Source organism: Euprymna scolopes, chromosome 39 (genome assembly GCF_053919585.1).
Source record: "Euprymna scolopes isolate OS-2025 chromosome 39, ASM5391958v1, whole genome shotgun sequence".
NCBI lineage: Eukaryota > Metazoa > Mollusca > Cephalopoda > Sepiida > Sepiolidae > Euprymna > Euprymna scolopes.
Window position 1 is genome coordinate 4343526 of NC_136520.1, and position 138692 is coordinate 4482217.

General features: G+C 34.2%; 3 protein-coding genes and 2 pseudogenes across 12 annotated transcripts in view; 4 read left to right on the forward strand and 1 right to left on the reverse strand.

The window, feature by feature from the left end:
* The first annotated feature begins 2083 nt into the window (after positions 1–2083).
* Positions 2084–19310, forward strand: LOC145263629 (protein inturned-like). Of its 2 annotated transcripts, none has more exons than XM_080120475.1 (3): positions 2084–2176; positions 11000–12597; positions 16534–19310. In XM_080120475.1, exons 2-3 carry the CDS (start codon positions 11009–11011, stop codon positions 16820–16822), a joined length of 1878 nt encoding a protein of 625 aa, XP_079976601.1. In that variant the 5' UTR covers positions 2084–2176; positions 11000–11008; the 3' UTR covers positions 16823–19310. The 2 variants fall into 2 exon arrangements, with proteins under 2 accessions (XP_079976601.1, XP_079976600.1); XM_080120474.1 differs by lacking the exon at positions 2084–2176 and adding an exon at positions 2202–2836 and having other exon boundaries at positions 16534–19309.
* Positions 19311–31276: 11966 nt separating this feature from the next.
* Positions 31277–121256, forward strand: LOC145263630 (uncharacterized). 6 transcript variants are annotated; one of them, XM_080120480.1, is made up of 19 exons: positions 31327–31544; positions 35677–35770; positions 38867–38934; positions 46463–46749; positions 56007–56049; positions 67992–68054; positions 71917–72134; positions 73215–73327; positions 76795–76937; positions 84968–85025; positions 91984–92046; positions 96284–96368; positions 96736–96768; positions 100575–100796; positions 106861–107064; positions 111406–111485; positions 112587–112665; positions 115319–115414; positions 120902–121256. In XM_080120480.1, the coding sequence occupies exons 1-19, from the start codon at positions 31526–31528 to the stop codon at positions 120965–120967; spliced, it is 2034 nt and encodes a 677-aa protein (XP_079976606.1). In that variant the 5' UTR covers positions 31327–31525; the 3' UTR covers positions 120968–121256. The 6 variants fall into 6 exon arrangements, with proteins under 6 accessions (XP_079976602.1, XP_079976604.1, XP_079976605.1 ...); XM_080120481.1 differs by having other exon boundaries at positions 76798–76937; XM_080120476.1 differs by lacking the exon at positions 35677–35770 and having other exon boundaries at positions 31277–31544.
* LOC145263974 (5S ribosomal RNA) lies at positions 74443–74561 on the forward strand (annotated as a pseudogene).
* On the forward strand, positions 77665–77802 carry LOC145264042 (U2 spliceosomal RNA; annotated as a pseudogene).
* A 13131-nt stretch (positions 121257–134387) lies between the features above and the next one.
* Positions 134388–138692, reverse strand: part of LOC145263621 (uncharacterized) — a 186588-nt gene continuing 182283 nt past the window's right edge. For 3 of the 4 annotated variants that reach the window (XM_080120462.1, XM_080120463.1, XM_080120464.1), the window contains exon 8: positions 134388–134953. In XM_080120462.1, coding sequence (XP_079976588.1) covers positions 134851–134953 — 103 coding nt within the window. In that variant the 3' untranslated portion in view covers positions 134388–134850. The remainder of the gene's footprint in view (positions 134954–138692) is intronic. The other variant, XM_080120465.1, reaches the window with a different exon arrangement.

A 138692-nucleotide genomic window follows, 5' to 3' on the forward strand; every position in this document is an offset into this window, starting at 1 on the left:
TAAAAACCCGCCGAATATATGTCAACATATGTCACGGTAACATATATTGAGCGAGTTTTTAACAGTATTTTATCCGGTTTTTTATTTATAACATCTTTTCCCAAACTTACCGTGTTAAAGAGAGAATCAGACGCCATCTTGAATTTTCCAATACATCGGTAAACACTGTATGGTTTTCGATCTGAATAAACATGTTCCATTGAATAAAAACACGAAAAATATATCCAGTTTGGTAGAAAAGTAACTTATCTTGCCTTTGATAACATTTATTTGTTATATATTTGCTGTTTTGACAACTTTTTCGAATCTATGTGTACAATAATACAAACCCCAGAATTTTTGTATGAATTTTTGACACCCCTAACACGAAACTGCGAATAAAATATAAAAAACCCGTAATTTCTCTTTTAAAAGTGGGTTGTCTATTTTCTTTATGGATTATACTTCCAAAATAAACTATTAAAGTTGCTTTAAAAGTAATAGAAATATTTTTTTTTTTAACAGTAATGAAATTAATTTAATTTTACGAGCTCAGTATTTTTCAATTTTTAAACTTAAAAAATCTATCTAAATTTTTCTATTGATTCAATTTTTACGATATTTTTAGGATCAATGTGATATTTTATGCTCTTTCCAATAAACTGAATATAATATTTTAGACAAACGTTGTTTTTTTTAATTCACGCCCCCCTCATTTTCAAGTGTCTATTAAAAAGTAAATAATTAATTAATTTACTCACCAAAGTTTTATGTATCACAAATTGAAGATAAAAGATCAATAAATAATATATTCAAATTTAAAACAAAAAAATCTAGTGTTTTTAGAAATTTACCTGTAAAGTTCGAAGTTTAAAACCTTTTTTTTTTTTAAACCATGTTGTTTGTTTTTTCTTTTATTATTTTTTTTTAATGGAACCTTGGTCCTTGCTCCTTTAATTGAAAAAAAAAATTAGGGCTTGAATTACATTTTTCGAGTAGTTATAAGCTTGGAAAACCAGGGGGTCGAATGATTTCACGCCTCTCATTTTGAAATGTCTATTAAAAAGTAAATAATTAATTTACTCACCAAAGTGTTATATATCACAAATTGAAGATAAATGATCAATAAATAATATATTCAAATTTAAAACAAAAAAGTAGTGTTTTTTTAGAAATTTACCTGTAAAGTCCGAAGTTTAAAACCTTTTTTTTTAAAAATGCATGTTTTTTTTTTTTTTTTTTTGTTTTTTTTAATGAAACCTTGGACCTTGCTCCTTTAATTGAAAAAAAAAATTAGGGCTTGGAGTACATTTTTCGAGGAGTTATAAGCTTGGAAAGACGGGGTGGAATTATTCAATATTTTTCACGAAATTTCTGACACACCTACCATTATGTAAGCCTCAATTATAAACAAGTGTTTACGCTAACGCAATATATATATATATATATATATATATATATATATATATATATATATATATATATATATATATATATATATATATATAACGAAATAAATAACACAAAAATATATGAAAATCAAAACATTTGTATAAAAGAATGTATCAAAATATAATTTCAATGTATTAATATAATTTTTTTTTACAGTGAGTGTCATAACTGAAAAAAAAAAAAAATAAATTTGATAAAAACATAAACCATTTATAAATTGTTTTTAGAATCGTTTTTTTTTTTTCGGTAAGGTTGTATAAAAATGTAGCAAAATATAATTAAAAAAAAAAAAACATGAAACATTTATAGAGGTATAAAAATAATTTTTTTTTTTTTTGTCCAGAAAGATTGTATAAAAATATAATTTTAATTTACACTTTTAGAAAAGGAAGAGTTATCGACCCCTAACAAGTGACATCTGTCGACGGTTCTTGAAACTAAAATACAAACATTCGCCTCATGTAACTGTCATGCATAAATGCTTTACAGATGTATTGGAAAATTTAAAATGGTGCTCGACTCTCTCTTTGACACGGTAAGTTTGAGAAAAGGAGTTATAAATTTAAAAAATAAACAAAATGCTGTTAGAAACTCGCTCAATATATGTTACCGTGACGTGACATAGGCTGGTGGGTTTGTAACAATATGTTGTATATTTTTGTATTTTTAACTCCTTTTCCCAAAGTTATCGTATCAAAGAGAGAGTCGGGCGCCCGGGCGGCATTTTTAATTTTCCAATACATCGGTAAACACTGTATGTTTTTCGAGCTGAATAAACATGTTACATTAAATAAAAACACTAATAAAACCAACAAGCAAAACACTAGAAAACTTATCCAGTTTGGTAGAAAATAACTTATCTTGCCTTTGATAACATTTATTTGTAACATATTTGTTTTTTGACAACTTTTTCGAATCTATGTGTACAGTAAACCCAAAGTTTTATATTATTCTGCTTTTCATATGGAAAAAATTTGCTCAAGAATAATGGAGTTTAACAGATTTTAATTAAAAAAAAACAAAAAACAACTTGGATTTCTTTCACTTTTTAGCCGTGGCAAAATAAATCGCTTCAAAATACATATACTAAAAAAAAAATAGCCAAAAATTGTCTTCAGTTTTTCGTTTGGCAAGTCACCAAACTAAGAACGATAACTCGATCAAGAGTTTTTATCTACACGAGTTATCGTCCTTGTTATTGTAAGGGCTTCAATATGACTTAACACCGTTTTCTGTTAAACTTAAAAATATATATTTTTTTAAATCCCATTGATTTGAAAGAAATTGTAAAACCTTTTAAAACCTCTACAAAAGGCTTGTTTGGTGTTATTTCTTCCTTCCCTGAAATCCTCAGGACTTGTTTTCATTATCGATCCTATTTTGAAAACTACGGATGACCGAATGGGTAACTATTTACTTTTTTTTATACTTTGACTTTAAATTTAGTCTTATTTTTAACTGAGCTCTTTAAAAGTTTTTTTTTTTATTATTTATTTTTTATTTTTTTAACGAGGAGGGATGAACCATAAAAGTTGACTTTTCGTCTTTAAACCTCACTTCAATCGTTTTAATCGGCAGTTTAAAGACTTCAAAATCAAAACCAGTTTAATCCATAAGTCCGGCTTGTTTTGTTTTGTTTTTTTTTGGGTTTTTTTTTCTATATGATCATTCGAATTTCGATTCGAAAGTGATTTTAAAGCCTTTAAAATGTATAGTAGTATCTTTTGTGTTTATTTTCGGAAGAGTTATACTAGCGGAAAGGGAAGACAATCCAAAATTAATGCTTTTTCTTTTTGGTACTTGTACAGTTTAGTCAAGACATTAAAAAAATGAAAATATCGAAAAAAGTTTAATTGTATGTATTCGTTATAGAACGAAGTTCTCCGAAAAAAAAAATTTAACTTAATTTCATCAAGTAGTTTTTTTTTTTTTTTTTTTTTTTTTTTTTTACAGCGGAAAAACACGTTTTTATGAGAGCGCATTGAAGGCGGCCATCTTGGATTAAAAAAAAAATGTTTGAATTTTAGAAATGACAAAGGGAGATAACTCCAGTTAAAGCACTGTCACCCCTCCCCATGTTTAATACTAGCTTTTCTTGCTAAAAATCGAACATTTTGCTCGGTATCATAACAAATTGTTTTTTCGCTGTAAAAGAAAAAAAAAACTACTTGATGAAATTAAGTGAATTTTTTATTCAGAGAACTTCGTTCTATAACGGATACATACAATTTAAACTTTTTTTAATATTTTCATTTTTTAATGTCGTGACTAAACTATACAAGTACTTTTTTTTCATAACCAAACTTTTCTAATTCTTTTTTAATTCAAAATAAGTTCAATAAAATAAATCATCACAGCAGAAAACATTAACAAAACATTTAAAAATTCGGTGCCTCGACACCTCGATTTGAGTTGTCTCCCCTTTATTTCATTTATCGGATTTCATAATGCCCAACCAAAACGCTACGACTCGCTTAGTCAAAAATTTGATTTGCATGAATTATAATAATAAAAAAAAAAACTACTTGATCAAATTTCTGTGTTTTCCTCCCCTTGTAACTCTGGTGTCTTTTAGCGAATTTAGGAAAACTCGTCCCGGGAAAACTCGTCCCGGGAAAACTCGTCTCGGGAAAACTCGTCTCCGGAAAACTCGTCTCGGGAAAACTCGTCCCCTTTCGCTAGGTAGGAAAACTGGTCCCTAATTGAATAAATATCGATTGAAAACACATTTTATGATCGTTCTTGAAGGAGATATTGTTTTTTAAAATAAACTATAGCCCCCCCCCCCATAATATTTTTAAAAAAATATTTTTACTTGTTTAATGTTTTTTTGTTGTTGTTTTTTTAAATAAAATCGATTTTCTAAGTGTCCGTTTTCTACCTAACTGGCTAAGTTCTTAGTGGTTTAACTTATTTTAAAGCGTTTATTATGTTCATACAAAGTTGATTATAATTTTTTTTTGTTCTTATTTTAACGATGTTTTTTGGAATCATAAAAACAACAAAAAAAAACAAAACCCAAAAATTAAAAAACAGGGAGCGATTCGATTCTTCGTTACGCTTTTGGTTTTGTTTTTTAATTATGATAGTTTTTTATTGTTATGTTTTTGTTTTCTGTCATACCAAATGCACTCATGCGTTATTTAAAATTATGATTTTATCAATTATCAACATTTATTGTCGTCCTGTCAAATTTTGCAAAAATTAACTAATAAATTAAAAGCGAAATATTTTTTGGCGCGAGAGATGCCTATGCCATGTGCTAACAATCTCTCGTTAACTTATTTTTAATTTTTACTTCAAAATTCTAAAATCAATAAGAAAGAGAGAAAGTAATCACTAAATAAATTTATTAATCAATGTTATTGAAAACTCCGTGATCGTTTATCAAGAATCTTTTTAATTTCATTTTTTGTTGGTTGCTTTTCGAAGGGAGATATAGGTTTTATGCCCCCCCTCTCTCTCTAAATTATATTTTAAAAAATATTAAAATTTATTATTTTCTTTTTAAAACCAAATCTCCCTCAGTAATTTCTTTAATTTTCTATTTTTTAGCGATTATCAAGACCCCCTAAGATGTGATATACCGGGCATTATTTCTCGTTCTCCCGTAACACTCGACCGACATGTTTTTTGTTTGTTTTCTGTTTTTTTTCTTCGCCAAATAAACGATTCCAAATAAATTAAATAGACAACATAGTCGGCGAGGTATAAAAATCGATTTTACCCTTTTATAAACAACAGTATATAAGTAAATTCTTTTTATATTAATATAAAAAAAAATATGCGGTCTCGTTTATGAACATAATAAACGCTTTTATTAAAAACACAAAAGAAACATTAAACAAGTAAAAATATTTTTAAAAAAATATTATGGCTATAGTTTATTTTAAAAAAAAACAATATCTCCTTCAAGAACGATCATAAAATGTGTTTTCAATCGATATTTATTCAATAAGGGACCAGTTTTCCTACCTAGCGAAAGGGGACGAGTTTTCCCGAGACGAGTTTTCCCGAGACGAGTTTTCCCGGGACGAGTTTTCCCGGCACCGTTTTTAGCCAATCATTCTATTTTCACTAATTTTCGGCAAAAAGTGTTTGTTTTTGTTTTTTTCTACCTTATTGGGGTTTTTTTTTGCAATTTTTTTTTTTGCAATTTCTTTTTTTTTGCAATTTCTTTTTTTTTTGGGCAATTTTTTTTGCAATTTCTTTTTTTTTTTGCAATTTTTTTTTTTGCAATTTTTTTTTGCAATTTTTTGTTTTTCCAATTTTTTTTTTCCAATTTTTTTATATATACTGTAACATGACAATTATATAGAGACCATTGGTTTGCCTTGAAATTTTATAGAAACCTCCAACCGATTGTGAAGAACAAGCACCAAATCGGTGACGTCAGCACTTGTGCTAACTATACAAAATTTCCAATAAGTATGCAACAACAGAAGTGACTTATTATGCATTATATATTTTGATGCGTATGATTTTTTTCAGCATTAATTTCTGATTTTCTGCCATTTCTGCTAATATACCTCTTCCGAAAATGAAAACAAGAAGATACTTCCGAAAATACTTGTGCTAAAATCTATGTATCTATAAAAGTGAAATTGTCTGTGTGTGTGTTTGTGTGTCTGTCTGTGTGTTTGTGTGTACATTTCCCTACCAAAGTACTTTGCCAATTTTCAGGCTACAGACTCGAAATTTGATGTAAGAAAAGACTTGTCCTGCCTTGATAGGGTTCAAAATAGACTTCGTGGCCTGGTGGGAGATGTCCTTTTCTCTTCGCTGCAACCTCTATCTCACAGAAGAGATGTTGCGAGTTTCTCTCTGCTTTATCGTTATTTTCATGGAAAGTGTTCAACTGAGCTTCAATCTATGGTCCCCCCTCGCCAAACTTTCACAAGAAACACTAGACTAGCTGAAAACACTATCAATAATTCTCCCCACTCTTTATCTGTACCTAAACCTAAACATAGATTCCATGATCAAAGCTTCTTTCTTAGAACTGTACGCCTGTGGAATTGTCTTCCGTTTTCCTGCTTTCCAGCTGTCTATAATGTGGTTGTCTTCAAGTCCAACGTGAACAAGTTTCTGATGAGCCGTTCCACTTAAGTTAACAAATTTACCGAACTTTCATTACTATCGATTACTATATTGTCCTTTTGACTACTGTATACTCTTTAACCCTTATCCTTGAGTAGCCTATCGGCCTTGATAAGTGGTGACGCCTATGTAAAAAAAAAAAGAAAAAAAAAAGCAGTATTGAGATTTCGGAAAATCTTTTAATCAGTTTTCTTGGCATTGTTTTTCAGTCGTTTAGCACTTCTTGTTGCTGAACCCAAGCAGTGCCGATTCAGGAGAGGTGTGGTTGGAGCTTCTGCAACCTTTGCCTCACAATTACATGCACAGCTACACTTACAGGAGTATCTATGTTTTCTTGAAACTGAATGGAAGCATTGATCAACGAATGTTGATTACAATTTTTTTTTTTTTTTTTAGCCTTAAAAAATAAGGAGTTTATATATATATGTGCTCTCCGTTTCCAGTCAGTCTTGGGCCTCTCCTCACAAATTGACCTAAGCAGTGCCGATTCAGGGGTGGTGTGATTGGGAATTACACAACACTTGCCTCATAATGCACAGTTACCCCTTACAGCGGGCATCCATTGTCTCTTGAAAATGAACGAAGGCATCGATCGATTACATTTATTACATAAATTTATCCTCGAGTTGCCTCTGGGCCTTGATAAGTGGTGACTTCTATGTAAAATAAATAAATAAATAAAATTAAATAAAACATGTACTTTGACTATTCCACCATTCATTGATATCCACCATCAATTGTAACAAGACGGATCGCAGTTACCTCCCCTGACTTCATGCTGCTTATTTAAGTATAACTTGAGATCTATTTCGAAAACTATTTTTTTCTTTACATATGAGTCACCACTTATCAAGGCTCTTACCAGAGGCCACTCGAGGATAAGGGTTTGTAGGGGACTAGGATATATAAATACCCCAATCCCGTTACAAAAGAATAATGAAACGAATGGGAATTGAAGGAAACAAAGACTCAATTTATGGATAAGATAAACGTCGTTTATTTGCTGTTGAAAGAAATGAACGTTTTAGTTATAACATGTCCGCGCGTATGTAACCAATGTTCGTTGCAGGACTGGTGTTGTAGCAAGAAAAGGAAATGTGTTTTCATCTCAAGTTCGGGTCACTATTGTTTGTTCGCGCGTGGGAAGAGAAATAAATGTTGTAGGAAAATTGAGAATGGTAGTCAAGCGTGTAGACAAAAGAGTGGATATTAGAGTTGTCATCAGTTAGTAGTCAGCTACGTGAAGGTATTCTTAGTGACCAGTAGTAGATGGAGAGAGAAAGAGTGAGAATGTATACATACAGTATTTAGCTCGTGTCCCATACATAGTCGCAGGGGTGTTGACGACGCACGAGCATGCGCCTCCCAAAGGGGAGGCGGTTGGTTAGCCCAACCTCTCTAGCCGAGAGCTAGTCCTAAAAGAGGATTAGAAACAGCTTGTCTCCTTGTTTTATACTCGTTTCCAGAGTGTATTTTGCGCATGTGTATTTCCTTAGAAAGCGGAAGTGACGTCGTCCATGTGTGTGTTCGTGTTCGCGTGTGTGAGTACATGTGTATACGTAAGTGTGTGTGTATATATACGTGAATGTGAGTGTATGTACGCGAACGTGAATATGTGTACATGTGTGGACGTGGGCGCGTATGTTTGTGTGCGCGTATGTATATGACAGCTTGAAATATGAATGTGTGTTTTTGTGTGAGACTTGAAAAAGGCTCGTACAGGTTATTGAGTGTACAGTAGTCAATGGGATGATATCCTAATAATCGTTAGTAATGGAAATTTGGTAAATTGGATTACTTAAGGGGACGGCTCATAAAGAATTTGTTTACATTGGACTTGAAGACTACCAAATTGTAGTCAGCTGGAAAACAGAAAAATAGAAGGCAGTTCCACAGGCGTGCAGTTCTAAGAAAGAAGCCTTGTTCATAGAATCTACATTTTGGTTTAGGCACAGATAAAGAGTGGGGAAAATCATTGACAGTGGTTTCAACTAAGACAGGTGTTTTTCGTGAAAGTTTGGCGAGGGAGAATCATAGATTGGAGCTCAGATGAGCACTTGCCATGAAAATAATGACAATGTGGGAAAGAGGTTGCAGAGAAGAGAAAAGTGCACACCCCCCCACTAAGCTACAAAGTCTATTTTAAACTCTGTCAAGGCAGAATAACTGCTTCTAGCAGCTTATCCTGCCCAGATGTGGCAACAATACTCCATCATCGGACGTACTCGACTTTTATATAGATAGAGAATTCCGTCAGCAGTGAGATATCTACTGGAGCGGTAGAAGGATCCCACCATTTTTATTTAATTTTATTTTTCATTAATAATTAATTTTTCATTTTATCATTTTTCGTAATTTTTGGATATGTTACTAATTTCGACATGACAATTGGTTTTAATTAAAATTCAATTTTTGGATTTTTGCTCTAATAACAAAGAAGCACCTTCATTCTAACCACTAAACCTATGTGTGGGATAGTAATTTAGGCTTAGTCGTTGGGTTTATAAAGGGCACCAATTGTACCCATTTTATATTCGGTTTTAATTTATTTTGACATCGCTCTGTTATTTTTTTGCTTATTTATGGGTGAAGTTTAAGGCACAATCTCAGTAGACGATTGAGATTCACGCCCGAAGGTCGTCATATTGCGGCAGATTCGCTTGCACTTCCCACAGGGATAGCCTCCATCAGGCTCTGACGATGTTGCTGCTGATGCTGTCCTTTTGTTCCTGCCTCTTTTCTCCTCCCACTGTTCATATCTTTTCTCCTCGCTCAGCTGGACACACTTCTTGACTTTGATCCTCCAGGAGTCACGGTCCGCTGCATAGGATTCGAGGTCAGCGGGGTTGATGTTGCCGGATTTTAAGTCCCTTTTGCACATGTCCTTAATTCTGAGGAGTTGTCTACCGGTTGGTCTGCTGCCGGCTAAGAGCTCACCATACAGGATGTCTTTGGGGATTTCACCATACTGCATGCGAACGATGTGCCCTAGCCAACGCAACGTCTCTGTGAGAAGGGGGCAAACATGTTTGGAAGACTTGCTTTGGTTGATAGTAATAATAAAATAAAAATTTGCTTTGCTGATCGTAATTTGCAAAAGCAGAAAAAGCAAATAAAATATATCAGCAAAACAAATAAAAATTTGCTTTGCTGATCGTAATTTGCAAAAGCAGAAAAAACAAATAAAATATATCAGCCAAGCAAATAAAAATTTGCTTTGCTGATCGTAATTTGCAAAAGCAAAAAAAAGCAAATAAAATATATCAGCAAAACAAATAAAAATTTGCTTTGCTGATCGTAATAATAAAATAATAAACATTTATTGATTTTAAACAACCAGTAAAACTAAAATCGATAGATCATCTCCAAAAGTGTATTTCTACGTTTTGGAAATTATGCATAGATTTTTCATGGTTTTTGCGTTAACTCTTCTAAAAAAAAAAAAATCCAATCATTTGAGGCCCCCAGTGCCGCTCTGCAGCTTTTAGTTTCGGAGAAAATAGAGTTTGAAAATATGAAGATAGACAGACAGACCGGCAGACAGACAGTTTATATATTAGATTTTAAGATTTATAAAGAATCCGAATCGGAAATTTAGTATAAAATCGGTAATTGTATCGGAATTGTGAAATGTATTGGAATCATCCCATCACTACTGTATATATAACAGAATGAACGTGTAAATTATATACATATATATATATATATATATATTTTATATATATATATACCCACCAAAGAATCATGATATATATATATATATATATATATATATATATATATATATATATATAAATTAGATTATATTAGATTAATTAGATTATATATATATATATATATATATATATATATATATATATATATATATATATATATATAAATTAGAAAGAGATTGTCCGTAAGGAAAGTTTTCTTGACTCAAAAAGAAAAATTTTTTCATATTGGACGACAGAATCTATCTTTTGAACTGTTTTTTGTAATTGAAGATTTAATTTTAATAATCAATTTAGTTTTAAATAATCAAATTAATTTTTAATAATCAATTTAGTTTTTAATAATCAAATTAATTTTTAATAATCAAATCAAATTTTTAATAATCAAATTAGTTTTTAATAATCAAATTAATTTTTGGTAATCAATTTAGTTTTTAATAATCAAATTAATTTTTAATAATCAAATTAATTTTTGATAATCAAATTAATTTTTGATAATCAAATTAATTTTTAATAATCAAATTAATTTTTAATAATCAAATCAAATTATTAAAAACTCTCAACGTTATTTTTGGAAGACAAGGGAAATAACTCTAAATAATTCATCCATTCTAGTCTTGCGATTACAGGGTCAAATCTGTATTAACTGATACATACATTCGGTGCTGACACAAACATAATTGGAGTGCTAAATGTACATATGATCCATGTCGCTTTTATTTATGTTTTTGTAAATTTTTTTTTTAATTTTTCAGATTCCGAAAATGGAAGAACCAGAAACACCGTCTTTGCTTTCAAAACATAACCAAATCAAAGTTCTAAGTTTTATCCAACCAACTTCCCTTAACGATAAAGATACCCTCAAAATGTGTTTAAACCAGACATTCTTAAACGTCTTCTGTATAGAATTGCAAACATCTTCTACGGCAGCTGAGGACAGTGATACAGAACCTAATGTCTTATATTGTCATCCGACAGATGGAAATCCTCTCCGGGGAGCAGAGGGGATGTTTGTGGCATTATCTCAATCTTCGGAAGATTTGACTGGGCAACCAGCGAAATGTACAAAGTTGTATTCAGATCAGATGACTTACCATGTGGCGTATTTTAAGGAGGGTCAGAACTTGTTAGTGTTTGTCGTCAGGAAAGAGGCAATCAGTTGTCATGATGTTTGCTTGTTAATGGATTCTGTTGTGCAAGTTATACGGTTCTTGTATGCATCTTTAAATTTAGGATTTCGCAGTAAAAAATGCCGCAGAAAGCTAAAAGCAATCTTTGATTCTGTCGACGAGATTTTGTTGCAGAGTAATGGTAAATTCTTGATGCCATTTTTTAACTATATTCCTTTCCTTTTTTTACCTAAAACTGTCCAACTTAGACTCGAGGAAATTCTCGGACATTTAGGAATCGGTGAAGTCCCAAGACCCAAATCTCAAACTAATCTTACGCATCAACGGAAGATTCTCAATTTGGTGGGCTCCTGTTTATTCTTTAAAGAATATTTACTCTGCGACTATTTACCACCAAATATCCTCGAAGACATTTATCTTTATTTAAAATTCAACCAAATCTTTACATATTCTAAATTGGGAAACAATCAACAAATACTTCTGTGGCGTGAAATATTTCCGACGAAAGACGCCACCCAAAAAGAGATCGAAATCTGTTATCGTGAACACGAATGCCGATATTTTCTGCAAGTTATTTCTTCAGGGAACAAGACATTATGCATTGTACTTCAAGCGCCAAACATAAAAATTGGGGCCACGATAAAGAAGTTCGCCCCTCCCCTTTTTTATACAGAACAACTGAAAAATATTCTTCAGCGATTGGAACTGGTTATTCCGGAGATTGTAGAAAAGTCCGAACAACCATCCAAGAAAAAGAGTATCTCTTTCGGGTATCTCCAAAGTTCTCTCCGTCAGCAGTTTGCATCTTTGCTGAAAACATCTGCCACAAAAAATATGTCTCTGCCGAGTGATAAAAATGAAATTTCCAAAGACCCGAGATTTTTAAATCTAACATCTCAGCCTGCAGATTTGTTCGATACAGTTTTGTCGAATTCTCTGATACTTACGCCAAAGACAACAATCGGAAACACGTCAAAACTCGTTACTCTTCCACCAATACTTCAAGCGAAAAAATTCCGACATGCGATAAAAAGTGAGATTTTGTCAAATATCTTTGAACTTCCAGGATGTCCTGACGGGTTTCCGATCCAAAAGTTAGGTCCGTGTTTTCAAGGAATTGTTGTTGTTCTATATCTCCAGTCAGACCAGGAAAATACTGTAAGAGGTATGAGAATCAACGGGTGTGTTGGTTCGACTCCAGATCTTCTCTCAGATTTCAACTGGTACGAACCAATCATTTTTATTCAACCTATTCACTCAGTAACAATGCATCATCATCATCACCACCACCATCATCATCACCATCATCAATTTTTGGAGTTTTTGCTTTTCGTCGTTTAATAAAGTTTACAAACGAGTTTACACTGAGTTTACACTGAGAATTAAACCATAGTTTTTAATGAGACTGATTGCAACGCCGCCAGGGGAGATAACTCTATCCAATTTTTGACATATGCCAAAATTTGACGAGATTAATTTTAGTTTTGAATAATTTTAGGTATTCCTTTTTTTTTTTCTGTTTGTGTTTTTTTCAAAAAAATTGCTTCAAAATTTATTAATAAAATCATTAGAACTTCACATGCGTTTTGATAAACTTCAAAAATTAGATGGAGTTATCCTCCCCACCCCGCTTTGCAGCTGAAATTGCTAAGATGGCAGCGGAACGATCGGTCTCACTAAAATTTAATTTTCTTCTGTAAAAAAAAAAAATACTTGAACAAATTGATCAATTGTTTTTTAAAATAAAAACTTCATTCCATAATTGGCACATACATTACATAAATATTTTACCTTCTTTTTTAACTGTTGTTGCTAAACTACATAAGCACCCAAAATAATTATTTTGAGTAAAAGTTACAATGTTGCGTAGAAAAAGAAAAAAAAATGTTGCGTAGAAAAAGAAAAAAAAATGTTGCGTAGAAAAAGAAAAAAAAAACCTCTAAATGCATTTTCTAATTATAGTATATATTATAGGACTGACTCAGATGTTAAGTTCTGGATGATTTTGGTTTGGCAATATAAGTCCAGGGTTCTTTTTGTATTTTTTTTTTTTACAAAGGAATCACCACTTATTAAGGCCCAGAGGCCATGTGAGGATCAGGGTTAATGAGTGTACAGTAGTCAATATGACAATATCGTAGTAATCGTTAGTAGTGGAAATTTGGTAAATTGAATTATTTAAGTAGACGGCTTATCAAGAATTTGTTTACATTGAACTTTAAGATGACCATCTTGTAGTCAGCTGGAAAGCAGGGAAATGGAAGAAAGTTCAACAAGTGTGCAGTTCTAAGAAAGAAACTTTGTTCATGGAAACTATGTCTAGGTTTAGGCACAGATAAAGAGTAGAGGAAATTATTGATAGTGTTTTCAGTAAAACGAGTGTTTTTTGTGAAAGTTTCGCAAGGGGTGACCACAGATTGGAGTTCAGAAGAGCACTTGCCATGAAACTAATGATAAAGCAGAGACAGGCTAGCGACGTCTCTTCTGTAGGAAAGAGGTTGCAGGGAAAGGAAAAGGGCATCCCTCACTAGGCTATGAAGTCTATTTTGAACCCTATCAAGGCAGGATAAGCTGCTTCTAGCAGCTCCTGCCTAGATGTGGCAACAGTACTCCATCCTTGGACGTACTTGTGTCTTATACAGGTAGAGAATTGCATCAGGAGTGAGATATCTACTGGAGCAGTAGAAGGATCCCACCATTTTTCCAGTGACCTTGGCAACGGGTTTAATGTATGTGTTCTATTTCAGATCAGGAATAATAAATAATGTATGTGTTCTATTTCAGATCAGGAAGCCATTCATTTCGATTGATGTCAGACGATGGGGAACAGAACGTTGATGATGTAAAGATAGAAGCTTGGTTTTTGATGCCTTAAAAGTAACCAGCCACTCCTTTCCCCATTGTACCATGTGCCCAAGATCAGAGTAGAGAGAATCAGGGAGAACTTGGTCATTTACGGCCTTTGAAGTGTTGCCGTAGATGGTAGTGTCGTCAGCATAAATGTCTATGAATGATCTTAGGATGTAATTTGGGAGATCATTGATGTAGATCAGGAAGAGAGTTGGGCCCAAGATGAACCCCTGGGAGACTCTAGTATTAATACTGTGAGCTTCAACCACTACTCTTATGAACCTATCAGAGGGAAATGATTTAATAATTGAGAAAACTTTCCAGCTATACCGTAGCTGGAGATCTTGTGAAATAGGCCTTTATCCCATACCCTATAAAAGGTCTTTGATGTCAAGAGCAATTGCCCTAGAAAAGAAGGCTCTGTTGAGAGATTCGCTAATCCTATGAGATATAGCTGTAAGCACATCTGCTGTAGATCTAGCAGAATGGAAGCCATATTGCATGTCACTAAGAAGGTTGTTTTTGCTGAGGTGGTTTTACTACTTCTCCATTTAACATGGATTCCAGCAACTTACTCATGACACACAGGAGACTTATTGGTCTGTAGTGAGAGGAAGATGCCCAATGATTTTTTTTATATGGTAGTCACCACTTAAGCCACTCGGAGATAAGGGTTATTGCGTGTACAGTAATCAATGGGACAATATCGTAGTAATCGTTAGTAATGGAGATCTGATAAAGTGTCTTACTTAAGGGGGCGGTTTATCAGGAATTTGTTTATGTTGGACTTGAAGACATCCAAGTCGCAGTCAGGTGGGAAACAGGCAAATGGAAGAGAGTTCCACAGGCGTGCACTTCTAAGAAAGAAGCTTTGTTCATGGAATCTACGTTTTGATTTAGACACAGATAAAGAATGGGGAAAATTACTGACAGTGGTTTCAGCTAGACGGGTGTTTTTCGTGAAAGATTGGCGAGGGGGGATCAGGGATTGTAGCTCAGACATGCACTTGCCATGGAAATAACGATAAAACAAAGACAGGCTCGCAATGTCTCTTCTGTGGGAGAGAGGTTGTAGGGAAGAAAAAAGGGCATCCTCCACTAGGCCACAAAGTCTATTTTGTACTCTGTCAAGGCAGGATAGGCTGTTTTTAGCAGCTCCTGCCTAGATGTGGCAGCAGTACTCCATCCTTGGATGTACTTGGCTTTTATATAGATAGAGAATTGCATCAGCACACACACACACACACACACACACCCTACCCCACCCTAAAGGAAAAGAAAAAAACATTAGCAGAAAGAGAGAGCGACTACAACCAGGTCAGCAGCCTCCCTTGACTAGCCCAATAAAAGAGTAATAAAAATTGAGCATGCCAATGAATAATAAACACTTACAAGCCTCCACCCCTTGGAAAAACTTCAAATTAACTACGAAAATTGCCATTTTTACATCTCCAACACATTTGAAAATAATTTCTGACGAGGACGCTTCACAGAACGTCTGAAACGCGCGTGAAAATGATTTCAATGACTTAAAAACATTATTACAATGATCCAAACATAATTCTCAATGAAAAACCAAGACACGGAATAATAAAATAATGTTAAAAAAAACTGATCAAAGTGTGCCCAAATGCAGTTCTAACCAATTATTTGTAGATTGGAAAGTTGCCCTACCATGTTGAAAGAGAGAGAGAGTTATTTATGGTTCAAGCATATTGCTTAATTATTTAGTTTTGTTAGGCAAACTTAACAACACATCTTCTTTTATTCAAGACTCAAATATGTTCTTTTACAAATCGCTTGCCAACTGAATTTTCCTACTCACATGATGAGAAAAACATCTTTTTTTTTCCTGATTTTGCGTTTCATTAATTAAATTGCAAGTTATTTTTTCTCTTTGCCAAATTTTCACAAAAGCATTCGACTAGCTACAACTAATATATACGATTTCCTCTACTTTCTATCTGTGCCTAAATCTAAATGCAGATTCCATGAACAAAGCTTCTTTCCCAGAACTGCCTACTTATGGAATACTATTCCAGTGTCCTGCTTCCCGGCTAATTATAATATGGTAACCTTCAAGTCCAATGTAAACAAGTTCTTGTTGAGCTATAGCTTTAAATAATCCAAATTCTACCCAATCTACACCATTAAGGATTACTGAAGTACCACCTTACATTCATTAACCCCTATCCTCGAGTGGCCTTCAGGTGACTCCCAAGTAAAAAAACAAAACAAACCTTTTCTGATTTTGCGTTTCATTAAATAATATTTTTACCTTATGACTTACTCTTAATTTTCTTTTTTAGGTGTTGCGCAAGAATAAAGGACCATTTTAATTATCGACTGAATCGGTCGGAGTCTGATCGAGCGGCCCTGGCCCAGTCATGTCACATTGATGAATATGGCGTCCTACTTCGACACAAATCAACAGAAGACAAACAAGATAACGTCCAAGATTACTGGGTTGTTGGACGCCGACTGAAACACGGTCATCACGTCGAACAACAGATCTTCGTTTGTTTTCTTGATGGCACTCCACAAAATCTTATTGAATTGACTTTCCGCCTCTCATTCGGTCACGACTTCATTTCCTAGATTCATTTTTTGCATCTCTTGTTTGGAGCTCCCTAAGAAAGCGACAATTTGTCGAACTTGATGAAAACTTAAAATCTTAACTGCCTTAATTTTAACACATTTGTTGACAAAGTCATTAATGACAAAAAATAAGAAATAAATTTATTTTTTATGGGTGGATGAAAATGCAAATAATAAATAAATACATTTATTTTTCATGGGTGCAAATGCAGATAATAAACAAATACTTTTATTTTTCATGGGTGCAAATACAGATAATAAAGAATATATTTTTGCATGAGTGTAAATAAATAAATACTTGTATTTTTCATAGGTCCAAATACAGAGAACACTTTAAATATTACGGGTGCAAATACAGATAATAAAGAAGTACTTTTATTTTTCATGAGTGCAAATACAGAGAATACTTTTATTTTTCATGGGTGCAAATACAGATAATACTTTTATTTTTCATGGGTGCAAATACAGATAATACTTTTATTTTTCATGGGTGCAAATACAGATAATACTTTTATTTTTCATGGGTGCAAATACAGATAATACTTTTATTTTTAATGAGTGCAAATACAAATAAAAAATATTTTTATTTTTAATGAGTGCAAATGCAGATACTAAAAAATACTTTTATTTTTAATGAGTGCAAATGCAGATACTAAAAAATACTTTCATTTTTCATGGGTGAAAATACAGATAATAAAAGACACTTTTATTTTTCATGGGTTCAAATACAGATAATAAATACTTTTAAATATATTTTATTTATTTTATTACTTTTATTTTTCATGGGTGCAAATGCAGATACTAAAAAATACTTTCATTTTTCATGGGTGAAAATACAGATAATAAATAAATACTTTTATTTTTATAAAGTTGTGTTTTCATCCTAATATTTTTATTTTCAAAATTATTTATGGAATGGCTGACATGACATAGTATGAAGTGTTTTAAAGTCAAGGAAGCCGGAAACAGGGAGAGAATTCCAAAATCTAGCAGTCGAAGTGAATAAACTATTAGAGTTGAATGCTTTCTGGCATCTATGGTGAAGGGGTGGGATTTTGCTGTTTGTTGGGGCTGTGTATGTTGAAAAGCTCATCAGAACACATTCCATTAAAGTATTTGTAAAACAAGCACAGGGATACAACATTGCGGTGATGGGTCAGGAGTTGGAGTTTGGTTGATAGTGCAAGACCTATTAGATTAAAGGCCCTTTTTTTAGACCCTGTCTAAGAGCGAGAGACTAGGGGTAGATGCATCAGCCCAGATGTGGCAACAATACTCCATGCATGGACGAATTGTGGTTTTGTAAAGCTATAAAATAATTTCTGATGTGGGTGAATATTGGCTTTCTAGAGACACAGGATACTCTCAGGTGTGAGTAATTTTCTAGCATGGTAGAGGGAGCCCACCTTCTTTGCAGCAGCTTTGGCAATGTCTTTAATGTTGCCTGTGAATGTAAAGCTGAGGAGTTTGAACGATGAGCTCTCAAGTAGGGTGGTATGAGTCCTGGCTATCAATGGTTAAGAAAGTTTATGATAATTGTTAAAGGAAAGACACTTAATCTCTAATTGTGTCTCTTTTTTGAAGAACATTAATATGTCTCTGATGAGATGCTTGGTGAATTTTCACCATTTAACGAAACATGTGTAAGATGAATTATATAACTAATAAAATAAAATGAGTGGTATAAATGCATCTTTGATTTTTTTTTTTTTTTTTTACACAGTGATCACCACTTATCAAGGCCCGGAAGCCACTCAGGGATAAGGGTTATTGCAAGTACATTACGTTAGTGTGGAGATTTGATGAAGTGTTTACTTAAGGGGGCGGTTCATTAGGAATTTGTTAACATTGGACTTGAAGACATCCAAGTTGTAGTCCGGTGGGAAGCAGGCAGACGGAACAGAGTTCCACAGGCGTGCAGTTCTAAGAAAGAAGCTTTGTTCATGTAATCCGCGTTTTGATTTAGGCACAGATATAGAGTGGGGGAAATTTTTCACAGTGGATTCAGCTAGACGGGTGTTTTTCGTGAAAGATTGGCGAGGGGGGACCAGAGATTGGAGTTCAGACGAGCACCTGACATGGAAATAACGATAAAATAAGGATAGGCTCACAACGTCTCTTCTGTGGGAGAGAGGTTGCAGGGTAGAGAAAAGGGCATCCCCCACTAAGCCACAAAGTCTATTTTGTACTCTGTCAAGGCAGGATACGCTGTTTTTAGCAGCTCCTGCCCAGATATGGCAACAGTATTCCATCCTTGGACGTACTTGGCTTTTATATAGATAGAGAATTGCATCAGTAGTGAGATATCTTCTGGAGCGGTAGAAGGATCCCACCATCTTTCCAGCGACCTTGGCAACAGACTTGATGTCCGTGTTCCATTTCAGATCAGGAGTAAAGGTCAAACCCTAAAGTTTGTCAAAACACGGGGCCTCACCCAGACGAGAGCCATCCATCACAATTGATGCCAGATGGGGATCAGAGCGTTGATGATGTAAGGATAGGTGTTTGGTTTTGGATGCATTAAAGATTTGATATGTTTACTTCCAAAGTATATATATATATATATATATATATATATATTCTTCGAAGTTTCTTTAAAACTATATAAAAAAAATGTGTTTCATTTGAACATTAATCTCCCATATCGCTGAATAGTTTTACTTACATGAACCAATGTTCTTAAAGGGATCATCAGTTGTTTACCATAAAACACTGGAATTTAAAAACAAATATATATATATATATATATATATATATATATATATATATATATATATATATATATATATATGAGAACATAGAAAGAAAGAGAGGAAGATATCTTTTCTCTCGCATGTAAGTCAGTCTGGTTTCCGATTTTGGACTGAACAAATGCATCGAGATTGGCACGAAGATGCATCAGAGAAAGAAACGCAAAAAGAGTTAAGAACGACTGATAAGAAAGAATGGGAACTACCAAGACTGAGAAAGAAATAAACCACGCATTAATTAAAAGAAGCCTCTGACTTGTTATTTTCTGCATGCGGTACCCTTTGCAGCTATGAACGACGAAGCCAAGTGGCAGAAAAAAAGGTATGTCAACGTTTGGTTATACGCACATGCACTAACTTAGATGATAAGACATTATGAGCCTTTAGTTAAGATTATTTAGTTAAGATTATTTAGTTAAGATTATTTAGTTAAGGTTATTTAGTTAAGGTAATGAAGAAAACAAAAGGATGTTTCATTTTAACATTTAATAAAAAAAAACTTTATTTGTTATCTTCGTTAGTAGCGTGTACACAAGAGAAACGGATTAGTAGGTGGAAGTGTTCTTGTGTAAAGATACATTTAATATCATTTAATATCATGCCGGCTGGTTGAATAGTTTAGTTCCATTTACATGTGTTTATAGCTAGTAATCCTCAGGTCGAAGGAAGGCAATTAAAGGAGAAAGAAAGAGTAAGGTCTTAAGTGTTGCAGTGTGTGTGTGTGTGTGTGTGTGTGTGTGTGTGTGTTGGTGTATCAACAAGAGCAGTTCTTTAACATGATAAAGAATATTCGTTTGGGTAGCGTATGTGGAAACAAATGGGAGTTAGAAGGTCGCCATTGTTAGCTTGTATCACGTTCAGCCTAGGGCCAAAGGTCTGCTGTCAGCTCGAGCCAGTGAAAAAGAGAAAGCGAAAGAAGGTTTGTAATTTCGCCTTTTATGTACTCGGTCACATGATTGAGAGCTGGCTTGTGATTGGACAAGCCAGGGATAAAATGGATTTCAAATTTCGATCCACGAGAATTAGCTCCTGCCTATGATTGTAGCGAGTTTCGGCTGCTACAAGCCATATACAGACACTAGACATATCACGATTACATATATAGATACAGACATAGAGACACACACACCAAAACATGCTTATCACACATATACATATCACACACACTCTCATATAAAAGAGATGAATGAACAACATACAATATCCCCCCTACATGACACATGAAAATATATATCACTAGAACTTGAAAACAAGTGCAGTGGATAGAGGCGTTGAGTCTCTATTGTTCCAGGTGAACATTGTATGAAGATAGCAGTTTCAATCCTACCCAAAGAAGGCCAGAGGATTAGTTGGCCAAAACGTGATGAGATAACAACAACTATGGAAGGCGGTAATTACTGAAGATACAGTTGAAAGATTCAACATTCCTATTCCGTTGCGGTTAATCACCTGAAGAAGGCCAGAGGATGAGTTGGCTGAAACGTGGTGAAAAAACAACTACATTTATTCTTTTTATGTTTATTTCGTATTTCCTTTGTCTAATCCTTGCCAATTTCATTAAATGTAGATGAGTCTTTGTGCAGTTTTAATCTTGGTACTAGTGAGCCCCTAAAAATGCCCACACCCCACATTTATTTTGCCCCTGGCCTCCTTCTATCTTGGAGGACACCATTTATCTCTTTTGTTTCTTCATTCTTTTTCAAACTGTAATCGTCTTCATACTTGTTTCATCATGTTTCGGACAAACTCATCCTCTGGCCCTCTTCAGGTGGTTAACTGTACCCAAGTAGGCCATAGGATTAGTTGGCCAAAACGTGGTGAGACAACTATGGAAGGCAGTAATTACTAGAGATACAGTTACAAGACTCTACATTCCTATCCCATCATGGTCAATCACCTGAAGAAGGCCAAAGGATGAGTTGGCCGAAACGATGTGAAACAACAATATGAAGATGAGGATAACAGTCCGCCAAAAAGAATAAATACACAAATTATGAATTTTTTTTTTTTTAACAGTCCTTGAGTGGCCTCCGGGCCTTGATAAGCGGTGACCCCAAAGTGAAAAAAAAAAGGACTGGTATCTTTGTGTGTGTTTGGAGAGGATTAAAGATTAGGAGTGGGGGTATTTTTTTAACAGTCCACAAATGAACGAATGAATAGAAATTAATTAAAAATAGAAACAAAACAAGTCAACAACATAGACTAAACAGATAAGAAAAGACATTGTTTCTTTAATCCTCTCTTTCTCTAAAAGAACTCAACTAACCAAGATACCCCAAAATCTACTCTCTTTTCTCTTCTGCTGTTGCTGCTCGCTCACCCACACACACACACACACACACTCTCTCTCTCTCTCTCTCTCTCTCTCTCTCTCTCTCTCTTTGACCGATGATTAACCTAAAAGGATTGGACAGTCAATCTCCAGGCTTGTCACACGTGTCCTGGGAAGAGCAGACACAGAATTCTAAAAGTATGTAAAAACTAAGAAAAAATATTCCTCTCAAGCTAATATTTGTATCCACTTTGTCAGTTATAAAAACCAATAAATAAATATTACACCAGTATTCATTGGTTAAACAATAAATTTTGTTGTAATTCAAACAATTCTTCATAATTTAACTCAGAATTTCCATTTATATATATATATATATATATATATATATATATATATATATATATATATATATATATATATATAGGTAATCGTGAAGAAAGAGAGAGCCTGTTTCCTTCGTTTGACTATAGGTGGCGTTACTGTCTGCCCACCCAGTTACGGAAGCACAAAATGCATATAATGACACCCTTGAAATAAAAAATGTTTTTGTTATATTTTAATTTTAAACATATTTTTTTTTGTTTTTTTTTGCAAATATATTTAAGTTTTATTTATTTTTTCAAACATATTTACGTTTTTTTTTTTTTTTTGCAAACATATTTAAGTTTTATTTTTCCAAACATTTACGTTTTGTTGCTTGTTTATTTTCAAACATTTACGTTTTTTTTTTTTTGTTTTTACGTTTTTTTTTTTGTTTTTACGTTTTTTTTTGTTTTTACGTTTCTTTTTTTTTTTTTTGCAAGCATAAACTAAATGTTTTTGCTATATATTTCTTTTCAACATATTTATGGGTACAACCGTTTTTCCGAGAGTATTTTTTACGCTCTTATAAAAAAAAAAATCAACGTTTTTTCTTTTATCTTTTTTATGGACCCCCCCTTTTTTTCTTAATTTTTCTGCACTTATTTTACCTTTTCCGCGAGTATTTATATATATATATATATATATATATATATATATATATATATATATATATATATATATATATATATATATTTGAAAAAGAATATTGTAAAACCTGAATCTTACTTGAAACTACTATTAAAAAAATAGCGCGGTACAATAAGTGCATAAGCAAACTTTTCAAAAATAAAAATATTTCAAAAATTTGCTTGCAAAAAAACAAAACAAAAAATAACGTAAATATTTGAAAATAAACAAGCAACAACACGTAAATGTTTGGAAAAAAACAAAAAAAAACATGTTTAAAATTAAAATATAACAAAAACATTTATTTTTATTTCAAGGGTGCCATTATATACATTTTGTGCTTCCGTAACTGGGTGGACAAACAGTAACGCCACCTATAGTCAAACGGAGGAAACAAGCTCTCTCTTTCTTCACGATTACCTATATATATACTAGCGCGGGGGAAAGGGGGGGAGATGCACCCAGCTTTGCCCAGATGTTAAATACGCTTAAATATGATGTCTTAATTTGTCCAGATGTCGTATATATTATTATAGAGTCGTGATTTCAAAAGTAAAAAAAAAAGTATTCGGGTGCCATCAGCTAGAATCGAAACTGAAAGCAAAACTGTAGCATTCAAAGCTGGTGACGTTACCACTGTACCAACGTGACATGAATATAAGCCGATTAAAAATTAAAAATAAACTTAGATGAATGTAAAAAATGTATAACGATTTTTTTTCAATTTTGACCCGGTTTTTTTTGACTCCTTAAAAACAATTTTAAACCTATAAAAGAATAGCCCGTGAAAAAATCCAATCACACTTATCAAGGCCCGGAAGCCACTCAGGGATAAGAGTTATTGGAAGTACATTACGTTAGTGTGGAGATTTGATGAAGTGTTTACTTAAGGGGGCGGTTCATTAGGAATTTGTTAACGTTGGACTTGAAAACGATTTTTTTTCAATTTTGACCCGGTTTTTTTTTTGACTCCTTAAAAACAATTTTAAACCTATAAAAGAATAGCCCGTGAAAAAATCCAATCACACTTATCAAGGCCCGGAAGCCACTCAGGGATAAGAGTTATTGGAAGTACATTACGTTAGTGTGGAGATTTGATGAAGTGTTTACTTAAGGGGGCGGTTCATTAGGAATTTGTTAACGTTGGACTTGAAAACGATTTTTTTTCAATTTTGACCCGGTTTTTTTTTTGACTCCTTAAAAACAATTTTAAACCTATAAAAGAATGGCCCGTGAAAAAATCCAATCATTTGAGGTTCCTAGCACCACTCTGCGACTTTTAGTTCCGATGAAGATAGAGTTTGAAAATATGGAGACAGATACACGGACAGACAGGTATATAGCCGTTTAGATATTAGATATATAAAAGTAAGAATGTGTTTGTGTGTGAGTACATTTCTCAACCTATATACTCAACAAAATCGTCAGACTGGAAATTTGGTATATAGGGTATTCAGACATGTGGAAAACTTATTAATTGGTTTTCATTGGGAAAAAGGGTTGCTTAGGGGGTTAGGGTTAGGGTTAGGGTTGCTTAGGGGGTCAAAATTGAAAAATTGGTACGTAAAAGAACAGCTTCTAGATTACGATGATTGACCCTATCGAATGCTTCTGTGTCGACTTTTTCTATGATCAAGTGTATTTTTTTTTTTTCCACAGTGGTCACCACTTATCAAGGCCCGGAAGCCACTCAGGGATAAGGGTTATTGCAAGTACATTACGTTAGTGTGGAGATTTGATGAAGTGTTTACTTAAGGGGGCGGTTCATTAGGAATTTGTTAACGTTGGACTTGAACACATCCAAGTTGTAGTCAGGTGGGAAGCAGGCAGACGGAACAGAGTTCCACAGGCGTGCAGTTCTAAGAAAGAAGCTTTGTGCATGGAATCCACGTTTTGATTTAGGCACAGATATAGAGTGGGGGAAATTTTTCACAGTGGATTCTAGACGGGTGTTTTTCGTGAAAGATTGGCGAGGGGGCCCAGAGATTGGAGTTCAGATGAGCACCTGCCATGGAAATAACGATAAAACAAGGATAGGCTCGCAACGTCTCTTCTGTGAGAGAGAGGTTGCAGGGTAGAGAAAAGGGCATCCCCCACTAAGCCACAAAGTCTATTTTGTACTCTGTCAAGGCAGGATAGGCTGTTTTTAGCAGCTCCTGTCCAGATATGGCAACAGTATTCCATCCTTGGACGTACTTGGCTTTTATATAGATAGAGAATTGCATCAGTAGTGAGATATCTCCTGGAGCGGTAGAAGGATCCCACCATCTTTCCAGCGACCTTGGCAACAGACTTGATGTCCGTGTTCCATTTCAGATCAGGAGTAAAGGTCAAACCCAGAAGCTTGTCAAAACACGGGGCCTCACCCAGACGAGAGCCATCCATCACAATAGATGCCAGATGGGGATCAGAGCGTTGATGATGTAAGGATAGGTGTTTGGTTTTGGATGCATTAAAGATTTGATATGTTTACTTCCAAAGTATATATATATATATATATATATATATATATATATATATATATATATAATCTTCGAAGATAAAGAGTATGTATTGTCGTAATATTATAACTCTTGTATTTTGTGTTTACTGTGTTGTCTAATGCCCTAGAACGAAGATTAGGTTGGCGACTATAATTGGCAACGAAGGACCTTATAATTTTTTTAAGTGACCCCCACCACGTATTCCCAATTATAGGCCCGGACAGTTCTTTCTGTATGGTTAGTGACAGCTGTTCCCGAAAGTCCTTCAAGTCAAACAACAATGTGTTGAACTTCCAGTACCCAGCCATCCTAGGTTTAACACTATCAAAGTTTACCTGAACCTGGATGAGCCTGCGATCCGAATAAACTCTATTGTGGAAACTTGGACAATCTTAAAGCCTTAAACTGATTCTCCTAACTAAGAACCGATCGATGTAGCTCAAGAGTTGGAACGGATTGGAGCTGCGTCTACCTGTCCAATGTTTTGTAAAAATTACTTTTAACTATAAATAATTTTCTAGTCAATGAATTTTCGTAATTGTTGGATATATTACTATTTTCGACATGACAGTGAAGTACGTAATATTGTTTTTGCTTAAAACCAAAAACAAAATTGATCTGTCGACTCTTTATTAACAAGCACTTTTTTTTTTTTATTAAATTGTTACAGATTAGTTACAAAACTCCTTCCCCATCCCCATGTTAAGGCTGGCTTTCTAAATAATAATGTTATCACGGTAACATCAGTGCATAAGTACCTAAACAATTTTTAAACAACTTTATTTTTAAGTTAAAATTTTTTTAAAAAATAAATGTTGTTTAAAAGCTGTTTAAATTTTTTTTTTTTTGTATGCATTTATTCTACATAAGTAAAAATAAAATTTGTTTAGATTATTTTCTTTCAATTTCTTTTTACTTACAGAAATATTAATTACGTTGTTTTTCATTTTCATTTTCCAACTTGTAAGTTTTGTCTCGGTTCGTTCCATTTCACTAGAATCTTGATTTTTGATTGCAAGGTCAAGGCTGCTACTTGCGCTATGAAATTTCAGGTGACAACCGTCTTCATTATTTTAAAAATTTATTTACAAAAAACAAAATTGCTGTTTTTTTTTTTTTACCGATAACATAAGGAGAGGTAATCAGTGAACTATTTGACAGTTTCCATGTGTATTAGGGTTGTCTGCACTTATCTACAGATTCATTGATTTAATTTTATTTTCCACCCTTATTGAAACAGTAAAATTTGGTTTTCTTGTAAAAAAAAAATACTTGATTAAATTATGTAATTTTTGGAAATTTTCATATTAGTTCCTTGACTGGTACGTACATCATACATTTCTGTACTTTCTTTGATGTTATACAGTTTAATCAAGGCATTAAAAAAATGAAAATGTTATAAAGTTTAATCAAGACATTAAAAAAAAATGAAAATGTTATAAATTTTAATCAAGACATTAAAAAAAATGAAAATATTATAAAGTTTAATCAAGACATTAAAAAAAAATGAAAATATAAATTTTAATCAAGACATTAAAAAAAATGAAAATATTATAAAGTTTAATCAAGACATTAAAAAAAATGAAAATATTATAAAGTTTAATCAAGACATTAAAAAAAATGAAAATATTATAAAGTTTAATCAAGACATTAAAAAAAAAATGAAAATGTTATAAAGTTTAATCAAGACATTAAAAAAATGAAAATATTATAAATTTTAATCAAGACATTAAAAAAAAATGAAAATATTATAAAGTTTAATCAAGACATTAAAAAAAAATGAAAATATTGAAAAGAAGTTATATTGTATGTACTCGTTATGTGACACTATCAGCCGATCACTGGCATGTGACCGACCCACGTGTTACACTAAATGTCTTAGAAACGGTCCCATGATGATGTGACGAAAGGTGATAGTCTTTTATCTTGAACAGGAACTGGAAGCAGGTTCATCTGTCTTTGAAGATCTAAGTTTACAGACGTTTGAAGAGGGTCGTTATATTGTACTATCGTTTCCCGGGGAGAGTCACATGGTTGAGGAATGTCCTGAGAACGTAACCAGCTCCCCAGGGGAATAACCGACATCCCAAACGATAAAGACAGGGTCTCATGATGATGTGGTGATGGGCCAGTCATTAGGGTCTGAGTATCAATAGGAAAATGAGATGATGGATGTGGCTGTGTGGCTCATTCTTCTTTGATCTCTGATGGCATTCTGGCTGGAACCTCCTTATCTTCAAGGCCGCTTCATTCCACTTAAGACATTTATGGCAGCCACAAAAAACACACAACACGGGTCACAATTTATATGAGAAATATAATTAACTATTTATTTTATAAAATGTATAGAATATATATATATATATATATATATATATATATATATATATATATATATATATATATTACAATATTAAAATACAATTTACAGATCCTACAATTGATTTTCACCATTACTCCTTTAAAACTAACTAACCATAACTATTGTTGAGGGAGAGGGGATGCCCCCTCTTGTTTACAGAAAGGGAAAATAAAACGTGCTTACTCCATGCTGTCCAGACAAAAAAGAGAGAGAAAAAGGGAAGGGAATTATGGGATGCATTTCTGGGTATCTCTCCGCCTACGGCCAAATCTCGCGATGCAAGGGGAAGGTGCTAACAATCACCAAAACCGGGGCACAAAGATATAGTGCCCAACAGTTATGGAATTAAGTTATCACTTAATTTGATCAAGTAGTTTTTTTTTACAGAGGAGAGTCAATTTTTAATGGGATTGATCATGTCGCGGCCATCTTGTTTTTCATGGATGAGGAGGGGGTCGCCAGGGGAGATAACTCTAATCACCGCTTAAAGTTTGTCAAAATTGGATGAGATTATTTTGAAACATATGCAGAAAAAATACCTAGAAAAATATTTGTTTTTTTTTTTCACTTATTTTACAGAGTTTATTTGTTTTTTTTTAAATCCCTTTTTCATTTTATCCTTTGTTAATCAATTTTTTTGTTTAAAGGCACCCCCTCCTCATCCCCGGAAATAGGTAAATGGCAATGATACAATCGATCTCATTAAAATTTGATTTTCCTCTGTAAAAAAAAAAAGACCTACTTGACAAAATTAAATGATTTTTTGGTACTTGTACAGTTTAATCAAGACATTAAAAAATTAAAATATCGAAAAAAGTTTATATTGTACATATCCGTTATGGAATGAAATTCTCCAAAAAAACATTTCACTTAATTTCATCAAGTAGTTTTTTTTTTTACAGCGAAAAAACAATTTGTTATGATACCGAGCAAAATGTTCGATTTTTAGGAAGAAAAGCTAGTACTAAAGATGGGGAGGGGTGTCAGCGCTTTACATGGAGTTATCTCCCCGTGACGTTTCTAAACTCCAAACAAAAATTAATAAAAAAAGCAAGAATACGGCCTTCAACGCACTCTCATAAAAACGTGTTTTTCCGCTGTAAAAAAAAAAACAAAAACTACCCGATCAAATTAAGTGAATTTTTTTTTTCGGAGATCTTCAGTTCATAACGGATACGTACAATATAACTTTTTTTTCGATATTTTCGTTTTTTAATGTCTTCATTAAGCTGTACAAGTACCGATTTTTTTTTTTTTTTTTGCATGACAACTTTATTTCACAACAAGTACAGTTAGATTGGTTTGGTTGTTTTTGTTTGACGGCATATCAACCCTTTTCAGGTTTTTTGATGCCGAATATAGTTATTTTGAATAAAATTTTTTTAATAGAATATATTTTTTCTAAGTCGGTTTCTATTTAACCCATAGTTGAGACCCTAACAGGTACTACCACTCCGGGTCAATTAAAGGGGTGGCTCCACACTCTCCAAAGCCCGCAAACTGGGGCCTCACCACTGGATATAGTTTAAGGTCATATCCAGGACCCCCATTGAGGGACTTTTACCCTCTGCAGGGGGGGGGGGGGCAGTCGGCGTATTCTAATGCCCCACCGACAGGGCCTGAATGTTATTGGTGAATGGTGTTTGTTTTTGTTTTTCATTTGTTTGTTTTCCTTTTTTTATTATTGTTTTTGTCATTTGCGATTGTTTTACAATAAAATTAAAAAAAAAAATGATGAAAACAAGCAAAAAATAAATAAATAAGCAACAAATAAATGTTACCAAAGGCAATAAAAGTTACTAGATAAGTTTTGGGTCAAAGTCCAGCGTTGAAACACATATGTCTTGTTGTATTTAAGAACACATTTTGCCAAAGAAAAACCAAAAATTATAATTTAAAAGCTTTGAAAAGAATGTTAGGAGGGAAATTAAGACAAGAAATTAAAATTAAATACAATAAGCAACAACTTTATCATACTTAAATATAGAAAAGACAAAATGGCTGCACACGTTTTTGTATGTCCAAGAAAGGCTTTTTTTCGGGGGGGGGGGGGGTCTCGAGAGGGGGGGGTTTACTATTTTTGTACAACTTTTATATACTCCCTAGATCATAATATCCACGATTTGCGAACGGACGTCGTAACTAGATTTATTTACGTTGACTTTTTAAAAATTCATGCTGTTCCTTCCTCTTGCATGTTTGTTGGTCTTTTCGTATAAATAAAATGACAAACCCTTCATATCAGACATTTGGCCATATCCAGGACCCATAACAAGTACTTATCTATATAAATGTTTTTCAATATTTTCATTAAAAAAATATTTTTTTATTCAATTTCCAGCCCAAACAAGGCACAGGCCACTTTGAAGTAGAGGACTACTATTGGGACATAATTTTCAGGGATATTATGAAGAGAGATGAGTAGTAAGATGTCTGTTCACATTACACTTGAACTTCTGCATGTCAGTACAGTTGGGAAAGCAGAATCCCAGAAGGGAGTTCCACAGTCTAGCAGTTCTGGACGAAAAACTATTAGAGTAGAAAGCTTTCTTACATCTAGGGATCTCTACTGTGAAGAGGTGGGATTTAGCTGCTTGTCAGGTTTGTCGGGGGGTATTTATGTCGAGGGGTACAAGTGCTTGTAGTTCGTCAGAGCATTCACCATTAAAATACTTGTAGAACAAGCAGAGGGAGGCAACATTTCGTCGATAGATGACAGTTCAGGACCTATCAAGTTGGTGACTCTCTTCTGAACCCTGTCCAGGAGCGAGAGACAAGTAGCAGATACACCAGCCCAAATGTGACAACAGTACTCCATACATGGGCGAATGATGGCCTTATAGAGGTACAGGATACTTTCAGGCGTAAGTAGTTTTCTAGCATGGTAGAGAGAACCCACCTTCTTCGCAGCAGCCTTGGCAATGTTCTCAATGTATCTGTTCCAATTCATGTTCCCTATAAATGTTAGGCTGAGGAGTTTAAAGGATGTACTTTCAGGTAATGTGTTTTTAGCCATTGCTATTGGTGCTAGAGAAAGTTTCTTATAATTATTGAAGGAAACAAGCTTAGTCTTGGCAGCATTTAATGTGACCATCCATTTTTGACCCCATTCCACTTCAGATTGGAGGTCTTCATCTCTTGTTTCTGCCATTTCCGAAGATGTGCTCATTTGTTTTCCCCTCGTGCCTGTTATAGAGCGTGGTTTCATCAGCAAATATACCCATCTCAGAGACAATTTTATCAGGGAGGTTTTTAATATCTTGATTAAACCGTGCAAGTACTTTTTGTTTAAATGCCGCAATAAGTGCCAATCTAAATAAGCACCCGCTTTTAATATTAACTGTATTCAGTATAAGGCTAATTTTGGTGTAGATACTTTGAACTGAGTTATCTCCCCATTATTTATTTCATCATGGCCTACGACTCGCTTAGTCGTAAAAAAAACGACTTGATTAATTTTACGTGATTTTTGGATCCTAACAAAAGATTTTTCTATATTTTTGTTGTTTTAAATAAGTGTATTTCTAAATAAGCAACAAAAAATTTAAGACGATGGTGTTGAATCGAAAGACTACAAGAGTTGTCTTTTCATGACTGATTGGAACTCTTCGACCAATGAAAACCACAAAAAACAGCTCCATTTTAATTTGAAAGCAAAAAATGGCTGCCCTCTAGGACTGGGTGATAAATTGATTCACATTTTTGCGGTATATAATCGACACAGACCCATGCTCAATTCACTGAGCGAAAAACTGGTTTCTTACGTGTCACCGTCCTCTGATGGAGGACATGTTGGCACCGACAACGTCGTAGAAAGAATACAACCAAACGTCGACTCTAACAATGGCGGAAAGCAAAAAAGGTGAGAATTTTAGAAGAAAAAAAAATACTTCGAAACGAAACCGGATTTCCAATATTTTAAAGAAAACTTTGGGTTTGTTTTACAATCCACAAAGGTACAAAAAAACAAAATCAAAAACAGATATATACGAAATAAATGTTACCAAAGGCAAGCGAAGTTCATTTTCTGTTTAGCTGGATGGTTTTTAGTGTTTTTATTTTGAAATATTTATTCTGATCGAAAAACGGTATTAGTGCTGTCTGTCTGTGCTGAAATAATAACGCTATTATTTAAAAAAGCCATTCTTAACATGGGGAGGGTGTTTTGCACCTATTCTATACGTTAACCTTACAATTAAATTAAAAAAACCCATAAAACTTTAATTAAACTTGGAAATACGATTTAAAAAATAGCGCGGATCAGTAAGTGCACTAGCACCCGAAAAACAAGTAGTGTTTAGCGCTATATGAGGACAATAAAAAAAATGGCCGCGATATATCTCTTACATTTTTGAAGTCTCGACAATGACTTAATATATAACAAATGTTATCAAAGGCAAGATAAGTTACTCTTCTACCTATCTGAGAAGGTTTTTTGGTGATTTTACTCACTTTAAAACGTGTAATCGATTCGAAAATCGTAGTGTTTATACGTATATTTTAAAAATAAAAATGGCGGTGTGCTCACTGTTGAATACGGTAAGTTGGGGAAAATGAGTTCAAACTAAATAATTATAGAAAATACTGCTGGAAACTTGCTCAATATGTTACCGTGACATAAGCAGACATATATTCGGTGGGTTTCTAACAGTATTTTTGTGTAATTATTTAGTTTGAACTCATTTTCCCAAACTTACCGTATTAAATAGGGAGCATACTGCCATTTGTCTTTGTCAAATATATCGATAAACACTGTATGATTTTCGAAAGATTCTACGTTTTTAAAGTGAATAAAAACACTAAAAACTTTGGTAATCGTGAAGAAAGAGAGAGCCTGTTTCCTCCGTTTGACTATAGGTGGCATTACTGTCTGTCCACCCAGTTACGGAAGAACAAAATGTATATAATGGCACCCTTGAAATAAAAATAAATGTTTTTGTTTTAAACGTGTTTTTTTTGTTTTGTTTTTTTGCAAACATATTTAAGTTTTATTTTTTCCAAACATTTACGTTTTGTTGTTTGTTTATTTTCAAACATTTACGTTTTTTTAAAAAAATTTTTTTTTTACGTTTTTATTTATTTTTTGCAAGCATAAGCTAAATGTTTTTGCTATATTTTTCTTTTCAACATATGGGTACAACCGTTTTTCCGCGAGTATTTTTTACGCTCTTATAATAAAAAAAAATCAACGTTTTTTTTTTTTTTTTTTTTTTTTTTTCTTTTATCTTTTTTTTTTTTATGGACCCCCCTCTTTTTTTCTTAATTTTTCTGCACTTATTTGACCTTTTCCGCGAGTATTTATATATATATATATATATATAATTTGAAAAAGAATATTGTAAAACCTGAATCTTACTTGAAACTACCATTAAAAAATAGCGCGGTACAATAAGTGCGTAAGCAAACTTTTCAAAAAGAAAAATATTTCTACAATATTTAGTTTATGCTTGCAAAAAAAAAAACAAAAAAAAACCGTAAATGTTTGAAAATAAACAAACAACAAAACGTAAATGTTTGGAAAAAATAAAACTTAAATATGTTTGCAAAAAAACAAAACAAAAAAAACATGTTTAAAATATAACAAAAACATTTATTTTCATTTCAAGGGTGCCATTATATACATTTTGTGCTTCCGTAACTGGGTGGACAGACAGTAACGCCACCTATAGTCAAACGGAGGAAACAGGCTCTCTCTTTCTTCACGATTACCAAACTTTATTATATATTTGTTTTTTGGCCACTTTTTCGAATTTATGTGCATAGTAAGACACACTCTAATTTTGACAATTTTCGAATCTTTGTGGATAGTAATGCAAAGCCCGTTTATTTCATAATTTAAATTTTATTTGTAATTTTTCTGACATAAATATATTGAACACGAAATTGTGACCACGATGAATTGATAGATACATACATAAATGAGAGAGGGGTGAGGGGTGTTGATACATAGATTACAGCGGAATTTATTTTATTTTTTTTATTTTTTAAACCCCTCCGTTCTAACTCCTACCTTCCGGTCACATCAGAAAGAGTTGCTATTTTCTTTTCATCGTGGTCACAAATTTCGTGTTCAATTTAGTACAAAGTTATAATTGAAAACTGAACTCCCACGTGAAAAGTTATAAATTTTTGTTTTTTTTTATAATCCGAAATTTAAGTCTGTAATCGATGATATTAACAAGAAAAAAGTTAAAAAAAAAAAAAAAAAAAAAAAAAAAAAGGTGCTAATGCAGAGAGTGATCCGCCACGCTATTTTTAAGTCGTATTTCCAAGTTTAATTAAAGTTGTTTTTTTTTTTTATTCAATTGTAAGGTTAAAGTACAGAATATGTACAAAACACCCTCCCCTCCCCATGTTAAGAATGGCTTTTTAAATAATAACGTTATTATTTCAGCACGGATCACTCTCTGCATGAGTACCGAAAAAGTAAAAAAAAAAAAAAGTGAAAATTGTGGAATTTAGAGGGGGTGGGGGCACTCTCGACAAGGTCCGCCTATAAAGTAATTAGTTTTCGTCAGGCAATGATGGAAGATTCGGTGCATGTATAGATCGGCCCCCATGTCTGTCCATATTGGTTCTGTAAAATCTAGTAACAAATTACAACAGATGAAAGGTGACCTCACAAAACTAGACAAGAGTTCCTGAAGACGAAAAACACTGAAAACAAAATAAAAAAAAAAAAATAAAAAAAATTTGGTTGATTTGCATTTTTTTCCTAATGGTTATATTTCTGTCGTTGGATTGTTTTGTTTTTGTAATTTCAGGGATTGTGCAACAATCGAAAAAAAGGGGAAGGGGGCGAGAATGAAATATACAATAAATACAGAAATGTTACGAGAGTAAGCTATTTGTTATATTAGCCGAAAAAAAATGGAACGTAATAAATAGAAACTGCGGGTTCTTATGTACTTGTTTTCTCCCTGATTCTAATTTCGCTTTTTCTAGTTCACAGGGCCCCTGTTGCAAATTCTTAGCAGTGAACGGACATCAGTGAAATTTTTTGTATCAAAACGGTCATTAACAATTTTTTTTTTTTTTTCTTAATTTTAAATGCATAAGCACCTTCTATTTTAATGCTAGATTTTTGGGTATGCTGACAAGAAGAACAGCTTTCAGAATACCCCCCCCCTTCATATTAAGAACTGCTTTTGGAATAACCCCCCCCCCCAGCTCCCCCATGTTAAGAACTGCTTTCGGAATAAACACCCCCCCAGCTCCCCCATGTTAAGAACTATCTTTCGGAATAAACACCACCAACTTTGTCAGCATACCTGAAAACGTATAAAAGTTTACATTTCGAATGTGAACGATGCGTTTTTGAGTTTGTTTTTGCATGCGCAATTTAAAAAAATAAAAATTAAAAACAAAATGAAATTTAAATTTCATTTTGTTTTAATTTTTATCGTTTTCAAAACGGAGTACTCTTGACAAATTTTACCCATATTTCAAACCAATATAAATTATTGCACAATAAAATTAAATTAAAACAAAAAATAGTTTTTCTTATTTCAAATTATTTAATCAAGTAAAAATTCCATTTTTTACTGAATTACTAGGTGTCAGAAATTTTGTGAAAAATATTGAATAATTCCACCCCGTCTTTCCAAGCTTATAACTCCTCAAAAAATGTAATTCAAGCCCTATTTTTTTTTTTTTTTTTTTTTCAATTAAAGGAACAAGGACCAAGGTTTCATTAAACAAAACAAAAACAAACAACGTGGTTTTTTTTTTTTTAAAAAAAAGGTTTTAAACTTCGGACTTTACAGGTAAATTTCTAAAAAAGCACTACTTTTTTTGTTTTAAATTTGAATATATTATTTATTGATTATTTATCTTCAATTTGTGATATATAACACTTTGGTGAGTAAATTATTTACTTTTTAATAAACATTTCAAAATGGGAGGCGTGAAATCATTCGACCCCCTGTCTTTCCAAGCTTATAACTACTTGAAAAATGTAATTCAAGCCTTAATTTTTTTTTTTTCAATTAAAGGAGCAAGGACCAAGGTTTCATTTAAAAAAAATAACAAAAGAAAAAAACAAACAACACGGTTTTTAAAAAAGGTTGTAAACTTCGGACTTTACAGGTAAAATTTCTTAAAAATTTGAATATATTATTTATTGATTTTTTTTTATCTTCAATTTGTGATATATAAAACTTTGCTGAGTAAATTAATTGTTTACTTTTTAATAGACACTTGAAAATGGGGGGGGGCGTGAATTAAAAAAAAAAACAAAAAAAAAAACGTTTGTCTAAAATATATGCGGTTTATTGGAAAGAGTATAAAATTTCACATTGACACTGAAAATATTGTAAAAATTGAATCAATAGGAAAATTTTGATAGATTTTTAAAGTTTAAAAATTGAAAAATACTGAGCTTGTAAAATTCAATTAATTTCATTACTGTTTTTAAAAAAAAAAAAAAAAAATTTTAAAACAACTTTATTAGTTTATTTTGGCATAAAGAAAATAAACAACCCACTTTTAAAAGAGAAATTACGAGTTTTTTATATTTTATTCGCAGTTTCGTGTTAGGGGTGTCAAAAATTCTTACGAAAATTCTGATATACACCTACTGAATTACTTAATTAAAAAAGATATTCTTGTAAATTATCTAACAATATTTTCGTTTTTTGCACAATCCCCAAATTACAAAAACAAAACGATCCGACGATAGAAATATAACCCCATTCACTGTTGAGGTCTCTGAACGCCAGAAAGATTTCTACTTTAATAGTTTCTTCCATGGAACAGCTAGACTTTGGAATTCCCTTCCTGCTACCTGCTTCCCTGACTGTACCGATATGCAGAAGTTTAAATGTAACATAAACCAACATCTTTTGAATCTTTCCTAGGCATTGTCTCAAATAATAGCCACTTGTGTCCAAGTGGCGATATGCCTTGTTAGGGGTGAATGCGAGTAAAAAATTTTAATAAACAAAAATATTGTAAAAACTGATTTTTACTTGAAAATACTATGAAAAAAAAGAATACCTTTTTTTTTTTTTTTTTTTTTTTAAATTTTGTAATCAAGTAATTGTCGGGCATACAAAAGATGTGCACACACATTTTGCCTTTTATATATATATATATATATAGACTAGCGGGGATGCATGGGTGTTTGGGTGTGTGTGTTGGGGGGTGGGGTAAAGCAGAACAAAATGGAAACTTAACCCTGTTTAAATATTAAAAAAAACAAAAAAAAACGATGTTAAACTTGTTAAAAAAAATAAAACAAAAAAGCAGCGATTTCAATATTAAAACTTTAAAAATTAAAAAAAAAAATCTTTTGTAAAAGAAAAAAAAAGGGGGGGGCAGGTAGGCTCAGACCCGGAGCCTTGAGGCCAATAAGCTTACAACATACAACTGCGCTACGGTGACGGAAGCAATGTAAGACGTTAAATTTAGCGATTAAAAAGTGAAGGCGTTCAAACAGGTGCTCGATTTTATTGAGGTTAAGCATCACGCCATGGGAGAATGAAATTCCGCAGTTAACTGTTTCTGCGAGACAATTTTTTATTTGGTTTTATTTTTTCTCTCCCCAACTTGTTGGGGGGGATCCCAAATGAATAGTAATTGTCTGATATGACGGTTTTCACCAACATTGATCAAAGCGCTCATTGCTTTTCTGGACATTCCGTATGAGTGCCGAGGTTTGTTTCAGTTTAGCTTTTTTTATACGGAAAAGCCAAAGAAACGCGTGGGCCAATAAAAAAATATGGTGAAAATCGCGCAAATTAAAGATACACGCCGAGTCGTTTAGTAAATCTTAGATATTATCATCTCGGTAGCATATAAAAAGTTATAAGAATGAGCGACCAACCTGAAAACCACCCCGAAAGAAGCCTTTGCCAACATACACAAAAAATGCACGCACTAACACACATTTTGTCTTTTATATATATATATATACTAGCGGGAGGTACCCACCGTTGCCCAGGTGTTTGGAGATGTGTGTGTTGTTCAAAAAAAAAACAAAAAAACATTGAAGGTGTAAAAGCAAAAAAAGAGTTTTAGTAGGAAGGTAGGATTGAACCCCGAAGCCTTGACGCAAAGGTGGAAACGAAGTGAAAAAGTCAGACACCTAACCATCTCTCTCACGAGGGGAGAGGAATTGATAAGCGTGTTCAGTTAAGGTTTATAAAGCGAAATATACAGGTGTGAGGAAGTGGCGTGATGTTTGACCTAGTTTTGCGCTGCAAGCCAGTTACTGTTTCCTCCGCTTTTCAAAGACGCAGTGAGCTGGTAGAAGTCTGGCAAATTAAATAGAAAGGCGACCCCCCCATTGTTAAGTCGTAGATATTATCATTTAGACGTGATATAAAAAGTTTTAAGAATGCGCGACCCTCCCGAGAAGGCCTCGGAAAAAAGCCTTTTGCAGACATACACAAAAAGCGAACATACATACATACATTTTGGCTTTTATATATATAAATTAACAGATTGTAAATAATGAAATGCTTATCTTTTGCCGATTGTATTTCTTTCATTGACAATCTTCCAAAGCTCACTACTGAGTGAAAAATATCTTTTCAACTTTTTTTTAATGAAATGAACAAAGTCAAATTATTTAGACAATAAAAGGTTTAATAGGACAATGTACTCTTTCTTTTTTTTTTTTTAACAAAGGCTATTGAAAAAATATCTGAAGAAATTAGAATGTTTATACTTTCAAGTCTCAACATAAAATTTGTTGTATATTTAGAATTACACTTGTTAAAAAAAAAAAAATAATCTTTATGATGTACATACTCGTCACAGAACGAAGATATCATATTCTAAAAATCATGTGGGTTTTGGCTAGTGAATGAAAATATTTAGTTGTCAAAGGTCAACTAAAGATAAATTTGTTACATGTTGGGTTTTTGTTCTTTTGTTGGTCTATATAGGTCATTTCACCTTTTCCTTTGCACAAGCACATTTGGTGAGTGTCTAAAGTGAAAAACAAAATGGCAACCACTGAAAACCATTAGAGAAAACATGGGATAATGAAGGTCTTAATATAAAAATTACTTGTCAGCGACAATTTTAAATACGATATGCATTCAAAACAAACACGAACATCCCTGAAACTCAACTTTTGAAAAGTAAATGTTTAGTTGGTCCACATTGACAATTTCACCAAAGAACCAGTTTCATTTTCTGCTTTTTTTAAGACTTTTGTGATTTTTGTGTCTCCAGATGTCATCAAGCCATAGACGTGGATTTGTATTCGCCTTGCGTCAAGCGAAGAAGAATTGAAGAAGGTTGTAAGTATTCAGAAATTATTTGGTGCAACTTTACTATAGTGTGCCGTCCGACCCAGTTGTGTATTTTCAAACCAGGGCATTTCAGGGAAAAAACGTTATTACGTATTTACATCGAAATTAGTATAAATCACAAAAGGTACAAAAAAACTCCACACTGAACTCGGTACACCACTCACTCCCTGATTTTCCTCTGCGAACAGACACCACACTAGACGATTTGAAAATCACCCCTTCTCAGGTACATGCTATTATAAAAAGCCTAGACACCTCAAAAGCATGTGGACCAGATCTCATCCCGGCTGTGCTATTAAAAAAATGCTCTGCCGAGGTTGCTCCAGTTCTGTCCAAACTTTACAATAAATGCCTTAACGAATCTTGTTTTCCCGACTGCTGGAAAACCGCCTCTGTGGTACCAGTCTTCAAGAATTCTGGTGAAAGAACTGACCCACTAAATTATCGTCCCATTAGCCTCCTCCCGCTTTTCACCAAAATATTTGAGTCCTTAGTTAATCAAGCTCTAGTTCAGCACCTAACAGCTGCTAAACTCCTGACTGACAAACAATATGGATTCAGGCAAGCCCGTTCAACAGCAGATATCTTAACTGTAGTTTCTGAACGTATATACCGTTCATTGGATAAAACAGGGGAGGGTAGAGCGGTGGCCCTCGATATATCTAAGGCTTTTGACAGGGTATGGCACCATGGTCTCCTAATGAAAATTAGATCATATGGAATCACTGGAAGAATTCATAATGTAATTAAATCCTTCTTAAGTAATAGAAAAATCAAAGTTGTCCTCGACGGTCGTACATCCAAACAATACGACATAAATGCAGGAGTACCTCAGGGGTCTATCCTTGGACCTCTATTATTTCTGATATTCATAAACGACCTCCCTGATAAAATTGTTTCGGAGATGGGTATATTTGCTGATGACACCACTCTCTATAACAGATATGAGGGGAAAACAAATGAACACATATCCAAGGAAATGGCAGAAACACTAGAGGATGACCTCCAATCCGTAGTGGAATGGGGACAAAAATGGTTGGTCACATTCAATGCTGCTAAGACTAAGCTTGTTTCCTTCAATAACTACAAGAAACCTTCTCTACCACCAATAGCAATGGCCAAGAACACATTACTTGAAAGTACTTCTTTTAAACTCCTCGGACTAACATTTACAGGGAATATGAACTGGAATAGATACATTGAGAGCATTGCCAAGGCTGCTGCAAGGAAGGTTGGCTCCCTCTACCGTGCTAGAAAACTACTTACGCCTGACAGTATCCTATACCTCTATAAGGCAACCATTCGCCCATGTATGGAGTACTGTTGTCACATCTGGGCTGGTGCATCTGCTGCTTGTCTCTCGCTCCTGGACAGGGTTCAAAAGAGAGTCGCCAACCTGATAGGTCCTGAACTGTCATCTAGGCTTCAGCCTCTGTCCCATCGACGAGATGTTGCATCCCTCTGCCTGTTCTACAAATACTTTAATGGTGAATGCTCTGACGAACTGCAAACACTTGTACCTCCCCGACATAACTACCCCAGACAAACCCGACAAGCTACTAATATATCGATAAGACGCAAGATGGCCAACCTGAAAGATAGTGCCATCAAATTCTGTGCAAAGCAACTTAAATGATAGAATGCAGTTATCTCCCCCTAATTTTGATCTTTTTAAAGTCTTTAACATAGTATTGAGATAAAGGGGTATATGTATTATGTTAAAGTGAACAACAGCAACTTTGAAAAATTCTGTTTTTATTTATAATTAGCAGGCTGGAAAGAAACTGAGACATGTGCATGCGAGTACTATGTTTTTCTTCTAAACAGTTCACTTCTTGTAAGTAAAAAAAAAAAAAAAAAAAAAAAATACTCAAGTTGAGATCAAAACCAAAGCCTAAAGACAGTGAGTTAAGTACGATAACCATCACACCAGCTTGACACGATCCTTAAAATGTGTTTTCAAACCTACTTATTCTTAACATAAGGAATCTGTTATGTTTTATGACTGCACATGCACATTTGTGAAACAGTTGACAGATAAAAATACAATGACCCCCCCCCCAGTACCAATTTTTCAATTTTAAGTTTTCCACAAGCCTGAATACCTTGTATTACAAAATTTCAAGTTTGTAGATCAAAAAATTGTTGCGTATATATGCGCGAATTCTGTGGTTGTTTCTTGTTTTTATATATGTTGAGGATTTTTAGTTAGCCAATCAGCTTTCTAGTGTCCACCGCGCCCCTTCCTATCAGCCAATGGGCATGCATTTTATCGAACAAAGGATCTGTTTTAGGACTATGTTAGTGGTTTAAGGTAGACGTTTTCCTTTTTTTTTTTATATATATATATATATATATATATATACATACATATGTGTACACACATACATGCACATATATATATATATATATATATATACATACATATGTGTACACACATACATGCACATATATATATATATATATATATATATACATACATATGTGTACACACATACATGCACATATATATATATATATATATATATATATACATACATATGTGTACACACATACATGCACATATATATATATATATATATATATACATATGTGTGATCGTTTATGTATATTCATGTTTATTTAATTTATTTATTTGTTTTCTATTGTTAGTTTTAAAGCTATTTTGTATCGCTATCCTAGAGTAAGTTTTATTTTGTGAACACAGTTGTTTGCTATTTCTCGTCTACAGTTTAATAGATTTTGGGGTTCTTTAAAGTACAGGATAGCAAATTTTTCATGGAGGCATAATTTACATGGGTCGTCTAAATGTCTGCACGTGGTAACTTGTCTTATTATTTTCCATTCGACTACCGGCGAATGTCCGCTTTCTTTGAGTTCCCAGTATTTATTCACTAGTGTTGTTTTTATACGGTGTTTTTTATTTTTGAATGTACTTTTGTGGTCATAGTATCGGGTTTTGAAATCTAAGGAATAATATTTCTTGTTATTGTTATAATATTTCTTGTTATTCGTGTTTTCTTTCGCAAATATTGTTGCTTGATAAACTACGCTTTTTGTTAGACATTTATTTTGGACTGGGCAAAGTGTGCGGTGTCTACAGTTGCATTTATCTTGTTCGTTATTAGTATTTTTATTTATGGTATGGTTGTTCTTGTCCGGGGTTGGTTTGTTATTATTATTATTGTTATTTCTGCTAGTGTTGGTTTTATTTTTGGCATGGTGTCTACTTTTTTTATTGTTTATTTTGTTGTTGTTTACATTGTTTTCATTTAGTATTTTGTTATGTGCTTTAATTATCATCTTTAAATTTTCTAATAATACTAACTAGCTCTACCTACGTATTGAGCACTTTTGAAGTAAATACTTAAAGTTTACGCATAAATCTATACTTTCGTATATTAATTTTATGTGAGTAAATGAAGTAGTTATACTCCCTATATCATAACAGTAGAAACTTATAAATATATTGCCGCATATTACCTTTCAGTTTTATAACCTTAGATAACCCCCACCAAATGAATCAAAATTACCCACTCCATAGAAAATAGACACCCCATAAACCATTAAAATAAATTACCACACAGCAACAATACACCCCCTATTTAACCATAATACATATACCCCTTAATCTCAATACTATGTTAAAGACCATATATATTCTTATATATCATACTATATATAATAAACTTCTCCTTATTTATTTAGAATTCAATAAAGCTTCCCCCAACATTCTATAATTCCTCTTAATTATTTTCATCCCTAATGAACCTTACGCTAGATGCCGCATCTCCCCCATGCTACCTAGCACCTTCTCTACTCTTCTGATGAGAAGCGTTAGGCTTCGAAATGCCCTGGCATAAAGAGTCCCTTTTATCCCCCCAAATTTTGCCTGTATTCCATTATTCAATAAATGATCCACTCTATATCTACCAATATATAGTTTTGTCTTCATTTCATTGTCTTGTTGTCCTATTGTGTGTGTGTGTGTATGTATATATATATATATATATATATATATATATATATTTTATCAACTGGACCATTTTTTTTTGTAATTTCATCATGACAAGTAAGGACATTTTCTTTGAAATGCATTTTTTCAAAGACGTAAAGTTGCATCAATTATTTACTTTTTTTTTTGTTTTTCTTTTTTATTTCTCTTGTTAATTGAACTTCTATTTTCTAAAACTGTTAAGGTTTAATTCTGCGTAAATGCGTCAAGACATTTCCGCAAATATTGTTCAAAGACTTAGAATTGTCTCCATTCATCAAAAATAAAGGTTCCTTTCTCTTTGCTAAACGCAATCGTAACAGTCACTAACGCGAACAGCAGCAGCAGCCACATAAAGACATACATATGACTGAGCCGGCTACCCAAAGTAACATCACAGCAGAGACGAAAGGACACGTGTGATGAAGCAGAGGTGTTTGTAGAAGGCGTGTCTGGCAGAACAGTAGTGTTAGAGCCGTGATGAGGAAAGCATGTGTTCGAGATGCATGGGTGATGTCACAGCAGAGGCGAAAAGTTAGACGCGGCCAGATAAGGAGAAATGAACTGTTTAAATATTTAGAAAAAATTTGTCGTTGGAAATACTAAAAAAACAGAAAAAGTGAGGAAATCAAACCAAGTCATAACATTCTCTACAGCGTCATTGTTGAGGAAGTTAAGCAGTCTCTCTCACACACACAGGAGAGAACTTGAATGCCTCCTAGACACTATTCTCGAGTGTACAAGGGTTTGTCAGGTCAACCTGATATGAGGATATTTTCCCTGAAAGTAAACCCTGACTAAATGTTCAAAATAACATGGTATTCGCATAAATAATCTTGCTATGGCCAACCTACACTGTTTTCCTGCTTTCCAGCTGACTACAATATGGTTGTCTTCAAGTCCAATGTAAACAAGTTCTTGATGAGCCGTTCCACTTAACAAATGTACCGAATTTCCACTACTAACGATTACTATATTGTCCCATTGACTACTGTACACTCTTAACCCTTATCCTCGAGTGGTCTCTGGGCCTTGATAAGTGGTTATGCCTATGTAAAAAAAAAAAAAATAAATAAAAATTAAAGTAACATGAAGCTGGATTCTCCACCAGACTAGATGAATTCTTGTCCTGGAATCCCGTAAGATCAAGAGACCAAAAAGAAAGGGGTTTTCTAACATATTTAAATGGTCAATTGAGAAGAGGAAAATTATGTTCTCAACTTTTTTTCACATAAGTCACCACTTATCAAGGCCCAAAGGACACTCAAGGAGAAGAGTTATTGAGTATACAGTAGTCAATGGGATAATTTCATAGTAATCGTTAGTAATGGAAATTTGATAAATTGGATTATTTAAGGGGACGGCTCATAAAGAATTTGTTTACGTTGGACTTGAAGACAACCAAATTGTAGTCAGCTGGAAAACAAACAGAAGAGTTCCACAGGCGTGCAGTTCTAAGAAAGAAGCTTTGTTCATGGAATCTACGTTTTGATTTAGGGACAGATAAAGAGTGAGGAAAATTATTGACAGTGGTTTTAGCTAGATGAGTGTTTTTCGTAAAAGTTTGGCGAAGGGGGACCATAGATTGGAACTCAGATGAGCACTTGCCATGAAAATAATGATAAAGCAGAGACAGGCTTGCAACATCCCTTCTGTGGGGAAGAGAAAAGGGCCCCCCCCCCTGCCACTAAGCTACGAGGTCTATCTTGAACTCTGTCAAGGCAGGATAAGCTGCTTCTAGCAGCTCTTGCCCAGATGTGGCAACAGTACTCCATTGTTGGACGTACTTGGCTCTTATATAGACAGTAATGGAATATTCAAATATCTGTATCTTGTGTAGAGATCAAGTGTGAGTGCCATGAAAGGGGTCCCTTGATTTCTGAGAACTTTGACTGAAGGAAAATGAAATTCTAAGAATTTATCCCAAGTTTGTAACCCAATCATATTTCGCTCGCTGGAAGAAATGCAGAGATTACGAGTTGAAGATTTGAATTACGAGTTGAAGATTTGAATTACGAGTTGAAGATTTGAATTACGAGTTGAAGATTTGAATTACGAGTTGAAGATTTGAATTACGAGTTGAAGATTTGAATTACGAGTTGAAGATTTGAATTACGAGTTGAAGATTTGAATTACGAGTTGAAGATTTGAATTACGAGTTGAAGATTTGAATTACGAGTTGAAGATTTGAATTACGAGTTGATTTGAGAATGAACATGAAGCTAGTAGTTGTATTTTGATGTTTGATGCTGGAACTGGGAAAGTGAAGTAAAATTAACTCAAAACTCTGTTGCTGATTGGTGGGATTGAATCGCCTTGATATGAAATTAGGGTGATTTAATTTGGAGCAGAGTTTTCGTCGAGAACACAAAAGGATCGCAGCTGTACATTTTCAGAAGCAACATTATAATCTGCTATCCATGGATTTACAGTTCCTTTCTGGACATTCTTGCTTTCTGCAAACACGGATGACAAGAGGATGACTGGTTCTGATGTTTATTCCTCTTGGATTTTCATTGGCTGCAAAATTTGTCTTCCATGGATGACCCTGCCAAGAATTGGGAGTTCTGTTTGGCATAAATCTGACACTTCACTGTCGTCACCCTCTCCTCCCTACCATGATGTGGAAACACTTTGGCAAAGTGGGTGGGGGTAGTGGCAACACCATTTTTCACATTCATATGAATATTTACTGCTATTTCCCCTTCAGTGTAACTTCAGGTTTTTTTGCACTTAATGTACTCTAGTAAAATTTCATAAATCCAACATTTTTTAAAATAATTTGCTTTCCATTTTTTTTTAATGTGCCTTATTATTTTTCATTTTTTTTCTTCCTTTTTTTTCCTTGTTTTTCCTTTTTTTTCCTTTTTTTTCCTTTTTTTTCCTTTTTTTCCTTTTTTTTCATTTTTTTCCTTTTTTTTCATTTTTTTCATTTTTTTTCGTTTCTTTTTTTCATTTTTTTCGTTTCTTTTTTTCGTTTCTTTTTTTCGTTTTTTTCATTTCTTTTTTCATTTCTTTTTTTCATTTCTTTTTTTCGTTTCTTTTCGTTTTTTTTTCGTTTCTTTTTTTTTCATTTCTTTTTTTTTTTCGTTTTTTTTTTTCGTTTTTTTTTTCGTTTTTTTTTTCGTTTTTTTTTTCGTTTTTTTTTTCGTTTTTTTTTTCGTTTTTTTTTTCGTTTTTTTTTTCGTTTTTTTTTTCGTTTCTTTTTTTTTTCGTTTCTTTTTTTTTTCGTTTCTTTTTTTTTTTCGTTTCTTTTTTTTTTTCGTTTCTTTTTTTTTTTCGTTTCTTTTTTTTTTTCGTTTCTTTTTTTTTTTCGTTTCTTTTTTTTTTTCCATTTTTTTTTTGTTTTTTTCATTTCTTTTTTTTTGTTTCTTTTCATTTCTTTTTTCACTTTTCATTTCTCTCATTTCTCATTTTTTCTCTTTTCTTTTTCATTTCTTTTTTTCATTTCTCTTTTGTTTCATTTTGTTTTTGTCCCCCTTTTCGTTTTTATTTTGCACTTTCTCACTTATTTTTTCGCAGTTGTCCAAAAAGTGACCAATTCTGTGGCTAAAATGGCTGAATGGTTAGTACACAGCACGAATTACCTCTTAGGCCGACTGGACGAAGATGCGCATTACAATCTGAGCACTATTCACGAACAATCAGAAGAGTTGGATGACGAGGAGCAGGAGAATAGTCGGCACGTGATGAAGGCGGAAAAGCTGGAAGAGGAGCTGGCTGCTACCGATGGTGGTTGTCGCTTTCGGAATCTTCCCAACACAAAACGTACCATGAAGTTTAAGACGCAGCATCCAGAAAATAATGAAGTAAATATTGGCAGCAAAACCTGCATCCATTACTACTCCCCTCCCCCTCCCCACGGAATTGTACTGCCCCTCCCTCTCTTCGTCTTCCATGAAAATTTTTTGTATCATTATAATGAAAAGTTTACAAGGCGTATTGCCACTTGAAAAATAAAAGGCTATTTGGGATCGTTCCTAACGGGGCTGTGGAGAGTTGAGCAGCAACATATCCGTTCGCATTGTATTTAAACTTCGGCATGTCGGTGCAGAGAGAGCAGCGGGAAGGGAATTCCAAAGTCTAGTTGTCTGAGGGGAGAGTAGTAGGCTTTCTAGCTGTGAAGGGGTGGGATTTTGTTGCTTGTGTTATTTGGGAGTATGTAAATCAAGGGGACACTAGTGCTATCAGTTCCTCAGACCATTAAAGTATTCGTAAAAAAAAGACACAGGGATGCAACATTGCAGCAATAAGACAGAGGTTGGAGCTTGGTTGATAATGTAGTATAGATTTGAAACTCATTTTTGGGAATCCTAACCCTAACTTGTCTAAGAGTGGAAGACTAGACATAGATGCACCATCCCAGATGTGTCAACAATGCTCCACACGTGGGCAAATTGTGGCTTTATGGACCATTACGTGTGTTTCAGGCTGAATGTATGCATTATGAAACATCGGCACTTTCGTTGATTTAACGGTTGACCATTAGTATTTCGAAAGGAATAGGTAGCGTGGAAGAATAATTTATCTCCTCCCACGCAACAAATTAACACCAGAATTTTATATAATTGACTCAATTTAAGACACCTACCACATTCCAATGATATCATTGCAGTGTGATTAAAGAACTATGGATATCTCGTGTTTAAAAATGAGCATTAATACACATCCTTATTATAATTATATGAAATATTACTACAATTATTGCCATCCATACATCATTTCATCGCGCATTTATTTCTTTAGGAAGTGAGATGTATGATGTTCCATGCATTAATAAACATTTATCAGCAATTATTTCAACATAACTAGTCTGAGTGCCCGGGTGTTTGGAAGTGTGTGTTGAGCGGGGGGGGGGGGGGGGGAAATGGTAGTGGGCAGACAGGCTCGAACCAGTACCGCGAAGAAGGAAAAAAATGTGAGGTCTTTGCTGTTGCGTCCATCGCGAAACCGGAAGTAATGAAGGTCAAAATTAAGGCTAGTGAATCAAAAAGAGGCAATGACTTTCAAAAATATCTATGGAAAAAAGCGACACCTCCTTGTAGAAAACTGCCCCGTTGAGGGTGAAGGAATTAATGTTTTTTGGCCAATTTTTTGATATTTGTCATCTGAAAGTTTGAGGTTTAAAACGATACCGGTTTCGTCATGTTCTGACGCGTCTGTCAAAAGTTTTAAGCAAACATACATGCATACATTTAAACAGACAGGTGAGATTATAGATTACATGATATACTAACGGGGGGGGGGGTACCAGCGTTGCCCAGGTGTTTGGAGGTGTGTGTGTTAAAAAAAAAAATGTTGGCCGGGTGTTTGGAGGTGAAAAATAAAGTTTCGGTAGGAATGTAGGATTGAATTCCCGAAGCCTTGACGCGAAGGTGGAAACGAAAGGGAAAAAAAACAACCACCTAACCATCTCGGCCACGAGGGGAGAGGAATTGATAAGCGTGTTCAGTTAAGGTTTATAAAGTGAAATTGACAGGTGCGAGGAAGTGGCGTGATGTTTGACCTAGTTTTGCACTGCAAGCCAGTTACTGTTTACCTACCCCCCCAGCCCCATCAATCGCTTTTCGTAGATGCGGCGAGCTGGTAAAAGTCGGGCAAATTAAATACACATGTGACCCCCGTTCTTAAGTCGTAGATATTACGATTTAGACACGATATAAAAAGTTTTAAGAAGGAGCGAGCCGAATGAGAAGGCCTCGGAAAAAAGCGAACATACATACATACATACCTACACAAAAAGCGAACATACATACATACATACATACACAAAAAGCGAACATACATACATACATACCTACACAAAAAGCGAACATACATACATACATACCTACACAAAAAGCGAACATACATACATACATACATACACAAAAAGCGAACATACATACATACACAAAAAGCGAACATACATACATACATACACAAAAAGCGAACATACATACATACACAAAAAGCGAACATACATACATACATACACAAAAAGCGAACATACATACACAAAAAGCGAACATACATACACACACACATTTTCGCTTTTATATATAGGTTACTGAAATTTCTGCCATCCGTAGACTTACAGTCTGTTTGTTTGTTTGTTTTCATAAAGAAGACAGATTTTGATAAACTATCAATTTATTCCAATTTACTTTTCGTTTCTGAATGTTTGAGTTGAAGATTGGTTATTCGTATTATTTGCATTCTTCAGACTATTGTTTTCATCTTGCAGTGTCATTTTCACTATCTTTTGATAGATGTAACCTTCGACCTTCTTCAGGTGTATCTTGTCGAACTCTGGAATCTGGACGGAATTTTGAATGGAACTCTTTATTTCACTGGATAGAAGTCCTAAGTAATTTGTAATTGACTTTTGATCCCCTGACAAAAGGAGGGTGGACCTGTAAATTCACCCTTGTCCGTTCGTCTGTCCGTACTTTTCTCATTAAGTATGCCTTCGAATTTTTAAAATTTTGCACAAACATTAAACATGATATGAATAAAAAAAGTAACAGAACGGATTATCCAAGAAAACTCCGGTTGCCCCTCCCTGGAGATACACTTCGGGTTAAAATGGCTAAAATTGATATTTTTGTGCTGATCAAAAAAAATTGATGCCTTGGATTTTTACAAAACTTTCTGAAAATTTGTAACGAATTGATTTCTATATAATTTTGTTTGTCTATACTTTGCAATAACTCTTGGGTGTATCCCAGGGGCTCTTTTAGGGCTAATAAAAACACTCTATTTTTGGGACTATTTTACCATATTTGTCTCAAATTTTCTGTGTATGTCTATTTAGCAGTTTTGCATGGTGCTGAACTCAAATTTAAATACGTTAAGGCCTTGGGAACTTTTAGGGCTAAATAGGGGGGTGCAATAATGGACTTTTTTTTTTTTTTTTTTTTTTTTTTTTTTTTTTTTTGCAAAATTTACATATGTTAAGGCCTAAAACTGCACCGTTTGTTCATTTACACCAGGATTTGACGTCCCCTGGGGACTTTTGGGGCTAAATGAGAGGGGGGGGGCAAATACTGAACTTATTAATTTTTAATGCCTCATTCACTGTGCACTCATGGGTGACCATGCATGCTTCACTTGTTATTTTCCAAGTACACTAACCACTACACCATGGACCTGTGGCTCAATGGTTAGAATCTTTGGAAAAATCAATTGTAAAAGTGAATTGCAAATAACTTAGGACCTCTATCCAGTCATGGCTGATGGAACGAGAACATGCTACTCCCGTGAAGTAAATAAAGGATTTCATTTGAAATTCTGTCCAGGTTTCTGAGTTCAACATTCCCGTGTTCGACAAGATACACCTGAAGAAGGTCATAGGTTACATTGACCGAAACGTTGTGAAAATAACAAATTTTCCCCACTCGTTATCTGTGCCAAAATCAAAACGTAGATTCCATGAACAAAGCTTCTTTCTTAGAACTGCACGCCTGTGGAACTCTGTTCCGTTTGCCTGTTTCTCACCTGACTACAACCTGGATGTCTTCAATTTCTGATGAACCGCCCTCTTAAGTAAGACACTTTATCAAATCTCCAATACTAACGATTACTACGATACTATCCCAGTGATTACTGTACACGCAATAACCCTCATCACCGAGTGGCTTCCGGGCCTTGATAAGTGGTAAAAAAAAAGAGAACAGTAGTCCGATGAATCCAAATAATACGAATAACCAATCCTCATCTCAAAAATTCAGAGACGTAACAGAAAAAATAGCTGAAAGCAGTAAGAGAGACAAATAGCCAAAAGATCCTTTCATTTCAAAATTTCATCTAGATTAAACAAATGAAAGTGGGTACTTACCTGTTAGGTTAAAAAAAATGGTTGTACAGCAAAATTTACTCAAATTTATATAGTATATTTATTTTTATAAAATAAAAAAGATTTTGATCGATTTTTAACCGGTATTATGATAAAGACTGATGTAATATTTAAACTTTGAATTATGTCTTTTGGCTATGGACCTTATAATATAACAAGAAAATTGCGGACGAGGCATTTTACTATGAAAATGTTTTTTTTTTTTTTTATCTCTTGCTAAAAAAAATCCTTAATGAATGCTGGCGGGGTTACGCAGGCAGTTATTGCAGACCAGAATGCTCTTCATCTAGGATGCTGGTTCCATTTGAAATTCCGTCCAGATTCTTGAGTTCGACATTGTCATGTTCAACAAGCTACACTTAATAAAAAATAAGGTTAGAGGTTACATCGACAAAAACGTGAAAATGACGCTTAAGATGAGAATATTACTTTGAAGAATCCAAATAATACGAATTTAATTTTCATCTATATATATAAAAGCGAAAATGTATGTATGTATGTACGCTTTTCCTCGATGTCCACAAAAGGCTTCTTTCAGAGAAGCGCTCGCTCGCTTCACAACTTAAAACTTTTTATATCATATATAAATTGTAATATCTCACACTTAACCACGGAGCTCGCCTGTCTATTTAATTTTATTGACTTTCAAACGTTAATTATTCGACATTTCCCGCATCGGCACACATTACATTCGGTTTTCGGTATAAAAAAAAATGGAACTCTACTCTAATTACTGGCCGAAAGCCAGTGGTCTCTAGAGAGCTAAGTAACGTTTGGTCAATGTCGACTTCGTCATATCAGACGGTAGTTTTCATTTCGAGACGAGACGCTCCCCCTAATAAACAGGGAGCGGATTTTTAAAAACAAACACCGATTTATTGACCTCATTAAAAACTGTCCCGCACAAAATGCTAACTGCTGAATACCTATTGCCATCACGTCAATCAAAAACGCGCACCTGTTTTGTTTTTTCACACTTTACTATTTTCCAACTGCGCGTCAAGGCTTCGTTTTTTTTTTTTCACATTTCGGGTTTTTTCACACACACCTACAAACACCCGGGCAACGCCGGGTACCCCTCGCTAGTCTATATATATAAAAGGCAAAATGTGTGTGACCATTTCGTGTATGTCTTCAAAAGGCTTTTCTCGCACACGCTCCCGGGGTCGTTACTATCGCTTAAAACTGTTTATATAGGTTTATATATCATAATATCTAGGATTTGGGAACGCGGGTTGTCTCTAGATTTATTTATGTCGACTTTTATGAGATTCGCGCTATTTCGCTCTGTCCCCTGTTTGTCCTGCATTTTAGTATAAATACAGTGAAATTAAATTAAAACGTCGTGTTCTCGGCTTTCGCGTGCTGCTTTCCCCCCTTCCCACCATCATCTGGGAGAAGTGAAAAGTGAAAACTGAAAATAATGATCCCGCGATGACCTCATTTAGCGTCTTCCTGTCAATCAAACCTCTTTTACTAGCTTTATAAGCCTTCACTTAACACGCTAATCCATTACTCTCACTTGTGGTCGAGACGGTTAAGTAGTTGGCTTTGGTTTCCACCTCCGCGTCAAGGCTTCCGGGTTCAATCCCTCTTCCCGACCAAAACTATTTTTTTTTTTTCTTTTACACGTTTAAACACCTGGGCAACTTTTTTTTTTTTTTTATTTATTACTTCGCTTATTCTTTAGTTTACCCCTCCCGCATACACAGGTTTATTTATGCCATTTTTTTTCCGTTTTTTTTTTTTTTTTTACATCGTCTTCTTTATAATATTTAAGCAGGGTTATTAATTACCCCCCCCCCCCCCCTCCCTCCTCATACACACACCTACAAACACCCGGGCAACGCCGGGTACCCCCCCACCCCGTGATATAAATCTCACCTGTCTGTTTAAATGTATGTTCGTATGTCTGCCTAAAACTTTCGACAGAGGCGATGGATTTTCACAAGATCAGTATCATTTTGAAGCTAGACCCTTCGGATGGCAAATATTGAAACATTGGCTAAAAACATTAATTCCTTCACCCCCAACTAGGCACTTTTCTACAGGGAGGGATTGCTTTTTTCGCCAATATTTTCAAAAGTCATCCCCTTTCTTTCAATTGACTAGCCTTAATTTAAACCTTTGTCACTTCCGGTTTGGTGATGAACGCAACAGCAGAGTTGTCATTTTTTTTTTTTTTTTTTTTTTTTCCCATGTTCTTTTCCTTCTTTGCTGTACGGGTTTGAGTCTGCCTGCCTACTGCTTTTTTTGCTCAATACACACCTCCAAACACCTGGGCAATACCGGGTACCCAGGCTAGTCGTTCATATATTAAAGATTTTGTTTAATGCTTATCTTTGAAATCGTTTCCTGAATACAAAATCATTTATTACCGTAATGATTTGCACTATCGCAAAAAAACAAAAAAAAAACAGATCAAAACCATTCGGCAGTATTATCATGGCTTTACCCAGCGATATAGTGTATAGATATTTACTTGCCTCTCCACAAGGACAGTTAGACACAAGGTCAGTTTTTAATGTGGGGAAAGTCCAGCTCCCCAAATAGGGGCACTCTGGATAGGAGCAAAAAATCAAAATTGTCTCAGTCATGAAGGATTTCTGAGCAAAGACAGAAAATATGAAGTGTAGCATCAGAACAGATATTACACTGTGATCTTGGCCTGAAAGGAGTCACCACTTATCAAGGCCCGGAGGCCACTTGAGGATAAGGGTTATTGAGTGTACAGTAATCAATGGGACAATATCGTAGTAATCGTTAGTCATGGAAATTTGGGAGATTGGATTACTTAAGCGGAATGGCTCATCAAGAACTTGTTTACATTGGACTTGAAGACAACCATATTGTAGTCAGCTGGAAAGCAGGCAAACAGAATAGTTCCAGAAGCGTGCAGTTCTAAGAATGTTCATGGAATCCACGTATTATATTTAGGCACAGATAAAGAATGGGAAAAATTGAGAATGGTTTCAGCTAGCCGAATGTTTTTCATGAAACTTTGGCAAGGGCGACCATAGATTGGAGCTCAGATGAGCACTTGCCATTAAAATGACGATTAAGCAGAGACAGGCTTGCAACACCCATTCTGTGGGGAAAAAGGTTTGCAGGGAAGAGAAAAGTGGATATCCCTCAAGGCTAAAAGTCTATTTTGAACTCTATGAAGGCAGGATGAGGTCGTTCCGGCAGCTCCTGCCCACATGTGGCAATCCTATATTAAAAAAAACAAAAATACAGGAAACTTATATACATACATACCTGTAATGAAACTAAAATATCATATTCCAAAAATTACGTACATTGATCAAATAGTTTTATTAATAAGAAAATCAAGTTTTATGAGTAACAGAAAAGCAACTGTTTTATCTGCCAATAATCTAAAAAAAAAAAAAGACATAACTTAAAAATTCAAACTTGTGAGATTTATGTTGTAATGCCTACTAATACCTATTAATCACTTAAAAATGATTTTCTTTGTAAAAATAAAACTACTTGATGAATTTACATGATTTTTGGAATATGATATTTTTGTATCCTCACGGATATGGATATTCTAGGTACAGGCAAAAATGGACAAATAAAGATAAGGGGGACTTAGTTTTGAAAGCCGATTTATCATAATTTTTTTTTTTTGTAGGTTTCGACTACTTTTTGATCGTATTTGTGAAAGATTAGAGACTAAAGTTAATTCTAAAAGGTAAAAAAATATTTGTACATGTGACAAAAAAAAAGTTATGAAAAATGTTTTCACGACAAGCTAACGAATTCAGCTAAATTTTGAAGTTAAATAAATTCATTGTAGAAATCCTTTTAAAGATAAATATTAGTTTTCTGGGTCTATTTCAAAGATAATTAGTAAAGCAAAGGCCTAAGATATTAAATTAAAAAAACCCACCTTGTTTGCACAAAAAATAGCTTAATTAAACCGAGGGATTCTGCCTTTCGCAAAATCGCAACAAACGGGAGTTTTGTAAACTCGGATATACGGGAGCTCAAAATTTCAGCCAGTCGAAAAGCTCTCTGTAATTCAAAGGAGGGAGGGGTGCTAGTTTTCTTTTTTTTCCCCCAGATGTGCATCTGTACATTCCTATCCTGAACGTTTGTATCATTTTTACCATTTTTTTTTTAATCAAATCATTTTTCTATGTTCCTTTTTGTAAATTAAATTTATTTTTAATTATTGTTCAAGATTATATAAAAATTGTTACGCCGAAAGATCCAAGCAAGGAAGGAAAATATTAAAATCTTACATATAAAAATTATGCGAAACCCGGTAATTTAAAAAAAAAAAAAAGAAATATTTTTTGCAATTATAATTTTTTTTGTGTGAAAATATTAAATAAACAATGCTTAATCCAATAATAATATTGGTAGTTCGAGAAATTAATTTTTCTTCAAGTTATATCGAATTCATTAATACGGACTTTAGGGGATTTTTTTCGTAATGTTCCTGTAAAAATTAGATTTTTTTTTTTTTTTTTAATTGTTTTAATTTACGATGCTTTATTTTCATAAAAAAAGCAAAAATAAATTCGTTTTCTTTTTTTATTTACTACAGAAAACCATAACTTTAATAAAGGTATTTTTTGTTTAAACAAAATAATACATTTCCACTAAGATTTAAATAAAAATAATTTGTTCATTATATTCTGTGATTATTATTTGAAAAATACTGAAAATTTCATTAAAATTGGTTAATTTCCTGATTTTTTTGGTGAATTTTTAAGTAAAGGAGGGGGATTAAAATGTTTATACATTTTGAGCATCGGCATTCATTTTGCACGTACCTAGTATATCCTAAAGATTTTTTTTTTTTTTTTTAAATTTTACACAAACATTAGTCATGGTGAAAGTAAATTTTTTCCACAATGGATTTTCTGGGATAAATCTGGTTGCCTCCTTAGGGGCCATTATAGGGGTAAAATTGCTCCCAAATTGTTTCTGTTCATTTGTTTGTACTTTTCTCAATAACCATGCCTTGGATTTTTTAAAAAATTTTGCACAAACATTAGTCATGGTGGAAGTAAATTTTTCACTCATGGAAGGGGACCCTGCATGCTCAGCTTGTTTTTTTTTTTTTTTTTTTTTTTGGGGGGGGGGGGCAATTTTCGCCAAAAACTGATTTACCTTTTTTATTCTATTGTACCTAGGGTGAATTCTGAACATGAACCTATAATTTTATTAATATTAGAAATATTATATTTTAATTTTTTGTTTTTTGTCTTTCAGTATCTTCACAGACCACCCATACATGACAGACCACGGTTGTCCGGTAAGATTAAAATTTTGTTGATTTCATCTTTACTATTATATGTGTGTGTGTGTGTGTGTGTGTGAATCCATTCCCTATGGACTCCTAAATGACTGGGCCGATTTGTTCATTTTTTTCTTTTTTTTTTTTTTTTTTTTTTTTTTTTTTTTCATACAAATGTACTTTATGTATCTGGCAGTGTTCTTAGATAGGTTTTGTATCTGAATGTTTTCGGTAAGTATTGATAATCAATAAATCCGATGAAAGAAGGAACAGGCGATTTTGACCAAAGTTAACACCTTACACAGCCTAACATCGCAAGTGAATTTGAGAAGTTTTATTATCATACAAGCAGAAAGACCCGGCAAATAAAATCAACAGTTGACTCTTAGATATGACAGGGGTGCGTTAGAAATTAATGTTTCTGTTTAGAGCACAATTGAACCATGATACTTGCCTTTTGCATTTTAAACTTAAAGCCATTATATAAAAAAATTTATAAAATCAACAGTAGGTTCTCTACAGTGCAATGTATAATGTATTGTGGACTAAGTCACTGCAGGGAGGATTGAAAAATGAGCAATTGTTACCAATTTTGATGTCAATAATATATAGGAGGATGAAACATTTGTTCATTTTTATTCATTCCCAGGCAACGTCGGGTCTCCCTGCTAGTAAATAAACCAATAGAAAATCAATTGTTTTCGTCTTCCCGTCTTGACACCAACAAACTTTCTTTTCTTGCTTTGCAATAGCTTTCTAATATATTTCTATTTACATTTTACACGCAATGCTTCAAGCAAACTACATTTTTTTATTATAATGAAGAGTTTGAATTTCCTACTAGACACCATCCTTGAGTGGCTTCACTCTCTCTTTGTACAGAATAACTTGATGTAAAGATACTTGGCCCTACAAATAAACCCTGACTAAATATTTAAAGTAATAAATTAATAAAATAATACTAACTAGTGGGACCTGTGAAAATTCCACAGGGGACTCATTCATATGTAATATATTGATGTTGGCATTTTGTAGATGTTTAGCGTAAATGGAGATGCTCTGGTATTATTGTAGTTTTTTTGTTAAAACTGCAAAAGTATTTATCTAAGCTAGCTGGGACGCCCAGGTCGTAAAGTACGCTTAAATATGATATTTTAATTCTTGCAGATTTTGTATATATTATTATAGAGTTAATGTTCTATCGATTTTTTTTTATATATTACTAGCGAGGGGTACCCGGTGTTGCCCGGGTGTTTGGAGGTGTATGTGGTTTTAGATAAATGAAAACTCCGGGGGGGGGGGGGGTTAAAATAAAAAAAGGGTTTTGGTAGGTAAGTATGAGGATCGAAACCGAACCGTTGAGGCAAAGTTGTAAATTAAAGTGTGAAAAAAATACGTGCGACGTTAACCATTGCGCCACCGCGAGATGCTCACGGAAACACGTTTGAATTTATTTAATTACTTAAATTGGCAGGTGCACGTTTTAATGACTTAATGAGGTCAACTTTTGACTGCGGGTTAGCATTTCATTTAGTGCGGGAATGCTTTTTTTTTTTTTTTTTTTTTTTCGTTGGGGGTAGGGGGAAACATTATAGGAAAAGGCCTAACCTACATGCGGCGAGCGAAAACTGTTGAATATTTATCTTCCCGAAGTCGAGCAAATTAAATAGACAGGCGAGCTCCGTGGTTAAATCTGAGATATTCCGATTTACATGTGATATAAAAAGTTTTAAAAAGTTGTTAGGTGACCGACCGCTTCTCTGAAAAAAAACCTTTCTTGGACATACACAAAAACCGAACATACATTTTCGCTTTTATATATATATAGATAAAGTTGCGATTCCAAAAAATATGTCCATATGACTTGCTTGCATCAGCTTTAATTGAAAATGAAACAAAAACTCGTGAAAAAAAAAAATATATATATAACTTAACTAAATCTATAAAAGTGAAAATGTCTGTGTACATTTCCCTACCAAATAACTCTGTCAATTTTTAGTCTAGAAACTCGAAATTTTACATGAGTATTGAGAGTTGGCATCTATACACACCTATGTATCCATACATAAATGCACGCAAAAATCATGCACACACACACACACACACACACACACACATATATATTTCTGTAGAAATATATATTTTATGATATAAATCAATCCTTATTTAAGAAGCTCAGTGTAATTCCAAAGCAATATCTCTATATAAATAAAATGAACTCATTTTTTCCCCGTCTGATTTTGACCTTAAGAGGATTAAAAATCAAGATATTTCATGCAAATATAATATGCACAAACGGCAGAACAATATCTGAGGTGTGTTATAGGCTTATTATTTCTCAAATTCCTCGATAATCTTAGATTTCTATACTTTTTCTGCTGAGAAGTCACGGCCAAAATCGCTAAGATCAATGGAAGTGGTAAAATATTTTCTCTCTAATAAATTCCTCCTCCCCCTGCCACCACTTAACACCGTTTGGGGATCGCTCACAAGGAACAGTTGAGAACACCGGTTTGGCTTCATAGTTCTTTCATGTGAAGTTATTTAAAATCACTAAACTAAGCTGCAGTGCTCTGTGGCGTAGTGGTTAGCGTGCTGGACAATTCACATTATATTTTCACGTTCGCGCCGACCTACCGTAGTGTTTTTTTTTTTTTTTTTTTCCCTAAACAACTGGAATGGACTTTTCTTGGTGGCCGAACTGTTAACGTTTTTTTTGTTTTTTTTTTCACACTTTATTTTCCTACTTTTACTCATGACTCCGGGTTTGATCCTTCTTACTTACCTACCATAACATTTTTTAAAACTCCCCCCCCCCCCCCGTCCAAACACTCGGGCAATGCCGGGTACTCCCGCTAGTAAAGAATAAATGGCATAAAACATATTCCAGCATCCATGATGTTGAACATCTTATCATTTATTCCTTTAATTCAGCTGACATTTACAATTCCTGACAGTATCTGTTTCGTAGCGCAAAATAAATCACTTAATTATTATATCAATCAGTGAATCTATTATGCCTTTAACTTATCAGAAGAAATAGAAACAAAAAATCCGTCAAAAGCAAATGCAGTGTGAATATATCAATTCACATTAAATCCGAAAATTGGAAAAAAAAAGCTGCAAATACCTTTAATATATTTCCATTACGCCATTTTGAATTTCGTAACTGTAAACTTTGATACAACGTCTAGGACCACTCGGCCATATGTCACTGGGACAATTCTTAGTTGAAGGGAGCACCCATCAGTACAAACCAAATGGTAAGCCTAGATGTGGTTAGCCTGTTCACTAAAGTCCCAACTAGTGAGGCACTAGCAGTAATTCAAGACAAACTAGCTGCGGACCTCTCCATAGAAGAGCGCACATGTGTACCATTGCCAAACTTAATGGAAATGCTGACATTCTGCATAGAAACAACCTACTTTAGAATGGGTACTGACCTATATCGACAAGAGGAGGAGCTAGCTATGGGCTCGCCATTATTACCAGTGATGGCGAACATATACATGGAATACTTCGAAAACATGGCCTTAGGTTCAGCTCCCTAAAAGCCAACCATGTGGCTAAGATACATTGATGACACCTTCATACTCTGGCCCCATCAGGAAGACATCCAGGCTCTCCTAGACCATGTGAACTCAATAAGACCATCGATACAGTTCACAATGGAGAAAGAAAAAGATAACCAACTCATATCACGCACAGAGCATGGGTTTAAGACATCCGTATATCGCAAGCCTACCTTCACCGGACAATACCTTAACTTCAACTCCCATCACCCATACAGTATCAAACATGGAATCGCACGCTGCTTACAACATCAAGCAGAGACAATAAGTAGCGACACCATTACATACCACCAAGAAATGGTCAGGTTGAAGAATACCCTCCGTCGTAATAACTACCCCGATAGCATACTATCCACCAGACGTGTTAATAGTATAAGAGAGGAGAATGAAACCCAAAAACCTCCAACGGTCTACTTACCATACATACAAGGCATCTCCGAAAAGATGTGCACCCTACAACATCAGGACGGTATTCAAGAGCGAGTCAACACTCGGACAACACCTGGTACGAGTGAAGCCCCGCATGGAGGACAACATGACGAAAAACTGCATATACTCCATCCCATGCAGTTACAGAAAGGTTTACAAGGGTGAAACATGCCGCCCCCTTAAAGTAAGGGTGGAAGAACACCGAAAAGCGGTAACTAAAGGGGAGACAGAAAAATCGGGTATAGCCAACCATGTCTGGATGGAGAGGGGGGGGGGTCATCGCCCCCTATGGGATGAAGTAAAAATAATAAACAGAGAGACCCACTGGAAAGTGAGAAAACTTAAAGAAACAGCTCACATGCTCGGACATAACAACCTACTATCGAATACACAAGAGGATTTGTTGCAAGTTGAGAGAAGAAAGAAAAAAGATTTTTGTATGTTGTATTGACAAGAGGATCGTTTGACACTGACATTTTTTTTATTGTTCCTTTGCCATTTTATAGTCGGGGGTTTTGTATGATATGGACGGGAGTATATATTACGTAGGTGTCTAACTCTAATGTTGAGTGGTATAAAAATTATGACAACAACAGATACATTTTAACAGCAGATATATAACAAAAGGGACAATTAACAGTTCTCTGGGGTTGTAAGATCGGGCCAAAGGAGAAACATACCTGGTCCATCCCTGATCTTGTTTGACAAATCCTCAAGAACAGCTGCAAAGAATCAACAAATCTCTGGTCGTCTTTTCTGTAACTTTTATTTCCAATGTTTATCGATTGGAAAGCTGCTGCTGGTTGTAGACTAACGCATTCTGATCCCCTCAACTGGGAGCCATCACTGTCCGACTCGATCCACTATCTCTCGCTCCCAATCTTTCTGTGTTTGCTTCGTCCCCTTCCAATCTTTGACTCCTCAAATAATCGTATCTCTTCCTAAAACTCTACCTAAAATCCACGTCACTTTATAATGTAAAGTGACGTAAGAGTCGTCAGACGTAAAGTGACGTAAGATCTATTTTAAATTGTTGTTTATGTTCTAAATTCTTTAATTCATTAAAACATCTTAACATAAATAATTTTAATTTGTTAAACATCTTAACATAAACAATTTTCTCTGTAAATATTTAGTTAACTAATATAACATTCAATTTTTCAAATATTACAATGATCATAATTGTTGTGGTGGCACCCATTTATTTACATATGTGGATAATATTACAGGTGCATGCTATCATAAAAAACCTTGACACCTCAAAAGCATGTGGACCCGATCTTATCCCAGCTGTGCTATCAAAAAAGTGCTCAGCCGAAGTAGCTCCAGTTCTCTCCAAACTCTACAACAAATGCCTTAATGAAGCTTGCTTTCCGGGCTGTTGGAAAACTGTTTCTGTTGTACCAGTATTCAAGAATTCTGGCGAAAGGACAGACCCATCAAATTATCGCCCAATTAGCCTCCTCCCACTTTTTGCCAAAATATTTGAGACCATAATTAACCATGCTCTAGTCCATCATCTTACTGATGCTAAACTACTGACTGACAAACAATATGGATTTAGACAAGCTCGTTCCACAGCAGACATCCTAACTGTGATCTCTGAACGTATATACCGTTCACTGGACAAAGCGGGCGAGGGCAGAGCGGTAGCTCTAGATATATCTAAGGCTTTTGACAGGGTATGGCATGAGGGTCTCCTCAGTAAAATCAGATCATACGGTATCACTGGTAGAATACTTAACATAATTAAATCCTTCTTAAATAAGAGAAAAATCCAGGTTGTCCTCGACGGTCGTACATCTAAACAATATGATATAAATGCGGGGGTGCCCCAGGGTTCTATCCTTGGACCTCTATTGTTCCTGATATTCATAAATGACCTCCCCGACAACATTGCCTCTGAGATGGGTATATATGCTGATGACACTACACTCTATGGCAGGCACGACAGGAAGACGAATGAACACATTTCTAAGGAAATGGCAGAAACACTAGAGGAAGACCTCCAATCTGTAGTGGAATGGGGACAAAAGTGGTTGGTCGCGTTCAATGCTGCCAAGACTAAACTAGTTTCATTCAATAATTACAAGAAACCCTCTCTACCACCCATAGCAATGGCCAACGACTCTTTATCTGAGAGTCCATCTTTCAAACTCCTTGGCCTAACGTTCACAGGAAACATGAGTTGGAACAATTACATTGAAGGCATTGCCAGGGCCGCTGCAAGAAAGGTGGGCTCTCTCTACCGTGCTAGAAAACTACTAACACCCGAAAGTATCCTGTACCTCTATAAGGCCACCATTCGCCCATGTATGGAGTATTGCTGCCACATCTGGGCTGGTGCATCTGCTACTAGTCTCTCGCTCCTTGACAAGGTTCAAAAGAGAGTCGCAAACCTGATAGGCCCTGAACTGGCATCTAAGCTTCAGCCTCTGTCCCATCGACGAAATGTTGCATCCCTCTGCCTTTTCTACAAGTATTTTAGTGGTGAATGCTCTGACGAACTGAAATCACTTGTGCCCCCACGACGTGATCACCCTCGACAAACCCGACAGCCTGCTAAATCCCACCCCCACACTGTAGAGATCCCTAGATGTAAAAGATCTTTTTACTCCAATAGTTTCTTCCCCAGAACCGCTAGACTCTGGAATTCCATTCCAGGTCCCTGCTTCCCCAACAGTACTGACGTGCAGAAGTTCAAGTGTAACGTGAACCGACACCTTGCTGCCCAAATCCCTACATAGTACCCCAGTAGTTGTTACCCCTGATAGTAGCCCCCTACACCAAAGTAGCAATTTGCCTTGTTTCGGGTGAAAATGTAATAAAAAAAAATAAATAAATAATAAAAAAAAAACATAAATAGCAAGACTCGGTTAGTCTGAGTGTGTGTTAACGAGAAGCTTCAACCAGAACTCGCTCCCATACTTACGAAACTATTTAAGCGCTGCCTTAAGAAGTGCTTTCCGACTCCCTGGAAGACCTCATCAGTTTGCCTTGTATTTAAGAATTCAGGTGATAAGTCATTTCCCTCTCAGTACAGACCAATAAGTCTCCTGTGTGTTATGAGTAAGTTGCTGGAATCCATATTAAATAGAGAAATAGTCAACCACCTCAGCAGAAACAACCTTCTTAGTGACACACAATATGGTTTCCGCTCTGCAAGATCTACCGCAGATGTGCTGACGGTTATATCTCACAGGATTAGTGAATCTCTTGACAAAGGCTTCCTTTCTAGGGAAATTGCTCTTGACATATCAAAGGCCTTCAACAAGGTATGGCATAAGGGTCTACTTCACAAGATTTCCAGCTACGGTATAACTGGAAATGTTTTCTCAATCATTAAATCATTTCTCTCCGATAGGCTCATAAGAGTAGTGGTCGATGGACAAAAATCGGAGGCCTGCATTATAAATGCTGGAGTCCCTCAGGGGTCAATCCTGGGCCCAACTCTCTTCCTGATCTACATCAATGACCTCCCTAAACACATACTTAAATCATTCGTTGACATCTATGCTGATGACACGACCATCTACGGCAACATATCAAAGGCTGTAAATGACAAAGTTCTCTCTGATTCTCTCTCCTCTGATCTCGAGCGCGTGGTTCAGTGGGGGAAGATGTGGCTGGTTACCTTTTAATGCATCCAAAACCAAACTCCTATCCTTACATCATCAACGCTCTGATCCTCACCTGGCATCAATTGTGATGGATGGCTCTCGTCTGGGTGAGGCCCCGTGTTTTGACAAGCTTCTGGGTTTGACCTTTACTCCTGATCTGAAATGGAACACGTACTTCAAGTCTGTTGCCAAGGTTGCTGGAAAGATGGTGGGATCCTTCTACCGCTCCAGAAGATATCTCACTACTGATGCAATTCTCTATCTATATAAAAGCCAAGTACATCTAAGGATGGAATACTGTTGCCATATCTGGGCAGGAGCTGCTAAAAACAGCCTATCCTGCCTTGACAGAGTACAAAATAGACTTTGTGGCTTAGTGGGGGATGCCCTTTTCTCTACCTTGCAACCTCTCTCCCACAGAAGAGATGTTGCGAACCTATCCTTGTTTTATCGTTATTTCCATGGCAGGTGCTCGTCTGAACTCCAATCTCTGGTCCCCCCTCGCCAATCTTTCACAAAAAAACACCTGTCTAGCCGAATCCACTGTGAAAAATTTCCCCCACTCTTTATCTGTACCTAAATCAAAATGTAGATTCCATGAACAAAGCTTCTTTCTTAGAACTGCATGCCTGTGGAACTCTGTTCCGTCTGTCTGCTTCTCACCGGACTACAACTTGGATGTCTTCAAGTCCAACGTTAACAAATTCCTAATGAACCGCCCCCTTAAGTAAACACTTCATCAAATCTTCACATTAACCTAATGTACTTGCAATAACCCTTATCCCTGAGTGGCTTCCGGGCCTTGATAAGTGGTGATCACTATGTAAAAAAAAAAAAAAAAAAAAAAAAAAAAGCCAGTGAAGGCCGAGCCGAGAGCAAATATGTTCTCCAGCCAAGACTCTTACCTGACAACCATTATGTAAATATACTGTGAATATACTTTTTCTAGATAGATAGAATGGATAGATAGATAGATAGAATGGATAGATAGTGTTGTGGTGGCACCCACTCATTTACATATATGGATAATGTTACACATAAAAAACAAGACTCGGTTAGTCTGAGTGTGTGTTAACCAGAAGCAACTGAATGCCGAGCCGAGAGCAGATATGTTCTCCAGCCAAGACTCTCTTACCTGACAACCATTATGTAAATATACTTTTCCTAATACACTTCTTATTGATCTTTGTTTGTTGAGTCTTCATTTGTATTGCCTTATACGTTATTTGGTTCAACCTGCAACATAACAGTTGGCGACAAAGATGAACGTCAAACATAACAATAATCATCGACTATTATAATAGTTTTTGGTGTTTTCCAGTTGACTAACAACATAATACACTATGATACTATTCTCCCAGGCATTATTCCCACCACCACCACGCTTTGGATTAGTGTAAAATGTTTGTTTGTCATACTATCTTATCAGGAATTACATCTTTTTTCCATTTTAGGATTGGAGTGTAGTAGTAGTAGTATTGTTTATATTATAATTATTGTTATTTATATTATTACTGTAATCATTATTTTATATTTGTTAGTATTATCTTTGTTAGTATTATCGTTGTTAGTATTATCGTTGTTAGTATTATCGTTGTTAGTATTATCGTTGTTAGTATTATCTATTTTATTTTAAGAAATGGTGGTCAGTTGTTTATCTTTTTTAAAAATAGAACCATTTAATGACAAATTTGAGCATTTAGGCACACAAGGTTTTGTTTCAATGGAGTTTTAGGCAAGTTACAGTAGCAATACACATGAAAAAATTGAAATAGCTTGAAATATTTCAATATTGGTATGCATAGAAAGAGCTTGATGAGCTAAGAAAGAATCTTTTTAAATTTTTAAAATCTAATTAAAATTAAGGAAGTTATGGCTATTTTTGTGCCTCACACATTTGGATATTTTTCCCTCTTTAAGACCATATGCGTTTCGTCACATTTTTTACACTACTTTTTCAGTAAAAATGTCATATCTTTGTTAAAACACAAGACTAAGAAATGAAATTTACCATATAAGTGTATTTTTGTACAAGGAATCAGAATATGCAACTGAAAATCTCCCAAAGTTTATGGTTTCCAAATAATCTGCAGTAAATGTGCATAAATATGCAGCAATTCCTTAAAAATGCCATGTATCCATAAACAGAAAAGAAGTTGGAGAACTCAAAGTTGAATTGTAATGTGCTTTATGTACAAAAAACTTAAATCTAAACATAAGACCATTTAAAAATGAATATATTGCAATATTTCTTTGGTATTATTGTAGATTAACACCTTCTGTTTAACCCCACCCAACTCCTTCTGACCACCCCTCCAAAATGTGATTCTACCTTTTTAGGAAATTATGTATAAAATGCCATGAAAAACTATAATGAAAGATAAACAAATTATTTTAGAATTGAATGTAAAATAAATTCCTATTACAGGTCATTCTAGCATTTTAGGGCAGTTAACTGTTTTTTTTTTCTATGGGAAAACATGCATGCTTTTTTTTTTTTTTTTTTTTTTTAAGATGATTGTGTAGTTTTAAGAGGGTTTGTATTACTATGCACATAGATTCGAAAAAGTTGTCAAAAAACAAATATATAACAAATAAATGTTATCAAAAGCAAGTTACTTTTCTATCTAACTGGATAATTTTTTAGTGTTTTTATTTAATGTAACATGTTTATTCAGCTTGAAAACAGTGTTTACCGATGTTTGGAAAATTTAAAATGGCGCCCGACTCTCTTGAAACGGTAAGTTTAGGGAAAAGAGTTAAAAATAAAAAAGTAGACAAAATACTGCTAGAAACTCGCTCAATATATGTTCCCGTGACATAGGCTGACATATATTCGGTGAATTTTTAACAGTATTTTGTATAGTTGTTTTTTATTTTTAACTCCTTTTCTCAAACTTACCGTGTCAAAGAGAGTCGGGCCGGGCGCCATTTTTAATTTTCCAATACATCGGTAAACACTGTACGTTTTTCGAGCTGAATAAACATGTTACATTAAATAAAAACACTAGGAAATTATCCAGTTAGGTAGAAAAGTAACTTATCTTACCTTTGATAACATTTATTTGTTATATATTTGTTTTTTGACAACTTTTTCGAATCTATGTATAAACGAGATTTTGATACTTATTTTGATTTTGAAAAAATTGTGGCTGTTCGCAGTAAAACATTGTTTTAATTCGCTGTTCAAAACTAATTTAAAGAATAAAAGTGCATGCAAGCTATATATCTACAAAAGTTTATTTTGTTTTTTTAACCATGTTTTTAAATTTGACGAGAAATGTGAGAAATTGCAACAGATTCATAATGCCGAATTGGTTGGGATTGTTATTATACATTCTGAAAACCGAATAGTTCTAAACTAATGTTATTCTGATAACAAAATAGCTTTAATTAAACATAAGAACATTTATATTCATATTTTCATGTTTTTCTTAATTCGTTCTTGAATAAAAATTAAAGAACGCGTGTTTACACTGTGCTATCGCTGATTCTACAGGCTGGAGCTGCTGCTGCTTCTAGTAATACTAACTTCATTTGACCAAATTCGAGAAATAGAAACAATTTTTTTTTTCGGGTAGGTCCTTTTAAATTATCAATTACCGCGGTTCTACTCAACATAAAATAATACTTTTAATTGATAAAGATAGTAAAAAGATTGATTTACTTACTACTGGGTGTCCGAAGAATTTTTTTTCAAAATGTTCGATACTCGTCATATTAAAGTCTTATTTTTAACACGACAAAAAAAGAAATCGTCAAAAATATTTTGGACACTTGACAGTATTAAGATTAACACCTCTTCTGATTGGTTTCCAAATTTCATGACGAAATTCTTCATACAATCACGGTACGGACCTTTAGAAAACGGGGGGGGGGGGTCATTACAAAACCTTACCGAAAACGCCATTTTATGACGTTCACATTTTTATTACTGTATTTGCTTAAAACTCTTAAAATATATAATGTACATTCATATTTATTAATTCATTTGAAAGTATATTCATTTCCGAACAAAACAGTAGTAATTTGAAGACTTGAAGTGCTTTGGTTTAAAAAATATGGCTATTTAAGTAGAACTACCTTGAAATCTGTGATTATCCAAAGCGTTTTTTCGTCCGTGTGTATTACTAGTTACAGAGATCAAAGATGGATATAATTGAAGAAATGGGTTACTGTATTAAAGAGAAACAGAGATAGGTTACATTGGCGGAAAAATTGTGAAAATAAAACTCAGGATAAGAACAGTAGTCGGAATAATCAAGAAAATCCCTCTCTATTGTCTCAAAAATTAAGAAATTTCAATTTTTTTTTTTTTTTTTTTTTTTTTTTTCCCCAGATCACCAACAAAAAAGACATTTTAATGGAAATACAAGTGCTGTTCAGTTTCTTTATTCATCGCGTGAGTAATTTTCTTTTCTTTATTTGTTGTTCAATAATAATCCTTACCGCTGATCTCCCAAATAACCCTGATACATCTTTCTCTTGCCACTATACTGATTTGAGCTATGAAGGCCCTGTTAAGTTTTTCTGCAAGAATCTGTCTTTCAGTAATTTGTAAAAAGAAATCCAGTTAATCTGGGTGACCTTTTTTTTTTTTTTTTTTTTTTTTTTTTTTTTAAATAGCTGTTTCTTTTCTCAACTTATTTTCGAGGAATTAAACTTTTGGATACTTACGCAAATTTTGAACCAAACATATCTAAGCATCCGCTCGGTTTTGCCCAAAACATGTCAATACGTTTTTTTTTTTTTTTTTTTTTTTTTTTTTTTTTTTTATTATAATGTAGGGATTTACTATAATTTTTTTTGTAGATTATGTTTAAACTTTTGAAAATGTTTAACAAATAAAAGAATTTTTTTTTTTTTTTTTTTTAACAAATTATGTATCTTTTCAAATTTTTTTTTTTTTTCCAAATTTTTTTTTTTTTTTTCCAAATTTTTTTTTTTTTTTCCAAATTTTTTTTTTTTTTTCCAAATTTTTTTTTTTTTTTTTCCAAATTTTTTTTTTTTTTTTTTCCAAATTTTTTTTTTTTTTTTTTTTCCAAATTTTTTTTTTTTTCCAAAATTTTTCTTTTCACAGAAAAGTTTCTAAAAAGTTCAAATTTTTTTTCTTTTTTTTTCTTTTTTAAATTTGAAAAGACTTTTGCACCTTCAGCCATATCCGTTGCTTACAGAACCTCTTTTTACAATAATACATTTAACACCATTTGTAATGCAATTCTTTTCTTATTTGGACACAATAACTTCTTTGGTTGTTTGCAGTCGTTTGTCTAACATTAATAAATTCAGAGTGTTTAATAGCCTCCATGCTTTCCGTGTAGCATCTAGTTTTATTTTGGTCCCGCGATTTATCGGAGAGGGACCTATGTTTTCAGTGGCGTCCGTGCATCCATTAATTCGGATGATTGCCAGGTAACCATCCATTAATTATTTGAGGTGTGAAAAGTGAACATGTCATCATTTATAATAACAAAATTTCACTGATGGACAATTTTTAAAGTATCATCAAATAAAACAGAATTAAAAGACAGTAAATATTAACATTCAATATAATTCTATACATAATGACTATTATGCCTATTTTTTTTTAACAATTCCAGCTGCAACTTCATTATAAGTCAATAAAAATGCTTGATATATTCAATGTTGGTAGCGGAAATAAAGTACCAAATTTCATAAACAAATACTAATTTCAAAATCGCATCACAAAAACTATTAAAAGATCTGGAATTTCGCATGCCTAATCAATACATATTGTGGAATGTTATATTTAAATGTTAACTCTTGACACCATTTACTTCCAGAATAGGTCCTGGATATGACCTTTAAACTATATCCAGTGGTGAGACCCCAGTTTGCGGGCTTTGGGGAGTGTGGAGCCACCCTTTAATTACTATTGCTCTCAGGTCCACTCTGACCCGGAGTGGTAGTACCTGTTAGGGCCCCAACTATGGGTTAAATAGAAACCGACTTGAAAACAAATATATTCTATTAAAAAGGTTTTCTTCAAAGTCTTTGGATTCGGCATTAAATAACCCGAAAAGGTTATTTTTGTATTGGCTTTGTTCAAGTTAACGCTGTGATTATTTACAAATGATTTATTTTCGGTTTATGCGGACCGTTCTGCTTTACGTTGAATGCCCAGAAAAGGTCCCTTCTGATTAATGTTTACCAGTTTTAAAATAAGCAAATGAACTTGGCTGTTTTTCGGAATAACAATATTTTTTTATCTAGTAAACATTTCTCAGAAAGGACTTTTTCATGGCATATATGTGAAGCAAAATGATTCGCACAAACCAGAATTTTTTAAAAAGATTCGGTTGAAGAATTTGGGATGCTATAAAATTCCTACCTTAACAACTTACCAATGGGGATCTGTTCAAAAAAAATTGTCCAGTTACTGAACCCTTTCAATTTTGGTGGTGGAAATTGTTGTCTCCCTTTATATTGGCATTAATATGCATATAATTTGTTAAGTTATCTTAACCAGTAAGATAATCCAACTCCGACGGTATGTATATATATATATATATATATATATATATATATATATATATAATTTATTATGGCAGCTAATACATTAATTGAATAAATATGCAATACACTCACGATTAGTTTAACAGTTAACAAACACATAAACATTACGGCGCCATATTGAAAAGAAAAATTCGTTAACTCTGCCTTTTTATAAGGGAGGTAACTTAACAAATTATATGCATATTAATGCCAATATGAAGGGAGACAACTGTACAGAAATAAAGTACCAAATTTCATAAACAAATACTAATTTCAAAATCACATCACAAAAACTATTAAAAGATCTGGAATTTCGCATGCCTAATCAATACATATTGTGGAATGTTATATTTAAATGTCAACTCTTGACACCATTTACTTCTAAAATAGTATACTCAAGAAACTGTAATAATTTCCTGTAGTATTTTTGGTCCCCCGATTTATCGGAGAGAAACCTATGTTTTCAGTGGCATCCGTGCGTCCGTTAGTCTGGACGATTGCCAGATAACCGTCGAAATTTTGCCACAAATTGTATTTCGTTAAATAAATGTGCACAGCAAAAAAAAAAAAAATTTTTTTTATTGAAAATTCCCGTTGCGCCCCCAGGGGCTCAAAAGAGGTCATAAATGCCTCAAAACGGCCAAAAGTGAGAGTTTTGCCCCATAATTTTTAATCCATTCATTAGATTTTTTTAAACTTGGCCAAAATGTGGGCTCATTGTTCTTAATATAAATCCAGTATGAGTGATACTGGCAAAATTCTGGTTCGCGTTCCAGGGGACTTTCAGTGCCAAAAACGCCCCTTTTTGTGGTTCTTTTCATATTTCTCAACCAAAACTTGATATGACTGACTATACAGTGGGTTTTTCACGGTGGTCAACTCAAATATTAAGTGTTAAGCCTGAAACTGCACAGTTATCCATTTACACTGGGATTCGGCATCCCCAGAGGTTCAAAAGAGGTAAATTTAATGCCCCAAAATGGCCAAAAATGACACTTTTGCCCCATAGCGTTTGATCCATCTGTTAGATTTTCCTGAAACTTGGCCAAAATGTGGAGGCCCATTGTTCTTAATATAAATTAAGTATGGGTGACCTGGCTAAAAAAACGTACCTTTTTGGAGCTCTTTTTTCATATTACTCCAAAATTTGATATGTATGTCTATATAGTAGTTTTCCATGGTGCTGAATTCAAATATACATGTGTTAAGACATGAAGCTGCACTGTTTGTCCATTTTCACTGGGATTCAGTGTTCCCAGGAGCTCGAAAGGGGTCACAAATGCCCCAAAATTGCAAAAAACTGACACATTTTACCCCATAAATTTTGCTCCATCCATTAGATTTTTCTGAAATTTGGCGAAAATGTGAAGGCAACGTTGGCCCTTCACACTTCTCACATTCATCATTTCTTCACTATTTTTTTGTGGCGTCATCTCGCATGCAGCACCAGAGGGTGACCAAGCACACGCGCCTTATTTTTATTCTTTTTCAGTATTTATCTGAAAGTCGTATGCTTGTTGCTTGGCGTCTTACGTCAAATTACAAATGACGTCATGTTCTTGGAAAAACTGAGTGGCACCCAGATATGTCTGGTTCAAAATCTGCACAAGTACAACTTTTGCTTGGTTCCTTTTATTAGCAATCTACCAGCAAGGTTGATTGAATTGCCCGGAATACATAATATCATCACATTATTTTCATGTTTTTATTTGTTTTTAATTCTATTTTTCATTTTTTTATTTGAATAGAATCGCAGAAAGTATCGTCACAATCTCCGCAGATTTATAATGGTGGTGGCCCACGATATCTAACGCTAGCTCCCAAGGTTCGTGTAAACAATGGTTCCAGCGTGCGAAATGTCAGTTTGTCTCGGAATAAATTATACAGTTTACCATGTCATACAAAAGTGCGGAATGATGTCTGCAATGTTGTGTTGCAGAAACCTCACATGAACACAGCAGCTCAGGTATGAGCCCCCTCTTTATTTCTCTTTCTCCTCCTCGTTTTTCTTGCCCTGATCCTTTTTTCCTTGTTTTTTTTCTGCTTTCAATTCGTCGTCCTCCCCCTCCTCCTTCTCCTCCTCCCCCTCCTCCTTCTCCTCCTCCTTCTCCTCCCCCTTCTCCTCCCCCTCCTCCTTCTCCTCCCCCTCCCCCTCCTCTCCTCCTTCTCCTCCTCCTTCTCCTCCCCCTTCTCCTCCCCCTCCCCCTCCCCCTCCTCGTCCCCCTCCCCCTCCTCGTCCCCCTCCCCCTCCTCGTCCTCCTCTCCTTCTCCTCCCCCTCCTCGTCCTCCTCTCCTTCTCCTCCCCCTCCTCGTCCTCCTCTCCTTCTCCTTCTCTCCTTCTCCTCCTCTCCTTCTCCTCCTCTCCTTCTCCCCCTCCTCTCCTTCTCCCCCTCCTCTCCTCCCCCTCCTCTCCTTCTCCCCCTCCTCTCCTTCTCCCCCTCCTCTCCTTCTCCCCCTCCTCTCCTTCTCCCCCTCCTCTCCTTCTCCCCCTTCCCCTCCCTCTTCTCCCCTCCCCCTCCCTCTTCTCACCTCCCCCTCCCTCTTCTCCCCTCCCCCTCCCCTCCATCTTCTCCTCTTCTCCCCTCCCCCTCCCCTCCATCTTCTCCTCTTCTCCTCCCCTCCCCTCCATCTTCTCCTCTTCTCCCCCCTCCCCTCCATCTTCTCCTCCCCTCCCCTCCATCTTCTCCTCCCCTCCCCTCCATCTTCTCCTCCCCTCCCCTCCATCTTCTCCTCCCCTCCCCTCCATCTTCTCCTCCCCTCCCCTCCATCTTCTCCTCCTCCTCCCCTCCATCTTCTCCTCCTCCTCATCTCCATCTTCTCCTCCTCCTCTCCATCTTCTCCTCCTCCTTCTCTCCATCTTCTCCTTCTCCTTCTCTCCTCCTTCTCCTTCTCTCCTCCTTCTCCTTCATCTCCTCCTCTTCCATCTCCTCCTCTCCTCCTTTTTTTCTTACCATTCGTCTTCTTTACCCCCACCCTCCTCCTCTATATTTACTACTTATCTTTCCAAAAAAAAAAAAAAAAAAAATTTTTTCCTTTTTTCTTTCAGTGTGTACGACTTGAAGAGAAAGAGCGATATCGTCGACTCATTCAACAGTTCAGTCGGACGGATTCAATGCACAAAGAAAAAGACTTTCCTTCAATCCCTTGCCAAACTTCCACGTGAGTATGACCACCATTTTGTCAACGTCTTGTTATATTTCCTTTCCTTTAACCATACAAGTTTTGTACAACTGTTTTTGTGTACGTAATTTCTTAGCCTCTTCATATGTGTGAGAGAACTAACACGTGTAACATCACACGGATAAAAAGCCAGTGTGGGTTAGTCATACTGAGAAGATCTTATTTGGGTTGTGCTTTTTAATATTTAGTCAAGGTTTACTTGTTGTGAAAAGTATCCTTATGAGATTGTTCTGACAAACTCCTGTACAGAGAGACTTCCAACGTAGACCCTCATTACCATGTCTCCTTCTCCAACGTTGCAAGGTAGACGACAATGTGTTGTGGACAAAGTCCCTGCGGAAAGGCATGTAAAGCTCCCTTGATGTGCACCTCGATAAGTCCCTGGCTAGAGCAGGCAATCAATCGACTTGATTTTAAAAAAATTGACAATTTCACCGATTTCGATGACGATAAAAATGTAAGAGTGTGAAACATTTGTTGATCATCATTCAATCCCAGGCAACGTCGGGTTTCCCTGCTAGTTGTAGAACAATCTGAGTTGAATGTTACTTAAATGTCTGTCCGCGTCACTTATTTTAATAGGAAGTAATCATGTGAACACACCGGATACAGTGTAATCATGTGAACACACCGGATCCTCGTTAGATCACTGAAGTTAAGCAACGTTGAGTCTGGTCAGCACTAAAATGGGTGACCATTTGGGAATACCTGGTGCTGTATGTGCTCTCTGCTTATCTCGGCATTGTTTTCAGTTGTCATGGACTTCCTCTTGCCACTGGAATCAGGCAATTCTGATTCAGGAGAGATTTTTTTGTGGATTGCGCAACCCTTGCTTCACAATTACATATGCAGACACTCTTACAGGGGGTAGCCATTGTCTCTCGAGACATTTTTTAATAGATACACAGTAACTTATAATACAATGAAGACATTGCCAAGGCTGCTGCAAAGAATGTGGTCTCTCTCCCTACCGTTCTAGAGAATTATTCACACCAGAGAGCCACCATTCGCCCATGCATGGAATATTGTCCGCCACATCTGGGTTGGTGCATCCATTGCTAGTCTCACTCATTCTTATGACAGTTAAAGATTAGATATACAGCATCATCACATTTGATACTTTGGTTCTCGTTAGATCACTGAAGTTAAGCAACGTTGAGTCTGGTCAGTACTAAAATGGGTGACCATTTGGGAATACCAGGTGCTGTATGTGCTCTCTCCGCTTATCTCGGCATTGTTTCCAGTTGTTATGGACTTCCTCTTGCCACTGGATTCAAGCAGTGCCCACAACTGTTGCCTTAGTTACCCTTACAGGGGGTATCCATTGTCTTTCAAAACTGAATGGAGGCATCAATCGAAATATTTAACTTAGATAACCATAACTTATGTCTTTTTTTTTTTTAAAGAACGAAAAACATTCACGTATGACTTTTGTTTTAATGATTTATTATATTATTTTCTTATATTATTATTATATATCATTGACTGATTTTTATGAAATTCACACAGAGATACTTTATATGCCTAGCAGTGTTTTTAGATAGGTTTTGTAGGACTTTTGCTTTATTGATTACTCATTTATTGATTACTCATTCCTTGATTACTCATTCCTTGATTACTCATTCCTTTATTACTCATAAAGAGTTTGCATTTTTTTTTTTTTTTTTTTTTCTGGAAAAAGTTTTGTGTTTTTCAAAAAATCATTTTTTCTTTTTTTTTTTTATTAGAATCTTTTTTTTTAATTAAATACTTTAAAAAAATTTTTAATACTTTTAATTAATCTTTTTCTTTAATTTGATATTTTCTTAAGTAAATAATATTTTTTACTTATATATATATTTTTAATTAGATATTTTTTCCTTTTTTAATTTTTGTTTTAATTAGATAACTTTTTTTTTTTTAAATTAGATAACTAGTGAGACTTGTGGAAATTCCACAGGGGACTAATTCATATGCAATATATTGATGTAGGTATTCTGTAGATATTCAACGTAAATAGACGCTCTGATATTATTGTAGCTCTTTTGTTAAAACTGCAAAAGCTAGCAGGGACGCCCGGCGTAGCCAGGTCGTAAAATACGCTTAAATATATTTTAATTCTTTCAAGTTTTCATATATATTATTATAAAGTTAATGTTCTATCGATTTTTATATCTATGAAAGTGTCTGTCCGTCCGTGTGTGTGTCTGTCTGTGTACATTTCCCTACACAATAACTCTGTCTATAATAATCTCAGTCTACAGACTCGAAATTTGACATACAGGGCAGTGAGATTTGGGAAAATCTTTGTAATCCGTTTTCAGCCAGTAATTTGGCTGTTAAGGGGTCAAAGTTCAACGATTTGACCTTTGAGAACTCTATCAAACTCCTCCACCAATTTTGGGTATAAACAATTGAAATTTTAGATATAGGTTCTTCAAACATGGATCTAACTTAATAACTTAATTTGAGCCCAAAACAAATGTTATGGGGTCGTAATAGGGGTCAAAGTTAATCGGTTTAGGGCGAAAATTTGAGCTACCAATATATAAATGTATGTTTGCATGTCTGCCTAAAACTTTCAACAGGGGTGACGGATTTTCACAAGATCAGTATCGTTTTGAGGCTCGACCCTTCAGACGACAAATACCGAAAAATTGGCTAAAATATTTTCAAAAGTCATCTGCTGTTTTCGATTGTCTAGCCTTAATTTAAACCTACGTCACTTCCGGTTTGGCGATGATCATAACAGCAAAGATGTCACATTTTTTTACACGTTTTTTTCCTCCTTCGCGGTATGGGTTTGAGCCTGCCTTCCTATTACCACTTTTTTTTTTTTTTTTTTTTTCTCCCTTGCTCAACACACACCTCCAAACACCCAGGCAATACCGGGCTAAAATGCTAGTATTATAAAGTTGCAATTTCAAAAAAAAAAATATATATGATTTCAGTTCATTAGCTTGAATCAAAACCGCATCCCAAACTTATATATATATATATATATATATATATATATATATATATATATATAACTTTAGTTCCTTCAGCTATAATCCAAACCAAATGAAGAATTCTTGATAAAATTATTTATGAAAAAAACGTACATTACTAAGGGGCCATCAGCTAAAACCGAAGTAAAGGGTTATGAAGAATTGATAAAATTATTTTAAAAAAATAGATTATTGGAATGCCATTAACTATAATGGAAACCAAAACTTATGAGGAGTTCTTGGTAAAATTATTTATGACAAGAAATGGAAGTACATAACAATTAAACGACCCGGATGTAAGCGTGACATAGGAAAGAGCACACACGCTATCGTATTAATAGATTTTTTTTCTTTTTTATTTAGATAATATTTTCATTTTTTTAATGAGATCCATTTCTTTTTTGTTTGTGTGTTTCTTGACTTATTTGAATTTTTGTTCCACTTTCGTTTTTCTTTTTTATGTTGCTTTTTGAAAAGAAGTTCATCGGTTGCAAGCCAAGAGAGTAAAAGTGAAGAAGGGCTGAAAATTGATCTACCTCCGATGGTGACAGTTGCTTCCAACGAGTCTTCGTTATCAGAAATGCCATTGCCAAAACACAGAATTGTATTTTCAGATAAAAGTAAGTGATTTTTTTACTTTGAAAAAATGTTTTTAAATTTTTAATTTCTTTTTAGTCGTGTGCAAGCGACTCTATAAGTCACTCCGTCAGTCGATCTGTCCGTAACACTTTTTTGCTTGGCCTTTTTGGTTAAGATCAAAGGTCTGTTGTTAATACATGCTGTTCTTAGCTTTTTAAGCTTTTCTTGGCCTTTTGGCGAAGATCAAAGTGTAGTATCTTTTTTATTTTATTAAGATTATCTTTTTTGTATTTTTTGATATAAATAAAATGTTTTAAAATTGGGCTTAAGTAGGCACCCCCTCTCCTCCCACCACCCCCACATAAATACAAATTTAAAGGGGTAACCATGATAAAACAGGCTGGCCGAGAGAAAAATCATTTAAAATGTACAACAGAGACAAGATGGATCAATCCCCCCCCCCCCTTCTTTTTGAGTTGGTCTTGTGCCTAAGTTTTTTGTTCATTTTCCCGATTGTATCTTTTTCCTGTGAATAAAAAATTTAATATCTCAAAGTGTAGTATCTGTTCCGGCATATACTGCAAGTAAAGACCATATGTGGGGGGAAATCCCACATATAAGACCTCGGTCAATGTAGGGGCAACCCTTCATACCAATTGTCACTATCCAGCTCCCCTACTCCTCGAGGAGTTGGTCCTCATTCCCCTTCACTCCTCACATTAAAAATCGGCCTTGTGCCTAATTTGCTCGGTGGGGGAGCAAATAAATACCCTTTTCTTGGTCTTTTGGCCAAGATCAAAGTGTAGCATCTGTTCTTACTACATGCTGTACTTATGTTTGTAACTTTGTGATATAAAGTGGGGGATCACTTTTGTGTATTAATTTAATGTAAAATGATCACCCACTTTATGAGTCAGTTTCAAAGCCATTACAATCATTCTCCAGATCATTCAAGTTGTTTTTGAAGGATTCCAGTTATTTTTACGCATTCAAGTCATTCTTAAGGTCATTCAATTCATCCTTAAGTTCATTAAAGTCATTCTAAGTCATTTACTTTTTATTTATTTAAGTCATTTCAGCTCATTTTTCGGTCATTTTAGTTTATCTTTAAGAATTTCATGTCAATCCCACATTCACACATTCATTCATTACACGAGAGCACGCAACTAATGGCTATCGGCCTTGTTTTAGTAAAGCCAGCTATTAAGGGAGATAATTGATGATAAACTTATTCCCACTACCACCCACAGGTGACAACCTTTGAAACTGCTTTTTTGGTAGTCTCGGTCCAACCCTAACCCTAAAAAAAAACTTTGTATTTATTTAAAACAAAAAAATTTTAATCTTCATGAAAACTTATGGTAGGCTGTTGTTATATTTTTTGTTTTTTTTGTTTTTTTTTCCAATTTTTTATTTCATTGTAATTATTAGTGTTGGGACGATTAATTGGAATCTGAAAGTATCTTGTACCTCTATAAAGCCACCATTCGCCCATGTATGGAGTATTGTTGTCATATTTGAGCTGGTGCATCTGCTACTAGTCTCTCACTCCTAGACTAGGTTCAAAAGAGAGTCGCCAACCTGATTGGTCCTGAACTGTCATCTAAGCTTCAGCCTCTGTCCCATTGACGAAATGTAGCATCCCTCTGCCTGTTCTACAAATACTTTAACGATGAATGCTCTGACGAACCGCAAGCACTTGTACCCCCTCAACGTAAATACCCCGGACAAACCCGACAAGCAGCTAAATCCCACCCTCACACAGTAGAGATCCCTAGATGTAAGAGAGCTTTCTACTCCAGGAGTTTTTTCCCAAAACTGCTAGACTTTGGAATTCCCTTCCGGGTTCCTGCTTCCCCAACTGTACTGACATGCAGAAGTTCAAGTATAACGTGAACCGACATCTTGCTGCCCAACTCCCCTGATAGTAGCCCCTTACATCAAAGTGGCAATGTGCCTTGTTTGGGGTGAAAATATAATTTTAAAAAAAAAATCAGAAACTTTTTGGGGGTATTGGAATCATAAAAATTTGTGCCTTTTTTCCGATGCCAGAAACGATTTCTTTGTCTTATTTAATTTTTTTTTTTTTAAAACAAAAACTTCCACTATTTATTGGTAATAATGAAATAATAAATATTTATTGATTTTAAACAACCAATAAAACTAAAATTCATAGTCCCCTTCCCCCACAAACACATGCACACGCATACACGCGCACACACATACACACACACACATATACAAGTGTGTTTTCACATTTGAGAAAATATATGCACATTTAACTGTCTTTGCAGCAATCAGGACAAAATAACAACTTTATAGTTAAATATTTAGAGATTCATAAATAATTGGAATCGGGAATTGTATCGGAATCGGGGGGGGGGGGATATTGAAATCGTCCCATCACTAGTAATTAGTATCTGATAAATGTTATTTTTTGTTTTTCTAGCAGAGTATTTTCTGGATAAGTCATTTAACAAAAGAAACCTTTATATCTAAATTGTATTCTGTAATTTTGTTTCTGTACTTCAATACGCACTGCACCGTGTTTTTATTATAACCATAAAATTATCCTAACTTTATCGCAAAAGTTGTCCCCGTCTAACTTTATCGCAAAAGTTGTCCCCGTCTAACTTTATCGCAAAAGTTGTCCCCGTCTAACTTGATCGCAATAGTTGTCCCCGTCTAACTTGATCGCAATAGTTGTCCCCGTCTAACTTGATCGCAATAGTTGTCCCCGTCTAACTTGATCGCAATAGTTGTCCCCGTCTAACTTGATCGCAATAGTTGTCCCCGTCTAACTTGATCGCAATAGTTGTCCCCGTCTAACTTGATCACAAAAGTTGTCCCCGTCTAACTTGATCGCAAAAGTTGTCCCCGTCTAACTTGATCGCAAAAGTTGTCCCCGTCTAACTTGATCGCAAAAGTTGTCCCCGTCTAACTTGATCGCAAAAGTTGTCCCCGTCTAACTTGATCGCAAAAGTTGTCCCCGTCTAACTTGATCGCAAAAGTTGTCCCCGTCTAACTTGATCGCAAAAGTTGTCCCCGTCTAACTTGATCGCAAAAGTTGTCCCCGTCTAACTTGATCGCAATAGTTGTCCCCGTCTAACTTGATCGCAATAGTTGTCCCCGTCTAACTTGATCGCAATAGTTGTCCCCGTCTAACTTGATCGCAATAGTTGTCCCCGTCTAACTTGATCGCAATAGTTGTCCCCGTCTAACTTGATCGCAATAGTTGTCCCCGTCTAACTTGATCGCAATAGTTGTCCCCGTCTAACTTGATCGCAATAGTTGTCCCCGTCTAACTTGATCGCAATAGTTGTCCCCGTCTAACTTGATCGCAATAGTTGTCCCCGTCTAACTTGATCGCAATAGTTGTCCCCGTCTAACTTGATCGCAATAGTTGTCCCCGTCTAACTTGATCGCAATAGTTGTCCCCGTCTAACTTGATCGCAATAGTTGTCCCCGTCTAACTTGATCGCAATAGTTGTCCCCGTCTAACTTGATCGCAATAGTTGTCCCCGTCTAACTTGATCGCAATAGTTGTCCCCGTCTAACTTGATCGCAATAGTTGTCCCCGTCTAACTTGATCGCAATAGTTGTCCCCGTCTAACTTGATCGCAAAAGTTGTCCCCGTCTAACTTGATCGCAAAAGTTGTCCCCGTCTAACTTGATCGCAAAAGTTGTCCCCGTCTAACTTGATCGCAAAAGTTGTCCCCGTCTAACTTGATCGCAAAAGTTGTCCCCGTCTAACTTGATCGCAAAAGTTGTCCCCGTCTAACTTGATCGCAAAAGTTGTCCCCGTCTAACTTGATCGCAAAAGTTGTCCCCGTCTAACTTGATCGCAAAAGTTGTCCCCGTCTAACTTGATCGCAAAAGTTGTCCCCGTCTAACTTGATCGCAAAAGTTGTCCCCGTCTAACTTGATCGCAAAAGTTGTCCCCGTCTAACTTGATCGCAAAAGTTGTCCCCGTCTAACTTGATCGCAAAAGTTGTCCCCGTCTAACTTGATCGCAAAAGTTGTCCCCGTCTAACTTGATCGCAAAAGTTGTCCCCGTCTAACTTGATCGCAAAAGTTGTCCCCGTCTAACTTGATCGCAAAAGTTGTCCCCGTCTAACTTGATCGCAAAAGTTGTCCCCGTCTAACTTGATCGCAAAAGTTGTCCCCGTCTAACTTGATCGCAAAAGTTGTCCCCGTCTAACTTGATCGCAAAAGTTGTCCCCGTCTAACTTGATCGCAAAAGTTGTCCCCGTCTAACTTGATCGCAAAAGTTGTCCCCGTCTAACTTGATCGCAAAAGTTGTCCCCGTCTAACTTGATCGCAAAAGTTGTCCCCGTCTAACTTGATCGCAAAAGTTGTCCCCGTCTAACTTGATCGCAAAAGTTGTCCCCGTCTAACTTGATCGCAAAACTTTGCCTCATCTACGAAGATAGGCAGTTGTGTTCTTGTCCAGAATTCCCCATATTAAAAAAACAAAAAATAAAGAGAGATCTGGGCAATGTATACACCTGTGATGAAACAAAGATATCATATTCCCAAAATCACATAAATTGATCAAGTAGTTTTATTTTTACAAAAGAAAATCAAATTTTATGCATAATCAAAGAGACTGTCTTGTCTGCCATTTTAAAAACAGTCAAGAAACAAAGGGCAATAACTTGACAATAATTCAAACTTGCAAGATTTACATTGTAATGCCTACAAATTCCCATTAATCACTTAGTTTTATTTTTCATAAATAAAATAATTTTATTCGATCAATTCACGTCATTTTTGCAATATTATCACGTACTACCTCCAGTCGCAAATAGTTGGTGCAGAATTAAAACTGTCCACATTTTAGGTTTTGTCACGCACGATTTCAATGTTTTAGGAGGTAACTGGTAGTACTTTAGAGCGTGCTTAATTGAAAAAGAACAGTTTTCGTTCTAAAAGTTATTTAGAGTTTAATCTATGCACATTACTTTGTGACTGTTATATAATCTATTTTTAAAAATACCTGCAGTGGCTATATAAATATGGAAAATGTAGTTGATGGCAATGTGGAAGGTAAAAACAGAAGTGATAAGAGAGAATTTACAAATTCAAGACGAACAACAGTTCTGCAAGCGTTGCTACAAAGGTCTAAAGGGCGCATCCTAGACCGAGGTGCAATCAAAGATGTTGCCACAAAATTCGGTGTAGGAAGAAATACTGTCGGCAGAATTTGGTCACGAGCACTAGACAGTTCGTCCGATATATCGGTGTCAATGGATTCTTTGAGCCGTAAGTTTCTCTGTGGCCGAAAAAAGGGCTATAGTTCACAGTTGGCAAAAATAAACACCATTCCCTTGAGAAAAAGAACCACTTTGAAGTCTACTGTTCAATCATGTGGAATATCTAAGACAATGTTGATTGCAAGGATGAAAGATGGCGAAATTCAGGCACATTCATATGCTGTAAAACCGCTTCTCACGATAGAAAACATGAAATGTCGCGTTGATTTTTACAGTTCGCAGTTGGATTTGAATCGAGGAACTTTTAGAGAAATGTATGATTTCATACATATTGATGAGAAATGGTTTTATATGACGTAAAATGCAAGGAAATTTTATTTAGGCAAAGACGAACATGACCCTTTAAGAACCACTAAAAGCAAGCGTTTCAGTACAAAGATAATGTTTCTTGCTGCCGTGGCACGACCCCGTTGGGATCCACATCGCAAATGTTACTTTGACTGGAAGATTGGAATTTGGCCATTTGTCAAACAAGAGGCGGCTAAACGTAACAACAGAAACAGGCCTGCTGGAACAATGGTAACTAAAGTCATGGATACAATCACGAAAATTCAGATTCATGAATTCCTTGTTGAAAAGGTCCTTGTTTCCACACGGAATAAATGGCCAAGTGGATCCATTGCACAGCGGATCCTAATTCAACGAGACAATGTTAAGCCACACGTACATCCAATGGACCCGGTGTTCAAACAAGAATCGGAGAGATTAGGGCTGAACATTGAACTGGTTAACCAGCCTGTAAACAGTCCGGATCTGAATGTGCTTGACCTAGGTCACTTCAATCCAATCCATTCAACACCAAAAGGCTCCAAAGAATAGTGATGAATAAATTGAAGCAGTTGAAACCAGCTTTCAAGAATTAGAAAAATCAAAGTTGAACAACATTTTCCTGACATTGCAGGAGACAATGGAACAAATAATTTTGGCTGATGGTGGCAACAATTACAGGCTTCAGCATATGTCAAAAGCACAGCTAGAAAGAAAAAGAAAACTTCCCACTTCAATTTTGATATCAGAAGAATTGAAAAATAAATTAACACAGTTGAATAGTTTGATGTTTTAGCTTTTTGCATTATTTTTTTGTATATTTATTAAATCATACATTGTAAGAATGTACGTGCAATCAATTGTCAATTTAATTAATTATAATTATTTAGTTAACCTGTATTTCCTTTCAAAAGTACTGCCTTTAAAAAAACTTGAAACTTGTATTTCCGACCAAACTGAAAATTTTTGTGCATCAACTATTTCCGACCGGAGGTAGTAATAATTAATAGAATAAGATCACGTTGCGAAGTGGTCCGTATGGGCGATGAGAAAATCGGCAGCAGCCATAGAATAGCTGACTAGCAAAAATATTAGCAGCAGCAGCTGTCTTAGCACATATGCAAATTAAGCAAGTATGCACATGCTGACGTCATGGAATGTAGAAGAGAAAAAAAAGAAAAAATACATCACGTGATGAGAAGAAAAATGCATGCTGGGGAAGATGGACAAGGACTAGTGGGAAGAGAGACTTTTAAAAAACATGTTATATGGCAGAGCGTTGCAAAACACGTGTGTGCGAAAAGACTTTTTAAATGATAATGAAATGCGTTTTTTATTTTATTTTTTTTTTTTTATTTTGTTGGTTCCTTTGCGACGATACCAGACAATGTGTGGGGGTGAATAGTTGAAAAGTTATGAGTGTAATGGCATGTCACAAGATAAATGGCTCGACTAGTTTTATTTTTATAAAGAAAATCATTTTTAAGTGATTAATGGGAATCAGTAGGCATTACAAAAAAAAAAATCTAGTATATATATGATGATAGAATTTCTGATATCAACAAATAAAAGTAAAATTCTGCACAATGTACAAAATGTAAATTGCCAAAATAAAAATATAAAATCACGTAAATTGATCAACTATTTTTTTTTTTACTTGACAGTCACCACTTTATCAAGGGCCAAAGGCCACCTGAGGATAAGGGGTAATGAATCTAAGGTGTAGTAATTGTTAATCCTGTAAATTGGTTAGAATTTAATTATTTAAGGAGACTGCTCAACAAGAACTCACATTGGATTTGAAGGCTACTATGTCATATTCAATCGGGAAGCAGGCCAACAGAACAGTGTTCCACAAGCGAGCAGTTCTGGGAAAGAAGATTTGTTCATAGAATCTCCGTTTATATTTACAGAGTAGGGGGAAATCGTTTATAGTGGTTGTAGCTAGTTGAGTGGTTTTTTTTTTTTTGTGAAAGTTTGGCAAGGAGGAATGATAGATTGGAGTTCAGTCGAGCACTTGCTATGAAAATAACGATAGAATAGAAACAGACTTGCAATGTCTCTTCTGTGGGAAAGAGGTTGCAGGGAAGAGAAAAGAGCATTACTTATTCATTCAAAGCTGGTTTTAACTCTGTCAAGGCTGGATAGGGTGCACTGAGCAGCCCTTGTCCAGATGTGGCAACAGTACCTCATTTTAGGGTTTCATTTTTATTTTGCAATGAGAAAATCAAATTGTATGATAACAGAAGAGTACCTCTCTTCTCAACCGTTTCGAAAAAAAACTTTTAAAAAACTCAATAATTTAAATTTGTGAGATTTACGTTGTAATGCCTTTGAGCTCCCAGTAATTGCTTAAAAATGATTTTCTTTATAAAAATAAAATTACTTGGTCAATTTACATGGTTTTTGGAATATGTTATTTTTGCTTTTTCACGGAAATATATAGAGAATTGTGGACCAAAACTTTAACATTTTAATCCAAAACAAGATTTTATTTTATTTTTTTATTCTTATTTTTTTTTGTCTAGGTCAGTCACAGTCAGAACCTGAAGAAATATCATCAGAAACCGCAAGCCCCAAATCCAGGTAAAATTTTGATTCTTGCCTCTTTTGTCTTTACTTGTCATTAAATTTTTTGGTGCCTCCGCAGTATATTCGGATTTAAAAAAAAATACATTTTACGTAAAAAACACTGTTACTTACCTGCATGTCAAAAGTAGTATGAATTCTAAAATCTATGATAAATGAGCCAGTATAAAATGTGCTAGATGTTTTTTTTTTTTTTTTTTTTTTTTTTTTTTTTAATTAAAAAAAAAAAAAAAATATCCATCTGTTTTCAAATAGTGAATTATTCATTAAAAGCAAGGGAGATAAGTCAAAATTGTAGATTACAATTAACTCCCTTGGATTTAAAAAATCCATAACCTGCGATAAAATTCTATAATTCAATAAATTTTATTTTTACTTGTAATTATTTTCCTGTTGGATGATTTAAAAAAAAAAAAAAATTTTTTTTTTTAATTTATGCTTACTTCAGTATGGCATGTAACTATTACGTGTGTGCTATGTTGAAATTAGTATAAATTCCAAAATGTATGATAACTAGGGCTATGACAACAGCACATTCTTTTCGTTGTTTTGACTCTCTAATATATATCCAACACGGTTAATCAACTGAGAACCACATCACTCATATAAGATATTAACATATACACACTCAACAGTCAAAACAATGAAAAGAATATGCTGTTGTCCTAGCCCTGATAACTTTTTTTTTTTTTTTTTTTTTTTTTTTTTTTACAAAAGATCATAGTCCTCCTCTAACATTTTGAAATGGTGAATTATTAATTAAAATCAAGGGAGATAAGTCAAAATTATAGACTGCAGTTAACTCCCCTGGAATTAAAAAATCCACATTAAAATATGCGATAAAATTCTATAATTCAATAAAAAAATTTTTTACTTGTAATTATTTTTTTACTGGATGATTTAAAAAAAAAAAAAAAAAAAAAAAAAAAAAATTTTTAAATTTATACTGATTTCAACATGTGTGACTTTTTCTACTGGATGCTTTTTTTATAAATTTATACCGACTTCAACCTAACATGTAATTATGTGCTTTTTATCTGAAATGCATGTTTGAAATCCCATTATATTACAAAAGCATCCAATTAAAAAAAAAAAAAATTTTTTTTTTAGATTTTACAAATGCACGTGAATGTTTGTAGTTTTAAATGTTTTTTTCTAGACTTTAATATAATTTTTATAAAAAATATTATTGGCACCCAGCATTCTGTACTGATTCTCAAAAAAGACAAAAAAAAAAATTTTTTTAGATTTTACAAATGCACGTGAATGTTTGTAGTTTTAAATGTTTTTTTCTAGACTTTAATATAATTTTTATAAAAAATATTATTGGCACCCAGCATTCTGTACTGATTCTCAAAAAAGACAAAAAAAAAAATTTTTTTAGATTTTACAAACGCACGTGAATGTTTGTAGTTTTAAATGTTTTTTTCTAGACTTTAATATAATTTTTATAAAAAATATTATTGGCACCCAGCATTCTGTACTGATTCTCAAAAAAGACAAAAAAAAAAATTTTTTTAGATTTTACAAATGCACGTGAATATTTGTAGTTTTAAATGTTTTTTTCTAGACTTTAATATAATTTTTATAAAAAATATTATTGGCACCCAGCATTCTGTACTGATTCTCAAAAAAAAAAAAACAAAAAAAACAAAGATTCTACTGTTTTTAGGCAATTACATGTAAGCTGCTTATTTAATTGTACTTGAGACGATATCACTATCGAAAACAGGTTGTTACCTCCTCTTGTGGAACGTACAGCATTGCAGACGAACACACACCATGCAAAACAGTTTGAAGCGGCCAAAATAGTGACGGGTAGGCAGTCTAACAAAAAACACCGTAGACTTGTTGATCGGAGATAGGTTCTATGCCTTTAGCTGACCTCCTGGGTATCGTTGCCAGACTTGGAGATATTTTTATGAGCTGTTGTTTTGTGGATGAACTCTCCTGGATTGCGGTGCCTATCGTGGCCAAACCGGCAAAGTCTCCACTTTAGAAGAGGACGATCTTGCATCGTGTTCCAATTTGGGTGCTGGAGACAAAATAATGCCGGCAAACACGCAGAATTTGGCAGATGCAGTTGCAACAGAGTATAGTGCATATGCAAAAGCCGAGCTATGTTCAAAATGATATCATAGCAGAGAAAAAGACTATAAAAAAAAGAACGTGTGCACAGAGAGAGGATCACATTAGAGAAGACGATCATGTTAGAGATTATGGATGACATTTGAGAGGACAGGAGGAGCACAATCATGTTTTATTTGGTAAAGTATTGAAAATGTTTTTGTTTGAAAAGAAAAAGAAAAAAAAAGTAACTACTTGTACTATATTCCTTGCGATGTATTCTGCTACAACGTGTTGGGTCCTGTGTGCAACATTACAATGTTGGTTAAACACTTGTTGCCTTTGAGATCTGCAGCTTTCATTGGCCATGTTTTGCAATCGTAGAGAGGGGTTATCCGAAGAAGCACATGATAGATTCAGACGTTCGTGTCTTCTATGAAAGCGCAACTAACTTGTTAATGAACAAGAACTGTTTGTTATTTAAACAAATCTACATTCGTATGCACTGGAAAAGTGGAGCTGCATTTTATTTTTTTTATTTTTTTTACATCCATGTCAAAACCGACTCACTTGTTCTACAAGGTGGAACGATAAAATTGTCGCCCTAGAAAAGACAACCTGATTCCATTTCCATTTGATGAAAACCGGTTTTCTTTTTTTGTTGCAAACCATCCACTAGTTGGTCAGTTGTGTACAAATCCCAAGAGCAATAGGCGCCTTCTATCATGTCTGAAAGTGACACAATGTTCAACGAGCGAGATCGGAGATGCGTTGCTATACAACTCCTTCTCTCTACCGATCCAAGTTATGACAACAGGACCATTGCCAGCACCCTCAAACTGCAAATCTGGGGCTTCAACACTTGAGGGCAGAGCTCACTGCATCGGACAATCCACGGTTATGGTCTTTGGTGTTAATGTATTTGGAATTACTTTTCTTTAGGCATCGTCTCCACTAGGACAAATACATGTTACAATGTATGTTTGAAAAAAAAAAACAAAAAACTTATAATTGTTCTAATTATCTGTAATTTGCAATTAACTAAGCAACTATCATTTTCACTCTCTCTTGCTGTATGTTGCCCCCCCCCTCCTGCTCTTATGTTATATTGTTTATTGTTCTCCCTTCGATCACTTTTTCTCTTAACTTCCTTTTCCTATATTGAAAAATTATTAAAGAAAGAGATATATAGTGAGCGGAAAGAGACTAATTAATGTAACTGACTTTACACATACAAACTTTTTTTCTTTTGATTCAAATAATCTAACCAGAACTCAGGATCTGTTTTTTTTTTTTAAATTTTTATTTTATTTTTATTTATTTTTTTTTAATTTATTTATTTATTTATTTTTTTTTTACATGGGAGTCACTTCTTATCAAGACCCGAAGGCCACTCGAGGATAAGGGTGAATGAATGTAAGGTGATAGTGTGATAATCGGTAATGGTGTAAATTGGGTGGAATTTGTTTATTTATGAGGACGACCGAACAAGAACTTGTTTACATTAAAGTTGAAGGCTACCATATTGTATTCAACCAGGAAGCAGGCCAGCGGAACAGTGTTCCACAGGCGGGCAGTTCTAGGAAAGAAACTTCATTCATGGAATCTGCGCTTACATTTAGGCACATATAGAGAGCGGGGGGGGGGGTCCCTTATAGCGGTTGTAGCTAGTCGAGTATTTTTTTGAAAGTTTGGCAAGGGGGATCGTAGATTGGAGTTCAGTCGAGCATTTGTGATGAAAATAATGATAGAGCAGAGACAGGCTCGCAATGTGGGGAAAGAGATTGCGGGGAGGAGAAAAAGGCATCACCTACTAGATTTCAAAGTCGGTTTTGAACTTTATCAAGGCTGAATAGAGCACACTAAGCAGTTCCTGCCCAGATGCAGCAACAGTACTCCATTTTAGAGAGTACGTGACTCTTATACAGATAGAATTGCATCAGCAGTGAGATACATACTGGAACGATCGTTATCCAACCATTTTTCCAGAGATTTTTGGCAACGGATTTGATGTAATGTGCCCCATTTCAGATCAGGAGTTAGGGTTTGTGCCCCATTTCAGATCAGGAGTTAGGGTTTGTGCCCCATTTCAGATCAGGAGTTAGGGTTAGACACACAAGCTTGTCAAGACATGAAGCTTCACCAAGATGAGAGCCATTTATTTCTGTTGGGGTCAGATGAGGGTCAGAACGTTGATGAAAAGCTAGAAGCTTGGTTTTCGATGCATTAAAATTAACTGGTCACCTTTTTCTCCATTGCATCACATTCTCAAGATCAGAAGAGAGAGGATCAGAAAGATCTTGGTCATTGCTGGCCTTTGAAGTGTTGCTATAGATTATGGTGTCGTCAGCATAAATGTCTACGAAAGATTTGAGAATGTGATTTGGGAGATCGTTGATAAAAGTCAGGAAGACAGTTGAGCCAATGATGGAACCTTGAGGGACGCCAGCATTGATACTATTGAGCTCCTGATTTCTGCCCATCAACGACTACTCTTATAAATAAGCCTATTAGGATTTAATGACCGAGAGAACGTTTCCAACTTTTTTTCATATATAAAACGCAGTTGTCTGATTCTTACATTTTTTTTTCAGTTTTTCAAGATGACGATGCCATATCTGGGCAGGAGCTGCTAAAAACAGCCTATCATGCCTTGACAGAGTACAAAATAGACTTCGTGGTTTAGTGGGGGATGCCCTTTTCTCTATCCTGCAACCTCTCTCCCACAGAAGAGACGTTGCGAGCCTATCCTTGTTTTATCGTTATTTCCATGGCAGGTGCTCGTCTGAACTCCAATCTCTGGTCCCCCCTCGCCAATCTTTCACGAAAAACACCCGTCTAGCCGAATCCACTGTGAAAAATTTCCCCCACTCTTTATCTGTGCCTAAATCAAAACGTGGATTCCATGAACAAAGCTTCTTTCTTAGAATTGCACGCCTGTGGAACTCTGTTCTGTCTGCCTGCTTCCCACCTGACTACAACTTGGATGTGTTCAAGTCCAATGTTAACAAATTCCTAATGAACCGCCCTCTTAAGTAAACACTTCATCAAATCTCCACACTAACGTACTGTACTTGCAATAACCCTTATCCCTGAGTGACTTCCGGGCCTTGATAAGTGGTGTAAAAAAAAAAAAAAAAAAAAGCCCTTTTTTGCTTACTCATAAAATTTGATTTTCTTAGTCTTCTTTTATATATATATATATATATATATACATATATATATATATATATATAAAAAAGCGAAAATGTATTTTATATATATATATATATATATATATATATATATATATATATATATATATATATATAAAAGCGAAAATGTATTTTATATATATATATATATGTATTTTATATATATATATATATATATATATATATAAAAAAAGCGAAAATGTATATATGTTTGCTTTTTGTGCATGTTTTGGTCGGCTCGCTGCTTAAAACTTTATATCGCGTCTAAATCATAATAACTACGACTTAACAACAAGGGTCGCGTGTGTATTTAATTTGCCTGACTTTTTCCAGCTCGCCACGTCTTCGAAAAGCGAATGATCTGGCTTGCAGTGCAAAACTAGGTCAGACATTACGCCACTTCCTTGCAGCTGTGTATTTCGCTTTATAACCCTTCACTTAGCGTGCTTATCAGTTCCTCCCTTCGTAGGCGAGATGGGTGTGTCTGGCTTTTTTTCCCTCCCGTTTCCACCTTCGCGTCAAGACTTTCAGGTTCTAGCCTATCTTCTTCTGAAAACTTTTTTTTCTTTTACCCGGCCAACATTTTTTTTTTTTTTTTTTTTTTTTAACACGCACACCTCCAAACACCCGGGCAACGCTGGGTATCACCGACTAGACTAATATATAAAAGTCAAAATGTGTGTCTTTGTATGTCTCGCAAAAACTTTTGACACGCGCAGCAGATCCTAACGAGATCAGTATCGTTTTGAAGCACCATCCTTCGGATGACAAATATCGAAAAGTTGGCCAAAAGCATTAATTCCTTCACCTTTAATTCGGCTGGGGTCGCTTTTTTCATCAACATTTCTGCAAGTCGTTTGTTTCAATTGACTGCGCTTAATTTCAACGCACTCGACTTCTGATTGCGCGATGGAGACGTCAGCTAAGACGTTACATTTTTTTTTTCATTTTCTTTTCCTCCTTTGCATTACGGGTTCGAGCTTTTTTTTTTTTTTTTTTTTTTAACACCTCTCTCTACCCAAAACTGCCTACTGTTATTTTGATCCCCCGCCTTCCTGCGCTATTACCACTTGTTGGGATTCCTTATTACAGCTCCATACACCCAAATAACACCGGGGATCCCCGCTAGTAAAAAATAAAAGTACTTGATCAATTTGCAATTTAAAATTTTTATCATGTATGTATTCGTTACAAAATGAAAATATCATATTCCAAAAATCACGTAAATTTATCGAGTATTTTTATAGAGACAATCATTTTTAAGTGATGAATGGGAATTTTTAGGCATTACAATATAACTCCACAATCCAAATTAGATTTATCTCCCTTTGTTCTGATTATTTTAAAAAATTGTTTTTAAAAATAATCAGAACAAAACAGCTGCTCTTCCGTTACTCATAAAATTTGATTTTCTTATTTAAAAATAAAACTATTAGATCGATTTATGTGATATTTGGAATATGATATTCTTGTTTCGTCACAGGTATGTACATCATGGAGATTTTTCTTTGAGGCCCAGAATTTCTTTAATGTTTCTTAGTTTGACCTTTCAACATTGATAAACTTGACTTTCAAATTTCATTTTGTTAGAAATAGGGGACAGGAAGGTGAAGGTCCCTACAACTCGTATATTAATTCAACTACCTTTATTTATTTACTCTTTCCTTTTTATTTTTTTAATTTTTTTTGAGCAGCCCCCCACCATGTACTCGACTTAAGAATAATCCGTATTTGGCCGAAGACTGGGTCACTCAATTGTAAGTATAAAGAACACGGCATTTGTTGCTCTTCATTTTTTGCTCGTCAGGATTTTCACCGATCTTTGACTTATTGAAGACATTAAAAACTATCGCTTCACAAAGTTCTTGACTTGAAATACTTAAAACTTGAAATTTAAGCAAAAATTCCATGAGCCGAGTTTTTAACCAAGAGCTGCTCGCCTGTGGAACTCTATACTACATAGCTGCCTGCCGGCTGACTATGACTTCAAGTCCAACGTGAACAGGTTCTTAAAGAGCTGTCCCCTAAAATAAATTATTATGGTACTCATTGAGTGGCTTCCAAGCCTTCATGAATGGTTACTATAAAGTAAAAAAAAAAAAAAAAAAAAATGTAAAACATTAATTTCAAATAACAAACATTTCACTCATTAAGTTTTTCTTTCAAACGGAGCATTAAAATTTTATTCAAATGAGTGGATAAACCTTAACATTTTATTAGTTTTGATAAAAATTTATTTATATTTTAAATAAGATCGTAAAGAAATGAAAAGAAAAAAGAAATCAATTCACCTGAGCGATTAGTGCGTTTATGTGGGCTCTTTTTTTTTTTTTTTTAAACTTACGATATCGACAGAGATGACAACTTGTTGAAAATTAATTCTGGTAGCAAAAAAGAAAAACAAATACGAAACATTTTGCCTACAGGATCAAAACAATCATTGAATACGTCCAAGGATGGAATACTGTTCCCACATATGGGCAGGAGCTGCTAGAAAAGACTTGTCCTGCCTTGATATAGTTCAAAATAGACTTCGTGGCCTGGTGGGAGATGTCCTTTTCTCTTCGCTGCAACCTCTATCTCACAGAAGAGATGTTGCGAGTTTGTCTCTGCTTTATCGTTATTTTCATGGAAAGTGTTCGACTGAGCTTCAATCTATGGTCCCCCCCTTGCCAAACTCTCACAAGAAACACTCGACTAGCTGAAAACACTATCAATAATTCTCCCCACTCTTTATCTGTGCCTAAACCTAAACATAGATTCCATGATCAAAGCTTCTTTCTTTGAACTGCACGCCTGTGGAATTGTCTTCCGTTTTCCTGCTTTCCAGCTGTCTATAATATGGTTGTCTTCAAGTCCAATGTGGACAAGTTTCTGATGAGCCATTCCACTTAAGTTAACAAATTTACCGAACTTCCATTAATATCGATTACTATATTGTCCTTTTGACTACTCTACACTCTTTAACCCTTACCCTTGAGTGGCCTATCGGCCTTGATAAGTGGTGACGCCTATGTAAAAAAAAAAAAAAAAATTAAAAAATTAAAAACAATTAGTAAATACGGGGCTGCTAATGAGAGAACACGTCTGCCACGTTTTTCCTCTCTTTTCGCATCTTGCTTATGCCTCATAGCTGGCAATGATAGTTTCATTTAAGAAAGAGTTTTAGTAATCTATTCATCATTTTAAATTTAAAAAAAAAAAAATTATATTATTTTAATTAAACGTTTTGGTTATAGTCAGCTAACCTACTTCTGGTGTAGCTGCTACCGGAAACGGTGACGAGGCAAATCGGTTCCCTCACTTGTATTGTTTTTCAGTATTTCTATTGTGAAGCGATTTATTGCAATAAAATTGAATAAAAGGACATTATCGAAAAGTATACAATAAAAATCGCAAAAATTATACAAAGATAAAATTAACACAATTAGTCTTTATTTCTACATCTAATGACAATAGAAAAAATAAGTCTTTATTTTATTTTAAATTTTATAAGAAATTAGCGGGGGTACCCGGCATTGCCCGGATGAAGGAGTGTGGGGGTGGGGGGTGGTGGTTTACATCAAAACAAAATGTAAAATAAAGAATAAGTGAACGTAATAACCTTGTTTAAATATGACTTTTGTTTAAAATCGGAAAAAAAAAACAATGAACGTAATGGAAGAATAAAAAAAAAAAATCAAAAGCAAAAATGGCATAAATAACACTGTTTCAATATTAAAACTTTAAAAAATCAAAAAAAAAAATATTTCTAACATCTTGGCTCGAACGTGCAATTTTAAGAAAACAACGCTGTTCTCTTACCAACCGGTCTATGACTGTTTGAGTGGAATTAGGTTTTTTTTTTTTTTTTTTTTTTAATTTTTTAATTTTTTTTTTTTTTAAACTAATTCAAGAAAACTTTTTTTGCGCATGCATGTTTGGCTAAATTATCATGAAGGAACGATTTTTTGCAACCTTTCCCTGTAGAAAAGTGCCCAGTTGAAGGTGAAGGAATTAATGTTTTTAGCAAATTTTTTCATATTTGTCGTTGGAATGGTCAAGCTTCAAAATGATACCAATCTCGTGAAAAGTCGTCAAAAGCTTTAGGCAAACATACATACATTTAAACAGACAGGTAAGATTTATATGATAGAAGATGTTTATGAAATTAAAGTTTTATTTATTAATTTAAAAAATAATTTTTATTTTTTTTTATTTATATGTGCTTATGAACGTATAAAAATAAAATTGTAATCAAAATAATCAAATGTCGAACATCATAAAAAAAACGTACCCAATACATATTATGCCCAAAATAATTCTAAAAAATTTTAAACCTGTTTTCAACAATTCTTTTAAGAAAAATAAACTGATTTCAATAATTCTTAATTAGACCGAAAAAATCTTTTCAATGATTATTAAATATAAACAGAACAGTTTGAAAAACATAATTAAAAAAAAAACAAAAAAAAAAGTACATGCAGAGGGGTGATATAGGCGTGAGAGAAAAAGCGACTGAACTGATTTGCTTTGTCACTGCTTCCGGTAGCAGCCACACTGAAAATTAGGAAGTTTGTTAGTTGACTATATAACCAATGATTTTTTGTTGAAATCATCAATATTGAATATGTTTACAAAAACGCTAAACATAATTCGTTGCTTAACCTTAATTTTTATTCAATTTTATAACAAAAATCGAGTTTGTTTTTAGTCAAGCGAATCAAAAGAAACCCTGTAGACTTTTTTAAGGATCAATTAGACTTGTGGCGCCCCAGCCATTTTCTGCTGGTCACATGATTTAATCCTACAATAGTCCCAGATAATATCAAATATATCTTTACATTATATGTGTTATCTATTTCTTGTTTACCCTGGCAATTCATGTTTATTTCAATTGTTGCTTAATATGAATTTTTTCCATTAATAACCACATCTTTGATATTTAAAAAAAATTTTTTTGTCGCGTTTCATTATGTCTTTCTTACGTTTGTCTTTGATAAACTTTTGCATGTGACACAAGGTCGGAAAGTGAGGGGAAAGTCGAGCTAGTGCCCCTAAAGAAGAAGCACTCTGGCCATTAAAAACATTGCCTGGGCAGCCCTATCAGCATCAGGTAGTAAACAAACTTGTTCCACTTGAAAGACGGGAAGTAAGGCTTGGGAGGAGGGGGGGTCTAATAGGACTTCCCAGAACCGTACCTCATACCCACCCCTCTCCAAGTGTTAAGTTGATCAACCGAACAAAAGTATAAGAAGTCTAGTTGGTTGGTGGAAAGACAATGGGGAGGGGGGATCACCAAGGAACACAAAAGCAGCTGAAATAGGATTGTTAATCAAGATGCGGCAGTTATTGGGACAAAAGTCAATAGAGGTCAATATATTTAAAGTTAGTTTACGGAGAGTTTTAGAGGAGGCAATGCGTTTTGCGACAATTTACAGTTGGAGACCGTTATGGCTTGGATCAAATCGGGAGATAACCTGTTAGACACAGTTAATCAACCGAAAATCACATCACTATATAAAAGCGTATAAGAAATTAATGGATATACACTCGAGTCAAAACAATGAAAAGAATATGCTGTTGTCCTAGCCCTACTGATAAACATGGCTACGACAAACAACTAAGTTGAGGATGTTAGTGTTTAGAGGGTTGATGATTTCACATACAGTACAAAGGATATTTATAGAATGTGCCTTTGTATTTTATTTATTTTTATTTTTTTTGCTTTATTTTTATAATTGTAAACCCGTACTCACCTCAAAAATTGGCAATATGAGACGACGACGACGGTGGTGACAATGGCAGTTATTGTTGAGAGGGCATCCATACACATGGAAATTGTTTGCTTATAATTCAACGGAAATTTAAAGAAACCAAAAATGTGTCATTTTGGTATTTGCTAATTCTGGGGAGCCACAGGGTCCCTTTTTGAGAATTGTGACTCGTAAGATATTTAATTCTTTGTTTTGCTCTCACTTTTTTTATATTTATTTATTTTATTTTTGTGTTCAGGGTTAGAAGATATTCAGCTTCGACACGGGAACAAAAACGTAAAATTGAGGAAGAACAACTGAAAATAAAAATTTTTGAAGAAAAGGTAAAATATTTCCTTTTAAACCTTTTTTATTACAAGTAAAATTTTATTCAATAGATTTTTTTTTTTAATCCCTTCAAACATAATTTTATTGTAATTTTATGAAAAATATTGGATTAAGAGTTTTTTTTTATAAAATAAAATAATACTTTTTTTTTATAAAATAAAATAATACTTTTTTTTTATAAAATAAAATAATACTTTTTTTTTTTTCTGTCATAAATTTTATATTAGCTCAGATGTTTCAAAGATTTAAATATTTTCTTTTCATTTCTAATTGGAAACACAAAAATATTTTATAACCTTAATTTTTCACTTTTTCTTTCTTGTTTTTTTTAATTACAATTGTTTGTTTTTTTTTTCTTTGTAGAGAAAATCACAGGACGAAAAACTTGATGAAGAGGTACTTTCCTTTAGTTTTTATTTAAAAAAAAAAAAATTATTTTAGTATTAAAATAGGTATGGATGTGATGCAAGTTTGAGCAGAACTCTTTATTTAATCCACAGTATTGTTTTTATTCAAAACTGTCAATAGGCATCTCCTGTCTTTGCAATAATCAGTTTTTGCACTTGTTAGCTCCTTACATCAGGTGGCTTCATGCCTTGCTCTAGAGCAAATTCTATTAAAAAGAAAATCCTGTACAAAAATCAAAAACGTCCTTTAATGGTGTATTGTTGCCGCATCTGAGGAGATGATCAGACTTGCTTGCCTCCCTACATGTTTCTCACAAAAGAGATGTTGCAAATCTATTTCTGCTCTTATTTTCATCGCAAGTGCTCGACTAAGCTTCAATTAACCCTTATCCTTGAGTGGCCTCTGGGCCTTGATAAGTGGTGACACCTTTGTAAAAAAAAAAAAAATCTATGCCCCCCTCCCCCCCCGTGATACATTTATAACAAATGCTTCTCTATCTACAACAACTGTCAACAATTTCCCTCACTCTCTGTCTGTGCTTAAAACTATACGAAAATTCCATGAGCAAAGTTTGTTTCCTAAAACTGTCCGTCTGTGAACGCAATACCGCAGGGTTGCTTCCCAACTATAACACGATCATTTATACATCTATGCCATCATTATATTGAAGAGGATGAGCTTCCTTGCTACTTCAACTACTTGTCAAGAATTTGTTCTTGACAATCAGTCTGACAGGTGAGGGACCAGAAACTAACCCAGTACCTGTCAAACTGAGGTACATTGCCTAGGTAATAATTAGGAGGTCCACTCTTCCAGGCCTTGCCACCTGGCTTTCGAGTGGAGTAAGTTTATTGCTTACTGCCTAAGACACCCCTACTGGGGAATGCTGACAGGACTATCCAAGTAATTTTTATTAGGCTAGGGTGTTCTTCCTTTGAGGCACTGGCTTGAACACGTCACCTTCCGATTTTGTTTCACATGTTGAAATGGGCAGCATGTAAATATTTATCCTGGTCATCTTCAAGTCTAATGTAAACAAGTTATTGTTAAGCTGTCCTCTTGAATAATTAAGACTCACTTTAGTTCTACCATTATTGATCATCAGTGTTGTCTCACCATCTACCTAACGTTCATTAATCCTTATCCTCGAGTAACCTCTGTACCTTGATATGATCCTCTCCCCCAAGTAAAAAAAATAAATTTTGGTAACTTTACAGTCTGTTATGGTAGCTGCTGCTTTCAAACGAACATGTGGAACTCTTTTGTGATGTCATGTGATTATACTACATGTGAAATATTTATTTAAATAAATCATAAATAAATGAAAGAATTTTTCTCAGGAATTAAGCCATTATATTGGAGCAATGGGAATTGTGTGTATTTTTTGATTGAGTTTTAACAGAACAGATACTACACTTACTTTTTGGTATCATTAAAACTCCAAATATCAAATAAGTCTATGTAATATGAAATTATTTCACTGAAGTTATTGATTGTAATTTAAAAAAAATCTGTTTCTCCGATTTCAATTGGACAAATTAAAAATAGTGTGAAAACATTTTTTGGTGCAAGTCCAGTGTTCAACTCGATTAAAAACCAAAAATACAGAAAAATCTTTATGGTGTATGGACCCATGACAAAATGAAAATGTCATATTCCAAAAATCATATAAATTGATCAAGTAGTCTTATTTAATTTTTTTTTTTTTTCTTTTTTTTTTACAAAGAAAATCAAATTTTATGAGGAAGCGAGATGTTATCTTGATCCACCATGTTGCATCAAGAAGGGGGAGATAACTCAATTCGAACTATCGAGATTAAAATCAGCCTTGTAATGGCTACAGGTCCTGGATATAACCTTAAACTATATCCAATGGTGAGGCCCCAGTTTGTGGGCTTTGGGGAGTGTGGAGTCACCCTTTAATTGCAATTGCTCCCAGGTCCACTCTGACCCAGAGTGGTAGTACCTGTTAGGGTCCCAACTATGAGTTAAATAGAAACTGACTGGAAAAAAAAAAAATATATATATTCTATAAAAAGATTTTTCTTCAAAATAACTGGATTTGGCATTAAATACCCTGAAAAGGGTTGATATGCCGTAAAACAAAAACAACCAACTAATATAATGGCTACAATTTACTATTAAAATTGCTAAAAATATGGTTTTAGATAAAACAAAAATACTAGATTGATTTGTGATTTTTGCAGTAAGACATTTTTGGGCGTGGGTACATATATCGAAGATGTTGTATTTTTAAATGGTTTTTGTAGTTAGGTTGAACTCTGGACTTGCTCCTATTTTTCTTTTTCTCTTAAGTTTTTGTTTTGTAAAAGAATTGGGCGCTTCTACACTATTTGGGACAAAATTTCTGAAATCGTAAAACTGAATTTCACATGAAAACAATGGTGTATATGTATTCCTCATATTTTCAAGATTATATCCAAAAATTTCGAAAATCTATAAAGTAAATTATTTATTCAAGAAAATAAAAAAATATAATTTGAAAACAATCGTAAGACACTGTTCAAAAAGGAGGTAATTTTCATTTTTCATTTAAACAAGATGGCGGCAATTTTTCACTTAACACTATTAAAGTTTTTTTTTTTATAATTCAGTAATATTCAGGTAATTTCAACTGCATAATTTGGGAGATACCATTGTAACTTATTTGAATTGAAAAAAAAATCAGTTGAAATCGTTTTTTATCTGAAAATTTCATTTATTGACTACAAAATCTCGTCCCAATTCTGTAGAAGCACCAAAATTTCAAATCTATGTCCCCCTGTCAATTTCTGCCATTAAAATTACTAGACTATTTTAACTTTGTGAGATTTAATTGAAATATAAAAACAAATTAATGTGATTTGAAAATTTAGAACTTCTGCATTACACGGACGGCACCATTGTCAAAGGGCGATAACTCCAATTTCTTCTTGGTCAAATCAGTACAAACCAGTTTTTTATCTGAAAACTCCATTTATTGACTACAAAATCTCATCCCAATTCTGAAGAAGCACCAAAAAAATTTTTTTTTTTTTAAGTAGTTGTGTTTGGAGGCTATTACAATGCTTGTGGGGAAACACTGTGGACATGAGTTAGTATATAAAAGACTAATGACCGCATAAAGATTTTTCAGTATCAGAGCTCTGTGGACAAATTTATCTTTAGTTGACCTTTGACAGCTAAATATTTTCGTTTACTAGCCAAATAGAAAGTTACTAGCCAAACCCACATGATTTTTAGAATATGACATTTTCATTGTGTGACGAGCATTTTTTTTTTTTTTTAAACAAGTGTAATTTTAAATATACAACAAATTTTATATTGATACTTGAAAGTATAAACATTCTGATTTCTTCAAGATGTTTTTTTAAACAGCCTTCGTTAAAAAAAAAAAAAAAGATTATATTGTTCTATTAAACTTTTGTTTAAATAATTTAACTTTGTTCATTTTATTAAAAAAAAAAATTTGCAAAGATATTTCTCACTCAGTAGTGAGCTTTAGAAGATTGTCAGTGAAAGAAATACAATCGCCAAAAGATAAGCGTTTCATTATTTCTAGTCGCCACTTTGAAAAATTACTCGCAAATGCGACTGTTTCACTCGCAATGTAAAGCCCTGAGTATTGAAATTATTTCAGTATTTTCATTATTCTTTTATACACTGATTCGTGTCCTGTGTTTCCCACTAGCTGCATTGTAGTAGTCTTCAAAGACAACACCTTTCACACTGCAAGCAAATTGCAGTATCCTTTCAATTTTTAAAAGATTTATTTTATTTATTTTGACAACCAGATTCAAAATCGTCTCCGATTATCAGAGAAAGAACCTGCCATTCTTGAAGAAGAAATTGAAAAAGCACCATCATTACCAAAAATCACGCCTGCCATGAAAGCTGAAATTGAGTCTGCTTTGAAACCACAACCGTTGACTGAAGTGCTCGTCGAAGGCTTTCGCATCCAAATTAAACGGCAAGACATGAACACGTTGGCCGGATTGAACTGGTTAAATGACGAGGTCAGTTGGCGTATCCTTTCAGTATGAGTCGAGGAAGGAGAACATTTTGTAGAACTAAAAATGATGCCGTTAAAAATTAGTCGATACACCAAGGACGTGAGGTCTTCGCTTTTTTAGCAGAATTTCAATTTTTTTTTTCTTTTTCCTATCCAAAAAAAATAGAATTCCTTTAACTAAATTGCAAAAAAAAAACTCTCTTGGATGTGTTTTTTTTTTTTTTTTTTTTTTTTTTTTTTTTTAATATATCTTCTATTATATAAAAGGTAGTTGTCTGTATGTTCAGCTAAAGCAAAAAATAAACTACAAAACAAACACCCTCAAAGGTGATATTTACAGGTAAAATAAAAACAAATTAAGATAAACATTTCTTTTTTGGCATTTACAGATAAAAAAAAGTTAAAGAAAAAAACAAATAAAATTACAAATAAAATTACAAATAAAACACAATAACAAATAAATTAATAAATACAATACGGATAAACTAACAAACAAAAAAACAAATAAAAAGCCACTCTTGGATGTGTGTTAATTTTTGGTTGAAATTTGCTTTTGATTTTTATTTACTTATTAATTTTTTTGTCTTCTATATATATAAAAGCGAAAATGTTTGTGTGTGCGTTTTCGTGTATGTCCAAGACAGGCTTTTTTCCGAGAAGCGATTGGTCGACTCACAACTTAAAACTTTTTATATCACGTCGAAATCGTAATATCTACGAGTTAACAACGGGAGTCGCCTGTCTATTTAATTTGCCCGACTTTGAAACGTTAAATATTCCACAATTTAAAGCTAAATATTCAACATATTTCGATCGCTGCATGTGGTTTCGACTTTGTCGTATAAAAAAAGCGAACAGACCTGCAGTAACGACCTTGTGGCTAATTTGCTTTTGTGAGGAAGCAAATAAATACATAAATAAAATACTACTCTGCACTGAAAGTTGACCTCATTAAGTCGTCAAGTACGAGCACCTGCCAATTCTTAATCTTACTTAAATAAATTCAAACCTGTTTCCGTTAAACGTTGCACATTTTTTTCACACTTTATTATTTTCCAACTGAGTGTCAAGGCTTCGAGTTCAATCCTTCCTACCAAAACTTTTTTTTTAAAACAAACACCTGGGCAACGATTTTTGTTTTGATTTACCCAAAAACACGCATATCTCCAAACACCCGGGCAACGCCGGGTACCCCCCCCCCCCCGCTAGTCCATCTATCTATCTATCTATCTATCTATATATATATAAAAGGCAAAATATGTGTGACCATTTTGTGTATGTCTCGCAAAGGCTTTTCTCGCACACGCTCCCTGGGGGGGGTACTATGGCTTAGAACTGTTTATATAGGCCATAGATAATAATATCTAGGATTCAGACAATTACTATTCAATCTGGACAATTGGGAGCTGGTTTCCCCCTCTCCAACATCTGTTGGGGAAAAAAAACTTCTGGTCGCGTCATGGAGTAGGGGGTAAGACGTCAGATTCTCTTTCCACTTTCACATCACGGGTGTGAGCCTACCTGCCTACTACCACATTTTTTTTTCTTTTTCTTTTTTTTGCTCAACACACACCTCCAAACACCTAGGCAATGCCAGGCACCCAGGCAAGTATATAAATCTAACCTGTCTGTTTAAATGTATGTATGTTTGTATGTCTGCCTAAAACTTTTAACAGGGCGATGGATTTTTACGAGATTGGTATCGTTTTGAAGCTCAACCCTTCGGACTACAAATATCGAAAAATTGGCTAAAAACATTAATTCCTTCACCCTCAACTGGGCACTTTTCTACAGGGAGGGGTCGTTTTTTTTTTTTTTTTTGCCGATATTTTCAAAAGTCATCCCCTTTTTTCGATTGACTAGCCTTAATTTAAACATTCATCACTTCCGATTTATCAATGGACGCAACACCAAAGACATCATTTTTTTTTTTTCTTCTCCACATTCTTTTCCTCCTACGGGTTTGAGCCTATTCGAGCCTGCCTACTACCACTTTTTGCTCAACACACATCTCCAAACATCCAGGCAGTATAAAAGGCAAAATATTTGTATGTCTTACAAAAACTTCCGACATGCGCGTCGGACTGTGATGAAACCTCGGTCATTCGGACGACAAATATCGAAAAAGTGGCCAAAAACAATATCTTCATCCTCAACTGGGCCGTTTTCTACAAGGAGGGTTTTTTTATTTTCGTCGACATTTTCAAAAATCATTGTCTTCTTTCGATTGACTAGCCCTAGAGTACAAAATAGACTTCGTGGCTTAGTGGAGGACGTCCTTTTCTCTTCCTTGCAACCTCTCTCCCACAGAAGAGACGTTGCGAGCATATCTTTGTTTTATCGTTATTTCCATGGCAGGTGCTCGTCTGAGCTCCAATCTCTGGTCCCCCCCTTGCAAATCTTTCACGATAAACACCCGTCTAGCTGAAACTACTGTCAAAAATTTTTCCCACTCTTTATCTGTGCCTAAATCAAAACGTAGATTCTTCTTTCTTAGAACTGCACGCCTGTGGAACTCTGTTCCGTCTGCCTGCTTCCCACCGGACTACAACCTAGATGTCTTCAAGTCCAACATAAACAAATTCCTGATGAACCACCCCCTTAAGTAGACACTTTATTAAATCTGAACACTAACATACTGTACATGCAATAACCCTTATCCCTGAGTGGCTTCCAGGCCTTGATAAGTGGTGACCACCTTGTAAAAAAAAAAAAAAAAAAAATTCTAACGCTCGCAACTTCCATGGATGTGTTGGCTAAGACATTGCATTTTTTTTTTTTGTTTTTTTTTTTTTCACATTCCTTTCCTCCTTCGTGTTACGGATTTAAACTTGCCTGCCTACTACCACTTTTAAAAAAAAAATTTTTTTTTTAAACCCCGTTTTGATACCAGCCCCTACTTCTATCACTTTTTTAAGACAACCGACTTTGGCAACCATGCATGCATGTCTAGCACTTTTTCTTGAATTGGTTTAAATAGAAAAAAACACGACGTTATTTCGATGTTGGCATGGAGCAGTGGATATTGGGGGCCCCGCGTTGTGGATATTGGGGGCCCCGCGTTGTTAGCTCCGGGTTTCACTTTGCACCCACATGACAGATTGTTTTTTTTTTTTTTATCTTTTTTTTTTTAATTTTTATTTTTTGTTTTTATTTTTTTTGTCTTATTTATTTAATTTTTATTTAATTTTTATTTTTTTTTATTTATTTATTTTTATTTATTTTTTTTTTTTGTGATGTTTTTGTTCGCTTCTTTTTCTTGTTTTTATCCCCCTCACCCCCACCTCGTCCTTGCTCAATATCCTTACTGCACCACCTCTACACACCCGGGCAATGCCGGGTACACCCACTAGTCTATAAATATAAAAGCGAAAATGTATGTATGTATGTTCGCTTTTTCTGTGCGTCTACAAAAGGCTTCTTTCAGAGAAGCGGTCGGTCGGTTCACAACTTTTTAAAACTTTTTATATCACATACAAATCGTAATATCTCACAGTTAACAACGAAGCTCGCCTGTCTAATTTGGTCGATTTCGGGAAGATAAATATTCAATATTTGTCGCTCGCCGCATGTGGGTTAGTCTTTTTCCTATAACATCTTCGGGGAAATAAAAAAGCGTTCAGCAGTAAATGAATACTATCACGCAGGCAAAACTTGACCTCATTTAAAACGGGCACCTGCTAAATCCAACTAATTAAATAAATTCAAACGTGTTTCCGTTAGCATCTCGCAGTGGGGCAATGGTTAACATCGCACATTTTTTTTTTTTTTTTTTTTTCACACTTTAATTTACAACTTTGCCTCAAGGGTTCGGGTTCGATCTTCATACTTATTTTATTTTTTTTTTTTAACCCCCCCCCCCAAAACACCCGGGCAACGCCGGGTACCCCTCGCTAGTCTATTATATAAAAGGCAAAATGTGTGTCAGTGTGTGTATCTGTGTTTGTTTCCCACAAACTTTCAACAGACACAATGAATATACATTATTTAATTGGAATTCATTATTTATTGATCTATTTTTACTGCGGACTATTATCCTCATCTTTCTTAGTTGTTTCACAACGTTTCGACCAACTATTCCTCTGGCCTTCGTCAGATTGTCTGAAGATAGCGGTTTCGATCCTACCCAAAGTCGGCCAGAGGTTTACTTGGCCAAAAATATGGTAAGACAACAACTATGGAAGGCAGTAATTGCTGAGAATGCAGTTAGGAGATTCGGAGTTTCTATCCCGTTGCGGTTACCACCTGACGAAGGCCAGAGGAATAGTTGGTCAAAACGTTGTGAAATAACAACTGAGAAAGATGAGGATAATAGTCTGCAATAAAAATAATTTTGTAGACACCATGAACACTGACAAAATTGGTATCGTTAGAAAGATTGATCTCTCGGATGACAAATATCTAAAAAAATTGGCCAAAAAGATTAATTCTGTGTTGGTCAACGGGGCCGTTTTTTGCAAGGAGGGGTCAGTTTTTGCAAGTTGACATTTTTTGCAAGCTGTACGCCTAGCAATCTCAACATACATTTAAAAGATGTTATTTCGAAGGCCCATGACGTCATAAAGTAACCGTGGGCGAAACAACTAATGTGTTTGCTTTTTTTACCTCCTTTTCCTCTTTCGCGTTACAGGTTCAAACTTGGCTAATTTTTTTTTGTGTTCGCACGGGTACTCACTGTTATTTTCTTTGAAACAATTTTTTTTTTTTTTTTTTTTTCAACAGTTGGTTGTTCAATAGCCTTACTATACCACCTTTCTCTACCCGGGTAATGCTGAGTACCTATGGTAGTATTTAAATAAAAAAACAAAATTTGAAACAAAATCTCTACGGTCTATATACAGGTATATATACCTGTGATGAAACAAAGACATCATATTCCAAAAATTATGTAAATTGATAAAATAATCTTATTTTTTAATAAGAAAAAGTCAAAATTTATTAGTACTGTCCACCATTTTGAAAACAATGTATTTTAACAAAAAAAAAAAAAAAAACTCAGGGAAATAATTCAACAATAATTGATACTTGCGAGATTTGCCACTAATCTCTTAAAAATTATTTTCTTTATAAAAATAAAACTACTTGATTAATTTATGTTCCCCCTTTTTTTTTTTTCTTTTTTTTTTTTCTTTTTTCTTTTTTTTTTCTTTTTTTTTTTTTTTCTTTTTTTTTTCTTTTTTTTTTTTTTTCTTTTTTTTTCTTTTTTTTTTCTTTTTTTTTCTTTTTTTTTTTTTTTTTTTCTGGTTCTTGTCCAAAATTCCCCTTATACTAAAAATATGCATACAATCAGTATGATGTACATACACGTGACGGGTTTTAGTCGGCCAACATACTTCCGAATTTCCAGTGTAGTGCTACCAAAAGCAGTGACAAGACAAATCAGTTCCAATAATTTTAATTTTATATTTTCATAAACATATTCTTTTATATAAATTCAAATAAAAACATTTCTTTTTAACATTTGAAAAAAAAAAAATTTTTTATACTTTTATGAACATAGTTTTTTATATAAATTCCAAAAAAAAAAAAATTTTTCAAACTTGTAAAAAAAAAAAAATTATTTTTATAATTTCATAAGCATATTTCTTAAATTCAAGTCAAATAACTTATTTTATTTTGTTGTTAAAAGTGCAAATAAAAACTAATTGTTATTTTTATCTTTTTATAATTTTAATAATTTTTATTGTATATTTTTCAATAATGTCATTTTCTTATATTTTATTTCAATAAATCGCTTCACAATTGAAATATTGAAGAACAACAAAAGTGAAGGAACTGATTTGTCTTGTCATTGCTTTCAGTAGCAACTATGCCGGAAAATTTGGAAGTACGTTAGCTGACTATAACCACGACGACTTGTGCAGCTATCATTGCATCACTTTTTTTTTTTTTTTTAATATTAAAGATTCCTCCAAGTTGCGTTGCTTTCAGCATCCCAAATTAGGAAGTACGTTAGTTGACCCCATGACGAAAGGAAAATATCAAATTCCAAAAATACTGTATATTGATTTTTTTTTTTATTTTTATTTTTTTTTTTTTATTTTTATTTTTTTTTTTCATATTCCCAGATAATCAACTTCTACATGAGTTTGCTGATGGAAAGGAGTCAAAATGGTCAAGGGGCCAAAGTTCATTCGTTTAACACATTCTTTTATCCCAAACTTCAAAGTTCCGGATATGATGGCGTCCGACGGTGGACGCGGAAAGTGGACATTTTTGCTGTAAAATATTTACTCATTCCTGTGCATTTGGGTATGCACTGGTGCCTTGCTGTAAGTAAAAACAACCCACTCCCTCTTCACTAAAAAAACAACAAAAAAACTGGATTATACTTTTCGTTCGCAACCTTTCATACCAACTTCTTTCTGTTGCCGCAGTCAGTTAATACACAGGATGAGAATGTAACAACCCTCTCATTAAAAAATCAAATTCTGCCCAATTCCCACCATTAACGATCAAAGTCTCAATGACCATCATACACTCATTAATCCTTATCCTCGAGTGGCCTTCAAACCTTGATAAATGGTAACTCTCTTGTAAAATAAAATTTAAACAAAAAAAGAATATTGACCAATCATCCCGTTTTTGATGTTGTCTATATTTGTACTGTTTGGTTTATTCAGATTATTGTTTCCGTCCTTGTTTTGACCAATATATGTACGTAATAATATTTAGACGGCGTTTGTACGTGACGATATTTAGACGTAGTTTGTACGTGACGATATTTAGACGGCGTTTGTACGTGACGATATTTAGACGGCGTTTGTACGTGACGATATTTAGACGGCGTTTGTACGTGACGATATTTAGACGGCGTTTGTACGTGACGATATTTAGACGGCGTTTGTACGTGACGATATTTAGACGGCGTTTGTACGTGACGATATTTAGACGGCGTTTGTACGTGACGATATTTAGACGGCGTTTGTACGTGACGATATTTAGACGGCGTTTGTACGTGACGATATTTAGACGGCGTTTGTACGTGACGATATTTAGACGGCGTTTGTACGTGACGATATTTAGACGGCGTTTGTACGTGACGATATTTAGACGGCGTTTGTACGTGACGATATTTAGACGGCGTTTGTACGTGACGATATTTAGACGCTGTTAGAATTATAACTTGCGACACATCGAACCATGAAGCCGCTAGCTAGTTTTACGTGCAAAATGAACTTGGACCAAAGAGAGTCAGATTTAGATAACTGCCCTGCTGACAACATCCTGTACCATGGTTTTATGTGTAAGCATGTATACGTCAAGATTGAAAAACTTGTCATTTAGATATCTGTTTCAGTATGTGCAAACGGAAAGTCTCTTTTGATCAATGTTTACGTAATGATTTCAAGTTTCCTCATAACAGTGAATTTAACGTTTTTTCAGTTTTTTTTTTTTTCAGTTTTTTTTTTTCAGTTTTTTTTTTTCAGTTTTTTTTTTTTGTTGTTTTTTTTTTGTTGTTTTTTTTTTTTTTTTTTTTTTTGTTGTTTTTTTTTGTGTTGTTTTTGTTTGTTTTTTTTTTGTTTTTTTTTGTTTTGCTAAAAAAAAAATATTTTAGATGTTTCTTTTATTACAACTATTCTATGGAATTGGAATCCAAAATGAAAGATTTTTTTTTTTTTAATTGTTAGGGACGAGCACATGAAACTTTCAGACATCTGCAAGAGTTTAACTGTTGCCGACGAATTAAAGTCAATTTTTTCATGAATATTCTTTATTGAATAGGGTTTTTTTTTTTTTTTTGTAATAAAAAAAATGTTCAAAGTAAAGATTAGTTTTTATGTAAACCACCATTATGTTTTTTTATAATACAAAATCATTCTGAAAGAAATCAAGGAAAGAGTAAAAAAAAAAATATTTTTATTACAAGATATTAGAAAGAAGCGTTTCAAAGTGATGATTATTTTTTGTGTCGTCCATTAAACGTTTCTGAATTTTTTGAGATGAGGATTTTATTGCTTATTTGTACTATCATTCATCGGACTACTGTTCTCATCTTGAGTGTGATTGTCACAACGCTTCGGTCGATATAACCTCCGACCTTCTTCAGGTGTATCGTCTCGAACTTGGGAATGTTTCTGTCGAACTCGCCAATTTGGACGGAATTTCGAGCGGAACCCTTTATTTACTTTACGGGGGGTAGTTTTCTCTTATTCCCTCAGCCATGACTGGATAGATGTCCTAAGTAATTCGAAGGTTGAAGGTTCAATCCTCAGTGTGAACGACTGAAAAATACATTTGCGAATTACTTAGGACCTCTATCCAGTCATGGCTGACGGAATAAGAGACAAACTACCCTACGAGGGTTCTGCTCGAAATTCCGTCCAAATTGGCGAGTTCGACAGAAACATTCCCGAGTTTGAGAAGATACATCTGAAGAAGGTCAGAGGTTACATCAACTGAAACGTTGTGAAAATCTCATTCAAGCTGAGAACAGTAGTCCGATGAATAATAATACAAATAAGCAATAAAATATTTTTTTTTATAAATTCTGAAAAAAAAGAAATATTTAAATGTACATTTAAAATTTTTTTTATTTTTTTTTTATTAGAAATGCTTTGATTATAAAATCTATATAATTCTAAAACTGGACTGTCCGCCCTGGCTTGAATCTTGTCTTCGACTATCGAGCGATTCTATCTTTTAAAAAAAAAAAGATGACGGATGAATATATATAATATACAGGACGTCCAAAAAGTCACTAAAGAGTTTTGAACTTAATAAAATTCTTTATTTTTGATATCTTTTTGTAATTTTAACATATTCTGACTAAGACATTATGAATTAAAAAAAAAAAAAAATACAAAATTCTAACAATTTTTATTTATAAAAAATGTCTTTTCAATATTGCTCATTTTCAGCTTTGCATATTTGCGCTCAAATGGCAACCACATTCCCCACACTTGACTAGCCTCGACGTTTTCTTGTGGGGATATCTTAAAGAAAGAGTCTATTTTAAACAAACCCTAAACTCTGTAAGAATTGGAGAAAAACATCAGGAATGAAATAAGGGAGGTAAATTGCAATCCTGAGATTCTGCAATCTGTCATGAATAATGTTTTGGAAAGAGCACAAATATGCAAAGCTGAAAATGGGCAACATTTAAAAGACATTATTTTTTCATTAATAAAAATGGTTTGAATTTTGCTGTTTTTGTTTAATTTTCTAATGTCTTAAAGTCCTTCAGTGACTTTTTGGACACCCTGTGTGTGTGTGTGTGTGTGTGTGTGGATTTAGCTCTTGGCTCCTAACTTGCTTGTGCAGTTTAGGTGTAGTATCTGTTGCGCATCAGATAGACACCCTCTGAACCTTCAATGCTCATGTGCAGTGGAGTGAACCTGCGACAACTGGCAGCGGAGGAGGCTGCAGCTTCTGGCCAAAAGTAATCTCAGTGAGGTTGACAGTCGCCCTATCGTGTCCGCTACTATGCCTTTTCTTTCTGGATGAGATTCCATAGCTTTTAAGGAAAACTACAAGGCAGCAGTAGGATTTGAAGTCAGTTCCCATCTCTTAGCCTTTTACTGTAATAAGGCCCACAAGGCAGTGGTGTTTGATTTTTGGGGTTGGTTCCCTTAGTTATCGCCCAACTAAGGGCACCCACAAGACAGTGGGGTAGGGGTTGCTAGTGTGCCAGAGCATGTCCACACATCGGTGGGCCATCACGCATTACCTCTGGGGTCCCCTACTACTCAGAGATCTCCTACAAGTTTAGCCTGGGGCCGCAAGGCACCCAGTTACCATGTGTGGCCAACGTGGAGGCACTGTAGGAGTCTTGATTATTGAGAAGCTATGTACTGGCAGGGAAGACTTATGCATAGCTGCTCCCTTTTCACTGTGAGGTTAGCCAGCGGTGTTAGTTGAAAGCGAGAAAGCATGCAAGCCTGAACTTAACGCTAACTTGTACCTAACATACTAGACGCATCACATCCCCGCGTCGGATCAAGAAACCGAACGCACACACTAGCTCAGAAGCTAAAGAAATGAGGGTGGAAAGTTGTATGGTTTTAATTCTAGCGAATAGCACGCAAGTTATGTAGTTTTATTTTTTTAATCTCGCTACTATTTATCGGGTACAATATAATAATCAATAGAGAATTGTCTCTTTGATAAAAAATATGAAATCTGCATGAATTAAAATATATTTAAGCGTATTTTATGACCGGGCAATACTGGATGGCCTGCTAGTATTTTACTCAAAATAAAACCATTCCAAAAGAGAAGCATTTTTTATGTAAAGTTTTAAAATTAAACTGGAGTTATGTAAATATTATTTGTAAATATTAATCAGAACTTTTCTTCGTTATATACTGGCATAACTCCTGCTAAATGAAAAGCAAAAATCAAAATGACTGAAGTTTTTTTTTTTTTCTTTTTTAACTCAACTTGTGTATACTATAAATTTTTTTTGTAAAAACAAACTGCATATGTCCCGTTTCTTTGACATTTTTGGAAAAGAAGACATTTCAAACGACAAAGGGAGATAACTCAACAATAATTCAGTTACTAGATTTACGTTGTAATGCCTACGAATTCCCATTAATTGTTTAAAAATGATTTTATTTTAATTTTTATGTACAAAAAAAAAAAACAACTTTTTCTCTTAAATTTTTCAGGTTGTGAATTTTGCTGAGAAAACAATTTGTTATTACGACTCAATGGGTGGGAAGGATCACCAGTGCCTCGAGACAATAAAGTGAGATTTTTTGCAACATTTTTGCTGGCAATAGTTTTTTTTTTTTTTTTTTTTTTTTTTTTTGCATCATTTGCAAAAAAAAAAAAATAAATAAATAAAAATAAGGATTTTAACTCTATTTTAACTCTAAATACTCATTTCAAAATATTTAATAAAAACTCTTATATTTTCAATGAATCAAATTTTTCCGAATGTTCATTATGCTACGTGTGACACCTTAATTCGTTGTCTTCTGATGGGACCATTTCTCTTTGATTGTTTCGTCTAGTGTCTTCTTTTTGTGCAGAAAAGACACAAGATGACATTTGCTGAGTGTTCCTTAAAGGTTTCATTTGCTGAAACAATTGACTCTTACAAGAGAGAGATAGACTGAAGTTTGCCAAACTAACCCGTCAATTTAACTAGAATGGGTAACATACGAACAGTCATGGCTTGCTGAACGAGAGCAAACTATGCCTGTCCCCAAAATTTTGTCTATACACTCCGGCACAGTCCTGAACAATTTCGTCCACGCAATCCAACACGATCCTACACAATTCTGTTAATTCGAGCCCGGGCACCTTTGTTGATGCGAGCCCGGGCACCTTTGTTGATGCGAGCCCGGGCACCTTTGTTGATGCGAGCCCAAACACTGCTGTTGATTCGAGCCGGGACACGTCTTGTTGATTCAACACAACATGTCACCAGAGTAACCTCTGCAGTTACTCTTCAAATGACTCTAGTAACGGCTTTTTATAGCCCTAGGACAAACTCAGTTGCGCTGTAGGTAGGCCTGACTAAGGCATTGACATACAATTCTTAAGCACTTTCGCGCATGTTCGTCACAACGACAAAAAAAAAATTTTTAATGCTGATGCAAATTTTTCTTTCTACATTCTTCTCTCAATGCGATCTTTTTATTTATTTATATATATATATATATATATATATATATATATATAATTTTATCTTTTTAATATATGTATATGTATATATATATATTATTTTATCTTTTTAATTTGTTTCTTGCAAAAATAAAACTTATTTTTTTTTTTTTTTTTTTTTTAAATACATTTTATTTTTTGGAATTATTTTTTATTTTCTTTTATGCTTGTATTTCAGAAAATATTTATGTGACGAAAGTTTAGACAAGAAGAAAAAAATTTTTCATTTGGTTGGCTGGACCACAAAAATTGCTCGGGTGAGGATTTTATTTATTTTATCTTTTTTTTTTTTATTTTTCCAACAAATGAATGGCATGAGACATTTTGGTTATTTTTGGTGCGAATATGTGAAAAGATGAGTTCAGGGAAGGTTTGCAGAGGGAAATTTGAGGACATGTGTTGCATGGAGAGAAAAGATATGCGAATGATACGATGAATGTGTGAAGTGAAGCATAAAAACACTCTTAGATCTGATGACTTCAGAGGATGATGAAATCTGTCGAGTATATCGGGAGACGTGTGCAGAACAGGAGACTGATGGTATTGGCCATGTTCGAAGAATGGATGATAGTTCTTGGGTTAACAAATGTACAACAGTTGAGGCAGCAGGTCCAGTTCACAGGGAAAAGGAAACGGAAACCTTCGGAGAAGTTATAAAGGTAGACTTGAGAGAGAGACATAAAAGACCTGCTGAACTTTTGCAAAAAAAAAAAAGAAAAAAAAGCACTCATCTAGCTACAACCGCTATATAGTGTGTTGACTTTATTTCATATCAAGAGTTCAACCATAAAGATCTCAACAAAACAGATCCATCCAAAAATAAAGACTTTTCAAAAGAAATAAATTTATTCACCAAAATAGAAAACCTCCTAAACTCAATACACATGATAAAATAAAAAATAAAAAGAACAACCAAATTAACAACTGACACTAAATTGAATAAACTACCATCAGATACAGCACCATATAAGACAACTCGCTCGACAAACTATAAAAATACTAGTAATTGTGCACGCAGTTGCTCAGTATTAAATGTAACGTTAAATTACTTTTAAAAAAATGAAGTAAAATAATTTAAAAAAATAAAAAAAGCGGTAAAAAACTGAGGTGAATTTTTTTTTTTTTTTTTTTTTTTTTTTTTCTTAACAATTCACTTCTTGTACGTAAAAAAAAACAAAAAAAAACAAACTCTAGTTGAGATTGAAACCAAAACCTTTGTCTGTTTTTGCTGTCATTTATAATTTAACATGCCTGAGTGCCCGGTGTTACTGTATGTTTTGGATGTGTGTGTGTTACTGTGTGTTTTGGATGTGTGTGTGTGTGTTACTGTGTGTTTTGGATGTGTGTGTGTGTTACTGTGTGTTTTGGATGTGTGTGTGTGTTTTGGATGTGTGTGTGTGTTTTGGATGTGTGTGTTACTGTGTGTTTTGGATGTGTGTGTTACTGTGTGTTTTGGATGTGTGTGTGTTACTGTGTGTTTTGGATGTGTGTGTTTTGGATGTGTGTGTGTGTGTGTGTTGAGCAAAAAATAAAAAAAAAGTTGTGGCAGGCAAACTCGGACCTGTACCGCGAAGGAGGAAAAGAATGTGAAAAAACAAACGTGACGTCTTTGCCGTTGCGTCCATCACTAAACCAAAAGTGGTGAAGGTTTAAATTAAGGCTAGTAAATCGAAAAGAGGGGATGACTTTTGAAAATATCAGCAAAAAAAGTTACCTCTCCCTGTAGAAAAGTGCCCAGTCGAGGATGAAGGAAATAATGTTTTTAACCAATTTTTCGATATTTGTCGTTCGAAGGGTCAGGCTTCAAAACGATACTGATCTCGTAAAAATCCGAAAGTTTTAGGCAGACATATAAACATAAATGCAAGATTTATATTATACTAGCGGGGGGTACCCGGCGTTGCCTGGGTGTTTAGAGGTGTGTGCGCTCGGGGGGGGGGGGGGGGGTAATCAAAACATAAGAATAAGCAAAGTAAATATTTTTAAATATTAAATTATTAAATATTTTATATAAAATAAATGTTAAAACTTTAAAAAAATCGAAAAAAACACAAAAAAAACTAACGTTAGGGAGACGAACGATGTTAAATGTAAAAATCTGAAAAACAAAAAAAAAAAAAAACGTTAATGTGATGGAAAAAAAACCCAGAAAAACGAACGTTGTAAACTTCTTTTAAAAAATCTGAAAAATAAAAACAAAAAAAAACGTGAAAAATAATTTAATAACCTTGTTTCAATATTAAAACTTTAAAAATTGAAAAAAAAAAAAACTTCGATTGTTAATATTTTTTGTAAGCGTATTTTTTTTACTTCACATTTTTGGCTTGTTATTTTCGTTTAACTATCGTATCTAACTATTTTTAACGTGCTAATAACTTTGGTAATTTTGTTATATCGTAGAAGTTCATAGTTTAGCTTGTGTGAGGGTTAAAAAATTGTTTTACCGATAACAACAATGTTTTTAAATTCAGACTGCCATTACAGAAAAAAAAAAAGACATTTCACACCAGGATTTGAACTTACAACCTTTAGATAATGACGCAGCGCTCTAATCGAGTGAGCTAAGAGGACGTTAACGAAATTGGGTCTTTTTTTTTTTTAATATTTGAACTAAATCATGTTCTGACGTAATTTGCGCATGCGTAGAAGCGAACTTGTCATGAGAGGACATTTTTTTGCTACCCCCTCCCTGTACAAAAATAGTTTAAGGTGAAGGAATTAATGTTTTGGGCCAATTTTTTAATATTTGTTGGGTGAAGGTTCGAGCTCAAAAATGATATTTGGCGAAAAGTATGAATTTTCCAATTAACTGTACAAAGTGTGAATTTTAAAAAATGTGACCAATTTTTTTTATTTTTTTTTATTTAATGTTTTTTTTTTCCTTTCTTTCCTCAATTTTTGATTCAAAAGGACGTTCCCCATCAAATGAATGGAAGTGATTGCGGAATGTTTGCGTGTAAATATGCTGACTACATCACACGGGAAATTCCTATCTCATTCACTCAGGTGAGCATTTTTTTATGTAAAATTAAAAAAAAAAAAAAAAAATTATAAACGACATTTGTGGAAGAATATCCTCTTCTCCTGAGTTGGCACAGCTTGATTTAAGTTTGTCTATCTGTTACACTTAGGAAAGCAATGATGATAAAAAAGAAGAAACATCTCCGTTTTTTTTGTTGTTTTTTTTTTTCTGCATAAATATTTTTCTTTTTAGATAAAAAAAAGTTCCACACAACCTGGGTGTAATAGGACCATTAAAAGTCAAGTTTACTGCAATTAGGGTTAGTGTTTTGGTTTATGAAGGACTTTTTGGTCCCTAAAACAAAGATGAAAGCAAAACAGGAACGAATGTTTGTTACCTCAAACACTAACCCTAAGTCTGGGGTGACAACACGAAAACAAAGAAATTATAAAGAAACGCTATTTCTGAAAAGAAAATATGTATATTATATTAATATATATGGTTAAGGCTAATTTATAAAGGTTGCGGTCATGGAAGAATGCTAAAAAAACATCTGTTTCAGCATTAAAAATAGTTTATGTTGGAGTTATCAATGTGAGATAATGTTTTAACTGCAGTCGGGTTTTATTACTAACTAGTGAGGGGTACCCGGCGTTACCCGAGTGTTTGGGGGAGGGGTTTAAAAAAAAAAAAAAAAAAGTAAGTATGAGGATCAAACCCGAACCGTTGAGGCAAAGTTGTAAATTAAAGTGTGAAAAAAAAAACGTGCGACGTTAGCATCTCGCGGTGGGGCAATGGTTAACGGAAACACGTTTGAATTTATTTAATTACTTCGATTTGGCAGGTGCCCGTTTTAATGAGTGAATGAGGCCAAGTTTGACTGCGGGATTTCATTTACTGCTGAACGCTTCTTTTTTTTTCCCCCCAAGAAAGGAAAAAGACGAACCCACATGCGGCGAGCGACAAATATTGAATATTTATCTTCCCGAAATCGAGCAAATTAAATAGGCAGGCGAGCTTCGTTAACTGAGATATTACGCACATACACACGCACATACACACACACATACACACACACATACACACAAACATACATACATACATATACACACACATACATATACACACACACATACATATACACACACACATACATATACACACACACATACATATACACACACATACATATACACACACATACATATACACACACACACACATACACACACACATACACACACACATACATATACACACACATACATACACACACACACATACATATACACACATATACATACACACACACACATACATACACACACACACATACATACACACACACACATACATATACACACACACACACATACATATACACACACACACATACATATACACACACACATACATATACACACACACACACATACATATACACACATACATACATTTTCGCTTTTACATTTATAGATTTAGTTTTTTTTCTTGAATCATGTGAGGAGTTGCCTTCCCTTTTCTCATTTGTGATGTGTGCTTTAAGCATTGGGTAACTTTGAGTTATCTGCCCTTTGATTGCTTGAATATAAAAACGCGTGTATGGTGTGTTTCCCCTCTTCATTTTGTAACCATGTGAATAAACAGACGTGTTCTTTCTGCGTCTCTGTGAGCGTAAATGCTAACAAAATGTTAATTGATTTTTCTTTTGTCAACCGTTGACATAAAATCATTTAACGAAGAAAGGTATATTTTCTTTATTTACTTCCTAATTAACGAACAAAGGTTATTAATTTACAGTTTTATGTTTTCATCATCGATATATATTAATAGGATAATGCGGGTGTTATGTATTTATTTTGTGTGTCACGCTTATATCTGAGTGACTGTCGTTTAATCGTTATGGACTTCTATATTCAATCATTTTAACAAGAATTCTTCATAATTCATTCGAACTCTCTTGCTATACAAGTTCAACACTTAAGAATGGAGCAATAACATAGCAATAAGACCAAAATAAATATAGATATCTTTATTTGACAATTCCTTAAGCTTTGAAAAACCGTGATATTAGAAGGGTCTCTATAACTTGTTTTCTTTATTGAATTAATAAATTTATATTTTATTTTCTCTTGAATCATCTATATCTTAATAGGATTGCGTGTGGGTTATTTATTTTGTGTGTCACGCTTACAGCCGAGTGACCGTCGTTTAATTGTTATGGACTTCTATTTCTTGTAATGAAGAATTTTTGGTAAAATTATTTATGACAAGTTTTGGTTTCGGTTTCGATTTCGATTATAGCTGATGGCACTCCAGTAGTGTTATATATATATGTGCATATTTTTTTCATAAGTTTTGGTTTCGGTTTCGATTATAGCTGATGGCACTCCAGTAGTGTTATATATATATGTGCATATTTTTTTCATAAGTTTTGGTTTCGATTTCGATTATAGCTGATGGCACTCCAGTAGTGTTATATATATATGTGCATATTTTTTTCATAAGTTTTGGTTTCGGTTTCGATTATAGCTGATGGCACTCCAGTAGTGTTATATATATATATGTGCATATTTTTTTCATAAGTTTTGGTTTCGGTTTCGATTATAGCTGATGGCACTCCAGTAGTGTTATATATATATATGTGCATATTTTTTTCATAAGTTTTGGTTTCGGTTTCGATTATAGCTGATGGCACTCCAGTAGTGTTATATATATATATGTGCATATTTTTTTCATAAGTTTTGGTTTCGGTTTCGATTATAGCTGATGGCACTCCAGTAGTGTTATATATATATATGTGCATATTTTTTTCATAAGTTTTGGTTTCGATTTCGATTATAGCTGATGGCACTCCAGTAGTGTTATATATATATGTGCATATTTTTTTCATAAGTTTTGGTTTCGGTTTCGATTATAGCTGATGGCACTCCAGTAGTGTTATATATATATATGTGCATATTTTTTTCATAAGTTTTGGTTTCGGTTTCGATTATAGCTGATGGCACTCCAGTAGTGTTATATATATATATGTGCATATTTTTTTCATAAGTTTTGGTTTCGGTTTCGATTATAGCTGATGGCACTCCAGTAGTGTTATATATATATATGTGCATATTTTTTTCATAAGTTTTGGTTTCGATTTCGATTATAGCTGATGGCACTCCAGTAGTGTTATATATATATATGTGCATATTTTTTTCATAAGTTTTGGTTTCGGTTTCGATTATAGCTGATGGCACTCCAGTAGTGTTATATATATATATGTGCATATTTTTTTCATAAGTTTTGGTTTCGGTTTCGATTATAGCTGATGGCACTCCAGTAGTGTTATATATATATATGTGCATATTTTTTTCATAAGTTTTGGTTTCGGTTTCGATTATAGCTGATGGCACTCCAGTAGTGTTATATATATATATGTGCATATTTTTTTCATAAGTTTTGGTTTCGGTTTCGATTATAGCTGATGGCACTCCAGTAGTGTTATATATATATATGTGCATATTTTTTTCATAAGTTTTGGTTTCGGTTTCGATTATAGCTGATGGCACTCCAGTAGTGTTATATATATATATGTGCATATTTTTTTCATAAGTTTTGGTTTCGGTTTCGATTATAGCTGATGGCACTCCAGTAGTGTTATATATATATATGTGCATATTTTTTTCATAAGTTTTGGTTTCGATTTCGATTATAGCTGATGGCACTCCAGTAGTGTTATATATATATATGTGCATATTTTTTTCATAAGTTTTGGTTTCGGTTTCGATTATAGCTGATGGCACTCCAGTAGTGTTATATATATATATATGTGCATATTTTTTTCATAAGTTTTGGTTTCGATTTCGATTATAGCTGATGGCACTCCAGTAGTGTTATATATATATATGTGCATATTTTTTTCATAAGTTTTGGTTTCGATTATAGCTGATGGCACTCCAGTAGTGTTATATATATATATGTGCATATTTTTTTCATAAGTTTTGGTTTTGGTTTCGATTATAGCTGATGGCACTCCAGTAGTGTTATATATATATATGTGCATATTTTTTTCATAAGTTTTGGTTTCGATTTCGATTATAGCTGATGGCACTCCAGTAGTGTTATATATATATATGTGCATATTTTTTTCATAAGTTTTGGTTTCGGTTTCGATTATAGCTGATGGCACTCCAGTAGTGTTATATATATATATGTGCATATTTTTTTCATAAGTTTTGGTTTCGATTATAGCTGATGGCACTCCAGTAGTGTTATATATATATATGTGCATATTTTTTTCATAAGTTTTGGTTTCGGTTTCGATTATAGCTGATGGCACTCCAGTAGTGTTATATATATATGTGCATATTTTTTTCATAAGTTTTGGTTTCGGTTTCGATTATAGCTGATGGACCCAGGTCATATGGAGATTATATATATATATTTTTATATATATATATATATATATATATATATATATATATATATATATATTTTTTTTAAATAAAAACTTTATAATATATAAAAATCGATAGAACATTAACTCTATAATAATATATACGAAATCTGCATGAATTAAAATATCATATTTAAGCGTACTTTACGACCGGGCTACGCCGGACTTCCCTGCTAGCTTATATAAATACTTTTGGAGTTTTAACAAAAGAGCTACAATATCAGGGCATCTCCATTTATGCTGAACATCCACGGAATGCCAACTTATTTTTCATCCATATATCAGTAGGATTGCGTGTGTTATTTATTTTGTGTGTCACGCTTACATCCGAGTGACTGTCGTTTAATTGTTATGGATTTGCATTTCGTGTAATAAATAATTTTACCAAGAATTCTTCATAAGTTTCGGTTTCAATTATAGCTGATGGGACTCAAATTATATATATATATATATATATTTTTTTTTTTCATGAGTTTTGGTTTCGATTCAAGCTGATTCACCCAAATCATATGGATATATATTTTTTATTTTTTGAAATCGCAACTTTATAATAAATAAAAATCGATACAACATTAACTCTATAATAATATATACGAAATCTGAAAGAATGAAAATATCATTTAAGCGTACTTTACGACCGGGCTACGTCGAGCAACCCTGCTGACTTAGACAAATACTTTTGCAGTTTTAACAAAAGAGCTACAATAATATCAGAGCATCTCCATTTATACTGAACATCCACAGAATACCAACATCAGTACATATGAAAGAGTCCGCTGTGGAATTTTCAGGTCCTGCTAGTTAAATATTATTAATTATAAATATTATTAATTATTAATTTATATTATTATTAATAAATAGTATTAAATGGGGAATCTTTCCTATTAAACTCTTGTTAGTATTATACATCTAAAATTGAGAAAAACCTGCGAAATTGAGTTTTTTAAATTAAATTTAAAAATTATATTTTTCAAACTATTTTTTGAAATTGAGTAGCAATTTTTTTTTTTTTTCTCAAAGACAAAGTATTTTGTTCTCTATCTGAACGATACTTTAATTTTTTTTTTTTTTTTTTCTCGTCCTGTTTTAGGCGGACATGCCCCAATTCCGGCAATTAATGGTCTATGAAATTCTGAAAAAGAAGCTGTTAACCTGACAAGACGCACATCAAGGAGGGAGAGTAAGGACTGCCGTGCAACTGCTCTTCTTTGTGTTTTCATTCTGCCGCAAGTTTAACGACTCCTTTACGTTAGGAAGTTTACCTTAATTGGAAGGATTATGTTTCCTCATGCTGCCCTCTACACTCGGTGGTTTAGGGAGTGCAATAATAAAAAAAAAAATAACTTAACATCTTTTTTTTTTAATGTCATGGCGAAACTTTCAAAATTATTTCTATTTAAAAAAAATAAATTCCATGATGTAAGAAAAAAAAAAAATTGGCCAAATTTTTCCAGTTTTCAATTATTTTTATCTACAAAATTTGAATTGAGAAAATAAAAAGATTTAATAAAATAAAAAATATATATATATATATATATATATATATAAAAATAAAATGTGTCTATCTATCTATCAAAATTTCTTTTAATTAGTTCTTTTTCTGAAAACTTGTCAAGGGAAGTAACTCTTTGAAAGAAGGGGAGATAATTAATGGAAACGAAGGGAATTTCTCAATTCAAGTTTCCTAGAAAAAGATATTAATTTACCTTTTTCTGTGTTTGCAAATTATTTTTTTTTTTTTATTTAACGAAAAATTTGCCCACCAAATTTGCTCCATTGTCATTTGACTTGCGTAGAACCTTTTATTATTTCATTGGCAATTCGGCTATGGAAAATATCCGATAATATTCCCTTCCACAATATGAAAACGACAACTTCATTTTTGGTTAAAAACACATTGAAGTTTTTTTTTTTTTTTTTTTTTTTTTTTCTTCTAATTCGTTCGCTTATATTCAGTTTATGTAACAGTTTACGACCTGAATTATTTTTTTATTTTTTTTATATATTTTTCTTTTGACCGTTTACGACCTGAATTATTACGTAGATGATTAAAAAAAATTATTTCTTGTTAATTTTATAGTTTGATGATTTACAATGATTTTACGACTTTTTCAGGAAACAATTTTTCGTTATGAAGTTCAATAGTTAAACGACCACTTAGAATCTTTGCATTTCATAAACTTACCTTGATTATTATCCATAGTGCTTGAAAAAGTGTTTGACAACAAACGAAATCCTCCACTTGAAAACGAACATGTTATAGTCAGCTGGGAAGCAGCCCTACAGTATTGTGTTCAATACAGTCAGTTCTAAGAAACCAACTTTACTCATAGAATTTTTTGGTCAATGTGCACTAGTTGTCCAACCTGTTTATTCCAAAAGCCGTTCTTACCAATGGGAGGTTGGTAGTGTTTATTCTGAAAGGTATTTTCTTATTTTCAACCTCCCCATGTTAAGAACAGCTTTCGGAATAAACAAGGTGGACAACCAGTGCACATTGACCAATTTTTGTTTAGTTTTAGTCACAAAAAGTGAAGGAAATTGTTGGCAGTTGTTGTAGGTAGATGAGTGTCAGATCACTGCATACTGAATGTAAGCAATGGACAGTTGCAATCTGGAGGTATCCATGGCAGGTGCTCGTCTGAACTCCAATCTCTGGTCCCCCCCCTTGCCAATCTTTCGTTATGAAGTTCAATAGTTAAACGACCACTTAGAATCTTTGCATTGCATAAACTTACCTTGATTATTATCCGTAGTGTTTGGAAAAATGTTTATGACGAAATCGTCCACTCTCTGATCACGGCATAATGAATGTAAGCAATCGGCAGTTGCAATCTGGACGTACCTGGTGTCACCCCCTTCAGCCGGTCGGTTGAGACGATCGTCGACCTCAGAACTCTTCCACTCCAATTACGGCATTTGATCGTCCTATTTTTTCGTTCTTTTGGCTCTTTCTCTATAACGGCATATCAACCCCATAACTTGGTTACACCTGGCGTCTATCATGATACTGAACTAATACATACAAAGCGTGTTTGAATCACTTTCCACTTTATTTATGTCGTTATATTAATTTATTTACGACTGAACAAATTAGTTCAACCACCGGGTCATAAAGGGTTAAAAGATAGGTTTATCTTCGAAAATCACTGATGCAAATTTATTTTTATTTTTTTGGTCATGCTCTCACTTCTCTCTCTCTCTCTTTCCCTCTCTGATCTGTTTCCTCTTTCTTTCTCCGGTGAGCCCATTCCTCTCTCTGGATGTACACAGTTAACTTGAATGAACATAAGGGAAATAATTGGGGAGGGAGGGTTACTTCCCTTTACATGATCTCCCCGCCCTCTTTCTCTCTTTTGCCCTCTCCTGTTTCCCCATCTTTTTCTTTTACCCTTTCTGTTCGGCCGCTTTGACCCCCAACCCCCCCACCCGTTTCCTCTTCTACCCTCTCCGATTCCCTCCCCCCTCATTTCCCCATTTTTCTATTTAACCCTTTCTGTTCTGCCGCTTCCCCCCCCCCCCCGTTCCCTCTTTTACCCTTTCCTATTCCGCCCCCCTCTTTCTTCTATCCATCAACCTTTTTTCTCCCAGACCATTCTTCTCTCTAGACACACACACGCATAAGTCGACGTAAATGTAAAAAGAATAAAACCTGACTTTTCATAACATTAAAGCAATTTCACCCCCAAATAATTTTTTTTTTTTTTTGAACTAATATTATAAATTCAGAGTTTAAAGAAAAAAAACAAATAATAAAAAAATTTTATGGGTATTTATGTATTTTTCAAGCTTGTTTTAGCTGAACAAACCAACATTTTCCTGTTATATAATAGATGAGCGTTTTTTTTTTTTTTGCAAATCTTTTTATCGACACAAAAAAAAAAACTCAAATGGACACAAGACTCCAACCTCTGTCCCATCATCGAAATGTTTCATAAATATTTTAACGGAACATGCTTCGATGAACTCAAAGAACTAACTCTCTGTCGCCATAAAACATGCCTGACAAACTCAAGCAGCAAAATCCCACCTCTACACTTTAGAAATCTCTAGATACCATAAAATCTTAGATATTTTCTTCCCTCAAACTGCCAGAGTTTGGAATTCCCTCCCAGGGCCCCTGTTTCCCTGACATGCAGAAGTTCAAGTGTAATGTAACCAAACATCTTGCTGCCCAACTCCCCTCATAGTATCCCTATAAATTATGTTCCAAATAGTAGTCCCTGACATCAATGTAGAACTGTGCCTTGTTTGTAAAAAGTAAATCGTAATAAAAAGGTTTTGGTTTCGATTCTCGGCGGTGGCACAGAAGTCATTTTTGTTAACTTTTGAAATCATTACTATATATTGGGTCCAATATAATATAATAGATACAGAATCTGCATTAATCAAAATATCATATTTAAGCATATTTTACGACCGGGCAATGCCAGGCGGCCGGCTAATAAATAATTCCAAAGTTTTTTTGCATAAAAAATTCTGAGTAAAAGTTATCATTTTGCATTTGTGTAGAAAAAAAACAAAACTATACAAACGTAAAACAATTATCGTTTGTTTGTTAAAATGTTTTGTGGCTTTATATCTACCCCTATTTATTTTTAAAGAATGAGAAAAAAAAATATCTGTGGTACGAAAAAGTTGTAAAAAACAAAAAACAAATATATGACAAATAAATGTTATCAAAGGCAAGATAAGTTACTTTTCTACCTAACTGAATAAGTTTCTAGTGAAGAAACCCAATAAATGTGACGGTAACATTTATTGAGTCGGCTCTTACCACCATTTTTCACTTCTTATTTTGAAGTGATTATCAAGTCTTCAGAGACATTGTGGCAATTTTTCCTCGACCTTTTTGAAGCTCTATATATTACTTGTTTTTCGAAGCAAACATTTTACATTAAATAGTGATATTATGTAGGGAGTTGAGCAGCAAGATCTCTGTTTACATCACACTTGAAATTATTTTTAAAAACTTTAGTTTTACATACTATTTTTTTTTAACTCTATCCTCAAAATTTGAATTTGTTGAAAATTCCGTGTCTGAAGACTGCTCATCCCCCAATGGTTGTCAATAACGAAATAGCGCTTAGTAGCGGTCACGTGATGTAGATCAACCTGTTAAATCTCTATGAAAAGTCATCAGTCGAAGGAGCTACCAATATACTTGTTTTTTTTTTCTCACAATTCCACATTATAAACTTTCATCCATCCAATGTTAAAAAAAATTTCTCTAGAGGTTTGCAGAGGTTAACTATAACATGCTTACCTATCCAAACAAAGTTTTTCATATTAAAACGATTGGTAATGGTTAACACTTAAAAAAAAAAAAAAAAAAAAGAAAAAAAGTGAAGCATGCATGATCCCCCATGATGGCATAAAAAATGACTAAGTTCAGCATCCCCCACCCCCCCCCATTTGTCCTCAAAAGTCCCCAGGGGACATCAAATCCTGGTAAAAATGAACAAACGGTGCAGTTTTAGGTCTTAACATACGTAAATTTGAGTTCTAAACCATGCAAACAAAAAAAAAAAAACTAAGTCCATCATCCCCCCCCCCTCCCACACACACACACACACACCAAGTCCCCAAGGCCTTAACATATTTAAATTTGAGTTCGGCACCATGCAAAACTACTAGACATACACAGAAAATTTTGGATAAATATAATAAAATAGTTTTATTAGCCCTAAATAGCCCCTGGGGCACACCCAAGAGTTATCACGAAGTATAGACAAACAAAATTATATAGAAATCAGTTAGTTACAACTTTTCAGAAAGTTTTATAAAAATCCAAGGCATCAATTTTATTTTAATAAGCACGAAAGTGTCAATTTTAGCCATTTTAAACAAAAAGACACTCCTAGGGGGAGCAACCAGAGTTTTCCCAGAAAATCCGTTCTGTTACTTTTTTTTACTCATATCATGTTTAATGTTTGTGCAAAATTTCAAAAAATTCCAAGGCGTTGCTAAAGGTGTGGACAGACGAACAGACAAATGAACAAGGGTGAATTCACAGGTACCCCCCCCCCTCCTTTTTTTGGAGGACCAAAAACAGAATGGCAATAGATTTGATATTAAATTGGGAGCCTTAGATTCAGCTTATACTTCAGGTATATTTGAGAAGTGATATTGGTTTATATAGAGGCTAGCAGGACTATCCAGCATTACCCGGGGCAAAGGTGTAACATAACTTCTATCCTTCTTTTATCCCTCTCCCTCCCTACATTCCTCTTCCTGGCCATGCACACACAACTCAATTCGATACAAGGAAAATAACTGAAAAAAAGATTAGAATTACTTTCCTTTACATAACATTAAAAGTTTGACTTGATAACATTAAAAAAATATAAATGGCCATTTCACCCCCAAATAATGAATTAAAAAAAAATTTAGAATATTATTTTGTTGGTTATGTATTTTTCGAGTTTTAGTTGGACATACAGACATTTGCCATTTATATAACAGAATACTTATATTCTTTTTTATTAATCAGTGATAAGTTAAAAAGCACATGGACCTGATCTCATCCCAGCTGTACTATCAAAAAAAAAATGCTCTGCTCCAGTTCTCTCTTAGCTTTTCAACAAATGCTTTAACGAATCTTGCTTTCCTGACTGCTGGAAAATTGCTTCTATGGTACCAGTTTAAAAAAAATCCATTAAATTATCACCCCATTAGCCTCCTCCCTCTTTTTGCCAAAATATTTGAGTCCATAATTAAGGAAGCTTGAGTCCACCACATTACAGTTGCTAAACTTCTGTCCGATCATCAATATGGATTTAGGCAAGCTCCATTCTACTGCAGATAGGATTAGTGAATCTCTCGACAAAGGCTTCCTTTCTAGGGCAATTGCTCTTGACATATCAAAGGCCTTTGATAGAGCATGGCATAAAGGCCTACTTCACAAAATTTCTAGCTACGGTATAGCTGGAAATGTTTTCTCAATTACTAAATCATTCCTTTCTGATAGGCTCATAAGAGTAGTGGTTGATGAGCAGAAATCAGAGGCCCACAGTATCAATGCTGGAGTCCCTCAGGGGTCCATCCTGGGCCCAACTCTCTTCCTGATCTACATCAATAATATCCCAAAACACATACTTAAATCATTCGTTGACATCTATTCTGATGACACAACCATCTATGCTAACACATCAAAGGTCGTAAATGACAAAGTTCTCTCTGATCTTGAGCATGTGGTACAGTGGGGGAGGAAGTGGCTGAATACTTTTAATGCATCTAAAACCAAGCTCCTATCTTTACATCATCAACGCTCTGATCCCCATCTGGCATCAATTGGAATGGATTGCTATTGTCTTGGGAAGGCTTCATGTTTTGACAAGCTTCTGAGTTTGGCCGTTACTCCTGATCTGAAATGGAACATGTACATCAAATCTGTTGCTAAGGTCGCTGGGAAGATGATGGGATCTTTCTACCGCTCCAGAAGATCTCACTACTGATGCAATTCTCTATCTGTATAAAAACCAAAAGATGGAGTACTGTTGCCACATCTGGGCAGGAGCTGCTAAAAACAGCCTATACTGCCTTGATGGAGTACAAAATAGACTTTGTGGCCTTTCTCTTCCCTGCAACCTCTCTCTCTCTCACAGAAGAGACGTTGCGAGCCTGTCTTTGTTTTATCATTATTTCCATGGTAAGTGCTTGTCTGAGCTCCAATCTCTGGTCTCCCCTTGCCAATCTTTCACAATAAACACCCATCTAGCTGAAACCACTGTCAAAAATTTTCCCCACTCTTTATCTGTGCCTAAATCAAAGCGTAGATTCCATGAGCAAAGCTTCTTTCTTAGAAGTGCACGACTGGAACTCTGTTCCGTTTGCCTGTTTCCCATCTGACTACAACTTGGATGTTTTCAAGTCCAACATAAACAAATTCCTGATGAACCGCTCCCTTAAGTAAGACACTTTATCAAATCTCCAATACTAACAAATACTACGTCATTGATTATTGTACACGCAATAACCCTTATCCCCAAGTGGCTTCCGGGCTTTGACAAGTGGTGACCTCCATGTAATAAAAAAAAAAAAAAAAAAATTCTAACTGTAATCTCTGAACGTATATATTCAATCAGTGGAGGGGAGGGCAGTAGCCCTAAATATATCTAAGGCTTTTGACAGGGTATGCCATGATGGTCTTCTCAGGAAAATCAAATCCTATGGTATTACTGGACGAATACTTACCATAATTAAATTTTTCTTAAATAAGAATCCAGGTTCTCCTCGATGGCCGTACGTCTAAATATGATATAAATGCAGGTGTACCTCAAGGGTCGATCCTTGGACCTTTATTATTCCTTATTTTCATAAATTACCTCCTTGTTAAAAGTCTCTGATGGTTGTATTTACTGACAACACCATGACCTATAACAGGCATGAGGGGAAAACAAACGAACCCATATCCAAGGAAATTGCGGAAAGCCTCCAGTTTGTAGTGGAATCGAGACAAAAATGGTAATGTTCAATGCTGCCAATCTAAGCTCGTTTCCTTCAATAATTACAAGAAACCTTCTCAACCACCAATAGCTAAAGATACATTACCTGAAAATACTTCTTTTAAACTCCTTGGCTTAACGTTCACAGGGAACCTGAGTTGGAACAGATATATCCTGAGTATTGCCAAGGCTGCTGCAAAGAAGGTGGGCTCCCTCTACCGTGCTGGAAAGTTACTTATGCCTGAAAGTATCCTGTACTTCTACAAGGTCACCGTTTGCCCGTGTATCGAGTATTGTTGTCACATTTGGGCTGGCGCATCTGCTGCTAGTCTCTAACTCATGGACAAGATTCAAAAGAGTCGTCAACCTGATAGGCCCTGAGCTTCAACCGCTGTCCCATCGACAAAATATTGCATCCCTCTGCCTGTTTTACAAGTATTGTAATGGTGGATGCTCCAACGAACTACAAGGCCTTATTCTCCCAACGAGCAGCAAAGTCTCACCTGCACACAGTGGAGATCCCTAGATGTAAAAGATTTCTATTCTAATGATTTCTTCCCCAGAACTGCTAGACTTTGAAATTCCTTTCTGGTATTCAGTTTCCCAACTGTATTGACATGCAGAAGTTCAAGTGTAATGTGAACAGACATCATGCTGCTCAACTTTCTACATAGTAATCTACCACAACCACCATAGTGGCACTGTGCCATGTTTGGGGATGAAAATACAATTACAAAGAAACAAACTTATTCCCAACTACTCTGCTAATCAATCGAATGAAAGTTGTTTCGTGCACAGTAGATTTTATGTCTTAATTTATAATTCGCAAGTCGAAAATTTCATTAGAAATTACAAGATTATAATTAAGACCACATCTCACATTACGACACAATGTAACGAATAAGCTGATAAACAGTTTCCTTTCCGAGTCGTGACAAAGCGTTGCATCGGTGACAGATGATATCGGATGTATTGCACACATGCAATTCAGGATCCAGGCAAAGCCAGATGTTAAATCTGATTGCTGAGTGATGACGTCAACTTTACATACCAATTGAAGAGTTCGGAGCAATGGAAAATGACCTAAAAAAACAAATAATCAAACCGCATATAATCTAACCAGGATTGTAATTGCTAAAAAACACTAAACAAATAAACCATAAAAATTTTGATTAAGAACGTAAAAAATAATTCTGATCGAATTTCAATATAAGACGAACAAAAACATGAAAGAGAAGTTAGGTGACATTTCTACTGTTGCCCACATTGACTAACCATACTACTAACCCACATCTTAGAGGAGAGAGAGCAGCGACATTTCTAGTCGCCCTTGCTCTTCACCAACATCAAACCCACATATCGACCGACCGACCTCTCTCGTCATGCTATCAGCTGAATTGTAAATAAAACTTGTATTGTAGACGTAACAAGTTTGTCTCTTGATTTCAAAAACCATGGCGAATAAGAGCGTGAATATAAGTTCGCATGCATTTGATAAAAGTCCAACCAATAAATTATATAGATCCAGCTATAACAAGAGTGCTCACATATGAGACAGCTATACCTTCTATTCAGGGAAGAGAGGTTTTTATAAATATATAATATAATATATAAAAAGAAAAAGAAAAGGCTCCTTCAGTCTTGACAGACTATGGATACGCCACAGTAAGGGTGCCTGCATGTGAAATTTTTTGTGGCAAGAGTTGTGCAACAATCTCCAACCACACCTCTCCTGAGTCGACATTATTAAATACCAGTGGCAAGTGAAGTGACTTGATCCACCATATTTAATAGACAACTCAATTCGAACTATTGAGATTTTAAAATCAAACTGGTACTAAGCTACAATATAATTAATAAAGATCGTTAAAAAAAAATTAATAAATAAATTTACATGATTTTCGGAATTTGATATTTCCGTTCAGTGACAGATGCATACATCATAAAGATTTTTCTTTCTTTTTATCATCAGGAAATTCTGAAGAAAAACCCAAAAGATTTCTTTCTTTGTGGCAACTACCATCTCCACACCTTATGTAACTCGTATTTCAATTGGCTGAAATTATTTCTGAAAAAAAAAAAAAAAAAAAAAAACGTGGATTGTGCAATTAAGAATGGCTTCCTAAATATTACTAGGATTGTGCAGTGAAACCAATTAATGACGATAAAAGAAAATAAGATAAAATAAAAATATTCAACAAATAAATGTTACTTTCCTATCTGGCTTTTTTTTTTTTTTTTTTTTGTGTTTTTAAATAGTTTTAAATGTTCTTTATTTCATCGCAAATATTTAGTTTTACGAGATGGCTGCCGACATTCCTCATGGAAAACAAGCCTTGTTTTGGACTTTGTGGTTTTCATGTTCTTTTAATTTCCTTTTTAAGTGTATGTCGGCAACCATCTTTTGGCTTCCAAGTCATAAAAAAGTGAATATTTGCGCTGAAAATTTGAAACTATTTAAAAATACACAAAAAAAAAAAATTGAGCCAAGTAGATAGAAAATAACTTATATTTCGCTTCTAATGGAATTTTTTTTACTTTTCTGCTTAATCTAACTTTACGTGAAAAATTCCATTTTAAACTTTTAGCATTTTTTCGCAAATAACGCAAAATGCTACTTGTCAGGCCGTTTAAACATTGTCAGCAAAATATAAACATGGATAATTTTTACATCGCAATTTTTTTTTTTGTTCTTTTCTTTCTCGTTAAATCATTTTTTTTTTTTTTCGTTTGATCTCTCCAATCATCGCGATTCCAACTTAGACTTTGCCTGCCCCAACTTCGCTCTTTCTGATAATTATCTAAATTCTTGCGATTCTGAATTTTTCAGGCGAGATGTGAATGTTTGCATTATTTTGATTAATCGGACAATTATTCGCATCTTGGGCGTTCTTAGCACAACGTTTCGGTCGCTGCAACCTGCGACCTTCTTTGGATGTTGAATACATGTTTAATTTTCTCTACTAAACAAAAGAGGGGTTAGCTCTTTCTTTATGATCTACGGACCCACCCTAAAAGCCACGGCTCGAATTCTTGCAATGCAAAGCTAACCTCTCTTTTCCTGAGTAGAGAAAAGGAAACATGTTTTCAACACCCGAAGAAGGTCGCAGGTTGCAGCGACCAAAACGTTGTGCTAAGAACGCCCAAGACGCGAAGAATATCTAAATTCTTCTTTTCTCCTGATGTCACTGCGATTATTCTTTTTACCATTTTTTTTCCGTTTGTCAACTGCACTGTGTAATACAATCCCTGAAAAAGCAAAAAAGAAAAAAAAAGTTTTTGAAAAGAAACACGGAAGAAAGAGAGAGAAATTATGTTTATATATATGTATATATATATATATATATAAAAAAATTATTTCACATTTTTTTTTTTTTTTTTTTTTCCATATTTTCATTTTTTAGAAAGTCCTCAGTTCCTCCACTTCGTTCTTTAACAAGTGTCCCTCCCTCCCAACTCACATGCCTCCCCTCCCTCTTTTTCATTACAAGTGTTCATCCCTTAACCGCCCTCCCCCTCCATATTCTCTGCCATTTTTGGCCTCGGATTTTTGAGATATGCATTTCTTTAAAAAAAAAAAAAAAAAAAAAAAAAAAAAAAAAAATTAAGTTTTTTTTTTTTTTTTTGAAGACAAAAAAAAAATAATTTTCAGTCACTTTGGAAGGTTTGAGGCAGAATGGCACCACAGGGAAAAAAAAAAAATTCTTTGTGTTTATTTAGAATTATATTTAAAAAACAAAAAAATACAGAAAAATCTTTATGGTGTACATACTAGTCATAAAATGAAAAGATCATATTCCAAAAATCATATAAATTGATCAAGTTTTTTTTTTTGTGCTTATTAATCTATAGTCGACAAATCGATTTTTAAAATATCGTTTTAAGCAAAAACAATATTACGTACTTAATTATCATGTCGAAAATAGTAATATATCCAAAAATTATGAAAACTCATCGGGAACAACTGCTATTGTGTTTTTAGTATAAAAAAAAGAAAAAAAGTCTATTGTTATCGACAACAAATATCCCAGCCATGACACAAGTAATCTGAAATATTCGTTCCGAATTATGTCCCCTGTGTGTAGACTCGTTCTGTCTAATTTTCATAACGTCTAAGAAAAATGATTTTATCCAATTTTCCGTAAAAATTACTTTTAACTAGAAATAAATTTCTACTCGATTTTTCTGAATTTTTGGATATATTACTATTTTCGACATACGTAATATTGTTTTTGATTAAAACATTTTTTTTTCTTATAAAAAACTTCATTTCTTGATTGTATCTTAATAAGCGCAGTATTTTGTTTTTTTTAGAAAACCAAGAAAAAAAATTCTATGAAGCCGAGAGCAGCCATATAGTTTTTGATTTAAATTTTGCCAAAATTCAATGGCGACAATTCAATTCGACTACAGAGATTTTGTTTATATTCCAAATAATTAAAACTTTTTAATCACTAAAAATCGTAAAATTTGATTTTCTTAATTAACAAAAATAAATAAATAATTACTTGATCAGTTTATGTGACTTTTGGAATATGACATCTTCGTTCCATGACTAGTACGTACACCATAAAGATTTTTCTTTCTTTCTTTCTTTTTTTTTTTGTAAGTGTAATTCTAAATAAGCACCCTTTTTTTTTTTAACTGAACCAAGAAAGAGGGAGATGGGGTTATGGGAAGAAAGACGGAATAATTTGATGAGCGAGGGGGGACGGGGTACAACAAAACATGCCGCAACCACGCAAGGTCAAGAGGGAGGACAAGGGAGTTGACCTTTCTCGTAAAATCCTCATCTTCATCGGCATTTTGTTCAAAGAAAGATGATGACAGAAAAAAAAAAAAAAAAAAAAAAAAAAAAAAAAAATGCTATCAGAAATGTTAAATAAAACATATTTACAAAAATACGAGGCCAAGCCTGGAACCCCACCCAGCATAAGATTTGGTTCTTGTATAGAATTCAGCCTATCATAAAAAAAGAAAAAGAAAAAAAGAAAGAAAAAGAGAAAAAGAAAGAAAAAGAGAAAAAAAAGAAAAAGAGAAAAAAAAGAAAAAGAGAAAAAAAAGAGAAAAAGAGAAAAAGAGAAAAAAAGAAAAAGAGAAAAAAAAGAAAAAGAGAAAGAAAAAGAGAAAGAAAAAGAGAAAAAAAGAAAAAGAGAAAAAAAAGAAAGAAAAAGAGAAAAAAGAAAGAAAGAAAAGGTACGTATATCCATGGCGGAACAAAAATATCATATTCCAAAATTCACGCAAATTGATCAGTTTTATTTTAGAATAGGAAAAAAAAAATCAAATTTTATAAATAAACAAAGAGCGACTATCTTGCATTGTCATTTTTGCAAACAGTCTCGGGGAAGCAAAGGGAGATAACTTAAACTGACAAAATTTTTGTTGTAATGCCTATGAATTCCCATTAATTGCTTAAAAAATGATTTTCCTTATGAAAGTATAATTACTCGATCACTGTACATGATTTTTAGAATACGGTATTTTTCTTTCCGTCACGGGTACACACATCATATCGATTTTTCTTTTTGTTTTGTAATATACGGAAATTCTAAACAAGATGCCACCATATTAATAATCAATGTAAAAGATGCAGACATTTTTAAGCAATTAATGGGAATTCATAGCCATTCAACATCAATCTCAAGTTTGAATTCTTGTGGAGTTATCTCCCTTGTTTGAGGTTATTTTCAAAATGGCAATGCAAGACAGCTGGTTCTCTTAAATTTTGAGATGAGGATTGACTATTCGTATTATTTGGAATCTCCGGACTACTGTTCTTGTCTTCTGTGTGAATTTCACAAAGTTTCAGTCGATGTAACCTCCGACCGTCTTCAGGTGTATCTTGTCAAACGAGAGCATGTTACCCCCCTGTGAAGTAAATAAAGGGCACTGTTTAAAATTCCGTCCAAATTCCAGAGTTCGACAGAAACATTCTCAAGTTCGACAACATACACCTGAAGAAGGTCGGAGGTTACATCAACCGAAACGTTGTGAAAATGACACTCAAGATGAGAACAGTAATCTGCAGATTCCAAATAATTTGATTTTCTTTATAAAAATAAAACAACTTGATCAATTTATGTGATTTTCGGAATATATTTTTTTGACATAAGATTTTTCTTTCTGTTTTTTTTTTTTTTTTTTTTTTTTTTTTTTTTAATATAAGGTCAATTCTGGACAAGAACCCCAATTTTTTTTTTTGTTTAACCCGCGTGAAATGTTACAAGTGAAAAAAAAAAAAAAAATTTTTTCACTTCTTTTTTTGTGTTTTTGTTCTTTTTGACAGTTGCAATTTTCCTTTGCGACGAAAAGGATCTTTTATTTTTGTTCGACCCGTCTTTCCTCCTTTTGACGGTCGCCAGCGACAAGTCTTTCCCGATTTCCGTGCTGCGCATCTGCGCGTTGAAAAAAAGTTGTTCTTCCATTTCCTCCGATCCAAAAGCCTTTCCCGATTCGAGGACCACTTTAGTCTTTCATTCGCCGCCGATTTCAACGTGGCCGACAAAAAACTTCCCTCATCGTCGCGTTTTGTTTGCTGCTTGAAAATCGGATCGAGTTCGCTTCGGGAGTCGGAGTTGGATACTTCGGGTCACTTGCGCTTAACCCGCCGATGTTTCTGGTGCCGACTGTCATCACCGCTTGAGCTGGACATGGTAGGCCATTCACCAAGTTCCCACGGCAATTCAAAATCACTAATAAAGAAAAAGAGGAAACAAATTATAAAAAGAAAAAGAGGAAACAAATTATAAAAAGAAAAAGAGGAAACAAATTATAAAAAGAAAAAGAGGAAACATTATAAAAAGAAAAAAATCAAACAGCAAGAAACTTGGTACTTGTACAGTTTAGTCAACACATTAAAAAATGAAAATATCGAAAAAGGTTATATTGTACGTATCCGTTTGGCACTGAAGATCTCCGAAAAAAAAAATTTCACTTAATTTCATTGAGTATTTTTTTTTTTATAGTGGAAAAAAACACGTTTTTATGACAGCGCGTTGAAGGTAGACTCTTTGAAATTTGTTGAACACGCCATGGGGAGATAACTCCATGTAAAGCGCCGACACTCTCTCCCCATCTTTAATTCTAGCTTTTCTTCCTAAAAAAAAATCGAACCTTTTGCTTGGTATCAGAACAAATTGTTTTTTTCGTTGTTAAAAAAAAAAAAAAAAAAAAAAAACTTGATAAAATTAAGTGAAATTTTTTTTCGAACTTCATTCCATAATGGATACGTACAATTTTTTTTTTTTTTTTTTTTTTTTTCCGATATTTTCATTTTTTAATGTCTTGATTAAACTGTACAAGTACTAGAAACTTATATTTCACTTCTAATGGAATTTTGCACTTTTCTGCTTAATCTAACCTATGTGGAAAATTCCATTTTTAACTTTTAGCATTTTGCGCAAATAACGCGAAATGCTACTTGCCAGGACGTTCAAACATTATCTGTAAAATATAAACTGTGATAATTTTAAAGTTCATTTACCTAATGTTGAGACGATTAACCGAAATCAGAAAAATCTGGACTTGTGAGGATATTGGAATTGGTATCAGTAAAATTTGTGTCTATTTTCCAATGCCAAAAATGATTCTTTTGTCTTTTTGGTCCCCTGGCAAAAGGAGAGTGGACCTGTAAATTCACCCTTGTCCGTCCTTTTCTCAATAACTTGGAATTTTTTGAAATTTTGCACAAACATTAAGTAAAAAACTAACAGAACAGATTTTTAAAAGAAAACTCAGGTTGCTGCTTTAGAGGTTTCTTTGTATATTGTAGGTTGAAGGCTTTTTCGTGTGTTGGGTTGTTTGGATCATTTTGTAGTTCTATTGCGTATTGTGTTATTAATTTCTGCCATCTTAAATGTAGAGGGGGTTCATTGGCTTCTATGTATAGGCTTTCCATGGGTGATGTTTAATATGCTCCCAGACTAAGTCTTAATCCTTGGTTTTGTATGGATAATAATTTTTGGAGATAGGATTTACGGGTGGAGCTATATGTGATGCATCCATAATCTAATTTTGATCATGTGTGTCTGGTATATTTTTAACATTGTGTCTTGTCTGCTCCCCAGCCTGTTTTTGATATTACTTTTAAAATGTTCATTGCTTTTTGGCATTTTTACTTTAACTTAGTAATATGCATATTGAAATTAAGTTTATTGTCCAGTGTAATACCTAGAAATTTCGTGTTGTACTATTGGGATTGGGTTTTCTTGTATTTGTAGGTCCAGACGATATTTTTGTTTTCTGCAGAAATGAACACACAGTTTTGTGCCAACTTGAATCCATTTTTATCGATCCAGTTTTCTATTTTATTTAAGCATTGCTGCATCTTTCTTTCAATTCTTGTTATATTTAATGCAGAATATGCAATTGAAAAGTCATCTACAAATAATGATCTTTCAAATTGTGTGTCGACAATTTGTGTAATTTCATTTATTTTAATGAAGAATAAGGTGGTGGATAATATACTACCTTGTGGCACTCCTGCTTCATACTCATCTGATAGTGTGTTTCCTTATCTTACTTTGTAGTATCTTTGAGGAAGTTTTGTATAAATATTGCCATATTTCCTCTTATTCCCATATTGTGTACATCTCTTAGAATTTCATATCGCCAGGTTGTGTCGTAGGCCTTTTGGATGTCGAAAAAGACTGCCACCACGTGGTATCCACGTACAAAACCGTCTCTAATAAATGATTAGAGTCATACTATTTGGTCGTTTGTGCTTTGTTTTTGTCTATATCCACTCTGATATTTTGATAAGAGGTTGTTTTTTTCCAAGTACCACATTAAGCGGTTGTTTATCATCCTTTCCATAGTTTTGGAGACGCAGCTGGTTAGGGATATGGGTCTGTAACTGGTTGGGTTATTTGCATTTTTATTTGGTTTGGCAATTGGTATGATGGTTGATTCAAACCAGGATTTTGGTATTTCTCCTGTGTTCCATATTTTGTTATACATGTTAAGCAACAGTTTCAAAGATGATCCTGGTAGTTGTTTTAGGAATTGGTAACGTATATCGTCTGAACCTGGAGTTGTATTTCTGCTTTTATTTATTGCTCTTTTTAGTTCTTTTATGTTGAATGGTATGTTGTATGTTTCTTCGTTATTAGTTGTAAAATTAAGTTTTTCTCTTTCTGCTGTTTCTTTATGAATTTGGAATGATGTTGAGTATTGTTTGTTTGATGAATTTTTGTAGAATTTTTCAGCTAGTAAATTAGTTATTTTTTGTTTATACATTTTGTTCCATCAGTTTTAATTAAATGGTTTATGGTATTTTCTTTTTCTTTTCCAGCTATTTTTTTCTTTATTATATTCCATGTTTTTTTAGTTGGTGTTTGGTTGTTTAGCTGTGAAATATAGTTTTTCCAGGATGTTGTTTTTGCTTTGTTTTATGGTGTATCATGCTTTGGCACGCATCTCTCTATATTTTCTTAAATTAATTGTTGTAGGGTTTTGCTTGAATTTTTTAAGTGTTTTTTTTTCTTTCTTTGACAACTTTTTTGCAGGTTTCATTAAACCAAGGGTTTGATTTTTTTGTGGGGTTTGTTGAAGTTTTGGGTATTGTTTTGGTGGCAATATTGTTTAAGGTTTGTATAAAATGTTTTAGTGGTTCTTCTTTATTTAGAATGTTCGTGTCTAATTCTGTTCTGCATAGATTGGTAAATGTTTCCCAGTTGGCTTTGTGTAATTTCCATTTTGGGACTTTTTCTTCCGATATTTTTTTGATTACTTTTAAGTATGATGGGATAGTGATCACTTCCGTGTTGGTCTTCTAGTACATCCCAATGGAAGTCCATATAAATGGATGGAGTGCATATGGTTAAGTCTATTGCAGACATGGATCCATTGGCTGGGTGCATGTAGGTATTTTTACCATTGTTTAGTATACATAGGTTTGTTGTATTTATGATTTCATTTATTATGTTGCCTTTGTTGTTGTTTTGATTACTTTCCCAATGGTCGCTGTGCGCATTAAAATCTCCCATTATTATAAAAGAGGGTGGAAGTTGGTTAATTCGCATGTCTATTTCTTTTTTTATTGGCTGATTTGGTGGAATGTATATGGAGCAGATTGTGATTTTGCGGTGTAGGTTAGCCGTTAGTGCTATTGCTTGTAGTTCAGTGTTTAATTGGAGGATTGTGTGATGTATAGTATTTTTAATTAGTATGGACACTCCTCCGATTGCTCTATTTGTTGTAGATATATGGGTTTTGTCGTACATGTTATATTCTTTGAATTTGTAGTTGTGATTTTCTTTGAGTAGTGTTTCTTGTAGACATATTGCTGCTGGATTATGTTTGTTGATGATTTTTAGTATTTCTTTGTGATTAGGTTTTAGTCCTCTGCAGTTCCATTGTAGGAATGTTGTTTTGTTATGATTTGTAAGGTTTCGCATGGGTATTGCTTTTATTTATTTATTTTTATTTTTT

Excerpts from the sequence above, each read along its gene's own strand:
- LOC145263629 (XM_080120474.1), top strand. Across the intron at positions 12,598-16,533 it reads CTTCTCTCAGATTTCAACTG|GTGTTGCGCAAGAATAAAGG; the intron begins GTACGAACCAAT and ends TTTCTTTTTTAG.
- LOC145263630 (XM_080120476.1), top strand. The coding sequence starts at position 31,411 with ATGCTCAATTCACTGAGCGAAAAACTGGTTTCTTACGTGTCACCGTCC. Across the intron at positions 111,486-112,586 it reads CAGTGCCTCGAGACAATAAA|AAAATATTTATGTGACGAAA; the intron begins GTGAGATTTTTT and ends CTTGTATTTCAG. Across the intron at positions 115,415-120,901 it reads TTCCTATCTCATTCACTCAG|GCGGACATGCCCCAATTCCG; the intron begins GTGAGCATTTTT and ends GTCCTGTTTTAG.